Raw genomic sequence first — 144,179 nt, 5'->3', positions numbered from 1 at the left:
GTAAAAGACATTGATTCTTATTAGCAAAAAAAAAAAGAGAGAGAGAGAGAGAAATTTGGGGGGAGGTTAGGGGGTAACTCATAGAAGGGATAGAAAAGCTAAACCACCAGACCTCAAATAGCTCGTAGCACTATTTGGAAGCAAAAGGATTTCTTACTTCTTCTCCTTAGGGCACTGCCATTCAATGAATCACCTTCAACTATCCTCCATCCTTATAGCACTCTACTCAAGACTCAAATTCCCAGCCAATAACTGGCTGTGTCACTTGGACAGGTCACAACTGTGTTTGGGATTCCTTGTTGGCAGAACAGGACTAACAATTAAACCTGTCATGTAGGGACATGGGAAGATTGGATAACTCAGTACATGAAGGTACTTAGAAAGGGGCCTGGTACCTAACACATACTTAATAAATATTTGCTAATTAAAAAGTACCGGAAGAGAAAGTCCAATTGGCCTAGCTAGGGATGTGTAGCCACTCCTGTGTGTGTGTGGGGGGGGGGGGGCGGAGGGTCTTGATTGGCAGGCCCACGAAGATCCATGTTTAGTAGGGGAAGGAGCAGCTCTTCAAGGAACATGGAAGTGCTCTTATAGAGGAAGGGAAAATGCATGCCAGGCAAGCAGGAACTATAAATCCTCTATATGATTCTTTAGCTCCTCGGGGCTGGAAAAGGAGATGGCCCACCTCCATGTCTACCGGTCGAATCCTGGATGGGGCTATGACAAGGGCGGAGGAGAAGGAAGCACGGGAGGTTGCTCCCAACATCCAAGCAACCTCATCTCCAAACTGACAACCAAAGCAGCCCATGACCCTGGGAAATTATTGCTTCCGGCCAAAGTCAGATGCCAAAGGTCTTCATCCAATTTCCTGTGCAATTATTCATGCCCCCCTCTCCTTCTGCCGGCTGTAACTGGGATGAATTCCTGTGGCAGCCGCAGGAATCACTCCTAATGAATTTCTAATGAACTCATTTGGTGTTAATGTGGTGTGTAATTCCGCAGGACACTCATTATAATTCAGCCTTATTAAGTCTAGTTATTGGGAACTACTATTGCTCTAAGCTCATAAGCAGGAGCAAAGTAATTATCTAGAGCAGGCAGTTAAATTATGGAAAGAGTTGGACATTCCGAGAAGGCCAGGGGGTGGCTGCTCCTATTTTTTTCTCCTTGGGGTGTGCAGAGGGGGACTGGCTATGCAGGTCTTTGAGCTGAGGTATGATGGCCCCTGCCTTTATATTCTATAATGTCAGAGCTGTGCAGTCTGCGGCCCACAGGGTGGGATTTTAAAAGTCCCTCCAAAGGTGGCCGTATCCCAAAATAGTCTGTTCCACTTGCCTACTGCTTGGTTCTAAATGTCTACCATAGGGAGGGATTCTTTTGCATTGGAGGTACTGTTGCAGGTTGAAAGGTGACCTATACCACACCTCAGACGTCACAAAGCAGTCACAGATAAGTTATCTCATCTGATTATCACAGCATTCCAATTATTGTCATTATATCTCTTTGACAGATAAGGAGATTGAGGTTCACAGAGGTAAAGTGACTTGCCCAAAGTCACTGGGTGCCAGAGCTGGTAACAGAACCCATATTTCCTGACCTCTAGGTGAGTTCTCTCCCCAGCTCAGCTCTCATTTATTGCCGGATGTGCTTTTTTCATGCATATGTGACTAATACTTCCACCTAGATCAGATCTTCCTTGAGATTGGAGCTGTTTCTATGAGCTCTTTATCGTTGACTGGCCTTGGTTGAGAGGATGGGCCACAGAACTCCCTTGGTAAGTGCAGATCACGTTCCCAGAAGACACCTGGAAAAGTCTATTCTGCACAAGTTGATTTCATGTCTCCTTTTGAGACTTCTTCCTGAAAGTTTCTCCTCATTCCCACTGTCTCACAACCAACTTTATACTTTTGGTTAAAATGTAGATTAACCTTTTTTTTTTCCAGTTTTTAATCACCTTCTCCTAGTGAGAAAAATAACCCATGCTTTTTTGCATAAAATTCAGAAAAGGGCGGAAAAGTCGAAAGGATATAAAGGTCATTTATAATCTTGTCACTTGAATATAACTTTTGCTTAACAGTTGGTGTAAGTATCCTTCCAGACCTTCTCATATGCACGTATAAACAAATACACATACAAACATTTTATTTAAAATGGGATCGTACCCTCTGTGCTGTTTTGAAAATTGCTTTTTATTAAATTTAGAAACATGAAATTGCTGAAAGATGAATTTACATTGTCAAATAATAAATAAAGCCATATTAACAAGAATATCCTTGGTAACTCCTCTGGGTCATGGGAAGATACAAAGTGTCATTTAGCAAATAAAGTCCAAATAACCTCATGCACAAGCCAGAAAGGAAATTTGCTTATTGCTCGCTAATACATCTCCCAAAATGTCTTGTTTATCAATTTGATTTAGGAATTTGGCATGAGAAGACCAGTGGATGGAAGCCGAAGGCCTAAGTGCAAAGTCACATGGCAGCAAGGGTCAGGATGAGTGGACAGGGCCGAGGAAGTTAAAGGTAAGCCCAGGGGCTTTTGCCGAACTCCTCAGCCTCATTTTCTATGTGGCCCTCACACTGCTGCAAACTCACCATCAGTGGGTCTCCCCACGCTCATTACGCTGTGTTGTACCTCCTTGCCTGTACACGTGCGTTTCTCTCTACCTAGAATGCCCAGTGGCATCAATGGTGACTATTCCCTTTCATGTGATGATGTCTAATCCACTTGTTTGTCTATACAGAAAACAGAAAACAGCTCCTTGGAGGACAAGGTAGGTTTTGTGTCAGTATGGAATGAGGTGCTGGGTGTTGAGGGGGAGGATTTCTTCCCCCCTTTGAGGGTGAAAACAAGTTTATTGCAGCTTTCCTTGGTGCTGTGTTTAGTTCAGCCTCTGGGACCACAGCACTGCCATGCGCGTCCAAGACACCCTGGAATTGACCTCCTGCCTCCTGGGCCTTGGTCTGCTCTATGAGTTCCCCTTTCCTAACTCTTTCCAGAACTTTCTGTCAGTCTCCATGAAGGGCTGTTGGCCTCTGCCAGTAGCTTCTCGCCCTGCTTACAGCCAAGCAGCCCCTCTGAGCTGTGGCTATGTGCGTGGTGGCTGTTCAGACATGGGCAGGAATGGGTGATTTCATTGTTGGCATTGACATGACCAGAATGTGTGTCTCTGTGCCTCTTACACAAAAATGCACGTTGCCCAGATGCATTGATGTCTGTGGTACTGTCTATAGGGATTGCACGTGTATGTCGGAAAGTATGTATATGTGTTCCTGTACCTGTGTCTGTGGGAAGATGTAATGCTTTCTTTGCATATAGGTGTGTTTCACTGTGTATACAGGTGAAGTGATATTGTGTACTTGTGTACACATGCAAAGCAGAGTGCTCAGCTGTGACTTTTTGTATGTAGCTCTGGATCTGTTTGTATACAGGTGTGTGGGAGTATCTGTTTACTAAAGAGAAGGAGAGATTAGTTGGATGACTTAGACTGAAAAGAAAAACAAATAAACAAACCCTCAAACAATAAATAACGTGATTATCTCACATAACTGGAATTCCAGAGATGGGGAGGGAGGACGCTCAAGTTGACTGATTGCATTGATCAATAATCTCCTTAAGAGCCTACCTTCTTTGCACCTCTCTACTCTGCCTAATTCTGTATCCTCCTGGTCGCAAAATAGCTGCAGCATTTCCATAGCCCCGACTCAGACACTAGCAGTCCAATGGCAGATACATGCATCTTCGATTCTGGGGTGACTTTCCTAAAAATGAAGAAGTTTTCCCAGAAGTCCCAAGCCTACTTCCCCCCTTGTCTAGAATTTGGTCACATGGCCAAAGCGAAAGCATTCTTTTCAGGGGATCAAGGTAACCAGGGTTAGTTTAGACTAATAGACGCAGCCTCTTAAAGCACAGGGCTGCCTGGAGGAATGGCAGTCATCTCAGAGTCCTATCAGGAAGGAAGAGAAGTGGGAATCGGTGTTGGATAGACAGTCGATAGTATCTACTGCAAAGGTATGTGTATATATGCGAGCATGTCTGTGAATAAGTGTACAGGAGTTTATGTATATATGAGCATAAGTGAGTATATAATATGTATGGGTGCTTCATATACCTATTGTTGCATAACAAACCATTCCAAAACTGGTGTAAAAACACAAAGCTCTATCATTTCCCATAATTCTGTGGGTCAGAAATTTGTGCAAAGTGTGGCTGAGTGTTCATCTGCTCCCCATGGCACCATCTGGGGTCTCACTAGACTACACTCCACTAGTAGCGAGGCTGAGCTGGAAGGTCCAAGAAGACTTCCCTCATGTGTCTGACCTGGTAGTACACCTCTGCATGGCTCGTCCACCCCTTACACGACTAGACTAGCTTGGGCCTTCTCACAGCATGGGGGTCTCGGGATCGTTGGACTTCTTACATGCCAGCTGACTTCCAACAAAGAGGAAACAAAAGCTGACAGTCCTCTTACAGCCTGGATTCAGAAATATTAAAAATCTCAGAATGTTACTTCTACCACAAATATTCAAGAGGAGGGGAATAGAATTTACCTTTTGACAGATGGAGCACATGCAGAGAAGAAAGTAATCAATGGCGGCCATCTTTGGAAATGATAGGCCGCAGTAGGAGCGGGTTGTGAATATGAGGGTAGGTGTGTCTCAGCATGTGTATTGTTGTTTGTATGTGTGTATTAAGCAGTGTAGGTATGTGTGTGTGGCGGTCTATAAGTCTGTTTACACATGTTATACAAGCACATGCATGCCTATGTGCATATATGCACATGCAGGTGGGTGAGTATGTGTGGAGGGACGTACATATGCACACGAGATGTGTACATGTGTACAGGTGTGAGTGTCCCCCTGAGCTGGGGGCTTGTGTACGTGTGCATGCATAATAGGGAAACATGAGGGACTTGACCTGCCCTTTCTGTGACCTTCCTGGGTAGATACACTGAGACGGAAAACCCTGGCCAAGGTAACAATCCAATCATTACTGGGACCTTGTCCTTGACTAGGAAGCGTTGGGTCCCAAGCCAGGAAGAAGACTCAGCCCTTATCATAACCCCACTGAAACATTACTGCTATCAGTGGAGGAGGAGACCCTCCCCATGTTTTATGAGGTTTTTTGTTGTTGTGTTTTTAATTCCCTGAGAGCCTGGAGCCCCAAACAGCCAATGGCAAAGCTTAGCTATTTCATCCCCTCCCTCCACCATTCCCACCCTAGCCCCACCCAAGAGGCAGTAAACCTCAGGACAGAATTTCAGAGACAGCAGGAATCTCAAGGGTGCTAGCAGGGTGAGGCCTCCCACCTCAAGAGGCCCTGAACCCTTGACTTCTACTTTACTCTCCAGTTTCCCAGATCAGAAAACAGGAAGCAGCAAGAAAAGACATGGATGTGCTGTCACTGAATCCTCTGCAGAATTTCACTGTGAGCTCCACAGTGAGCTCTACAGCAAGGACCCCGAGGCTCTTTCTATAGATGAGGGAAAGGATTCTCAGAGAGGGAGACACACTTCTCCACAATAACACCCTTTGTAAAAAGCAGAGGTGGGATTTACACTCCAGTCTGCCTGATTCCAGAGACCACATTCTGTCTCTGTCACCAAACAGGAACACAGGTGTTGAAACACTGGAAGCGGATAAGTAACTGCTCAACCTACAATACATGACTGTCAAAGGAAAGCACAGCTCAGGGTCAGTGGGAGGCCCAGGTATGATATTCTGCTGGAATGGCTTTTTTCACTGCCCGTCGGATACTCTCTACATTGATTAAAGCTATTCAGGGCTACTCATCACTCTGAGAATCGAGTTCAAGGCCAGGCTCCTTACTTCGGCTCGTTAAGCTCCAAATGGTGTGGTTGCTGTTCAGCACCCTGGTCTTTTTTGCTTCAGCCACGTGGGCCTTCTCTTTACCCATCAGCATACTTATGTATGTGCCCCTCTCTACCTCGGGCCTTTTACCTGCTCTTCCCTCTACGCGGCCTGTTCTCAGAGTCTTATGTCACTTCCTCTCTTAAGGAAAGGTTAATTTTGTGTAGGCATGATAATGATGTTGGGACTATATTTTTCTTTTTAAAGAGTCCTTATCTTTTAGATACATAGTGTTTACAAATGAAATAATAAGATCCCTGGGATTTGTTTCAAAATAACTGGGTTGGGATGAAGTAGGGAGTGGATAGGGCAGACATAAAATAGGATGGCCACCTCTACCATTGCGGGAGCTGGGTGATGAGCGCATGGGGCTCATTCTAATATTCTGTCTCCTTTTGTATGTGTTTTAATTCTTGCATAAGAAATTTTAAGAGGTTGTTCAAGAATTGAATGGAGGGAGCACAATTTAGGTTGCTGCCTAAATCTGTGTCTACTGGGCTGCAGCTCTTTTTCACTCAAAGAAATACTTTTTATTCTTAAAATACAAAGAACAATTAAATGGAAAACATAGTTGCTTCCTCAGAAAAGTCTTTCCCATCCTGGAGATTAGGTCAGGTTCCCTTTTCTATGCTGCCATGTCACTTCTCCTTAAAGGCACTTATACAAATTACAATGACATTGTTAGGTGGTGGTGTGTCTGCAGTATCTGTCCCCCATTCTATAGGCAGCAGACAGTAGAATCTCTGTCTGCCTGTCCCTGCTTCTGTCCCAGAGCACATTGATGAGGGAATAGATGAAAAATGCATTAATGAGTGAATGAATGAATGAGTTCAGAGAAAGCTCACTGAGGGCTGGTACAGGACAGGCAGCTCCTGGAAGGGAGTGAAGAGGGGGAGGAGAAAGATGGAAACAAGATGGGGATGGAGAGGGGTAAGTGAGACTGCTCTGTGAGGGGTGAGACTGCTTAAACATTTTCCACCACAGAAAGTCATGTAGCATGTGAACCGCAATGAGGGGCTGGTCACTGAGTGAGGGGGAACAGTGAGAGGGATGACTGCAGGTGGGGTGAGTGGGGAGGTAGAGCCCCCTCCACAGAGAAGACCATGTCAGGCTCTACTTCTTGCAGGAAGTCCCAAATCCTCAGCCGTCCTCTTTCTTCCAGGCTGTTTTGGGGTTTCAGGCTAGGCTGTGCACTCCTTGGTGAGCAGAGAACCGGTCCTGGGGACATATCTTTGTCCCTGCCTGGGTCTGACATTGGGGCTTATTTACCACACGATGGGGCCAAAAGAGAATTTGCTGATGGAGATGAGAGAGGACCTTAGATGATGGGTTCAGAGAAGGCTGGTAGGAGAGAGAGACACAGAGACAGACAGAGAAACAGAGAGATACCTCTGCAGGGAGGACAGACAGCCACGCCCAGCCCTGCCCACCTCTGGCTGCTACAGAGCTGGGATGTGTGGCCTGAAGCGCCCTCTGGTGGCCCACTCTGCAGCCTGGCCTGGGCAGGCAGGGGAGGCACTGGGCCCAGAGGATGAGGGGCTGCCCCATTTCCTCCACTGTCATCTCCGGGGGTAGGCGGGCCTGCCACTACTCCTAGGAGTATCCTTCCTCAGAGGGAAGCCAGCTTAATAATAGTAACAATGGAGGCACTCACTAAGAAACTGTTGGAAGGAAGAAAAGGCCTCTTGAAGCCGTGATGTGTTTATTATTAGAATCATAGGAAAGGTTTAACAAATCCAGAAAGCGTCCTCCCCATGAGGACCTGAGACATCCTTGCATTTGCCCCAGGTGACCTCTTTGCACCTTCACAGGGCTGCCCAGGTCAGCCCGGGCCTCCCCACCACCATGGGATTGGTGAACCTCTGCCTACGAGCCTCGCCCAGCCAGAGGCAACAAAACCAGCAATGAGACACAGAGCACAGTGGGGAAAAGGGCTCTGGAGACCATCTAATCATTCCCTCATTTGTCTATTCAATAAATATCGAGCCCCTACTATGTGCCAGACACATGGGCCCTGGGGATGCAGAAATTAACAGTAGGCAAAGTCCCTAAGTTTTAGGAATTGCGATTCCAGGCAAAGAGAAGCAGACAACAAATAAACAAGGTGATCCCTATGGTCGGGTGCTGTGAAGACTACACAACAGGAAGATGTACCAGTGTTTAAGGAGGTCATTTTCAGACTGGTAGGCAGAGAAGGCCCATCTGATGAAGGAGCATTTGTGTAGACACCTTAAGGCTGAGAACACAGGACTGGGGGTGGAGGGCAGAGGAACTTCAAGTAAAAATTGAGGGCCGGGGACCACGTTTGCTTGAAAGCCGTACTAAAGGTTTGGATTTTATTCCAGGGGCCAAGGAAGTCATTAGAGGGCTTTGAGCAAGAAGACTGGCATGATCTGATTTGCATTTTTAAAGGGTCATGCCTCTACTTCATGGAGAATAAAGAACAGGAAGAGTGAGGGTGGAAGCAGGGAGGCCAGCCTGGAGGCAACTCCAGGTGTCCAGATACAAAGAGATGGTGGCTGAACCAGAGTAGGGTTGGAGTCAGGTTCTGGTGCATCTTAAAGACATGAGAGACAGGACCTGCTGGTGGATTGTCTGGGATGGGACGGGAAGAGCTGAGAGCAGACTGGGTGCCTTCCCCTTCCACTCCACACCCCTTCCAGCCTGGGAATAGGGCCCACTGAGTCATCTCCCTCAGGTCACTTACAGAAAGGCCAAACGAGCCTAGACTCCACTGCCAGAGAACCCGGAGCTGTATTTTGGGGCCTGGGAGCCAGAGGTGCTTTCGTCCTCCTGTAGTTCTCTTCTCTCCCCATCCATCTGCAACTTCTCAGGCTCTTCCCTCCTACTTCTCTCTCCCTCTCTCTTTTTTTGCTCTCTCCCTTCCTTCTCTGGCTCCTTCCCCACCCCTCTACCCCCAACACAGTTTTCTGCAGCCTTATCACAAGGAAGCCTCCAGCAAAGACAGGGGTCTCCAGGGACAGAGCTACCAGAGGCGCAGACTGTGGAGTTTCCCAGGGGTGAGGCAGCCTTTGCTCCTTCCACACTCTGTCCTCCTGTTCCTGCAGCCTCGACCCTCTTGGCTCCTGCAGAGAGAGGAGCTGTAAGAGCCAAGTCCCCGCCTAGGCCTGCGGTTCTCAGCTGGAGGTGCTTTTGTCCCCTTGAGGCATTTGGTAATATCTGGAAATATTTTTGGTTATCACAACTGGGGAGGGAGCATGACGGGCATCTAGTGGGCAGAAGCCAGGGCTACCGCTAAACACCCTGGGAGGCAGAGCACAGTCCCCACAACAAAGAATGACCTGGTGCCAAATGTCCACAGTACTGTGGTGGAGAGCCCCTACCCAGATTTCACATCAGAGTTGGAAGAGACTGTCTTCTTCCTTGCAGTCCCATTGTCATCACTCTGCCATTTATCATGCAGTAGTTATGTGGCCGCACTGTGCCTACGTTATCTCTGTTAGTCTTCTCAGCCACACTGGGAGGGAGGGAGTATTATTTGCCCAAGGTCACTCAGGCAGTGAGAGGCAGAGCTGGGATTCAGACGCTAAAACCTGCAGCTTCACCACTTCCTCTCTACTGAAGGGGTTTCACGGGGGGTGTCCTTGTTAGCAATGGGACAATTTATTTCAGATAAAGTCTTACTGGGCAGTCCACTGTGTAAGAGACAAAGTAGGACTGCCGAAGGCTGAAGCAAGGTGAGAGGATACAAGTCCCTCCCACCCTCACTCCCATCCTCCTATTGGGGTCTCCAGGTCCATCTCTCCACCCTGGCAGGGCCACACGCTGTCAAACTATAGGGGATACCAATTCCTGTGGGCTACCTCGTGAGGTTAGTAAGGCTAAGGTAGAGCTACCTGTAGGGCAGGGGTGACAAATAGGTTTCATCTTGAGCAGGAACATGCATGGCTTAGTAGACATGGTACCACGATTAATAAATGAGGTCTGGAGCAGAAAAGGGGTGTGGGAATGGCTGAGAATACTGTCCTAAGATGGGAAATATAGAATTGAATTTGACTGGGAGATATCTTGCTTTTCCCCATTCTTTGCACCTCCTTCATAACTCAAAAATGAAGCTGTCTACCCAGCATTAAAAACAAAAACAAGGCGCCAGTCCCCTAGGAGAGCCTCCTGGAATTAAGGAACCCTATCCCTCTCATGGTTCCCTTTTGGGTCTTCCCAACCTTTGCCTTAACCTAATGTTACCTGGGTTCAACTGTTTGGGCAGAGAGGGCCTGTAGTTGAGTTTTTTACCATCCTCATACCTTTCTTGGGGAAGGTTTGAAGCTAGAATTGGTAGGACGAGCCACATTGGGGATGTCCCTTATCCAAGCCCAAAACTCCCTGACCAAAACAAATATTTCTTTTCTTTTTTATTGGGGAATATTAGGGAACAGTGTGTTTCTCCAGGGCCCATCAGCTCCAAGTCATTGTCCTTCAATCTAGTTGTGGAGGGCGCAGCTCAGCTTTAAGTCCAGTCGCTATTTTCAATCTTAGTTGTGGAGGGCACAGCCCACCATCCCATGAGGGAATTGGACTGGCAACCCTGTTGTTCGGAGCTCACTCTCTAACCACCTGAGCCATCCAACCGCCCCAACAAATATTTCTTTTCTTTTTTAATTTATTGGGGTGACAATTGTTAGTGAACAAATATTTCTTGAGCTCCTACTTTGTGCTTAGCAATGCACTGGGTGCTGGTCAAGGTCTCTGCTTCCCTGGAACAAATGGCCCTATTGGGTGGGAGACAGGGATGTAAAAGTACAGATGGAAACAGGCTGACAATGTAGAGTGATAAGTGCGAGGACTGGAATCAACTAAAGAGATACCATCAACGTGGGACATGAGGGCTCAGGGAACACTTCATGCATAGGGCCCACATAGGGTTCAATCTGACCTCCAAACGGCCGGTTCTGTTGCAAATTCATGATCTCCCACAGAGAGGTAGAGATCCCAGCACAGTGAGTCATTAGCTCATCAGATATTTGTTCAGCACTTACTGTGTGTCAGACATGGGCTGAGCGCTGGGAATCTGGGAGAAAACAAGCAAGCAAGGTTCCTGTTGGAATGGAGTTGACATTCCACTGGGGGAAGACACAGTGTGTGCAGAATATCAGATAGCATGACTGCTGGAAAGAGGATGAGACAGGGCTTGTTATAGAGGGTGAGCAGATGTGGGGGTGGCCAGGGAAGCCTGCTGGGGAGGTGTCACTAGGGCCATCTCCCCCATGAAGACTTGCAGGACGTGCAAGAGGTCAGACGAGGGCAGTGGACATGGCACCCTGGTGAGTCAGAGGAACTAAAAGGAAGCCACAGAGACCAGAGCAAAGGAAATGAGGGCATGAGTGAGGGGACAAGGGAGAGAGACGGGCAGGGGCTAACTGGCACAGCACCCTGTGGGCAAGGGAGGATTTTGGGATTTTATTCCAAGTCAACTAGGAAAGCTTCCAAGGTTCTAAGCAGGGGTGTGTGGCAGGATCTGATTTGCACTTTTGAAAAATCATAGTAGCCCCAAACAAAGAATGCTATGGCTCTCCTCCCTCCGCTAAATGGATGAATTCAGAATATATTTTCAAGGATGAATCAAAAGAACTTGCCAGCATATTGAACATGGGTGAAAGGAAGGGAGGAGTCCTAGAGGGCTCCTAGGTTTGGGGCCTATACTGCCAGTTACTATTTCCTCATCTGCAAAATACTGACAACAGTGGGCATGGTTGTGGGATGAGTCAGATAACAGATGAAGCTTCTGTATGAATGACGCTATTCTTCCTGTTGGAGCTGGTGTGTGTCCCCAGCAAAAGATGGGGACTTAGAGGTTAGGATGGTCTCATTGGGCCCTGCACTCCCCTCGTTTCCTGAGTACTTACTACGGGACAGGTACTGTGCAAGGTGCTCACATTTAGTCATTTCCGATCTAGGAGATGACATATTCACACTGTACAGATAAAAAGACAGGCTCAGATGAGATTTGAACTGTGTGTTAGGTCAACTTCCAGAAGCCCTACACAACTTCTTTGTTTTCCTGTTCGCAGAAACTTGGAGTTGTTTAGTCTGCCTACATGATCTTAGAACACTTTGTTTTTCTGGACTCTTTGGTCAAGGGACAAGAATTAACACCTTGTATGTGCAGTTGTCAATTTGTCCGATTGTTTCAGAACTGAAAACTAAGGCTTGAAGAGGTTAAGCAAGGATTGAAATCTGGGCCTGTCTGACCTCCAAACTGAACTGTTTCTACTGAAAACTGCTCCTTTGTTTACATATTATCCATGGCTGCTTTTCCTCAAGGGTAGAGTTGAGTGTTTGTGAGAGAGGGTCTGGCCCTTAACAGAAAGACCTCTATTAGAAAGCACAGCTGTACGGTGACACTTCTCTCTCCCCAAGGAGGCAGAACAGATAAAAATCATCAGAGATAACCCGGGGTCCACCCGAAGGCTATGGGGAGGGAAGAGAAGGCAGGCCATTGCAGGGACTGCTCTAAGCTGGAGGGACCTTGGAGACACCGAGTCCAGCCCCTCTTTTTAAATGAGAAAAACTGAGGCCCAGAGACTGGAGGCAACCTGCCCAAGGCCACCCAGCACAAGCCTATCAGCCCGATGGGAGACCTGTCCTAGGGGAGACCTGGGGGCCAGCACTGACACCTCAGGCCTAGGAACCTCTTTAGTTCAGTTTGGCTTGGAGGTTGGTGGGGGGAACACCCATGCTGCAGGGTGCACCGCCTTTCCCCAGAGGGAAAGGGGAGGTGCCTGTGTCCCATCCTCTGTCACTTTCCCACTAATGGCTGGGTGCCGCACCCCAGTCCAGCGCTCAGCCAGCCGGCTACCAAGGCGGGGATTTACCCAGACCTTTTATCGATTTTGCAAAGCAAGGAAGACACACCCAGACCCCTGGGGCTCAGAAAGCAGCACTGGATCCCCTTGGAGTTGAGAAGCTCTGGGCAGGAGGAACTGGGAAGAGCTGCGGGAGGGCAGCCCTGGGGTACTTGCTCATTGGCTCCAGCTGCCCTGCTGGAATCCTAGCCCCGCCCTGGAGGAATCCAGAAGGCTCCTTTCTCTTGTGGCCTGGAGAAATAATACAAGTAATAGCAAACATTTATTAAGGGTGGGCCTTAGGTTCAGTGTTCCGAGAGTAACTGTTTGTGGAACTGTTAGATCCTTCACCAACAGAAGCCCTAGCTTCCCACTGCATCCATCCTCTACCACTGGACCCTCGTATTCAGTCACAACTCTTCCTCTGACCCACATTTCCCTCTCCCGCTACCACCCTTCCCTGGTGCCCTCAGGAGCCCATGATCCTCAGCAGAAAACTGCTGGGTCCTCAGCCTTTTCTCTGCACCTTTCCTTCCCCTCCTGCCCTGAAACCTGCTTTCCCACCCAACCCCTCCAGAGAACCTTATTCGCTTACCATCCCCTCGAGGGAAGCTCTTGGTAATTTTCTCACATACGCCTGGAGATCTGGATTGGGGGTAAGATCCCATCTCTCCTCCCCTTTTCCAAACACATCATTTCCTATGGATTTATTACTGTCAGTCTAGATAGCTCACAGCCCGGTACTCTCTCCCACCAGCTTCTAGAGGTGGCCCTCACTTCTAAGACATCTCCTTAATTCTCGTCCCCATCACTTCACCGGTCACCTGGAGGAGCCCACTGATATTTTGGCCACTCCTGTTTCTTAACACCCTTCATGATCTTGCCCTCCACTCACTTCAGCAACTTCCTCTCACAGTCTGTGAGAAGGAAGAAATTTTCCTCTTCCCTTCAAGGTTCTTTCCGCTGGTCTATTAATTAAATCTATATGAGACAGATTAATAAGAAAAAAATAACCGAATTTAATTACAATCTGTTAGAAAACAAAATTCAACCGAATAAATTTGGAAATCTAATTGGTTTTATTAAACGATTCATGAATGGGGCAGTACTTCAACTATTAACTAGAATGGCGCTCTGAGGGTTTGTACAAAATTGAAGGTTTTTATAGGAAGAAGGGTGGGACAAGGGAGCTCTTAATAAAAGAAAAAAGGATCATTTTTAGACCAGGATGTCTTTTTTTTGAGGGGGCTGGGGAATAGCAAGGCTTTTTTATCATGTAGATGGCCTCTTCTATCTTTGAGGGGAGGGGATGGAGAGGACCCATGTGACAGATTGCCTTACTGGTGGTGAACCAGAAAATCCCAGGCTGGTTGATTAAGATTGCATTTCTGGGAGAGCTTGAAACTGCAATTAGATGAGGTATTAAATCAGGATCTCAGCTCAAAATCATCCCCATGCCAGTGCAGCACATCTTGGGGAGACCTGTTCTGAACCTATTCAGTCATATCCTGGCCTCCTCTCACCAGCATCACACCTCTGAAATCTAAATTTCAGGGGTCCTTGCTCTTTGACTAGCACCTCCTTTCCTTCCTATTCACTTACTCTTCCTTCCAGCATCTCCTCAAAACATCCGGACCTTCAACCCATTGCCCCTATTAGTCACTCTCTCCCTTCCTTCCAGCCCTGTCCCCAGTCACCAAGTTCCCTTTCCCAAGCTTACCCATTACTAAGCTTTGTGTATTACTTCCTCTTGTTTGGAATGCTTTCTTGAAAAGTTTTCGTGGTTCCCCCCAAATTGTCCTGGTTTTCTTTCTTCCTCACTGGCTACTCCTGATCTCCTAAACAGGTTGCTCTTCTACTTGGCATCAAAACGTAATGCACCTCCCCCAGGTACAGTCTTTGGACCCCCTCTTTTTCATGTCAGTGCTCTCCTCCTGGGTGATGTCTTCCTATGCTGTGACTTTAGATAGCACACATCAGCCAGTCACACCCACATTTCTTTCTACAGTTCTGACTTCTCCCCTGCCCAACCACTAATGACATCTCCATTTGGATGTCTAGTAATTATTGATGGGGAAACTGACCTTCAAATGGCTTCTTGCCACATGGAATTGACTTAAAATGGTGGCCTGAGCGAAGAGAGAAGTCCCCAGCCTACGCCCCAGCCCACTTCCGCATTGCCCCCTGCAAGCCACACTCTGAGCCAATCACCAGACTACACCTACCCCTTCCCCAACTCAAGGAAGTCCCCAACCCATAAAAACCTGCTCAAAACCTTGCTAGGGGCTCAGTCTTTTGGGAAGGATCCCGCTGAGTCCGCTGGTGTAATAAAGCTGACTCTCCTAAATATCTATGTGCCGCTTGGGTTCTTTCCGGTCTTGGATTCTGCAACATTATCAAAAAGCTAACATGCTTTCATCGTAGGGACTGTCTGCTATTTTCGCGTTGATGGGATTCGTTCTCCATCTTCCTGATTGTGTTTCCCATTGCAATAAGTGGCATTCCAACTACACGTGCTGAAGCCCAGACAAGGTGCAGTCTTTGATTCCTCTCCTCCCTCCTATGATCACAACCAACTTCTCGGTCACGTAGGAATATTTCTGTGAGTGCCAGGATTGTGTCTCGTGAGACTGAAGAATGGAAGCATGGACCGAGGAGAAGTGAGGAGTTGTAGAAGAGGATAGATTAAAAGTGAAGGGTTACAGCTCCTGAGCTGGAGGGGGTTCCCGAATGGGATGCCCCCTGACTGAGGCAAAGCTCTTTTATACCTTCCCTTGTCTGTTTGGAGAAGGGAGCTGGCACCTTATAATGGAATTCGTCTATCAGTTTTGTCCTGTTTGCCCACCCTAAAGGGATTAACGAACCCATTTCTCATTCCTATCTATCAGATCTGTTCCTTTTGTCCAGCCAAAAGGGATTTATGAGATAACTTATTAACCTCAAGGCGCATTCTTATATCTTTGTCCTGGAGTGAAGGAGCCATTCCAGAACGTGGAGTTTCAGGATATGCTTGGCTGCCTTTTGTTTATTCCACCAGGGACCTCCCTGTCTACCTAACAACATGCTAACTAACCTGTCTCATCAGGAGTCCTTGTCAACTTCAAAACATGTCCCAAATGCACTCATTTCCCTTGTTCTCCCACACATTAAGTCCTAAACCCTTGTCCCCTAGATTATCACAATATCTTCATCACTGGCTTCAAAAGAAAACCACAGGTCCCAGATAGAGTCACTTGTGCTAAATCCACACCACCAAACCAGAGATTAATCCCTGACCTAATTGCAGTTTCAGCCTCCCCCCCCCAAATGTAATTGTAACCCGTCAGTCTGGAATTTTCTGGTCAGCACCAATGAGGTCATCTGCCACATAGGCCCTTCCTGTCCCCCAAAGGAAGATGAGGCAATCCCTCTTTCCTTACCCTCCCCCCACCCCCGCTGTCTATAAAAGCCTTCCCTTTTGTACAGCTCCTCAGAGCTCCCTTCAATTGCTAGATGGGAAACTGCCTAGTTTACGAATAGTTCCATCAAGCCAATTAGGTCTTCAAGTTTTACTCGGTTGAATTTTTGTTATTTAACACCGGTCTCCCTGCTTCTTCCTCGAGCCCCTGACATCTGTTCTCCACACAGCAGCCAGAGAGACCTGTCAGGTCTAGTCATGACTCTACTCAAAACTCTGCTATGGTGCCCATTCCCCTTGAGACAAGGTCCCTACAGTGGCCTGCAAGGCCCAATGATCTGGGCCCCATGACCTCTTATCTTATTCTGTTAGGGCTACTGTAACAAAATACCACAGACCAGGTGGCTTATAAACAACAGATATTTATTTCTCACAGTTCTGCAGACTGGGAGTCTGAGATCACGATGCCAGTCTGGTCGGGGGAAGGCCTTCTTCAGGGTCACAGACTTCCTGTATCCTCACATAGTGGAAGGAGGCTGGCGATCTCTCTAGATCTCTCCTTTATTAGGGCACTAATCCCATTCATGAGAGCACACAGTAGGCCTCTACCTAATCACCTCCCAAAGGGTCCACTTCCTAAAATACCTTTACCTTGAGAGTTATGATTTCAACATGTGAATTTGGGGGACACAAACATTGAGTCCATAACACCTGTCTGATTCATTTCCTGCTAGGTGACTCAGCCACACTGGCCTTCCCATTCCTGCCCCAGGGCCCTTGCACTGGTGGTCCCCTCTGCCTGGGATACTCACTTCCTCATCTCCCACATTTATTTCAGCGTCACCTTCTCAGTGACCAGAGGAGACACTTTTCCTCATTATCATAAAGTCTCCTTAGAGGTCAGAGGCCACACTGCCGACAAGGGCAAAAATTTGTGTCCAGATTGCCCTCTGCTGTATACTCTGCACCTGGAAAGAACAATGCCTGGCACACAGGATGCACTTCGGAAGTATTTTCAGACTAGATGAAACCAAATTTCCCACCGTCCTTAGGGCCTGTGCCCGAGCAATTCCATGCCCCCAGCTCTGCAGCTGAGGGTCACTTGTGCCCCTTCCTGGTGCTGCAGCCCCCAGGTCCTATCACATTTCCCTGACAATACTCATCATCAGCTGATATTGTTAGTGTGGAATGTGTCCTTTCCCTATAGTATCTCCTGATAGGAACACAATAGGTTCTCAGTAAATACTAACTAGATCAGGGTTTCTCCACCTTCACACTGTAGTTATGGGGACTGTCCTGTACATTGTGGAATGTTTGACAGCGTCCCTGGCCTCTACCCACTAAATGTCAATAGCAACCCTCAAGCTGACACCCAAAAATGTCTCCAGTCATTGACGGATGTTTCCTGGTTGAGAACCAGTGTATTAATTGAATAAATGGATGAGTGAACGAATGAATGAATGAATGAACGAACTCAATTCTGAGCCCTACTCCCTAGATTCAAAAGTGCATTCCTGCAGAAAGCTTCCCATCCTCATGGAGAAAGAGCACAGAAAAGCCTTGGCCATTCCTCTTTTTCTAAAACAATGTCCCAAAGCCCCATACACATAGAGCCACATCTCTGGAATATCCTCCAAAACCTCCAAAAGCCTCCTCAGTCTGTAAGATGTATAGTTATTCAATATCTAGCCAAGGTTTTACCTCCCTGGGGTGTGTGTGTGTGTGTTGTGTGTGTGTGTGTGTGTGTGTGTGTGTCTCCAGGGTGGGGGTGAAGATAGAAAATGGCACCATCCCCTTTCCCACTCAATCCTTTCCAGGTTCTATTTGCATTTCTATCCCTTACCCTCCAACGCAGCCTTGAATACTTGTATAGAAGAGGGAGGGAAAGATCCTTGGTTTTTCAAAGCAACTCTGTCTTCCCAAATAATTTCTATCGGCCACAGCCATCCAATCATAGAATTATTCAACTAAGTTGAGTGCTTTGTACGTTAATTATATGTTTTCTATCCATTTAAACTTTACAACAACTTTATGAGGTGATGTTATTCCTCAGTTTCCAGGTGAAGAAACAGGCACAGGGAAGGAAGGTTTACAGTCTGTTCTCTGCAGAACTTTAAGACCAGGAAGGCCTGAAATCCAGGGCAGGAAGCCCAGCCACATGCTGGGCGAACCCCCAGGGTGCTCCTCAGCCATCTCATACTCAGCTGGTCTACAGAACTGACTCTCCTCCTCATACTTGTCTTCCTTGGTTCCTCATCCTCCCGACCCCCACCCTCAACTTTCCTGTCATTCCAGCCAGAAGCCAGGCCTCAGCCCTCCCCCCAGCCCCTTCCACTTCTGTACTCCCAGATCTAATCAATTACCAAGGCCCTCCTTATCTTTGGAAAGCCACCAAGCCAGCCCCCAGGCATTTTACCTCCATTCACTTCATCCCTCCTGCAGACCCCAAGCTTTCTAAATGCAAATCTTCTTTGCCTGCAGTCTTCCCCATTGTCTCATCTCAGATATAAAATCCCTACTCCAACCACTTCTGGAACCTCCAGTTCCACTTCTGGAACCTTCTTGCAGCTGTTGCTGGGGGGGTGAGGGGTGGGGCAGAGCTAGTCACCCAAAGATGTGCTTCTGTGGGATGCAGATTGTTTTGAGCTAAGGTCAATTTTAGCTTCAGGCTGAAGAGAAACTTCTGCTCCTCTCTTTAACTACCTAGAAGAACTTGAATTAGGGCCTTTTTCATAATAAGAGATTATCAGGAATAACCTTTTTGACCCACCTATAGGGCAGGGAAAACTTCTATTTACTAAACACCTGCTCTTCTTATCATCCTGCAATGACCCTTTGAAGCCCCCAAGGCACTTTACCTCATCCCTAGCTCAGAATGTCTTATGTATTCACGTTCCCTTTCTATCTCTGCACCTCTCCTGCAGGTAAGGTCTCTGACTCTCTCAGGTATGCAGGGCTCCCATGCATATGTATGTATTAAATACGGTTATTTTCTTTTGCTAATCTGTCTCATGTGGATTTGATTATTAGACCAACCAAAAGAACCTTAAGGGTAGAGGAAAGTTTGTCCCTCCCCCACTCTGGAATCGGAACTTTCTCAATACCTTTGGGCCTCGGCAAGGAAGGGCTGGTCCCAGCTCCTGTCTTTGCCTGGACAATGCTTAATTGGCCTCTAAGGCTCAGTGTGGCCCTCTCTGTCCCTGAAAACTAGGTCCTGCCATGACACCCAGTGCTCATCCCTAGCCTGTTGGGAATTGCTTGTCCTGTCCTCCAAGTAAAATGTAGGCTGCAGGGATACTGCGATCCCATCAGTAAGGGCCTGACAGACAGACACAGCAGGCACTCAATTTATATTTGTTGAATGAGTGAATGACTAGGTGGACAAGTCGAAGGATCACTCTGGATGTCAAGCACAGAGGTAGGCTCGTTACACAATTGTCATGGCCTGGGGATCGTCACACACACACTGGAGTGGCTGAGAGCCTTGGCTTTGGAGTGAGATCAACAGGGGTTTGCATCCTGTTTCCGACAATATTTGTGTGACATTAGGTCAGTTACTTGACCTCAACGGGTCTTGGATTTTCCACCTGTAAAATAGGATAATATATTGTATTCAAGTGGTTATAATAAAAAGCATGACCTGTGTGAAGGGCTCTGCAGAAGCACTTATCAAATGGTGGTCCTATGTTAGCTGCTCAGCAGGATGGCAGGACGACAAAGATAAGGATTTGGTGAGGGGACTGCCTGGTTCTAAATCTTGGCCACTCTGAGTCTCAGTTTTGCAGTGTAAATTGGGGTAATAGTACCTACCTCCCAGGGTTGCCTGGAGAATAAAATCAGATAATGTATTTAAAGCAGTGAGCAGTGCTCTGATCATGGTTGGCTGTAGTTCCTGTAACACGCTTGAGTCCTGGAAAGTGGTGTGGTGGGCAGGAACCCTGGGTTCTCTGTGAGTGACTCAGAAGTTTCTTTTCTCTGCTGTTCAGTTTTCACCTCTGTACAAAGGGTCAGTTCAGCGGGCTCCTCCGAGCTCTGAGACGCCATGATCCTGAGTCCTGTCCAGGCTTTGTCATTCCTGACCTACCTGACACCTTCTCTAAGGAAGTCCACTTTCCAAGGAAAGAGGAGAGACTTCTTTTCCCTCTCCAACTCTGCTTGCTCCGCCTCATCAAAGCTAACTCCGTGACTCATCCCCTCCTGGGACCCCATGTTTCCTGCTTCCAGTGGGTGCTAATGGGTTCATTAGAGACACTAATGGAGCCACAGGAACTTGGTGCTAGCTCACTAATGGGTCATCCCCTCTGTCCCCCTGTAACTCAATGCCTTCACCCTGGTAAGAGGCATGGGGATTTCCTGCTGGCTCCAATCTGCTGGTTTCTGATGTCCTCAAAGGCAGAAGGCTGGAGGGGGAAGGAGATGGATCGTCACAAGTGGGGACTGGGTGGGAGAGGCTCTGAACCAGCAGGCAGGACATCTGGGCTCTCATCCCAGCTCTGCCACTGACTCGCTCTGTGAGCTGCACACATCCATTGCCCTCTCGGCCTGAGTGTTCTCATTGTAACATGAGGCAGGATGGGCGGTAAAGACCTTGCTGGAGCTAACATGCTGGAGTTATCAAATCCTGTCACTTTGCAGCTGCAAGGTGAATGTCCTTTCAACATCCTTCAACGTCCCCAAACTATTGAGTGCCTCGGATGTGCCAGTCTGTGCCAGGTGTGTGAATGAGCACGGTCCCTCCCGAGGAGCCACAGTGTTTCTGCTCACGACATGGAGGAGAGCAGGAGGCCTCCATGCTTACTGAGGACGTCCTGTGTGCCACCTGGGTACCAGGCAGGCTGAGGGCACAGAGAGAACACAGAGGGCTGCCGCTCTGCAGTGCTTATGGTTTTCTGACTGCACCATGTGCTCTCGCTTCCTGGTTTTTGCACAAGCCATTCCCTAAGCCTGGAATAATCTTACTTCCTCTGCGCTTTGCCTGTGTAGATCAATGTCATTTTTAGGCCTTGACGTCATTCATTTGTTCATGCCTTCATTTCTTCATTCAACCCACACTTACAGAGCATTTACCATGTCCAGGCAGTGCCAAGAATTTGGGATCCAGACATGAGTGAGACATACTCTGTCCCTGTCGCTTGGAGCTTCCAGGATTTTATGGAGGAGTTCGTCAACGAAACAGTTACACACACACACACACACACACACACACACACACACACATTAATACTTTAAGTTTAGATGAACATAGGCGGGACAGCAAGAAGGGCTGAAACAGAAGGTGGGATGGGGCACTTCTGGAAGAGGCAACAGCATGTATATAACCCAGAGGCAGGAGAGAAAAGGGCTTGTTAGAAGAGTGAACAGACCAGGCTGGCTGGTGCAGAGCGGGGAGCGGGGAGCGGGGTTTGTTCTGTGCTGGAGACAGGGGCTGGAGCGGATCAGCGTAGAAGTCCTTCCTCAGGAAGCCAGGGCCCCTCCCCCCAAGTTTGGGGAGGTGCTCCCCCTTTTCCTTCCCTATGATAACACTTTTCACACTGGGTTGTCACTGCCTGCTCATTTCTCGGACTCCTCAGCCAGACCGTGAGTTCCTAAGGACAGACACTCCCTCCTGTGAGTGTCGTGCCCTCTATTCTTGACTCACTGCATGAAGCAAAATCCTGTCATTCCTAAGAGCCGCCTCACACAGGCTCTCCAGGCTTCCCCATCTCAGAAAACAGCACCCTCATTCATCCAGCTGCTCAGACAGAAAACGCAGGCATCATTGTGGCCACCTTGATTTCGATTTCCTTCCTCCTGAGTAGCCAGAAAAAGACCTGTCCCCTCTACCTCCAAACCATCTGCCATCTGCCATGGCCACTGGCCTGGCCGGAGCCGCCATGGGAGCTGCTCTGCTGCTCCTTCTACTGCTCACCCATCAGACCACTCGCCTGCTTGAGATCCTGACAACTAATTCTTTTCTTTTTTTTAACTGTGCAGCCTGAGAAGCAAAACAAAAACAAAAGCACAGTGTGCTTGAAATAAAATATTTATCTGGGCCTGCAAGTCCTTTCTGGTCTGGCCTTGTCTAGGTCTCCAAGCTCGTCTCATATACTCGCCCCTTTGCTCTCCCAGCCACATTGGTGGGTCTCTCTCTCTTTTTCTCCCTCCTTTTCTTGACTTTTACACGTTCCAAGGTTTATTCCTGCCTCGGGATCATTATATGTGCTGTTCCCTCTGCCTACAATGCTCTTTTTCCGGAGTTTCACCTGGCTGTGCCCTCCTTGTCCAAACTCAATTCTGGTGTCCCTTCTTGGAGGGACCTTCATGCCCATCCACTCTCGCCATGGCGATGCCATTACTCGCCATCCTATGCCCTGTTAGCTCTACCTGGTATTTCTCTGTTTGTTCATTCAGTTGTTTGTTGTCAGCTTTCGCTCCCTCAAAGGGGAGCCGACCGGGAGCAGGAATTTCACCTGCCTCGTTCATAGCCGTAGCTCCAGAATCTGACACATCAGAGGCCATCAGCTATTGGTTGCTCAGTGAAAAATGTATTGATCTCTTTTATATGCCGGGATCTGTTCTAAGTACTTATGTGTATTATCTGACTGGATGTCCCAGTGGCAACCCTGAGAGAGAAGCTGCAGCATAGGAAGGTGACGTGACCTGCCCAAGGTCTCCCAGCTAGGAAGCTGTGGAGCCTAGATTCAAACCACCCTTACGCCCCCCCAACCCCCACCCCCTCGTCCCAAGATCACACTAACAATTATAACGACATGTTGACCCCCATAGCTTGTTGTATGCATGCAGAAATGCATGAATGAATGCATGAATGAATGAACAGATTATAAACACCTGGACTGAGTGGCATAACTGATTAAGAATTTCACCGTCTTCATCTCCTTGGGTCTCTGTTTCAAAGTGGGGAAAGAAGGGAGCATTTTCATTGACTGAGAGACCGTTGTGTGCCAGGTGCTGTACCGGTGGCCCTTGTGGTTATCTGCTCTGCCCAGAGCAGCCGCCACGTTAGCCTGGTCAGTGGGGAGAGGGGGCAGGGAGCTTCTATAGCCGTGGGCTCTCCCCCGGGGGGCTCTGCTATCTTGTGAGAGCCTGGTCTGTGGCTGGCTGCCCACCCGCCTGCCAGCCAGAGCTTCTTAGCTCATCAATCACACCGTTACGCTCTGCCAGGCTGTGTCTCAGAGGAAGACAAGTCAGCTGAAGATGGAATGGGCCCAGACTCAGGAGGGAATTGAAGACACTGGGGTGGGGTGGGGGGGACGGGGAAGGCCCAGAAAGACAGCTGTGGACTGAATCGATCCCCTCTCTGCGAAGGAAGGTTGATTAGAAGAGGAGGCAGGGGCAGGGTTCCCATTGGAAAAGCAGTGGAGTGAGGGGGAGAGTGGAGAGCATGGCTGGTGTGGGCGTGGGTGGTTTCCCATTACAATGGAAATTCAGTCTCCCCTGGTGCCCTGGCTGCTCCCGCAGCTCCAGGGAGCAGCCTGACAGTTCTGGGAAGGCAAACGGCTTGTGGCAGCTGATTCATTGCAGGCTCAGCTGCCCTCCCACACTGCTGGGCTCCCTGTGGCCTGGCTTCCCGACACCCCCTGCCTCCCCAACACTGCGAGGAGGGCAGGGGAGGGGGTTGCTGGAGAGGCTGTGGCATCTCCCTCTTTAAGCTCCCTCTCCTTTCTCAGATCTGAGCCTCTTGGGAGTGGAATTGGAGCTGTCTCCCCAGAGAGGTTCTGCTGGAAGTCAAGACATCTGAGCCTAAGACTCCTTAGAGATCTAGTCCAGAGAGGAACATCAGCCACTTTTGTTTTTGTTTTGTTTTTCAGTTTGAAAAAAACAAAAAAAGAATTAGTTTCCAGCATTAAAACAGGACTAGATTGCACATAAACATCTGATTTCTGGCTTTACAAAATGCAAAGATCTGGCTTTCCCAGAGCTGAGTTGAGCTGTTCCAGAGGGAACCCAGCACACCTGCTTCAGCCCTTTCTGACACTGCTCGGGCCCTTGTGGGCTTTGAGTTCTCCATCCTCACCTGTTCCAAACCCCTCACGGGGGACACTGAGGCCCACAGGGGGCAAGAAATGAGAGTGGGTCCCAGGAGGGACAGTTCGTCTGGGGCTGAAAGGCCTCCTGGTTTCATATCCTAGGGCTGCCTCCTAAGAGCTGTGTGCTCTTGGGCAAGTAACTAAAGAACCCCTCAAAGGTTCAGTTTTATCATCTGTGAAATGGAGATAATGACAGTGTACCTTGTGAGGAATAAAGTAGATACAGCACATGTAACATTTAGCACAATCCCGGGTATGGTTACAAGGAAGAGACTCTTCATTTTGAATAGGTACAATGGGTGATAATATATTTTTTCCAGTTAGTATTCACACACACACACACACACACACACACACACACACAACTTGGTGGCTTAAAACAACAATGTCTTAGTGTCTCTTGCAGTTCTGGGTGTTGACTTGGTTCATATGGGTGGTTCTCACCTGGGGCCACTGGCATTGTTGTGGTCGCATGGTAGCGGAGGGTGCAGTCATTTGAATGCTTGACTGGGGTTGAACTTCCTAAATGTCTCACTCCCGTGGAGCTCAGATGGGACTGAGAACTGTGTGTCTACACGAGACCACTCCGTGTGGCGTGGGCTTCTCCCAGCACGGTGGGTGGGGTATGAGAGAGCATGTCCCAGAGCAAGCAATCCAAGAAACCAAATGTATCTGCAAGACCTTTTATGATCTAGCCTTAAAATTCACATCGTGTCACTTGTACCGGTTCTTTATTGGTCTAAGCAGATGCAGACCTGTTCAGATCAAACGGGGGGGGGGGACGTAGACCCCACCTCTCAAAGAATTTTGGGGCCATGTCTTAAAACCACCACAACATCTATGTAAACTGAAAAATAAGTCTCCCTTCCACCCCATTCCTCCAGGGCTGAATTACCCTTCTGGCAGCTGCCACTACTAACCAATTTCCTGTGTATCTTCCTAGCGGGAGCCCACACAGACCGAGTGTGAGACATTTACATGTTCAGATATCCCTACCGTCTACTCTGGTTATCCCAACACTATTCCAACTCAGGAACAAAATGGATTCTGAAAACCTCTTGCATGAATGAACTATTTGCTACTGAACTCTTGCTATTTGCTCTCTGAAATGAAATGCAGGAGTCAAAGATTTCGATAAATGTAGCACCCCTTGCTTTCTGAACCCTCACTGTCTGGACTCAGAAACCAAATAGATTTGGATAGCAAGAGATGCTTGTGTAAATATACATGAACCCCCCTGCCCCCCCAAAAAATGTGAGCATACAGTACACACTTTTTTGTCCCTTGCATGTTTCACTTAACAATTTACGTTGAAGATCTTCCTGTTTCAGCACATACAGATGAGTCTTGTTCCTGTAAGAGCACAGAGCATTCCATTGTTCAAATGCACCATAATTTGCTTAGTCAAATCACCTCCTTTGGGCCACTTGTTTTGTCTTTTCCAGTTTTCTGCTAATTGCAATCCATACTGCAGTGAATAGCCTTGTCTGGAAGTCTTTATGCACTTGTATAAGATTATCTGTGTGATAAATTCCTAGAGGCAGAATTCTGGGTCAAAGGGAAGGGTTCCTGAGATCATCTCTACTGCATCCTGGCAGGACAGGCTCAGAATCCACATCTTCTCTTGTGCTGGATCTGGCCCTTGCTCCCGCTGTCACCTGTAGGATCCTGCCTGCTTCCAGGGCAGCAGGTGACAGCTGCTTCCGAGTTACTCATCAAGGTCATATAGGGGTCTGGGGGAGGGGAGTGCATTGGGGGAGAGAGAGAAGACTCCGCAGGGACTGAGGTGATGGCTTTTGCAAAAGGAGGATGTGGGGAGCTTATTTGCCTCCTGATTTTTAGCGGCAGCTGCATCTGTTTCTCTCAGACCCCAAAGCAGTTGCTGGGGGAGATTCAGGCTGCTCTAATTCCCTTTAAGAGAAAAACAGCTTGCTTCTTGTGGCAGATCTGCTCCAAGCTGGGCAGAGCCGTCTGTGGTAGCTTCCAAATGTGCCAAGGCCAAGAGGAGGAGGCATCGTCAGGAGCCCCAGGAGCCTTCTTCGCTTTGCTTTCGGGTATCACAGGATGCCCATAACGTCTGCGTTCTCCTCCCGTGCCGGACACAACATTGAATGAGGAGTCAGGGACTTAAACTCTTGCCCCCACAGTGTGTGTCTTTAATTCCCACGTGCCCTGCGTTTTGGTGAGGAGGTGGTATGGCACGGTGGGTTAAGCAGGTCATTTATTGTTTGCCCTGAGACCCATGCCCTGCCTTTCTCCTGCTGAGCTCAGCATCAAGGGAGCTGAACTACATTTCCCAGGCTCCCCTACCCACTAGCTTCCTATTAATGGGAGGTACTGACAGATTAGAAAACAGAGGGTGAGGAGCAGTCAGGATGTATCTTCCCCACTCCAACCCTTCTGCCGTCTCTGGCAGTGACTCCAGAGGATGGCCTCTTCCTCCAATGTCCTAGCTCCCATCATGGCTCTTGGGCTGCAGTGACATCCACCCCTCACTTTGTTTCTCCAGTTCTGGGGAAGTAGTGATTTCCTACAGTTGTTAATCTCTAGGTTGCCCCACCTTTCCTTGGTTTTCATCTCTTCTAGCCCTTCTCTAGCTCGTTGAAATCTATGGCATAGATTTTGAGTTCCTGCCTGGACCAATATGGGTGAGAATGCCTGGATTTAAATCCCAGTACTACCACTTACTAGTTGTAAGACCCTGGGCAAGTCACTAACCACTCTGTACCTCAGTTCATTCCTCTGTAAAATGGGAATAATGGCATCTACCTCTTTGGTTTATTAGGAAGGGTAATTGGACTAATAGTTTGTAAAGTGCATAGAACAATGCCTGGAGCCTTCTAAACACAATATTAATATTGGGTTTAATTTTTCCCCCCCCATTTAATCTTCACAGCTTCTCTGAGAAACCGGCACTGTTATTATTCTGATTTTAAAGACAAGGACACAGAAACCCAGAAAGATAAAGTGACTAAGGTCACACAGCTGTAGCAATGGGATTTTAACTCAGTCAGTAGGACTCAGTTTATGCCATCTCTGCCATGCAGCTGATCCAAATCACGTTTGGTGGGCAGGCTGGGAACTTTGGTGGGGCTGCTGCATATCCCATACTGGCTGATGGACACTGGTAGCTTTGGCCTGCCTGTCACCATATCTTTTCCCCCAGCCCATCCTTGCAAAGGGGAAGCCAATACAACCAGCAGCCTGCTCCCCAAGCTGGAAGGAAAGGAGTGAGAGTGTTTCCTGGGAGGGAAGATATGGTGGGGAAGGAGCAAAAGACTACGCTTTCTCTGAGGGCAAGGAGCTCACCAATACTTGTGCTCAAGTGCTCTGTTGTACCCCCTTGACTGAGAACCCTGGCTGTGGATCCTCCAGCTGGTTTTCTCCTCGGTGGGCATGAGTCAGGCTCTGCCCTGGCCTCAGGTTTGGGGCTGAGCTGGGTTGCTTGCTGTCTGTGTTTTTGGACATTCAGGAAGTGATCCTCACGAAAGCCAGCTTGTCAAACAGTGGCCCAGCCCCCTGGTAGGAATCCCTGCACTTCTCCCCATTCCCTCTCTCCCCGAGGCAGTTCTCCTGACAGGCCGTAGCCTCTCTCATCCCCTGCAGTTTGTATCTCATGCTGCTCCTCTTGCTGCCTGGAAAGCATTTTCTCCACCCACTGATATCCCCTGACATCCAGCTCAGAGTCACTTCCTTCAGGAAGCTCCTATGCCATGCCTGCCACTCTCCCCTTCTCTGTGCTTATTTCTAGCATAGCCCTAATCACATTCTGGTGAAATCCTTTTCACTGGTCTCTTTTCCTCACCCAAATCTTAAGATTTCTGAGGACTTCACTTCTAAACACCGTTGGTACCCCATAAATATGTGTGGAATTAACGAATGAATAAAGAGCACCACTGGGCCCTGAAACATTCTCTGTTGCAGGTCAAGGCACTGACCAGTGCTGTCCAGGGCATGTGTATTATACAGTAAATCATAGACTTGTGTGGAATATTGGAGTCATGGAAGCCAATCTCAGAGGGGATTTCTTTTCTTTTTTTCTTTTTTCTTTTTTTTTGCTTATATACCTGATGATGTTGGGGGGGAAAAGTTTGCTCTACCTCTCTTAGGTTTTGTAATTGGGGGCCTGCGGATTAAACTAATAACACAGATTAGCAAGAAAAAAAGACAGATTTAATCACATATACACAGGAATTTACAGGAAAATGGAACTCAATGAGGTGGTTAGAATTGGGGGTTTTATACCATCTTCATAGGGGAGGGGAGGAGGGAGAAGGGCAGTTACAGGAAAACAAATGACTTTTATGAAAGATAAATGGGCCCTTAGGAGAATAGATGGGAGATATGATATTTCTCGGACACTGTGTGCTTTGGCCTAGGGATTCTAGTCTCTAGTCTATCTTCCCTGGGTACTCCCCAGGGAGGGCATTTATGACAATTGAGTTCTTCTGGGAGTTTATGCTTTTAGGCAGATAAGAGATACCAGGACCTCAAATGCCTTGTGCTCAAAGTAATTTTTGTGCCACAGTGGCATATTCTGGACCCCTTCAGTGAGAAGTCCAGGGATTTAAAACCTCATCAGTGAATGCTGGATCCAGGGGCTCAAACCATTTCGTTAAGCCTCAGGTCTCTATCTCTCTCTTATACACATCAATTAATGGATCAATCTGTTCCCCTCTCCCTCCCTCTGTTTTTACTTCTCCCCCTCCTTTTCCATGCTGTCTTCTGTGATGGCTTCATTCTCAAACAAGCTCCTCCCATGTCATGGCCAGATGGTCTCCAGCCTCTCCAGATGTGCAGCAAGCCAATTGCTGGCATTTTCTCTTTTCCCAAGAGTTGCAGCAAAATTCCTTGGTTTGGGTCTCACTGGACCCAGCAGGGGAAGAAATCGGCTGAGCAGCCAGGCCAGGCCTGGCACGTGTGCCCACCCTGGAGCCAGGAAGGTAGAAAACCCAGGTCAGCCTCACCGGCGTGGACTGAGAGTGGAGGAGGGGTGGTTTTCTGAGGATAACCTGGGTACTGCTAACAGAAGGAGCAGAGTGGATTCCAGGCAAGGGAAAACCGCAGATGTCCTTTGTACAGAGAGACGCCTACAATGTGAGAAAAGCTGAATCAGAGAGTTGTGGAATTAAAGTCTCAGAAAGCTGGAGCTGAAAGACTCCGTGAAAGTGGGCTCATGTAGCCCTTTATGTGACGGCTGCTTGCCTGGTGCCTCAGGGCGCCCCATCCTGTCCCTGACTGATGCCTGAGTCCTGAGAAGCCTAGGGGATCAGGAAAGGGTATACCCCCCCACCCCGTATTCCCCCTTTCTCCTCACTGCTCTTCCCCTAGAAGATTCTGGGTCACAGCTGCCCACCAGGGGCCTCGTTTATGCCCCTTCCCAGGGAGTTCTGGGCTCTGGCCATCTGCCAGGCTGGCAGACAGCCACGACAACCATGGGCTATATACATCCCTTCCTTGACACAGAGGCCCAGTTGGAAACATACGGGCTTGCTCAGGAGCTAGACGCAAGCCTGGGAACAGTGAGCAGTTCAGCCTGAGGCGGGGGCCCAGAGCCCTCCTCTGGCCTAGGCTGCTGAGTGCTGTCTCCTCCCCTCCCCTCAGGCCACCAGCCCTGGGAGCCAGGGCCCCTCCTCTCTAACCACAAACCAAAGCCTGCTGTTCAGACCCACTCAGACACTCCTGAGGCCTGGGGCCATTATGTTTCTCCCAAGTGTGAGCTGGAAGCAAGAGGAAAGAACAGTTAACCTAAACAAAGCCTTACCACTCCATCTTCCCCCCTCCCCCCACACACACTTCTGCTGAACTAGCAGAGGTTCAGAGGCTGAGCAGAGGCTGAACCAGGACTCAGAGAGATTTCCCTGTGGTTCCTGTCATCCTTCATTCCTTCCTGTCCTCTTTCCCTCTTCACTTCTCTCTCCACAGAATGTTCTAACAGAAAGGGAGCTTTATAGACACATACTCCAGAGATTTCAGACTGGCGGCTCACAGTTCAGAATATTGTTGTAGTTGGCCTTCCCATTGTTTAAGAAAAATTTGAGCCAGCATTTTAAAAATTGGGAGATTTCACATACAAATGCATGCGTCTAACTTCTTTAGAAAGCTCATAAGATCTGTTAATACTGGGCCTCCATGTCCACCAACGGACGATGCTGAGTGTCAGCTGCCCACGTAGACAAAGAATAGGCATCTGATAGCTGCCCCTGTGGACAGGGAGTGGGTCACAGTCTCCTTTTGTCCCCTCCATTTAGACCAAGTGCCAATTACCATTTTCCTTCACCCTTGGCATTTTTGTTTTTATTACTTTAGATTGCCTCTATAATGCCATTAGAAATAGGAAATTAGAAACTGAGAGGGAGACATGTTTTAAGGAAATCGGAAAAGAACCTACCTCTTTGTAGAGGAAATGAATAGTTCCAGATATTTCTATCATTAGCTTGGCTCCAGTGAGCATTTGAGTTTCCAACCTCAATCTAATCAACCCCCTAATTTTGCAGAAGGACTGATCTGGCTCTAGAAAGGTACAATCCGGTCTCCTGACCAAAGATGCATAGGGAACCAGTGGAAAGTTATCTGCACCTGCCCTTCTTCGATGGGGAGGAGGCCTTAGGCTCCGTCTAGCGACACCTGCCCTCAGCAGGGATGAGGACATCCTTTCTGAAGGAGCACTGCCCTCCTCTCAGCATCTCTTGCTTTAAGAAACAGGCTTTGCAAAGGAGACAGCAGCAAGATGAGAGATTTGCCGCGCTTTCCCCCGCTCCTCCCCTCAGAAGCCTCCCAGCAAGGCAGAGTGGCATGGGGTGGACCGAGGAATGTCTTCTGAAGATCTGTCTGAGAGCTGGGAGCTGACTAGTTCTCTGAGGTGCAGGCTCTGTGCACGGACCTTTGGAAGGCAGACATCATCTCACTAGAGGGAAGAAGTTTCTATTGAATCTTGCTGCTTGAAAAGTGAGCTGCCTGGGGACGGAGGAATCTCCAATTCTTAGAGATGTTCCAGCAAGGCTGAAGGCCACTAATGGGTCCTCACAGGAAGATAATAGGTAGAGAGTCTGGGGTGAGTGGAAATGACCTTTTGGAAGTTCTCTAGGAAACATCAGAGGCTTTTGGAACCCCTAAAATCACAAAGAGTTATGTGTCTGAGAGAGTACTGATGGCTTCTTTTCAGATTCACCAAGGGTCAGCTGAGCCTATTAAAAGGTATTAAGCAACTGGGTGGGTAATCAACTACGAGGCAGGACATTGCAAAGTGACGGACACAAGATTGCCTGTGGCCCAGGTTCCATGCCCTGTTCCGTTTACCAGCCATCAGCCATGCCATTCCAGGGACCACTGACTTAACCTCTCTCTGCTTCTGTTTTTGCGTCTGTAAGACAAGAATAATAATGGTACCTACTTCGTAGTCTTGTTTTTAAAGGCTAACTGAACTTACAACAATAGTATCAGCTATAATCATTGCTAATGTTTCTTTCAACTCTGAGAGTCTACTGTGAACAGGTTCACACAGTTTGAATGTGTGTGTAACCAGCGAGGCTTAGTGTTAGGTTGGTGCAAAAGAAATTGCGGTTTTTGCAATTATTTTTTAACCTTTTAAACCGCAATTACTTTTGCACCAACCTAATAGATACTTTTGTATTTTTACAGGGTGCAATGCTGTGATCCATAGGCAGGACTTTTTAATAGTGGAACTTCAATTTGTGGTGGGGACAGGAACGGAAGCTGCATAGCTCTGCTTAGAACTTTTTTTCCTTTTTAAAAGATTTTATTGGGGAAGGGACACAGGACTTTATTGGGGAACAGTGTGTACTTCCAGGACTTTTTTTCCAAGTCAAGTTGTCCTTTCAATCTTAGTTGTGGAGGGCGCAGCTCAGCTCCAGGTCCAGTTGCTAGTTGCTAGTTGCTAGTTGCAGAGGGCGGAGCCCACCATCCCTTGCGGGACTCGAGGAATCGAACCGGCAACCTTGTGGTTGAGAGCCCACTGGCCCATGTGGGAACCGAACCGGCAGCCTTCGGAGTTAGGAGCATGGAGCTCTAACCGCCTGAGCCACCGGGCCGGCCCTGCTTACAAGTTTCTTAACATGACCTTGAACTAGTTTAACTTCTTATGGCCTTAGTTTCCACATTTATAAAGTGGGACTCAAAACAGCTTCCACTTCCAAGGGTTGATTTGAAGATTGAATAACATAATTCATTTAAGCATCCAACCAGTGTCTTGCACATAGGAGAGGGCACTCAATACACTATACTCATCACCATCATTCTGGGTGAGAGGGTTCTTTCTGAAGATCCTAAAACCTCCAGGCCTACTGTACTGCACATACTAAGCCTTAGTGGTCACCTTTGTGTGTTCCTGATATTTCTTTTTTACAAACTCGGGCTCCCCTCTTAGATTCTAATACCTTTGGGGACGAAAAATGGAAGCCACACAGATGGAAAGAGCATGAACCGGGAACAACGAATTGTCGCCTACGCTCTGATACCAACCGGCAGTCGTGTCCCTAACTCTGGATCTCAACATTTCCTTTGGATGAAAACATAGCTAAGAAGTACTCAGCCACTCCCCTGTGCTGAGCACTGTTAAAAATTATTCAAGAAGACAATGTAGGTGATACAAACTTTATTTAATACTTCACGAAATGGGCAGTCTCCATTCCCAAGGATCCAGAGAACAGTAAAATGGGGCAGAATACAGAAAGTTGGTATAGAATAAAGAATAAGGAACAAGGAAGAGAAAAATAGAAAATGAATAAGGAACAAGGAAGTAAGTACAGAGCTCAGAGGTAGCTTGGTGTTTGGGAATTAGCTGACTGCATATACTGAATTTCTGGTCAGGCAGAGCATTTACAGAGATAAAAAGTTATCTAAGTTTCGGTTTGCTGACTTGGCACCCCATGCAGGAGTGGCTCCATCTTGGGCCTAGAAATTTATTTCAACAGTGCACTATGCCGACCTTTATGTGACTATTCTCGTTTAAGAACGGGGTAACTTTATAAAGTACCTTGTATTATCATCATCCCATTTTACAGATGAGGAAACTGAGGCCCAGACAGGAAACAAATCTAACTCTAGATCACCCAGATGGTAAGGATGAAGCTGGTTTGGGACCCAGAGCCTACGTATTTCATCACTAAGCTGCCCTGGTTCAACACAATGACTTCTAAGGACTCAATGTCCTATACAGCTGAGAGTCAAAATCCTAGAAAAGCCTATCTAGCTCTGCGTAGTTTTATTTCCCCCACTCTGTCTCTCTATCTTATCTACCTCACATCCATCTTCTTCTTACCTTTACCCTCAGAACTCCAGGACTTCTCCTGTGTTATCTGGGTTCCAGCAAAGGAAGCACTGGTAGAAAAAGCCTTCAATTCATTTACTCTTCTTTTCTAGGCCCTGGAGAAATGAACCACCTCTGGTCCACACAGCTAAATATACCTGTCTTAGGCTGATGGCTTCTCAACAGTTACTGAGATAATTTACCTAAAATGACCATTTGTTGTGTGGCATTTGAATAGACAAGTCTTGATCTAATCCCACTGACTCTAGAGTGACACTTATTCCACAAACATTTATTAAAAATGCCAGTAATGTGCTAGACATAGCCCTTGCTGCTGGGCCAGAGTGGGTCAGAGTTACTCTCTAGTGGTAGAAGGGGGGAGAATGAAACTAACAAGTACACACATAAACAATTTCAGGTAAGGATAACTGTCAGGAGACAATGACACCAGGCAATTGATGGAGCGTAGCAAGATGTGGCTAGTATAGAAAGTGCTCCCAGAGGAGGTGCCACTGGGCATCCCTCAGGCCAGTTGTCAGAGAGTTTCAATTCCACCATGGCCTTTATTCCTCACATCTCCAAGAGGACGGTATTATTATCCTTATTTTACTGAGGAAGAATGTGGCTTCCAGAAGCTAAATAATGCGCCCCAGTTGCAAAGCTTGGGAGTGGCCGGCTGGGATTAGGTCCATGGCCATTGTATTCCAAATCTGTTCACTTCCCTGGCATTCGCCGTAAAATGAGTGGGTTAGGCTAAGGAGACTCTTAAAGGTCTTTCCTCTAAAATCATATATACAGGCAACGAACATACAAAGGAGATCTGGTGGCAACTGACGCCCCTGAGAGCAGGTACTCTCGCTCCTGTCTCTCTAGACAATAGCTGGGAGGACCAGGCTGACTTATTTTCTGCCTGCCCCCTGGGGTTTCAGAGAAAGGCTGTCAGTGGTTTAGCAGCTGCTGGAACAGGTCAGCAGTCAAGATGCCTCCCCAAACATCCAACGCTGCAGCAAAGTCTCAACCACTGTCACCTCAGCTGTGAAACAGACCGTCCCTGACCCATGCCACACACAGCGTGAGCCAACTTGCATGCTTCTGCTCCCCTACTTGTTGATTCCTCCCTCTCTTAGAACACTTCTAGGAAAAAAGTGGTAATAATGAATATTTGGCCCTGTGCTAAGAAGCCTTCTACAATGATCTCCTTTAATTTTTTTGGTGGTTGTTGTGGTATAGAATTTACCATTTTAATCATTTTTAAATGTTCAAATTAGTGACATTAGGTACAGTCAGATTGTTGTGCAAACAGCCGCTGGTAACCACCCTTCCTCTTACTGTCTCTATGAATTTGCCTATTCTCAGGATCTCATATGAGTAGAATCACAGAATTTTTGTCATTTTTGGACAATAGTGAAATATTTGTATTTCACTTAGCATGATGTTTTCAAGGTTCATCCATGTTGCAGCATGCATGAAAATTTCCTTCCCCTTAAAGGTTGAATAACATTCTATTTGGGAATATACCACATGTTGTTTATCCATTCATCCACTGATAGACATTTGGGTTGTTTCCACTTTTCTGCTATTTTGAATAGTGCTGCTATGAACATGGGTGTACAAATATCTGTTCAGTTCCCTACTTTCAATTATTTGGGGTATTTATTGTTAAAAATAAGACAACAGGCCTAAAATGGAGTCACTTATATTAAGCTCCGTGTCACCAAACGAAGACTTAACTGCATTTCAGTTTCAGCCCTCCCAGAAATGGAATCTTCAACCAGTCAATTAGGAATCACCTGAGCAGCACTTGTTTTGGGTAATCTGCCTCATAGGCCCCTGCCACCCCCTAAAGGAAGGTAACCACAACCAATCTACTTTTCGCCTCCTTGTTCCCACTCCCTTTTGCCTATAAAAATTTTTCTTCTTGTACAACTCCTTGGAGTTCCTTTCTATCTGCTAGATTGGCTATAACCTGATTCATGAATCATTGAATAAAGCCAATAAGATCTTTAAAATTTGCTCAGATGAAGTTTGTTTTTCAAACAATACCCAAAGTGGAATTGCTGGATCATTCATTTAATCTTCTATTTCGTTATCAGTATCATCTGCATTTTACAGATGGGGAATCCAAAGCTCAAAAGAATTAATTTACCCAAGGCCAGAAAATGGATCAAAAGATATGCCATCCCTGGCTTCTTGGATTTTACAGTCTAGTGGGAGAGAAGAAAGACATTAAGCACTAATTACACAAAGTTACTCAATCCCAGTCGTGAGGAGTGCTCGGTCTTCTCCCACCACAGCTGATCAGCGAGCCCCAGAGCTGCTCCGTACCTCGCAGGGCCACCTTCTTTGCTGCATTTCCATCCTCCTCCTCCCAGTGTTCTCCTAGCTTCTGCACCCTCCGGTCCATTTCTCACCCAGTAACCACTTCCTAAAGTACAGATTTCATCCTATCACTGAATCCAATAAGATTCCCCAGTGTATTCCCGAGATCCTCTAAACCGGCCTAAAAATTCCTGGGTGTTTCTGCTCATCTTCCCCTGTCCATGACTGTGGGACTGAAGATCAAGGCCTGTAGATTTTCAGTGCAGCCCCTGCCCAGGGTCTCCTCACCTGGACACTATTGACATTTGTGGGGGTGGTCACTCTTTGCTGTGGGAGCTGTCCTGTGTCTTATAGGATGTTGAATAGTATCCCTGGTCTCTACGCACTAGATGCCAGTGGCATTCCCTTCCCCTAGTTTTGATAACCAAAAATGTCTCCAGACACGGTCAAAGGTCCCTTGAGGGCCAAAGTCACCCTACGCCTACTCACTCCTTTGTCCTTTGTCATTGTAGGAACATTTAGTCACCTGGTGAAATCACACACATTTTTCAGGTCCCTCCTGGGTGCGCCCATGAAGCTGTACCTTGTGTCTCCCCCGCTGGACTATGAACGTCCTGAGAACAAGGACCATGTCTCATTCATCTTGATATCCCAGAATCCAGCTCAGTGCCTGGTTCTAGACCAAACCCAATAAAGATTTGTTGGATGAATGAATGAGCAAATGAGGTATGAACTGTATCTCTCTCCTCACAAATACTCTCTTCCTTTTGAGGAGAACAATCCATCTCAGGGGCCCTGTTAGCCCAGAAGGGCTTGCAGTTGGTAAATATTTCTGTTAGCGTCCACTTTTGCATATCCCTTATCTTAGCTCACCATCACCACCCATTGACAGATGGGTTGCTAAGGGAAACACAGGTGTTTGGGGGATGCCCTAACTTTTGAAGTTGAGGATAAAGGGGGCAGCATGGAGTAATGGGCCCAGGGGAGTGCTGCCCAGTAGAACTTACTCCAGTGATGGAACTGTTCTAAAAACCTGAAGTCTTCAAATATACTAGGCCCTGGCCTCGTATGGTTATTGAGCACTTCAAACGTGGCAAGTACAAATGAGGAACTAAGCCTTTTGTTTTATTTAACTTTTATTAATTTAAATCTAAATCTAGACAGGTCTAGAGCACCAGTGTTTGAGCCAAAAAGCTTGGAGTCTAGTCTTGCCTCTGACTTTAACTGTTCTGTGTGGCCTTGGGCAAGTACCTTTCCTTCTCTGAGCCTCAGTTTCTGGCTCTGTAAAATGAGGCAGTAAGATTAGAATAAGGATGACAAATATGTTTCCTCTGGCATGCCAGCCCTCACGGATTGCTGATAGCTGCCTGCAGCACAGTCTGGGGAGAATTCTGAAGCCCCGTCTTGGTTGGGAGGAAGATTGCCACGTCTACATGAATAGTGTGGTGGATCCAGCCAGGTACTGCAGGCTTATAGCTCCAGGACTGCAGGCTTATGGCTCCATTCGCCCAAGCTGCTGGGTGTTGTAGGGGCCAACTCAGCTGGGCCCCTCTCTGAGCCTTGCCCTGGGCTGAAAAATGCCACCCCACTGGGCAATGGAGAGACCCACAATAGGAAGCAACTCTGCACAGGTCATTACAGCTCCTGAGCTCCCAATAGGTGCACCTACATCATAATTTAATTTTCCCCTGCCCCATCCTACTTCACCTCCCTCCCCACAGCTGTTGGTTCTGAAAGCATCCCCAGTAAATTTCCTGCACGCAAATCTCATTGTCTATGTCCCAGAGAACAGGGCTCAGAAAGCATGGTGATTGGGGGGACAGGGTGTAGATCAGTGCTACGTGGGCCATGAATCTGCCATCTAGGGCCCAGTGAAATTATAAACCAACATTCCCCACAGTGGCCCCTGGTACCTATACAAACAACAGCACAGCTACAGCCTTTCTTCTAGGAAACTACATTCCCACCTGCACCCAGCATCTGCTGCTGCCGTCATTAAGCAGAGGCCAAGCGTGAAAGCCAGGGGGAAAAGCCTACAGTTCATGAATCTCTGATGGTTCTCTGGCGCTTGTGCCTTGCCCAGAAGATTGCAAGGCTGCTCTGAGATCCCTGGCATGCCGGCAGGCCCCAGGGAACTTTGGAAGGGCAGAGAACAATCTGACATTGACAGAAGAGACAGTCTGTGGAGAAGGGGACTCGAGGCAGCATGAGTCAGAAGCTACTTGTCAGGGCTTCTCTGCTGTGTGGGACGGAGAAAGTAGCACTAGCAGGGGAGAAGACAAGTCTCTTGGTGTACACATTTGCTGGATGTGTCTGTTTATGTTCCATGTGCAAGCAAAAGGTGTCTTATATGCATTATCTAATTTAATTTGTACAATCCCTTCTGTGTCAGAAACTCTGATCGTGTTTTAAAGACTCAAAGAGAACTAACTCAAGATTGCATAACCAGTAAGTGGCACATCTGGGATTCAAACCCTGGACTTTCTGATTCTAATGCCTACGTTCCTTTCCTACGATTCCCATCTCCCATACCTACTTCCTGTTGTGATTGCAAACCTAGGGGCGCAAATTCATCAGAATATCAGAGCTGGCAGGGCCCTTAGAAAGGGCCCAGTTCGGGCACATGGCTTGTAGGTTCTAAGCTGTGTGCCAACTCTGATTCATTGGTGGTAGCTGATTAGGACACTGTGTTGAGAAGGATTCTGTCTCTATAGATTTGCCTATTCTGGACATTTCATATAAAAGGATTCTGAGGCTAATTCCCAAGAGTGTCCTCATCAGTTAGGGACATTTGCCATGCAGGAGTATGTATGTGTGGCAGGATGGAGGTCTGGTCTTAGTCATCTGAGAAGTGGCCTGAGTCTTTCGCTTCACAAATGGAGAAACTAAGGTCCCCCAAAACAACAGAACTTAAGTAAGATACAGATTTGGTGGGTGGCAGAACCAGGACGAGAATTGGGGCAACTGATTCTTCCCATTGCCTCCTGAGGTCATTCTGCTTCTTGTGCCTTCTGCCTCAGATCCTGGTGAAAGGGCTGCCTGCTGCTCTCAAGCTCAGAAATACGTGCTTCGGGGGTGAGCCCTCAGGAGTCAGGTGTCTCCGAGTCACCTAGTGCTGCTACCTGATCACTGGACTGGGATTAGTGACCTGATAGGGAAAGCCATGGGCTCACAAACAAACTCAAAGACCGGTTCTATGCCTGAGTCTGGACCCCAGGGCCCGCTGGGATTGTTAAGCCCAAGCCATGCCCTGACCAACTAGCAGTCTCACCCTCTGGGGCTCCATTTCTCATTTGTCAACTAGGTTCATGTAAGATATGGGGAAATTCCCAGGGGCTTGAACAAAACAAATGTGTTTAGTCCGCGACGCTGACATTGAGAAAATGTTTGTTTTATATTGTGGTTTTCTCTGTAACTGCTGAATGATTTTTATTTCACTGTCTCAAGGGGAAGCAATTTTTGCTATCTCCTCCCTCCCACAGACGGAGAAAGAGAAAGATGCCATAAAGATGTTAAACAAATCAGATAGGTACCGACTTGAGCAAGGAAGCAGATTAGTCAATCAGAAAAAGCATGGGTTCAAGCTGAATTGGCAATGGAATGAGTTCCTATCAGTGTCTGTAGGAGGTCAGAGGATGTGTGCTGAATGGATGAATGACTCAAAGGCCACCTCCTCAAAGCTTTGCTTGGCAACCCTATTTAAAGTAGCTCACTTCCTCCTTCAACCCAGTCACTTTCTATCTTAAAATCCCCATTTAATTTCTTTACAGCACGTACCACCATCTTAAATGATGCCTGTAAACTTTATTTGTTTATATTCTGGCTCCCTTGGTTAGTTGTAACCCTCGTGAGGGCAAGGCCCTTGTCTGGTCTGCAAACCACTGTGTCCTCAGTGACCAGAATGGTGCCTGGCACATAGCAGGTATTTAATAAATATTTGTTAAATGACTGACTGAATGAGGAACTGCATCCCTGAGAAGCCGTGTGGTAACACAAGCTTATTATTATTTTTTATAACAGCTTTGAGGTAATCATTCAAATCCCAGTCATTCATTTAAAGTATGTGGTTCAATGCTTTTTAGTGTATTCAGAGAGCTGAGGAACCATCACCAAAATCAATTTTAGAATATTTTCATTATCCAAAAAAGAAATGGATATGGTGGCAGTGGGGATGGCTATAAAGGATTTGGTAATCATGGGAGCAATTTTGGAGGCAGTGGAAGTTACAATGATTTTGGCAATTACAATCAATCTTCAAATTTTGGACTCATGAAAAGTGGGAACTTTGGAAGCAGAGGCTCTGCCCCCACTCTCAGGACAAATTTTTTTCTATTGGTTCTGTCCTCTTCAGCTTCCCCAGGTGTCTACCTGGTCAGGGCCCTGCTTTGGCCACCTCAGGAAACTGAGAGCCAGGCCTCCCAAGTCTGTATCCTAGCTACCTTGGAGAAAGGGAAAGGGCCTTGATGAGAGATGAACTAGAAATAGCAGGGGAAGTGTTCCACGAGGGTGTAGGCAGACATGAGTGGAGGCCACAGCTGCCTTTGTCACTCAGCTGGAGGATGTTTGTTGGAAACAGCTAGAGCCTTATTAGAATTGTCTTCAGACTGAGGTGACAGGAAGAGATTGATGAAAGAAAGGAAACAAATGTGTTGAACGCCTGCGTCACGTATGCTGCAATCCCCATTTTCTCATACGTAGCCAGGAATGAAAACCCTTCGAATCCTGGCTCCTCCATCTACCATCTGGGTCACTTTGGGCAAGTTTTTTCACCTCCCTGAGACTCAGTGTCGTCTATGAGAATAACATCTACCCAAAGGGGTATCATAAAGATGAAATGATATTAATACACGAGTCCTTGGCATGTAGTAAACATTACAAATATGGTAGTTATTTTTATAAGCATTTTTGGCTAACAATGAAATATGCTTTTGGTAAGGTTGGAAATGGGAATGATTTATTATGGGAATCCTGACACATTGCAGGCTGCCAATGGTTCTTATACCAGCTGCCAGGTAGATCAGAGATATTTTCAAATTAAGTTCCTGTCCTTCTCTTCTCAGTTTCTCTTCTTTGAACTACTGATTTTCAGGGAACATAACAGCACTTTGGCCTTAAGGGAATGTCAGGGGAAGAATGAATTCATTCCTTTTAGAAATCTTTATCAAGGCCTACTGACTGCCAGAGACTGTTCTAGGCACAGGGGTAGGGGGCAGTGGGGGAGGGGTATCGAAGAAAAACAATTAAGTACTTAAGTACAGAAGTAAATAAGATCTATCATTTCATATAGAGATCGGTGATGAAAAGAAAATGAAAGAGGTAAAGGGGTAGAAAGGAGAGGGGAAGGTGCCGTGTCTGGATGGGTTATCATGCTCCCTTCAAATTAGTCACTTTGAGCTGCTTTACTCTTATTCCAAAGATAAGAGTTCATTATGATTTTCTTTTTCTTGGAATAGCTTTTCAGAGGCCAGAGCACATATTTTTGAATACTCTTTAGAGTGGCCAATATTTATCCATTGAGGTAAAAAATATCCTTATGGAAAATTGTAATCATGTGGAAAAATAGAAAGAAGAAAAATTACAATGGCTTCTGTTTCTAATACTCAAACATGACCATTATTAATATTTTAGACTACTTATTCTAGGATTTTTTTATGCATTTAAACATTGTTGTAATACTTTGTATCCTTTTCGACTTATGTCATAAACATTTTTCACGTTAATGAAAATCTTTAACACAATCTTTAGCAAAAGTTTAATACAATTTTTAAAGTTGCAGAATATACCTTTGAGTGGCCATACTATAATTTATTTACCAATCTTTGTTGGTGAAATTTAGGTTGTTCCTCCCCCCCTTTTAATTATGTAGTGATAAACTTCTTTATATATAAATTTTTAAAAAAATTACTTCCTAGAAATGGAATTCAAATATTAAGGTCCTTGTATATATTACAAATTGTGTTTCAAAAGGGAAATATCAAATCGCAGAGGCTTGAGTTCCTGAAAGAGTGTTCATCTCATTTCACCTTGACTCATATTTGGTATTGTCATTTTTTTAATCTCTCCAGGTTTGCTGGGGAAAGCATGGCCTCTTATTTTTGTTTTAATTGGAGTTTTGGCTCCATTACTAAGAAGCTATGATGTGACCTTGAACAAATTAGCTCACAGGTCTCAGTTTTGGAGTCTGACAGACCAGGTGTGGGGTTTTGGCTCAGCCATTACCAGGCAGGTGACCTTGGGCAAGTCACTTCACTTTCTTAGCCTCAGTTTGCTCATGTATGATGAACAAGACTGACCTCCTAGGTTGCTGTGAGGACTAAATGACACCAGGTTTGCAAAGCACCTAGCAAGTAATAGTCATTATAGTCACAAAGCCCAATATGACTAAAATACGTGATTATTATGGCTTCCTCTTATACTTGTGGCTTTAAAATTCCAGCTTCCCTAATGCCTACAAATTTGTAATTTCAGGATTGGAATTTAGAGTTGGAGAAAATGAATGCTGCGCAGGTTTCCCCTCAGCTTTAGAAATCAGGCGTGATCTCCCTGAGGGCTGAGCTCTGAAAGCCCAAAGCCAGGAGGTGGACAAGTCAGAAATCAATTGTAACTCAGGTATGGGGAGCTTCGTTCCAAATCCTGTCATGTGGAAAGGGGGCTTAAGTAGAGCGGTATCCCCCTGGCAGCCCCTGCCCCCAGGGCCTCAGGCACTGCCTGGAAGGATGCAGATGAAGTCAAGGCAGGGAAGGGGAGGCAGGCAGCCCTAAACTACAGCCTGGCCTTCCCTGGATGGGGGGCACAGGGGCCTTCTCGGTGGGCTCCACTTGGTCGCCAGAGCTTCCTGACATTTCCCATCAGAAGGGAAAAGCAGAAGGGCTGGTTAAATACAAACCCCTCTTCCCTATTTATGCAGGATGAAGGCAAATGTATTGATTTCCTTTTAAGCAGTCCTGTCATTTCAACTATGGTTTACCTTTCCCCAAATTTAAGTACAGACTGGGATGGGAAAGGATATGAATCTATAATGAGCTTCTAAAAAAAAAAAAAGAAAGCAACTCATCAAATTTATAGACAAATGCAAACTGGAATAACTTTCTGGGACAATAATGGAGAGGCAGATGTGATGGAGAACAGGCTTTTGAACTTACGAGATATGGGGCAAATCCTACAGCACCCACTTATTAGTCAAGTGGCCCTCAGAGCCTCAGTCTCATCGCTTAAGTGGGGATAATAGTACCAACCTTATGGGTTTTACAGAACTGAATGAAATAAAGCATATATTAGCCCAGTGCCTGCAAAGTAATAAGCTTTTAAGAAATACCAGCTGCTTTTATTGGGAACCAGCTGGGGGCGAGGGGAGACAACATACTATTTTACTTACTTGAATTTTGTTGGTATTAAAAACAATGTTTTACAAAATGTTGATAGTACATAACAATAGTGGTTTCTGGTGAATTTACCTGGCAAAATGAAGGGTTGGCATTTATTAACTTGTCTTCCAGGAGTAAAATGTAGATATCAATAATACTTTCTAGACAATATAGTCCAGACAATATATCTTCCAGACAATATAGAATTAAAGAAGAGAAACATGAGGAGATGCCCTATACAGGTCAGCTGAGGTGGAATTAGATTTTTTTGTACCGGTTCAGTCTCAAGTATATAATGTGAGCCACAAATATAACTGAAAAATTTCTGGTAGACATATTAAAAGCATCAAAACAAATGGATAAAATTAATTCTAATATGTGTATTATTTAAAATATTCCAACACATAATCAGCATAAAAATTATCAATGAGAAAGTTTATATTTTTCTCCCACTAAGTCTTTAAGATCTATCATGTGCTTTATACTTACAATACATCTCAATTTGGACCAGGTATATTTCATTTGTTCAGTAACTACCACGTGGGGCAGCATAGGTCTGGAGGGTATGACAGCAAAGCTATAGAAAGACATCGATTACAACTCTTCCTTCCCTTGTTTAAATCTTTTTTCTTTTCTTTTTTTAACCCTTTTTTTCTTTTACTTTTTCTTTTTTCTTTTTTTACCCCTGAATGTTTTAAAAATGCAAAATCAAGCTACGAAAAGCATCTTTCAAATTCACAGTCCTTTCTTTGGAATGTCTTTTTTCCCCAGCTTTTTTCCTAGGCTTACACAAAGGAAGGCATTGGGCTATGGGTGTGCCTGGAAGTGGGATGTAAATACTCTCTTTTTGTCTATGATTCAGTAGTTCTAGCAGGAGAATATTTTCTAATTTTTTGAATAATAGAAACCACTTATTAAGTGTCAGGCACAGTGCTAAGTGCTTTACATGCATTACTTTCCTTAATCTTCACAATGACCCTATGAAATAGGTTCTATTATTATGCTGTTTTTACAAATGGAGGCTCAGAAAAGTTAAGTAACTTGCTCAAAGTCACACAGCGGGGAAAACGGCAGAAGTAGATCTCACTGAATCTGAAGTCAGAGGCTATATGAATGAGCAAATGCGCCATTCTTTATTAGTAGTAAATTACAGAGTTAGGTCTCAAATTCACCTGACTCCCAGTTGATGTAGTCAACCACTCTGTGAAGCTGCAGGTTTCTCAATTTAAAAGAGAATAATAATAGTCACTTTGCAGAGTAATTTTGAAAATTAACTGAGCTAATTTACTTGCAAATCTGTACAGGAAATGGAAGTGTTTTGTCTCACTACGGGAGCTCTAGTTCTGGCCTTTCACTTGGAGCTCACAGTCTGATTACCGTAAATTTTGGTAACCTTTAGTGACTGTCCCAGGAAGTGTGACCCCCGTGCTTGGCACAAAAAGCCAATAACTTAGAAAATCTGGGAAGAGACCAGTGGCTCCTGCATGCCTGTGTGATGGAGTGCAGTGAGCATTGCGCCAGGAGTCAGGGCACTGGTGTTGGAAGCGCTGACAAACCTTGGTCAAGTCCCCTTTTCTCTGTTAACTGAGGGGACAGAACCAGAGGGGATCTGAATTCCTTCCCATATCTGATTCTTCCCTCTGCACAACAGAGGAAAACCCCACCCTCCCGCCACACACACACACACACACACACACACACACACACACACTTTAAAGGCCCAGTGTGTCAGCCATGTGACCGCGAATACCCGCGGTGCTCTGTTCCCCAGTGGGCGGAAAACGCAGAGGTGGCCTTATTATGAATGAATATCGAGCAAAAACCACAGGGGTGAGGCTTCAGAGAGAAGTCACTATGGTGACCAAAGCTGGGAGGACGAGTGCGGGCTCCAAGAGCCCTCCAACGTCTCTTGCCTTTTTATTCCAGAACTCTCTGCCGGGCTCCCGCACTGCGAGCTCTGCTGAGTTAAGTGGCTCAAGGTCAAGAAAACAAAGAGAGGACAGCAACTAAATTGGCTTGTCTATACCCTTCTTCGTCAGCCTCCACGGACCTGGGTGGAGTGGGCTGAGTCTGGATGGAATTCGGATTTGGATACAGGAGCCAACTCAGAGAAGGGGGTCACTTCTAGAGGTTCAGGTTGGGCTGGGGCGGGAGCGGCGCCCCCTCAATGCGGCGCCAAGGAGACAGCCAAGACCCTGGCCTCTGCGGCAGGAGAGCTCCATATGAATCATGTAGAGTCCTTGAAAAACTCTTCTGGGACTTGCTGCTCGCTTTCACCCAGCAAACACACCAGAGCAAAAAATGATGTGTTGTGACTGAAAGGAAAATGGAAATTGCAGGCTGGTGGAGCCTCTGGGTTCTAGGATGGGGACCCCCCTTCTCCCCTTTCCCCCTTTCCCCATCAGATCTCCCAGCAACCCAGTCCCGCCCTCCCTGGGCTCGGCACTCCCACCCATGTTTTGAAATCCACCTATTACAAGGCTATCCAGGTCCTGTTTTATTCACTTGTTTATGTATTTATTTGCTGAAGTAAGAATTTTAACATTTCCCATTAGAAATACATACATGTTCATTGCAGAAAAATGAGAAAATTAGAACAAGTGGAACGTGTGGATGGGCTAAAAGAAAAGTCACACTGATCCAAATCCTTAGAAATAGCTACTCACTTATTTAGTCCTTTATGAATTCTACATTTTTTGAAGGCCTACTGTATGCCAGGCACAGAGAGGTGTAACAATGAAAAAGACAAAACAAGGGACTTTTTTCTACATATAGCTATACACACATTCTTTCCCTTAAAAAAATTCTCTGCTATTTTTCAAACAAGCACAAATAAAACAGAGAGTAGGAATTTGGTTAAAAAGCAAAGCAACTTAGAACTGAATATTCAGGTAATTTTTCTATTCGCATACATAGTAACTATGTAGTCAGGGGACTGACTAACTGGGGGTAAACACTGAAATAGCTGCTTAGAAGTGAATAGTCCTGAAGTAAATGCTTATGACCAGTGCCTGGCCCCCCCCACCTTCTGGCTCAGAATTGACATGGGATGAACCAAATGACTTCCACGCTCCTGCCCAGGCCTCCAGAACTTCGGGAGGGATAATACCATCACTGCCTTACAGACACGGTCCAATTTAAGGTAACCTTCACAGCAACTATTTGAGGTAGAGATGATTATTATCGTTTCCCTATTACAGATGAGGACACTGAGACAGAGGGAAAATGTGATGACACAGAAAACAGTTCTGTCAAAATGATCTTGGGTTTGTGGCTCTCGTATCACACATACTTCTTTAGCTGAAGTTTCCACCCATTTTCCATAAAACTTCAGGATGGCTGTCAGAGCAAATGATAGTCTTTGTAATCAATGAGCAAATAGGTTTTACTCTCTGGTACCTATACTTGCTGTGTGACCACGGGCAGCTCACTTAACATCTCTGTGCCTCCGTTTCCTAATCTGTAATGGTGATAATTATGGGATGTAACTCACAGGGATATAATAAAGCTTAATTGATTTAATGCCTGTTATGAAATAAGCACTTGATCAATATTAGGTATTATTAGGTTGGTGCAAAAGTAATTGCGGGTTTTGCAATTCTTTTTAACCTTTTAAACAGCAATTACTTTTGCACCAACCTAATATTACTCTGCCCAGCACTATGCGAAGGAAACTATGAAATAATATCCTTACTTTGGGTCTAATAATCTAATAGCAACCACATTTGAAATGATGGGAGAACCCAACTGAGAGGAATGTCAAGTAAATAAACATTCTTAGAATTTTTTTGAGGGGGTGAGTTTTATCAGGGGTGTTTAGAATCTAAGATCAGGTTTAACCTGTGGGCTTGGAACTAGAAGTCTGGACAAAAATGCACACTGATATGCCATTTACCCAAGGATCCTGTCCCGAGGGATGGCTAAGGAAATATAAGAAACAGCCAAAAAATCAAAGTTGCCAAGAATACATTCTTTGGAAACTGACAGGCCCAGTTCCTATCCTAATCCAAATCTCCAGCTTTGGAAGCTTTCTCTGACCTCTCTGAGGCTCCCTTTCCTTGCTGGGTGGTAGCAAGGTTCAGTGTTCATTTCTGCAACACACACAGCATGAAGCCTGGCGAACTAACATGGTTTCCCCAGGACTGCCCCACTTTTAACACCAAACATCCTGCATCCCAGGAAACCCCTCGGTCTTGGGCAACCCAAGATGGTCAACCTAAAACCACTCCCTGCAAAGTTGTGCTCATGGGGTCCATTTTCAAGGAACTATATTGACATGGCATCTGTTGAGAATGTACAAAGAAGGGAGGAGGAGCATGTGACAGAATACCTGAGACTATAAAGGAAGGTATCTCAGGACAGTGCCCACCTTTGATGTGTTTGATCTCTCCACGCTCATCTGGCTGCTGTCTCTGCCTGGAACATAGTAGGGGCTCACTAAATGGTTGGATCAATGATAGCTCTCCTTATAGGGATTGTCTTCAATATTGGGATTTACCTTGGAAATATGATGGGCTTTTCGACTTGCTGGTCTGAGGTGAGGATCTGTTACCAGTGGGCAGGTGGGATAGGGTATAAAGGCATCCACACAGAACAAGAGTCTGTGGATGAGGATGTGAGGGTGAGGGGAAGTGTGGGGAAACATCTGAAATATGTTTTTTAATCTTTCAATTGTGTGATGATCAGCTCCTAATGAGCCCCACCTCTTGGTACTCATGCCCTTATGTAATCTTCTCCCCTTGTGTTTGGGCTAGATCTAGTGACTCTTCTGAACAGAATACAGCACGAGGGATGCCTCTTCTGAAATCAGGCCATAAAAGACTGTGGCTTCTCTCTTGCTTGAAGCATTTCTCTCTGGCTCTTCTCCTCTTGCTCTGATGAAGCAAGCTGTAAATAATGAACTGCTCTAGGTAGAGGTCCATGTAGCAAGGAACTTAGGGCAGCCAACAGCCAGTGAGGAACTAAATCCTGCCAAGAATCACGTGACTGAGTTTAGAAGTAGGTCCTTCTACAGTCAAGCTTTCAGATGAGAATGCAGCCCCTGTTGACATCCTGATTATAGCCTTGGGAAAGACCCTAAACAGAGGACTCCTTTAAACCGTGCCTGGATGTCTGCCCACAGACACTGTGATAAAACACCAGCAGTAACAGATAACTAACACAAATCTATATACAGAAAAGCACATATAAGTGCACAGTTTGATGCATTTTTTATAAGCTGAACATACCTGAGCAATCAGTATGTAGATGAAGAAACAGAAAATTATGAGAATCCCAGTAAATCCACTTATATTCCCTTTTAGTCACTAGTTATACTGTCCCCTCTCTGCTGCTAAGAATAACCTCTATCCTGACTTCTAACAGCATAAATTTGTTTTGGCTGTTTTTGTACTGTATGTAAATGGAGTCACACACTATGTCAAAAATAGCTTTTTAGCAGATTCTCAGAGAGATCCCTTGATACATTGAGAACCATTGAGACACATGGAGAGAGAGCCAGTGATTGACATGTTTATCAGTAGCTATCCATCACAGTCTTGGTCTGGGAATAGACAATCTGATTTTAGAAGAGAAATATTGGTTACCTGGACAGAAATAGGCCTAGAATAGGACAAGCAAGTCATTCAGATACCATGTCTTCGCAGCCATGTGCTGTGAGTCAGTTCTTTTTGTCTTGAGTCTCTGTTCCCTATGCTATCAGCTGTCTGTAATTTGATTTCCTGAAAGAACATGCCCAGGAAAAAAACTACCACTAAGCCATAATTAGGCATATTTATCCCTCTCTATGAAACAACACCCCAGTGTTGAGGTTTTTACTTAGTCTTTCACAAGTTTGATTATTGAGAGTCCTGGAGTATGATCAACCCCAGATGCAATAAGACTGACTTTCTTCATCTAGTTGCTAATCATTATTGAGCTATGCTTACTATGGCTTAGGGTCTATGTTAAGCACTTTAGATATGTTAGATAATTTAAAAATGAATAAATCAAACCTATAAAACATTAGTTATTATTAAGATAATTTATAAGTGAGGAAACAGAGGTTAAGTAATTTGCCTAAGTTGTGCCATACTGTACAGCTAATCAGAGTTCAGTTGGGAGTCATATACAGGTTCATTCATTTCTACTCTCTGAGTTTTTAGCCACCAAACTATGGTACCATCCACAGAACTTTAGATCAAAGTCTGCTTGTGACAGTGAAGGTGCACTTGAGTAGTCAGCTGGATTCCTTATCCCTGCCATTCATCTATCCACCCATCCACCCACCTACCCATCCACCCATCCATCCCTTCAGTGATCTGTCCAATCAACCAATTATCCATCTATTATGGTCTGAATGTTTGTGCCCCTCCAAAATTTATATGTTGAAATCCTAACTCCCATGGTGATGGTATTAGGACATGGGACCTTTGGGAGGTGATTAGTTCATGGGGCAGGGGTCCTCATGAATGCCCTTATAAAAGAGACCCAAGAAAGTTCCCTTGCCCCTTTCCACCATGTGAGTATACAACGAGAAGTCTGCAACCTGGAAGAGGGTCCTCATCTGACCATACTGGCACCTTGATCTTCTACTTCCAGCACCCAGAACTATAAGAGATGCATTTCTGTTGTTTATTTGCCACCAAGTCTGTGGTATTTAGTTCTAGCAGCCTGAATGGACTAAGGCACCACCCAACCTTCCAACCATCGATCCAACCCTCCATCCATTTAGCCAATCATCCATCCAGACTCAAATACCATGTGGCTATCCACTCCACAAATACCTTCTCTACGCTGATTCTATGCCAGGAGGAGGCTGAATACAGAAGTGAACAGGACACGGCTGAGAGTAATAGCTGGCTTCCCACTGGAGTACGAACTCCCTGAGGGCAGAATCTTTTGTTTTTGTATCTGCAGTGCGTAAAATACAAGTATGATTTGGCTCCTGTCTTCCTTTCCAATTTTACCTCACCCACTTATCTTGCTGTTCCTTTTGAATTACACTGGTCTTTCTGTTTCTGGAATAAGCCGAGAGCTCTTTTACCTCAGGATGTTAGCAATTGCTGTTCCTTTTGAGCCAAATGTTCATCAAACAATGTCAATAGCTGGCTCCTTATCTTTTTCATCTTAGCTAAAATGTCTTGTCCTTAGAAAGGTCTTTTCTGATCACCTTATCTAACAGAGACACTCTGCCCCTCCTCCAGCTACTCCCTATCAACTCACCTTGCTTATTTCTTTTAAGGCATTGCTCACAATCTATAATCATCTTGTTTATTCATTACTTATTTTCTAGCTTCCTAACCAGAAAAATAAACCCCAGGAGACCAGGTACTAAGTCTTTCATGTGTTTTCTGCATGACTTCTGCCTCCCTAGCCCAGTAACTGACACATAGTAGGTCTTCAACATTTATTTGTTGAATAAATGGATGAAAACTTCATGACCAGATCTTTCCAGTATAGGAAGTTTGAAGAGTAGTAGAAAACAGACCTTGAAAGATAGAATAGGAACAGAGAGGGCAGACAAGAAAGACAAGCAGAAGAGTGTACACTTGATATAAACATAGGAGCTAGTAGAAGCTCTTGAGTTGCAGGATGAAAAATGATTTAGAAGGGTGACTTGGTATGCCACAATCTGCTATAAATCCTTAGTTTAAATAATTCACTGCAGTGTCTTGCAATGAATTACTGCAAGAAGTAATCAGGTCCCAGAACCTGAACTGTATTTTTTTTTTCCTGTGGGAGATTATACAATGTGGGAGCTCAGAGTAGGTCTAGGAGTTTCATAGAATTATATGTTAGTTTAATTAATTGATTATGGTGAACTATATAGACAAAGTGATCACGGTGAAAACTCTGTAAGGTGGGGTCCATGTCTGTTTATTGTAGGCATGAGGCTGCAGGAGATAATTTGTTCGATAAATGAGTGAGTGAAATGGGCATGCACTTGGAAAGACCTTGGAAGGATCTGCTGCTAGCCATCTGTGTGATCTTGAAGATTTCAACTATGGCTAAGGTCAGTTTCCTCATCTTTAAAAGAGGGAGAGTTAACTCACAGGATTTTAAATGAGAGCTTAAGGGAAAATCTCTGGCACAGAGTGGACAGTCAGTAAATTCATTTCCTTCTGTTACTTTGGAGATGCTGAACCTGCCCGACAGGGATTTCCTATTGGCCTTTTCTCAAGAGCCCTGTGGCTTGAGCAAATAGTGATATTTACTTTTTGCCATTTTCAGTTCTTCCAGTGTAAAGCTGGAATCCTGACTCTGCAACTTACTAGCTGAGTGACCCTGGGCACCCTTTTTGTGCTTCCGTTTCTTTATCTATAAAATGGGTATAATAATAGTAATAATAGCATCTCCCTCATATGGATATTGTAAGAATTAAATGAAATGGTATCTCAAGTGTTTGCATGAGTACCTGGTACACAGTAGGTATTCAATACATGGTAACTGTAATTATTCTTCAGAATTTTATTTTTTTACTCCCTTTAAGGCTGGCAACTTTTCTTCCCTGCCTCCTGTACGTATTCTCAGAGCCTATAATCTCTTCTGGAGAGCAGGCTGACTTTGAGGTACAATTTGAGAGAAATGGATTTAGTAGAGTCTTCCAAACATACAAACCAAGAAACTTACAGTAGGATAGAGAAGTAGGGGCATTAGGGCACTAAAAAGAGGAACTTTTTGAACCTTTGGCTTAGGAGAGGCCGGGAAAAGGAAAGGTTAAGCGAGAAAACAGGTGTGCGCATTTTCCAGTGACTGTGGAGGGAACAAGCAGTGTTTACATAGGAGCCCAGCAATGAATGTCTCACGACTGCTCTTTGGAACTTTCATCAGCTTGATCCAGTGTGCATGGTGTTCCTTCTCTTTTCACTAGCATTGTCCTACTTTGAAATAAATAGGTGCGTTGTTCCTAGCAAATGGAGAGAAGTCAAGGAACACACACGTTGTGTGGAGGCTGGAGAGGCTGCCATGAGGTTATGGAGGATGTCTTGCCCAACATGTTATCTCCTGTACCTAGCACAGTGCGTAGCATAGTAGGAACTCCAAGAACCTGTAGACTTATTTTCAAACTTTAGTTGACCTACCGAAAGAAACTTGTCATGCCCACAAGCGGCCGCACGCCTAGAAATAACATTTATTCTAAGGACCTCTGCGCAGGGATTCTTGGGAAGCAGTTCCCCTCTCACATTCTCCTGTTACTCCTCCCCTCGGTCTCCTTTGAAAGAACTGGCACGCCACGTGATTCCCTCCTTTCTCCCGCCTCTGAAAGACTGGCTGATAATGGGCAGGAACATAGGCCAACCATAAAATTGTATTTCCTCTTCCAGCCAATAGCAAGAGTCGGTGAGTCTATGGCTCCGCTTTTGTGACTTCCCCCGCCTACTTTGAGCCCACCCCCTCCTCTAAGATTCGACATTTGACAACTCATCCTGCCAATGAGAAGTTCCTACTCTGCATGGGAGGGTGGAATGACTGGATGATAGACGTCCACATATGGCCAATGGTACATCAGAAGTGCGGGAGGGGTGTCGGACGGAACCAATGGCGCGGTGCCAATAATAACCTTCAGGGAAAGGGCGGGACGAAAGTGTTCGCGGGAGGGAGGGCAAGGCCCAGGGAACCAAGCAGCGCTGCCGCTAGCGCCGCTGCAGCGGGAGTCGGAGGAGGGTGAAGCCAGGAAGAAAATGGCGGCCGTAGCTGCAGAGGCGGCAGCGACTGCAGCGTCCCCCGGGGAGGGGGGCGCCGGCGAGGCCGAGCCGGAGATGGAGCCCATCCCCGGCAGCGAGGCCGGCACTGACCCGCTCCCGGTCACCGCCACCGAAGCATCTGTGCCGGACGGCGAGGCCGACGGGCAGCAGTCCTCGCCTCAGGCCGACGAGCCGCCGCTGCCGCCTCCACCGCCGCCGCCGGGGGAGCTCGCTCGCAGCCCCGAGGCGGCGGGGCTGGAGCCAGAGGCTGAGGAGGAGCTGCCCGCCCGGGTGGCGGAGCCGGCGGCGGCCGCGCCTCGGGAAGGGCCCGACCTTGCGCCTTCGCCTGCCCCGCCGCCCGAGGAGCGCCAGGAGCCGCCGCTGCCCCCGCCCGCAGCCCCGGCGCTCGTGCCGCCGGCCGGCGGGGACTCTGCGGTGTCGCAGCTCATCCCCGGCTCGGAGGTGCGGGTCACGCTGGACCACATCATTGAGGACGCGCTCGTCGTGTCGTTCCGCCTCGGGGAGAAGCTCTTCTCCGGGGTCCTCATGGACCTGTCCAAAAGGTACCGCGCCCACCCCCGCGTCGGCCCTGGGCGCGCCGCGCCGCTCGGTCCCCGGGAGGGGGAGCCCGGGGCCGCCCTCTCACCCCCGGCTCCCGCCTCCCCGGCGCGCCGCCCCCGGTCCCGCGTGGCGCTCTCCTCCGAGGGCCGGGAGAGGCCGGGAGAGGGCGGCCCCGGCCCCGGGTGTGCCGCCGGGTGGAGGGCGCGGCGCGGGACGGGCTCGCGGTGTCACCCCGCCCGCGGCCCCGGGGGCACCGGGCCCGGCTCGCTCGCCCTGGGGCGGAGGGGGGTTCCGAGGACAGGGTCCTGGTCCGGGAGGCCGCTGGTGAGGCGGGTCTGGTCCCCAGTTAACCTTTAATTCTAACGAGGCTGGAGGAGGGCGTGTGGGCGCGGGGGTCCCGAGGTTCCCCGGCACTCCCTGCAGGGGGAAGCGCTTTTAGTTAACGCGAGCCTTTTGCCGGGTCTTCATTCCGACGGTTAGATCCAGTCCTCCTTAGGCGACAATTGCTCAACGGGAAACACCTTCATCTCATGACTGACATAGTTTTAAGGACAGTCTGAAGACGAGATCGCATGGCCTTTTTAACTTGGAACAGCAAGATGGTCTGGTATTTGAACGTGTGCAAATACTGACTTCTAATACTGTAGGTACAGTTTAAATGTATGTATTAAGGACAAGAAAGGTTGAGTTCACCTGCAAACCTGTCTTAGCCCGCACATTTTCATCTTTTGCTTTAAAATGTTTATGGGCATTGCTTTACACAGGTAAAGAGGAGGCTCTCAGCCTACAGTGAAGTTAACCTTTTTACTCTTCTTTTGCAGATGTGAAGTGCAGACTCCCATTCACGGCTCTCCATTCTGTTTCCTGCAACAGCACACACTCTGATGGCATTTCACCTGTTTGGAAATGGCTTATTTTAGTATGTTTTACTTTTACCTCCTTGCCCGCCCAGCAAGGTACAACGAGAGTCCTTTCCCGTTTGGGGGAAAAAAAAATCCATTTAAAATTAATGTTTCAAAGTATGATGTGTGTGGGGGGAGGGAGAAGATGGGAGCCTTTACAATCATTTCTGCATGTTATTTCATCTCATTTTTCAAAAGTCTTTTTAAAAAGAATTTTGAGTTAGGACTTTGGCACTTTTGTTTTCATAGTTAGAAAGCAGAATAAGACCAGTGTGCTTTCTACTGATGTATTTAATAGCAAAAGAGACCCAGTAGTGTGTATGCTATTGAATCAAACAGAAGTGAAGGCTGGTGATTGTGTGAGTATCTGGATTTCAAATCTGCAAAAGGAAGGTGCAAAAAGGTAAGTTGTTTCTGGAAATGGAATGGATAGTTCTTTCCTGTTTTGAGGTGCTCATTTTGTTTTTGTTTTTCTCTTTTTTCTTTTTTTCATCGTTAGAGGATTGCAGTTAATTTTTAGAGTTTTGGTCTATTTTTCTAACAGTGCTTATCAACAGCAATTTCTTTTGTTGGGGAAGCTATTATTAACCTACATTTTAATGTTTTGAAGTGAAAGCATCCTGTCATTAAAGTGGTTTTTAAAAAGCCATTAAGGGAACTATCAACTTTTCATTCAACTAATATTTATTGAGCACATCTGAGTGTAAGGGCCCCTCCTAGGGATTCCAAAACGAGGCATACCTCATTTATTGATTGCACTTGGCTTTATTGTGCTTCACAGGTGTTACTTTTTTTTTTTTTTTTTTTTAATAAACTGAAGGCAAGACCCTCCACCAGTAAAAAGTACGACTTATTATACTGTGACACTCGCTTTATTGTGATGGTCTGGAACCGAACCCGCAGTATCTGTGAGGCATGCACGTATATGTATGAGACACAGTTCCTCCCTTCTATATTAACTTACGTGGGAGGCATCCATTGTAGAAGTGGTAAGGAAATAAAACATCTGGTTTTTAAAATTTAGCACTTCAAGGAATTATTGGACCAATGCTTGACCAGTTGGGTATCCCTTTTTCATAGTGTAATTTGGAAAAATGGATCTGCCAGTATATTTTACAATCTGTGTATATCTGGATCACATACTATGACATACTTTCACGTGCAGTTTTGGGGTTAACTGATGCCCCAGGAGATACCCTCTATAGACTAGTCAGGACCATGAGTGTGGTCCTCAGTTGGTTTAAGAATAGTTTGTATCCTATTCGATTTAAACCTTTCAGTACAAATAGCTTCCCATTCAGTGCCTGTTATGTACCAGGCATTATACCACATGCTTTAGTCTTTATAACTGGTGGTATTTTCTTTTATATAGGAGAAAATTGAGGTTCATTTAATTTGGCCAGTTATTTAGCTTGTAAATGGCAAGGTGAGAATTGAGATATAGGTTGATCTGATTCTAAACAGCCTGTACTTCTTGGACTTTTATGTTAAAAAGTTAATTGGGCTGGCAAGTTTTCTTTTAAGCACTAACTAAAGAATTGGCAGATTTTTGAAGTTTAGTGTTTATCTAGATTTCAGTATCAGTATGGGCTAATACTAATGCTATGGGTGCTAGAGCCAAGCAGATTCCTTAGTCAGCTCATAACCATGGCACCTGCTCTGGAGATTACCCATTTCCTGAGCTGTATATTGGGGAACATGCAGTAGACTCTGAAGTGTTGGTTCTTGCCGTTTGGTGAGATAGTCAGGAAAGAATTAACATTTGGGAAACTACTGAGTGCTTTTCTTCAAAAGGGCCAGTAATTGCTTTTATTAATTATTCTGACATTATGCATGGTTCAAAAATGTCTTTTAAAGTGGAAGAGTTTTTCACTGTGTAGAAACAGTGTTTGATCCTAGAGTATAGGATTTCATATATATGTGGATTGACCAAGAGTCTGCTTTTTTTGTAAGCATTTGACATTCTCCCCCCTTCCTACCAGTGTTGTTTTCTTTTTTTTTCTGCCTTATTTTGAGTTATTTGATTGAAGAACTCATTTCTGAGGAGAATCTTTTTGTGGAAAAAAGGAGCAGGACACCTGTAATTAAAAAAAACCTGAACGTGGTACTAAATAGATTGACCTGGACAGTGTTAGGGTACTTGGATTCTGACTTGCAGTACTGGCCTCTCCAATTAGCACTGACTCTGTGCCTCTCTGGGCTGCAGTCTCTCTGGTTCTTATGAGGCTAATTCATTTTGACTTTAGACAGTTCACTTAAGCACAAACAAGTAAACAGCTCCAAGCCTCAGTTTATATGTGTAAAGTGAACAGGGTGACCAGGTGGTCTGGTTTTCCTGTGTCATCCCTGTTTGACTGTTACTTCCTCCTTTCTTCAGAGTAGGTTGCTTTAGCCTGTCAATGACATAGGCATCCTAAAAATGAAGATATTTGAATATCTGGTTAAAAACGTTTTATGTAGCATACTTGCACATAGTATTTGAAACTAAATACCTTTAAAGTGAGTTATACATTCTCTGGTTTATTCTCCGCTCCTCCACTATTTTATTGCCAACCTTCTTAGGTAGTTTAAATTACCTGCCTATTCCTGAATTCATCATCAATGTCTAATGATAATAGTGTAATACTAGCAGATAAAAATAATCAACTAACCCACAAATTCAGTTTGTTTTTTTATTCCCTTTTTACCAATTAATGCTTTTGTAATTTTGACATAGGTACATTTGTTTCTTCATATAGCATTATATAATAAGCATTCCTTCAAGTTGCTAAACTGCCTTAATGATTACTTGAGACAGAATAATAAATCAGTGATTGTACCATAATTTATTTTTTATTATGGGAAATGAACTTCTATTTATTTATTGCCCTTGCTTCGACATTTATCAACCATTAGCCAAACTTGTTTCATGGTTTGCCCACCTCCACTGGATTATTTTGAAGCACATCCTGAACATAGTCACTTTACCATAAATATTTCAGTATAGATCTCTAAAAAAGATAAGGATTTAAAAACCATAACCGTACTGCTATTACCGCACCTAAAATAATGGCAACTCCTTTATATCATGATCATATATCCAGTCAGTGTTAAAATTTCACAGATCGGCTCTAAATGAACAATGCAGTTAAAATCTGTTTTGTTCAGATTAAGATCTAAGTAGAGTTTACATTGTAGATGGTTGGTAAGTTTCCTAAGTTTTTCATCTGTAGTTCTGACATTAGTTTTATTCCCTTGCAGTTTATTTGTTAAACCCACAGTCTTTGTTTGGTAGAATTTTCCACATTCTGGATTTTTTCCCATTGCATCCACTTGGATGCATTTCCTTAACTTTTTAAAAATAGTTCTTTTCCCTCAGGAACAAACCGAAGGGACAGCAACTGCAATCCTGAGAGGGCCTCTTTTGAAAGCCTTGTTTCGGGTTAGTAGAAATGATAGGGATATCTCCTGCCTGCCTGCAAACTTTTAGACCTATCCCTTAAATACACCTCCAACTTGAGTAATTTCAAACAGAAAAATTTAACCAGTCAAGAACATCTGCAAAGGCAAACAGTTTCTCAGCCTTTTCAATCCATACCTGAAGGGAAGTACTGGGACCTATGGTTTCTTTTCTACACAGAAAGAGCATTTAAACTGTTTAGTGCTGTTCTCCATGTCTTAAAAAAATAGTTATAAAACTACTTTGAAATGCTGAAAAGTCTTTCTGAATTCTGGTTTTTTTTTGACTTGATATGAATTAAGGAGTCATGAAGTACATGCTTATGCTTAAACCCTTGTGCATTTTAATTTTGTGGTACATGCTTATTAAAAGTTGTAGTTGTATTTCGGAATTGATCTTTCATAACTGTTGACTTTTTGTGTATGTATGTGGGATACTGTTGCATTAAAAAGAATTGAGTTGATTTCCTTAGAAAACCTCAGATTTCACTAAGTTCTTAAAGCAATTTGTAGAAAATTTACTTGTTTCTTTTAAGAAAATATAAACCAAGACAATGATTTTTTTTCTTTACAGAGACCATGAAACGTATGGTGCAATAGCCCTACTTTTGGTGGGAAAAATATACAGCCATTCTGGTGAAGCAGTGAGTAGTGGTATCAGTAGCTTATACTAAGCGTCCAGGTGGAGAATTTAGGTCCTCAAGTAGTATGTTTGAATGATTGCATTGAGTTGTACATATTTAAAACACTTAAATATTTTTTGATGGTGATTCTTAGAGCCCATGGTGTTGCTAAAGCGTTCCCACAGTAAAATAACAGGGAAGTGCCAATCACTTTCTGATCCAGACAGCTGTAGGACATTCCCTACCAGACCAGTATATGTACTGTATGGAGAGTGAGTTCTTCCAGTGCATGTTGGACTTCAATGATTTTTCTTTGGAAGTGATTAGTTGGACACTAAAAACCTAGTTTGAATCTGAGTAAAGAACCTGTAACATCATGGTATTAAAAGTAAATTTTATAACTAAATTTTATAAACTAGATAACTAGATATGTTATACACAAGGCGTGTTTTATTGGACTTGGGTTTCTAATGAGGTTAATTTTCAGCCTTTTGTGTAAATAAGACCATACGTCACTATACTGTTTTAAAGCAAAATTCTTGATGCAACTATAGGTTTGATCTTCCTGAGATCATTTCTTTTTGGTGGGAGGGGCTATTAAAGAGGTTGTATATTATTTGCTTATCTCTGTTATGGTTGTTAGCCACTGATTAAAAAATGAAAGATGTTCTTAGTGGTTATTTGTGCCTACGAAGTGCATCCTTATTTCTTGATATTTATTGGCTCTGTTCTTCCTAAATTCCCAAATTAATTTAGACACACATTCACAGAAGAATAGAGCTTGCTAGTCTAGTGGCAGATCTTGCATGAAAGTAAGTGGAGGTTAAGTGGATTTAATACAGAATGTTTTTGTGAAACACTTTGGACAGTGGTCCTCAAAACAAATTTGCTTAAGATTTCTGAGCTCCTTTCTACCACTTTGTGTTTTTAACAAGGTGATTCTGAAGGAAATTATTCTCCGATCATATTTAGAGATAATTGATTTTTAGGGGATGAGGGGTAGTTTCTGCAAAATAGAATGATAAATTTGTTAAGCCTGTTTTAAGAGTTACTGGTTAATTTCAAATGGATGTAATTACAAAGTAAGCAATACATATGGGTATGGGTGACTTGGATGGCAGATATAAATCCTCATTATAGAACTGGAAATTAAACTTGCAAATAGTTTCTTAAATCTGGTTGCCCACTAGACGTTTAGACAATAATTTTTATCTCCCTTTGGGCCAATTTTATATTAGTCACTTTACTACAGAATAGTGGTTTATAGCCTTTTAAAACTCATACCTCCTATAACACTTGATTTCATTGAACTTTTCTGCATATTCCCAATATCTAAGAAGGTTGCCAAACTTTACTTTCTGTGATTAATAATAGCTACTATGTATTTCCCAGGCTTATGCAGACTATGGTAAGCACTTTGTATACAGTGTTTCATTTTACTCTCTGGAAAGTCCAATGAAGTAAATTCTACTAATCCCTGTTTCACAGATAAAAGACACTGAGGCTCAGAGAGATTAAGTAAATTGCCTAAAATTATAAGTGGCAGTTGTTAATAGGTATATTGAAAATGACTTTTTGAATGATGGACAATTCTCTAAGATTTGGAAACAACCCTGTTTTAATACACTTAACTATATTTTATCATTACCATTTAGCTTGTGATTTTGGTGGGGAGTTACCCTGGTAGGTAGAAAGGATGGAGCTCTCAGTTGCTCACTCAACCAGTCAATAGCTGCTGCTTTTAAAATATGAATTGCTCTCCAGTTCAATGTAGTGAACTCTGGGCATTTTGGAAATGGGATTCCTTCTCTCTTTCGTATATGACCCTGGGTTTTAAATTAGGTATCATTTGTTTTGCCTTGGCTGGCCTGGCTCTGGCAACAGTGGAATCCACTTGTTCACAAGAGGAGCTCCTTGAGTACAAGCTCAGCATTTATTAAGTGCTGGATGATTGGATTGGAAAAGTATTTATTTATTTATTAAAATGTTTCCTCTTTTTAAAGTTTTTTTTTGGAAAAGGATTTAAAGACCGAAGTGCAGTAAATTGGACAACCTGTTTTTGGTAAAACAACAATAGTGAAATAAATTGAATACATTGCTTTTTTAATTAGTTAATTTATTTTTGTCCCCCCATTGCCTTTTATTTTTTTTTTTAAACTTTTATTTGTTTAAGTGTGTTTTTCCAGGACCCATCAGCTCCAAGTCAGGTAGTTGTGGAGGGCGCAGCTCATAGTGGCCTATGTAGGGATCGAACCGGCAACCTTGTTATGAGCACCATGCTCTTAACAGGGGGAGCTATCCAGCCGCCCCCACATTGCCTTTTTTAAAAAGTCCATCTGTTGAGACATACTTAGACTTCTGATGAACTCTGTTGGACATAATATAAAAGAAATATTAAAAGTACATAGAAATCAATGAAAACATAATATACTTAAAACGGCTTTTTGATATCATAGAGCCAGGACTAAGGGAATTCTGTTAAAGTGTTTGAAAACTGTGATGAATATTTACATTAATAATTAAAAAGATCCTTTTATAGCAGTATTCATTTTCTTGGGGAAATGTCACGTATGTTGCCCTAAGTGACATATGAAAGTGAAGTCAAGATGTGTCTGTTCTTAAAAATAGTTTGCCACTTTGTGGCCATTATCATTTTTTTTTTGGATGGTTATTTTATAAGAACAATTTACTATTACGGAATTAAATAATTTGAATACAGATGTTATTAAAAAGGATAAGTGTTTTCTCTATAGTTGTTTTTACCGTTATATTCAAACCTAGTTATCCAGGTAAGTTTTTTAGAGAATTGTTTGACGTACATGTTTGGGAGCTTGAATTCTGAAATATTAGTGTTTAGCCTCTTTTTTTCCTACTTCTAAAAGCTATCTGATTTTCTAAGAGGATTGAATAAATTTTAGAAGATTGAGTAAATTCTTATGGTTAGAGACACATTCTTTTAAGACTTACGTAGCCCTCTTCACCATCGGTTAATTTAAAAGGCTATTTCCTGGTAGTGTTGTTCATAATTGGTGTTCTGTTTTTATGGTGCTAAGATCATCCTCCCACCTCACCTATTTGGGTACCTATAATCCCTGCAGATTGCCCTTGTAATACTTGGAGTTTTTAATTAAAAACATCATTCATTCACTTACAATTAATAAAATCTAATACATTTTAATTTTAATGTAATAGTTACTATGTATTGTGCCTACTTAGTATTGTGTACTAGGACCAATGGTAAGCAATTAAGTATATTCTTATTTAATGCTGATGACAATTCTATCAAGTTACTTAACTGCAATTTCAAAATCCAGAAACTGGAAACTGAACTTTGTTACTTTTTTGATGGCAAAACCAATCATGACCTTAAATTGTGTGAGGCTATTAGATCTATTTATCCTACTTAGTGTGAATGTTTTTTCATTTCACTTCTGAAATATTAATATGCTTGATAATAGGGTGCTTATAATCTTTTGTAAACCAGAAAAATTTTGAATTCTGAAGCCTGTCTATGTCCATGGGATTCAGAGAAGAGCATGTGGACCTGTGAACAGCTCCACTCCCTTAGTGGGGAAGTCAGGTGGATGAGAGGGGTTAAGGAACTTGAGATGAGGGAGGCAGTAGTTAAGAGCCTGACTTTGGGCTGACTGCTTGGATTCGTATCCTGGCTCTGCTGCTTACTACGTAGCTGTGTAATCATGGGAAGATCATTTACCCTCTGTTCTTTAGTTTCCTCAGCTATAAAATGGCGGTAGTATAGCACTTTAATAGGGTTGTTGTGGTGATTATATCAATTAATGTAAATGCATGCCACACAGTAAGTGCTATATAAGTATTAACTATTATTTTATGAAGCTTCTAAGTGGCAGAACTAGGATGAATGTGACAACAACTAGTATAGTCACTTAATATGGGTTTACTTGAATAGCCAGTCAACCTAAATCCTGTTGTATTTGTGGCCTACATCTTTAAAATACCTTGAAAGAATTTGTAGAAGCTTCAGGTAATGCTGGTGGAGTATAACTTTGCCCTTTTAATTAATAAGGAAGGATGACATTTGTATTTTACTAGGGAATGAGATAAGTAGGAGTTGTTTACAAATGGAGGGTGGGAGATGTTTGTCATCTACCTGGGGCAGATGGCTTTGTAAGGAAATGATTTGCTTTGTCATGAAGAGAAAGTTACGTCTGGTTAGTGAATTTAGTCCTTATGGTCCTTTTTGCTTCCTATATGCTTTTAAAACCTAATAGAAAAGGGCTCACGTTTGAGTGACACATTTCAAAGTTAGGGAAAGGGAGATTGTGTGCTCACCTCTTATTAAATGATGGGACCGGACTATAGCTGAGCTTAAGTTTTTAACAAAATGATTTAGCCACTTTCAATTTCATCACTGTAATTAAGCCTTCGTTGGCTGTCTTGTTAAGAGACTAGTGTTCTCTGTCCACCACACTTACACACCCTCATAACAACACCCTCCTCTTTCTGCCAGATGGATTACTTTTACTGCTGGTTTAAGCCTCTGAATCCTTACCTGTCTCCTGTGGAAGAGGGAATCGTGTTGCTGACTGGTGACTCCTATGTTGCATCTGGTTCTCTGATGATTTTTATCACACCTGCTCAGTGTTTTACTTTTTTAAAAGCAACCTTTTGGTTACCAACTTTCAAAAATGGGTAATCACTCTTACTTCACCACTCCTCATTTCAGTCTTCATTTAATCAGCCTGGGCTCTTCTAAGTGTTGTCCCATTTTATGCAAAGCCCATTGCCTGATCACTGATCCATAGTGATTTCTTTCTCTACAGTCTGTAGCTTCTTGGCAATGACTGTTGCATTCTAGTCTCACCTACTGAAGTGTTGGGTCCTAGGGCTAGGACCTAGTTTTATGCTATTTGACTATAATGAGCATACTTGTTTTTGAATATAGATTTTTGTGCTTACTGGTACTTGAGGTGAGTTTGCTGGCATTTATGCTTAAATAGGACATTTTCTTTTTTTATATACCTTCTTAAAAGTTTTGGAGGAACTGAGGTAAACTAAATTTAAGATCATACTTTTAAAAACTAGTTTTGTTTTTTATTTTGAAATAATTTCAGACATAGCAGAGAACTCATGCATTCTATCTGGATTCATTGATTCTTAACATTTTGCTACATTTGCTTTGTCATTCTTTTTTTTTTTTATTAGTTTCAGGTGCACAAAACAATGTAATAGTTAGACATTTACCATTTATATCCCTCACACAGTGATAATCCCCCTCTCCTGATCTACTACCCTTCTGACATCACACAGAAGCATTACATTTCCACTGTCTCTATTCCTAATGCTGTACTCCACTTCATGTAAGTATCTATCTATCTATCTATCTATCTATCTATCTATCTATCTATCTAACTATCTATCTATCTACATATGAAATTGTAGTTGACATTCATTATTGTTCAGCTTCAGCTTCAGGTGTACAGTGCAGTGATCAGGCATCTACATCTTCCCTGAGGTGGTCTCCCTAACAAGACAAGTGTCCATCAGATACCCTACAAAATCTTTACAACATTATTGATTGTCATTCTTTACGTAAACATTATTTTCCTTGAACTATTTGAGAATAGGTTCCTTTAATCCTTAATATTTGAGCACTTCCTAAGATTAAAGATATTCTTGTACATAACTACAATATAGTTTTCAAATTCAGGAAACACTGACAGAGTACTTTTATCTAATTTGCAGCCCATATTTCATTATTTTGTCAATTTTTCTAATAGAGTCCTTTAAAACTTTTTTCCTCCTCTAGTAAATGATCATATATTGCATTTCATTGCAGTATAAAATACAACATATGTAATAGAGGCTGTTCCTCAATTTGGGGTTGTCTGACATTTGCTCATGAGAGGTTCAGGTTATACGGGCAGCGTGTTCTCGTGCTCATCTGCAGGTACATGGTCGTCATTTGCCCTCATAATTCATTGGTGATGGTCACGTGGATTCTCCCTCAGGTCAGGGTGTTTTCCTATTATTTCCCCGTGTAGTTACTGTTATTTCTCTTGCATTAATAATTTCTTTACCACCATGAAAATATACTACTTCTCATCAAACTTTCCACTCTACATAGGTAGCACATAAAATGAGCCAACTTCTCTTAACCATTTTTAAGTGTATAGTTCAGTACATTCACATTGTGAAATAGATCTCCAGAACTTTTTCATCTTGCATTACTAAAGCTATACCCATTAAACAATTCCCCATTTTCCCCTTCCTTCAGTCTCTGGCAACCATCATTCTGCTTTCTATGAATTTGACTACATTAGATATTTTATGTAAGTGGAATCATAGTATCTTTTTTTGTGTGTGACACTTATTTCACTTAGCATAATATTCTCAAGTTTCATCCATGTTGTAACATGTGGCAGGATTTCCTTTTTAAGGTTGAATGATATTGCATTGTATGTATATAACGCACTTGATTTACCCATTTGTCCCTTGATGGGCACTTGTGTTGTTTCTACCTTTTTGGCTATTGTAAGTAATGCTGCTGTGAAAATGCGGTAGCAAATATCCCTCTGAGACAGTGTTTTCAATTATTTTGGATATATACCCAGAAGTGGCTTGTATTTTCAGTTTTTTGAGGCATAGTGTATGTTTTTATTTTGTAAATTTTCTATTTCATATAGCTGAGTGTTGAACTAATTTCATTTGTGCTTAGATTAAACTTTGACATAACCAATCTCACAGATGAAATGTAAACCAAAATAAGCTTGCTTCACGGTTTTCCTCCTTTATGATTTAATCTCTTGCTAATTTAAGGAGAGGTATTTTTCTGAAAACCTTTCCTTGAAATAAAATTAATCTGAGTATTATTTTTAAGTGGCTAATTGAACATAAATTTTTCCTACTGCAGATTCTTTATGGGAAAAGAATTCTGGGAGGGAATGTGTTTTTTTTGTCTCTGTTGATCCATTTATTGGAGAGGTTTGGTCCAGCCAGGGGCCTGTCTCAGTTAACCTTCCTGAACTTTTTTCCTGAGTGTTGAATTCCTCAGGATCTCTGTTGGCATGCCTAAGATTTGTAATGCCTTAGCTGTTAGTTTCTTTATTTTCAGTGTATAATATTTTAAAAAGAATCTCCTGCAGTTGCAGCTTAGCAACAACCAGAATTGAGAATCAGTTGTGCACTATTAAATGGTTGTAAGAAGGAAGGAAAAGAATATACTCCTAGGTCAGAGATGAGTTGATTGAGGTTGCTGTGAAATTAATGCTGATGAACACTATATCAGCATTTAGAAAACACTAAGAATAAGAGGTAAGAATTATCAATATCTGACATTTTAAAAAGTTGAATAGTTGTTGGTAAACATTTTTAGTTTTGTTTGAGGTATTCTTTTGGAAAAGGAATTTGGGTGATGGTTATGAGCTTCATTCCAAGAAGTGGTGCATATTTAGGTATAGGATTGATAATGCTAGAAATCTTGAGCACATACCTTAGTTTTGTAAAGCTTATTAGTGGGCAAATAAAGGCTTCATTTAGTCAGCTAGAATCATCAATAAAATTCAGATAGCTAAAGAGGAAGCCAAATAATAGAAAATATTCTCCTACTTCCTGTAATAGTCACATTTTGAATTTGGCTTAGATACTGTACATTTGTTTTATCTTTATATTAGCTGAGGATTCTTTTTATAATGATTTTCTCTTGCCTTTACACAAAATAACTATTAAACCCAAGTATTCTCCCTCAAAATTTTAGCATTCAGTACTCCTAAATTGTTAAGAAGATTGCTCTACTTAAAAACTTCACAGGTTCACAGGAAGTTGGATAGATTGTACAGAAAGGTCTCCTGTACAATTCGTATGGTTTTCCCCAGAAGCTGTTTTTATTTAAACCATAATTCCTGAATATTTTTCCTTTAGAATTTTGGGGTAGTGGTTAAAGAAGACTGAAATGGGTAAGGGTTAGAATGAGTCACTAATACATTAGTAAATATCTTCATGCTGTACAAAGAAGGAGTGGGGAAAAGAGACATACTTTGTGTCTTATTACTCAATTCCTGGAGTATTTGTAAAAAGTTCTTTTAGAAAAAGCTCTCAAGCAAGAGTTCTAATTAGCCTTCTACTTCTCCACCAATCATTAAAATCTTCCCCTGCTGAGGTCATCCTTTAGTGAGCATTCACATGGAACATAAAAATATCTTCATCTTAGAAAAAGCTAAAGCAAAAGTGCTTGCTAAAAATTCAGATCCTGGGTTCTATCATAGGGGAGAAACGGGGGTGGGGAGGTGGGGAGAGTCTTGTCAGTCAGCCTTGGCAGGGCTTAGGAATCTCCATTTTCAAACACCAGTATTGTGCTGCTGATTTCCACAGACCACTTGAGAAATTAGATTTGAGGATTTTTAAGACGCGATAGTTTTGTGGCTACTTTATAGTCTTTTTTTAAAATTTATTTTTATTGGGAAATGTTGGGGAACAGTGAATTTCTCCAGGGCCCATCAGCTCCAAGTTGTCCTTCAATCTACAATAGTACTTCGGTTTTCAAACGTGTCTGTTGACGAACGTTTCAGTTTACGAACGCTGTAAATTTTATGGATCTATGGTATCATTAGATAGTAAAATTCATGTTAAATTTGCAGTTTTAGGGGTTGATTTTAAAGGTCTGCAACGGATGAATCCATTTTGTATTACTTTCTATGGGGAAACTGTGCCTCAGTTTTCGAACATTTCAGAACTCGAACGGTCTTCCAGAATGGATTACATTAGAAAAGCGAGGTACCAGTGTAGTTGTGGAGTGCGCAGCTCAGCTCCAAGTGAACCGGCAACCTTTTTGAGAGCCCTCGCTCTAACCAACTGAGCCATCCGGCCAGGACAGCTCAGCGTCTTCAATCTAGTTGTGGAGGGCACAGCTCACTGGCCCATCTGGGAATCAGACTGGCAACCCTGTTGTACAGAGCTCGCGGTCTAACCAAATGAGCCATCTGGCTGCCCTACTTTATATTCTTAAGGTTACAGTTTCATAGGTTAAGTAGCTTTCAAAAATTTGAGCATAGTTACAAATATATTTTGCATGGGAATCTATATATATATATATATATATATATATATATATATATATATATATATGAAACATTCATTGTAGTTACTTGTACTTACACTGATTTCTTTTAAAATTTTAATCAGAGTTGCAACCCTCAAAACTGATTTTACAACCAACATCTCCACCCTCAGTTTGAAACACTCCCATGGTATTAAGTGTTGTCCATGAGAGTGACAGCATGATTACTGACATGGAGTAGGACATTGATTCCCTTTTCTTCTTAAAGTGATGTATCTTTTGGTCCTTTGAGGAAGTTTTATTATTTAAAACTTTTTCTGCTTTTGCCAATCACCCCCCACCCAGAATTAACAGTTTGTACTTTTTTTCCCTATTTCTTTTGATGCCTGCATTTTCCATTCATCATTACACAATTAAGTGCCCCCCTGTGTTACTAAAAACATTTAATACTTGTATTTTATCTGCTTAAGAGGGAAAGGCAAGGAAAAAAAAAAACAGATGTGAAATTAATGTTAACGAAATTCCATGAGGGTAAACATTAGATTCCACAGCTTATTTGATATAAACAACTTTAATAATTGGCTGGGTCATCCTCACATTGAGATTATAAGTTAAAGATAGAGAAAAGATCCCAAACTCTAGTTAATTATTAGTTGAAAATAAGATCAAATTACTTGAATGAAGTATGTTAAATGAAATACATTTTAGTCAAGAAAAATGGCTAGCATTTATTGACCTGGATCTTTTAAGATAGTGTTAATCCATTTTATGCATGTGAAAATGGAATTCAGAGTTTTAGTAATGCCCAAGGATACAAGGTTGATAAGAAACAGCTGTGAAACTTTATCTCAAATGTTACGATGATTATGTTTTAGTTATTTCTAAAAAAGGGAAGGAAATTTGTTCAGATATGGAAATGTGAAAGTGTAATGGAGACAAAATGATGGCTTCTTATGAATCAGGAAATTTTATTGTTAGTACAAATAGTCTTACCTCAAATAAGTTGTATTTTATGTAGCTCTAGATTAAAACAGAATACACCTCTTCTTTGTCCTGTCATCTTGAAAAAGTGTTTTTTGAGCACCTATATCTAAGAAAAGGCTAAATGTTGAAGTGCCTTGCAATTAAGTAGTTAATGCTATGCTAGAATAAAAAGCCACGTTTTGTAAAGTCTAAAGGGAGCGTGTCCTTCCCAGACTCAAACTTATCCCACCCTAGGTTAAAAAAAAAAAAAAGACTTTCCTCTTCCTTTGTGATTTCTAAGTATTTGTTATAAGTTGTTGGTTTGTAGTAGCCAAGCTAACAAGGCTTTAGGGAGAAAACTATTTAGGTATTAGATCCAGGTATCCTGGTGGTGTTGGCTCTTCCTCTATCCTTGCCTGATTTTAGATGCACCTACCGCCATAAATTACCTAATCTCAAGATTTCTTCTCAAGAAAGGTATTCTAAACCTTTTGGCGGGTGTAAGGACATTTTAGAGAATCTGAGAACCAAGTTCTCTAGAAAAACAGACATGTAAACCATTTGCATCTGATGTCAGGGGTTCTGCCTGACTCCTGATGCTGATCCTTGGGTTCTAAGCACCTCCGCCTTAAAGGATTGGCATTAGAATTATATTGGGTTTGATGCTGTTTGACTCAGCATTTAAAATTAACATGTATATGATGAAATTATTTGCTAGTGTGATTTTATTTTTATGTATAGGAATCTGAGTTTAGTGAGTTTGGTTTAAGGATTCTTAATGTTTAACCCAGGTAGATTAAGCTAAGCCACAGTTACTTCTGAGTCTACATAAGAAACAAAGCTATTGGCCCCTGTTTTATTAGAGACTGAGAATTGGTCCTTTGAGGGAGTTTTGTGTTTATAAAGATTTGTGTTCTATATCAGTACTTTGCAAACTGGGTCTAGACCTAGTGTTTTTGAAATCCATTTTATATGTCTAGGATTAAAACAAATCTACCAGAAAAAAAATTATCATTATGTACACATACTATAAGGTTAAGTATTTAGTGAAACTTGGTTAAGTGTGTGTATTTAATCTATGTGTAGATGCATGCGTGTGTATAATCATTTTTATTGCATTGCAATGTGAAAGTATTTCTTAACGTGTGATGTGATTTTAAAAAGTTAGAAAGCCACAACTCTGTATCCGTCTGCTTTTGAGGTAATGTGAATATCTGAATTTCTAGTATTTTTTTATATATATATATATGTATATATTTGTGTGGGGGAGGTGGTGTGGATGAATGGGTTAAGAGTTAGGGTGCAAGAGTGAAGGAGCAACGATCTTTGAAACTTAGCAATTAATTCATATTACCCAATATTAACTACCCAATATTTTCAGTTAAGGCTGAATTTGTTTTGTGAAGCTTTTGAAAAACTTATAACAAGAGGAAGATTACATATGTTACAAATTTATGATTACATTTATTGGACGTGTTGTTCAGCAAACATAATATCAAATGTTGTTTAATATTAAGGTACCTGGTATCCTTTCTGAACTAGTAGTTCAAGACTGGACAGGTCTACTTTAAATAAGTTCAGCTATTCTAGCATTGCTTAGAGCAGCCATTTGAGTATTTCTGTTTTAAACTAAAATGTGGGACCAATAAGATATGGAGGGCTTTGGGATTTTGAGGGGGAGGTGGTCAGTAGGTGTTGCTCTTTAATATGAAATAATTTTTTGTTTTTGCTCTTTAATATGAAATAGTGTTCAGGAAAAGTCATTCAAATAAATAAATGTTAGGTATTGTTTAAGAAAGTGAATTATAGACATTAACTTAATGACTTCTATTTTTTTTTTTCATTTCTTTCTAAGGTTTGGGCCCCATGGGATCCCTGTGACAGTATTTCCCAAAAGGGAATATAAGGATAAACCTGAAGCCATGCAGCTCCAAAGTACTACATTCCAAGAAGGGACCGAAGTCAAGTGTGAAGTGAATGGTGCTGTTCCCAATGACCCTTCTCCAGTCCCGCCTCCTGAGCTGAGCGTGGCTGAAAGCCTGTGGACTTCCAAACCACCACCTCTCTTCCATGAAGGAGCACCTTATCCTCCCCCTTTGTTTATCAGGGACACATATAACCAATCAATACCTCAGCCACCTCCTCGGAAAATTAAGCGACCCAAACGAAAAATGTACAGGGAAGAACCTACTTCAATAATGAATGCTATTAAACTACGACCCAGGCAAGTCCTGTGTGACAAATGTAAAAACAGTGTTGTTGCTGAGAAAAAGGAAATTAGGAAAGGTAGTAGTGCAAGTGACTCTTCTAAATATGAAGATAAAAAACGGAGAAATGAAAGTGTAACTACTGTGAACAAAAAACTGAAAACTGACCATAAAGTAGATGGGAAAAACCAAAATGAAAGCCAGAAAAGAAATGCTGTGGTTAAGGTTTCAAATATTGCTCACAGCAGAGGCAGAGTAGTCAAAGTTTCTGCTCAGGCAAATACATCTAAAGCTCAGTTAAGTACTAAAAAAGTGCTCCAGAGTAAGAACATGGATCATGCAAAAGCTCGGGAAGTTTTGAAAATTGCCAAAGAAAAGGCACAAAAGAAGCAAAGTGAAACCTCTACATCCAAAAATGCACATTCAAAAGTCCATTTTACACGTCGATATCAGAATCCTAGCTCAGGTTCCCTTCCACCCCGGGTTCGTTTAAAACCACAAAGGTACAGGAATGAAGAAAATGACTCTTCTCTGAAGACAGGACTTGAGAAAATTCGGAGTGGCAAGATGGCACCCAAGCCCCAGTCTCGTTGCACCTCTACCCGCGCAGCAGGTGAGGCCCCTTCAGAAAATCAGGGTCCCTCAGAAGGCCCTGAAGAGGCCAGCAGTGAGGTTCAGGACACAAATGAAGTGCGTGTGACTGGTGAGCAGGATGAACCACAGACTCTGGGCAAAAAGGGCAGCAAAAACAATATCTCTGTTTACATGACCCTAAATCAAAAGAAATCGGACTCATCCAGTGCTTCAGTGTGTAGCCTTGATAGCACGGATGACCTGAAGTCCTCTAACTCCGAGTGTAGTTCTGAAAGCTTTGATTTTCCTCCAGGCAGTATGCAGGCACCTTCCACCTCCTCCACTCCCTCTTCAAAGGAAGAGAAAAAGCTCACTAATTCCTTGAAAATGAAAGTCTTTTCCAAAAACGTCTCTAAATGCGTCACACCAGATGGCAGGACCATATGTGTAGGGGACATTGTTTGGGCGAAGATATATGGCTTCCCTTGGTGGCCAGCCCGTATTCTTACTATAACTGTGAGCCGGAAAGATAACGGCCTTTTAGTTCGACAGGAGGCCCGTATTTCATGGTTCGGGTCTCCAACAACATCTTTCCTAGCTCTTTCACAACTGTCCCCCTTTTTAGAAAACTTCCAGTCACGCTTTAATAAGAAGAGAAAGGGCCTGTATCGAAAGGCTATCACAGAGGCAGCTAAGGCTGCCAAGCAGCTGACCCCAGAAGTACGGGCTCTGTTGACACAGTTTGAAACGTGAACATGGACAGCAAGGTAGGCAAGAGCCGTTGGAAGGAGCCAGATTGTCTAGTCTAGTCAGGAGTCCCTTCTACCGAATAGCTCGGCCAAATTAGAGAGAGAAATTGTACTCTGTTGGCTGCTTTTTTATACTTGTAACCATTTTTAGACTGAGGAGCTAAACTGAACAAGCAATCAAGTTTTGTTTTAAAAAGTGAGATTTTAGCAGTATTTTTCAGTTTTGAAGTCTAAAACCATCCCAAGGCATAGGAACCATAGCCTCCACTGAAAATGAATTTTTGCAGGGACTATTAATTACCATTTGTACCTAGTACTGTGTGTGTATATATATACACATGTACATATGTGTGTGTATATACATACATACTATATATCTAATACAGCCTGTCACTATGTGACAAAGGTTGCATATTGGATTGCTGTAAGGGCTGGGGAGCTGGGGGGAATAGTATGGATATTTAATGACTACTTGTATTTTAATTAATGAACACATAGCCTTTCTATGTGCAGAATGGCGCACGAGCGTGATACTTAGGTGTTTGACAAAGTGAGATGCTTGCTGTTCAGTTGCAGACTGGGGATATAGCCCAGTATTTGGGATTAAGACTGTCAACGCTGGCTAGGTGTCTCTCCTTCATCCAATGGGGATTTAACAAAAACTTTCAAACTTCTGGTTTGGGAGTTTAGATAGGTTTGTCTTTGGATATGTAAATAGTTGATTACTAAATTTGGTCAGATTTCTCCTGACTGGTGGTTCCTAAATTCTTAGGATACGTCCTGGTAAATTACACTTTGTGAATTAATTGTCATATGTGTAATTATTGCATTTTGGATGTACCTAATTTGATAATTAAAAAAAAAATTTTTCCGTTTAAGGTATCTGTTTGCAGGTCAGAAAATGAGAAAATGTAATTGTGTAATGCTCTGAAATGTAAAAAAACAAGCTGTAAATAAAATCGACTAAATCCAAATTATTTGTGTGTGTTTCTCAAAAAGCTTTGAAAAATTTCAAGGTGAAAGAAAGTTATTCTTTTATCAGTGTATAGAGGAAGTGAAAAATCTTATTTGCCCTATCAATATATCTGAATATAGATAAAATTCAAATAGTGATTGATCAGTATATTCTTAATGAGGTTTTGTAGTATAGAGGTCTGATGCTGCTTCTAGATTTGAGACCCTTCTCCCGCCAGTTTCTCATAAATGTGTGGGTTTTAATTTTTTTACTTTTAGCTTTTTTTTTTTTTTAACTTTTAGCTTTAATATTTCATCACATGCTTCATTTTTTATATTTGGGTAATTACAACCAGTCTCTTTTCTCTTTGGTCTTCAGCCTCAGGTATCACTGCTTTTGGGACTAGTAACGTAGCTCATTTTTCTACATGGTCCACGTGTCCCTAAGAATTGATTTCTTTTCATTTTTAGCTTTGTATTAATGAAAAATATATCAGAATTCCTATGGAGGCAAGTTTATCCCAAGATTTTTTAAGTTGCTTTCATGCTTTTTGTATCTAACTTAAATTTGATAATGTCATTTGACACTTTTGGAAACTTGAAACTTTTAAAGAGCAACTTTTTGTGGATTTCTAAGTAATCCAATTTGAAATATCTTAGTTACTATGAGATTAATAATGATGAAAAAAAGATTAATGGAGATTGAAAATCAATAAACTTCTGTCAGCTTCCTTAAGGTTATGAACTTCTATGATTTATGTACCGATTTCTGCAAAAGAAAATAGAGTACCTTCTGGGGAACTCAGTCAATGCTTTTTGATTATAATAAACACACAATTGAAAAAAAACCAAGATATTTCACTTGAATGGAACATATTCTTTCCTGCAAACAGAAACAACTATACTATTTTTAAAATTCTCTGATTATAACAGGTTGAAAGAAGTTCACATTGTGATTGAGGGGTTTTAAGGAAGTAGCTTAAAAGATTTTCCAAGTATTTGTTTCAGATTAATGAACTTGTTCAGATATTTTTGAAAGTTTGATATGTAAGATTCAGAAAGATTTAAACAAGGCAGAGCAACAGGTCACCTAAAGTACGTAATTCCAAGGCTCCGTGTAATGATCAGGTGAGTTTTAACAGTGGTTTTGCTAATATATAGTTAAGTGCTTTGGCAGACGTGCTCTTGTGGCATAAACCAGATCTGTTTCAGAAGCCATTGGAAAGAAAAAGAAAATAGTCATGATTTTATGTAGTCCATTCCTTTGAGGAAAGGGTTTGAAACAATTTTATATAGTCCATTCCTTTGAGGAAAGGGTTTGAAACAATCACAAATGTGCGTGATCTCCACTTAAGCCAAATATTCACTCCATTTTAAGCTGGCAGTCTGGCATATTCCATCTGCAGTTGCAAAAGGGAAATAAGTTAAAGAACTGAACACGAACCCAATAGCTGCATATTAGTGTTATATTCAAAAAGAAATTTCTTAAAGAGCAAGATACATTTGTGGATAGAGATAGAGAATTGGGTAATTGTACCCTTGACATTTCTCTTTAAAAAGGTAAAATTAGGCATTTTCTTGTTTTATGGAGATAATCAAATGGGTAATTTTTTTCCCCATGCAGAGAGAAAACTCGGCTTGGGCAAAATCTCCAGTGGTCTAAGAAAAGTAGCTAAAGCAAAGGATTAGCAAGGGGAGAAACCAAGTGGAGTTTGTAAAAGCCAAAGATGTTCTTATTCCTAGAATTCTCAGAAGTAAGAAGTGGTAGAGTATTTCTCCCTTTTAGTTTTCTAGAATATATAGGCCAGAAAGCTGACTGTTCTTTTGGAAGGAATATCTGTACAACTCATTTGTAGTTATGGAACCAGAGACCTAAAAGATGAGGTAAAAGAATTCCTACTCTGAAGTCCAGTTGCATGACTTGATGGTGTGTCTCTATATGGGTTTTTAAAAAAGTTTTTAAAATATAGCTAACATATGTAATTTGATGGGAAAAGCTATAAATAGCAATTTTAGATTAGTTCTAAGTAGAATAGACAGGAATATAGATATGAAGGACTGCAGGCAAAGAATTTGGAACTATTACTAAAATCAACCTGCATTAGTGGGTCTGAGTTTTTAATTTTACATAATGAGATGACCCCTTTTTGAGCAAGTTGTACTTAATATTGTTTATATTGAAGAAAGATACACGTCAAATAGAATAACAATTGGGATTTGGAAATACCTTAGGAAATCTATAATTTGGATTTAAAATTAGCTTTCCCCTTTTAAATTGTAAATTTTTCTATGGTTTGTGCGGCCTTGTTCACTTTTGTTAAGTATGTATAGCAGAGAAGAGACTGGCAAATGTCTAGAAAAGTTGGTAATGTTTTGATTCAGGATATTGTTTTGATTTGGGCCCAGTGATACCCTCCAATTGGGAATATGCAGGGAGAATGAAGGCCTTATTTCTAAGTTGCGGCAAATTTAGGGTTTACTATAGGATTGTATGAAGATGGTTGTTGAAACAGTCTCATTGAAATGCCTGATATGAGCAATTCAGAAACAGAACAAGAGGCTAGTGCCATGCCTATTGCCAGGAGAAAATAAAACAAGCTGCATTAATTACTTTTACCTGGTTCTGACCTCGTTAATAGGCTCTTCATATTCTGTATTTACAGTTTGTATACATTTACTGTATTCATTCAACAGAGAGTGAATAGAATTGAAACATGAAAGCTTTAGCAATGTTATGCTATTACTGTGTTTCCCCAAAAATCAGACCTAGCCGGACCATCAGCTCTAATGCGCCTTTTGGAGCAAATATATATATTATACCGGGTCTTATAGTAAAATAAGACCAGGTCTTACATTAATTTTTGCTCCAAAAGGCGCATTAGAGCTGATGGTCCGGCTAGGTCTGATTTTCGGGGAAACACGGTATATTTTGAATAAAAGGATAGGAAGTTTAAAGTCATAGTGATATAGTCTATATATTTTTAGTTTTCCAGGATGTTTTGGTGTCTTTACCACGGATAGTTGACACTCTGATCAGAAGAGAAACAGTTCAACTTTTTTTTTAAAAATCTTTACTCGAGACAACATTTATAGATTCAAGGAATTTTCCCTCCCTTGTGATTTTAGGTGGAAATAATTTTCTCCTTGTCATATTAATAGAACGCCGTAATTTGTTGGGTCTTTTTTTTTTTTTTCTGTATTTTAAAAATTGTCATTAAATATGCCTAATATCAAATTTACCATTTTAACCATTTTTTAGAGTGCACAGTTCTACATTCACATTGTGTATTCATTACCACCATCCATCTGTAATTTGGCTTTTGATAGAAATCTTTTAAATTGGGGAATACCATTATTGTTCTACAAGTTGTTTAGAAATTAAGTCACAGGAGTATTTTTCTTGGTCAGGCATTGGCTTCCAGGATTCCTTCCTAATCTACCTACAGTCCTGCACAGTGCTAATGGTGCCCTCATTTTTAAGAACTGTAACTGCCTGCCTCTTGGTAAAATTTTTAGGTGAATTAGTGTAACTGCATTTACCCATTAAATACTCTTAAGAGTAGGTTTTAGCTTAAAACTCCCCTCTCATTGACAGAAACAATTGTTTTGGACAATTTTATGGATATGGAAACCATTAAAATTATGTTAGTCATAGAATTAGTTTTCAAAACTTAAATTACTTGTATACTGTCACACTTCTGCTATATTTTCAAATTTGTGTACTGTTTTTACACTTTTTATGTCACTACAATTAATGTAAACAAATGTGCCTTCACACACTTAGATAACTATTAAAATATAATTCTAAGATTGTCTTGTGTACTACCCTTTGGTAGGAAATACTGAGTTTTTATATTATGTCTTTAAATTCATCTTGGGATGAACTGAATAAAATTTTAATGCATCTAATTAATCTCTGATAAAACTAATTGCCAAACTTGAATTTTTTCTTATAGATTCCTGTTATTCTGGCACAAATTAAAGATTGGTTGCGGGGAGGTGTAAAAGGAAAAGAAGAAACTGTAGACTCAAAAATTATCAAGATTTATCAAAATAGTGAATTTGTGAGTCAAATTCTCATTTTCCAACTGAATAAATTAGATGTTTGTAGTTGACGTTGTCTAACGTACGGGCTTTCTTCTGTTGGACACTTGTTTGTAAAATAATTTTTTAAAACTTTGTTGTTGAAAACAGGCCAATTTAAAATACCATGTCTTAACACTTAGTTTAAGTATGAATTATTTTTCAGCCTTCCTTGTGTCATAGAATGTGACAGTACACCTTTTATTGCCTTGGAAATCTGAAAGTTAACCAGAAATTGATTTAAAACTTCTATTTTTTTCTTAGTATCCAGAAGGAAAATCAGATACTCTGTAACTAAAGAATTAAGTTTTCTCACACTAGAAAACTTGTAATTATAATGCAGATCAAATTTTATCAAGAATTTTTTAAAAAAGGTAAAAATTACGGTAATTTTGTAATTCTCAGTGTCTTCAGTTCTGTCCAACACAAAGATTTACTTAGAAGCTGTTGAAAAAGCTTAGAAGGAATATAATCCCCCCCCGTTATAAATCCCCCCCGTCCCTATAAAATGTAACAGTTTGTTTTTTGGCTTGGGGAGAGTGTTTTGTAGAGATGTGAGGATTGTCCTGTTCAGTGTAAAAGATATAAATTGGATAGTTGTGAGTATGTAACCTGCCAGTGATGCAGGGAGCAGGGGCATTCAGTAACCTTTTGGCACCAGTAGCGCTCCATCTCCGGCTTCTACTGAGCAAAGAATCATTCTCTTCCACTTTTCAGGTGCATGGTTGAAAGTACAGGCTCTTGAGCCAGATTTCCTAGATTCAGAGGCTGACTTGGATCTGTCCTGACAAGCTGTGTGATCTTAGGCAGGTTACTCAATGTCATCATCTGTGAAATGAGGAAAATAATAGCACTTCCTCATAAGGTAATTTCTCATTTAAATATTTAAAGCAATAAAGTGCCTGGCACAAGACTTATAAATATCATTATCATAGCCACCACTTTCCATGTATGGCATAGAAATTTCATTCTGGTATCTTTTGATATCTGTGCAATACACATTCGGTATAAATGAAAAAATGTTATAGCAATGTTATTCTTGCCTGAAAATTACAATAATCATCAGATGATGGTCCATAAATAACTAGAAGTAGGTATGAACTAGGCATTTGTGGAGAGCAGCTGGATTGGAGGTGAAGGTTGAACTGCATTAACATTTCAACTCTTGCCCCATTCATTTATGTATCACCTAAATTCTAGGAGTCTGTTACTCGCTGATTTCTGGTCTTCCCTTATGCCAAGTACAGGGCCTGACATGGCAGAAATAATAGTTTACTTGTGAATGAATGAGGAAGAGTGATTCTGGTCCAGCCATGATGTACTAACGACCAGTCAGTCACCAGTTCACAATTCCGACATCCCAAATCCTTTCAGACAGGCATGAGAAGTGTCTGAGCTGGTGGGGCGCAGTGGAGTGGAGGTCCTCTTAGGAGAGCTTTCCAAGTATTAGAACCACACAACGACACTTGTTAGCTTTTAAGTAGTGTCAAGTAGCTGACTTGCACAGATGCTGTGTTTCCCTGGGGCCCTGGCATTTTATTTCAATACTTTGCCAAATGGTGAGAAAGTGGACTTTAATTTGAACATTTTTTTATTGCTGTTGGTATGATTAAGTAGGAGACTGTTGCTCCTTTCAAGGAGGGAAATACTTCATATTCCAAGGCATTGATGTGTGTGCATTGTGGCCGTATTGCCCAGAAGGGCGTCATTTTTACCCATGGCTCACTTTTGAGATGCTGATTGCAAAGCTGAGATTTTCCCTCCAGTTTGGCTCTTAGCAGGGCATTGGCTGGGAGTGTCACAGCTTGGTGTGAGTTGGCCTAAAACCCTAGAAAAATAACTGGTTAGAAAAATAGTACTAAGGCTAGAAACCAGAATGTCTGTTGTAAAACAAGGTACTGTCTATGCTTTTTCCTGCTTGTCCAGGTTGCAGCATACTACATTGTAAAAAGAAAAAAGTTATATTGAGTACTCAGCAAGATAATAGGTACGTGTATATAATCTTCATTTTTTTTTTAAACCGGTATGAACATTTTTTTTAATTGGGGAATATTGGGGAGCAGTGTGCTTTTCCAGGACCCATCAGTTACGAGTTGTCCTTCAATATAGTTGTGGAGGGCGCAGCTTAGCTCCAAGTCCAGTCACCGTTTTCAATCTTAGTTGCAGGGGGCGCAGCTCACTATCCCATGTGGGAATTGAACTGGCAACCTTGTTGAGAGCTCACGCTCTAACCCACTGAGCCATCCGGCCGCCCCTCTGGAAGCTCAGCTCAGCGGCAGCTCGTCTTCAATCTAGTTGTGGAGGGCGCAGCTCACTGGCCCATGTGGGAATCGAACTGTCAACCTTGGTGTTATGAGCACTGCGCTCTAACCAACTGAGCCATCAGGCCACCCCGTATAATCTTAATTCTTTAGTTTTTCTGGGCTTTGCTTTAAGAGTGTGACCTCCTCTACTTTTTCATGTTCTCTGAAAGGGAGATTGAGTGTTTACTTACCTTGTTCTAATTTGCCCTCGTATGTCTGCTGCCTCTCAGGAATAGTTGCCATTGTTGCACATAAGCTTTCTCTTAATGGGCAAAATAAGTAATTTCCAATGAAATCGCTGCCTTTCACGAGCGTGTCCCTACATTTATGGCATCACCATCGGCTCCCCAGCTTTTTCTAATGGATTCTGTATATGTGGTCAATTTCAAAGAAAGATCTTGAGGCCCTAAAAGCATTGAGGGAGGGGAAGCTCATCTTAAACATTAACACAAAAGCCTCATGAGCCAAGTTCTGTGGCCCAGGGACTGGCATGTTAGTTAATATTTTACATGGTATTTCAGGGGCTGGAGGGGAACGCACAGGGAAAGATCATTCTTCGATGCAGCTTCTTGACTCTTGCCTAGAATTGGAAAGGAGATTCTTTAGAATGATTGTTGAAACCTTACAGGTTTTTCTTACAGAGGGAGAGGTTCAAAAGAAATTCTCTCCTGCAAATTCCTTTTCTTCTTGGTGATTGCTGTTGGGGTATAATAGTATGTTTAAGTTTTCCCGTGAACAAAAGGGTATATAACCTCATTTAAGAAAATTATTCTTTGCGTTAAAATTAAAAAGTATGTTTATAGATCAGGTGTATAAACTTTCTCCTTTTCAATGTCAGAAAAGCCTTTTTTTTGTCTTGATTATATGCTATTGCTTTTAGCATTTTAAAAAGAATTATTGTAAGGACTGAATATCATCTAAATCAGTGACCCTAGAGTTAACTACACTGATGTGATAAATTGTTTATTTGTACTTAAAGCAGGGAATTAAGCACACAAGCAAACACGTTTAAAATTAAGGCTTAAAGTAGCAGGCTTTTTTGAATTCTGCTTCGTATTTGTAGTCTGTTCTTAAAGCCTCACTGAGAAAGCTTATCTTGTCAGACTTATTCCAAGCAGGTACTAACTCATGCATTAACTGAATAGGTCCTGAATAGTATGCACAGGTGCTCTCTGGCCTTAGAGGAGAAAGGGATTCAGGCATGTTTGGTCTTTCTGCAAAACAGGGTCTGGTTAATGTAATACAGATAGGGATGATGACTTCAGCCCTTGTTGAATACTGAGATCAGGATTACTTCAATGCTAGGCTAGTGTTAGTCTAGCCATTTTTTTGTCAGGAACATCACATGTGAGTTAGCATTGGAGGGCAGCCTGAAGGCATTTTGCTGCTGAATTGACTTGGGCCAGAGAGTGCCCTCTCCTGGCCATGGCTGGTGTTTACACACCTCAAGTCTTCCTTTAGTTTAGTACTAAAGCTTCCTATTCTGTGAAGCCAGCAAGTTATCCAGACTAAATAAATTCATTAGGAAAATTCAATTGAATTTTGGTCTTATTTTTAAATTTTTTTTTGTAAAATGGATTGAAAAAACTCGAATGACTGCTCTATTTTTGTTAACTTGGTTTTTTCTACCATAGGTCTCAACAAATGGCAGCTATTACATCAGACAGTGACGAATCCTGCTGCTCCCTTACAGTGTCTGACAGACCACTGTGGATTCAGACTGGGAGCATTGAAGTTAACAGTGAAACGGGCAGGTCTGTCTGTGTTAAGCCCTGCCACAAAGTGAAGAGGGCATCATGTCATCACTTGGTCATTCCCAAAATAGATTAGGCTAGACGTCCAATAATCCATTAGTTCTTTTTCCTTCGTTTTCATTGACCTTGCTAGCTGCGTATATACCTCGTGTAGGTGATACTTTTAATGAGTGAAACTGATTTCTCATTTGATGTTACCTGCTGTGCCAAAAAGGTAGAGCCAGCCTCCTTTGAGCTTCCATGAGTTGAGAGGAATTTCTCCAATGGTGGTAGAAGTTGGGATTGCAGAATTATGTCAAATAGTACCTGAGCCTCCCTGGACAGTCAAATAGTGGATTTCTTTATCTTTTCACTATCTCAGTCTTTGTCACTTTTATATCCATACTTGAACTTCTTAGTTATTAATGTATACATAAGAATATATATTCATAATGAACATATATTCTTAATGAATTAACCTCAGAACCATTTGTCATTTACATAAGGCAAGTCAAAAACGAGGGTAGCAAAAGAGAATGCTGAAATGTAGTTGTAATTATTTAAGTACATTTATTAAAACCTCCTTGAATAATGCCTGAAAGGCTTATATTGGGCTCCTATACAACAGGAAACGTTTAGGGATTTCTGCTGCGCTGCTTTTGAATATGTGGTCTCTGCTCCCTTGAATGAAGGCTGTTGAACCCTCTGGTGTTAGCAGCTAGTGAAGAGCTGTAATTGGGCTGTGTCATTGTATGAGAGCTGTAATCTGCAAGCTGGGTCAGAATGGCATTTTGTATCAGAGGTTGAGGCTGGGATATTTTAGACTCTTACCTGTATGGGAGTGGTAGCTATCCTTATCATGATGATTTCTTGTGGGAATGGTGTTTTTAGTTTTCGGCACCTCATAGGAAAAGTAAGATCTGCTTCAATTGTTGACTTTCCTGCCAACTTGAATATGCCTCACTAAGGTTCAGGCTAAATGTTGAGAGTCATAAATAAAAGGAATGGAAATGTACATGGGATTGGCTAATTACTTTTTTCTCCATCAGTTTATAAAATGAAGAGTTCTGAGTCTAAATTTATTAGTATTAATGATATATCTCGGTTTTAGAAAAGAAAAACTTTTCTTAGCTGAATGTCGAATTTTAAAATGGTATTAATCATTCTGGTTCTTCTGAAGCAAAGGCTCCATTCACCTTCCACTCTGATGTGTGCAGTATTTATGGCTAGAAGTAATCTTTCATTGCTTGAGAAGAAACATGATAGAATGCCCTGTGAAATTTATTTTATAGGCCTTGATCTAGTAAGTGAAGCACGGCAACAGCTGGAAGTTAACATAAGATAGAGCTGTAGCAAAGAATGGGCAAGATGCCCACTTTGAAATGTTCGGAAGCTAAATATTGGGGAAAATGGGGGTTTTCTTTATTCTGTTTTGTATGCTATATTTGTTTTGTCTGTTATTCCACTGAAAATACCGTATCTTTGGTTGAAAAATACACTAGACCTAAAAAATCATTTTTTTTCTCCACTGATCACCTCTTTTGAAATTCAGGCTCCTACTGATACTTAGGTTCCCAGGTTTGAGAGGCAAAACCTAGCATTGTAGAGGGTTTCAATGGGGTTCTTACCACTTCCTTTTTTTTTTTTGGTTCTTACCACTTGGTATGAAAGGGAGGTCGGTATTGTTAGGCATTTTGGTCATGCTACTTGGCAGTAATTTGAAAAGCCTTGTTCCATATAAATGTTCTGCTCAGAGCCCTGCTTTTGCTGGAGGTCTGGTGCAGAGTGCCTGGTTTGCTGACGTAACAAGGGAGACTCTGGCCAGTCTAACCAGTGTATAGAAACTGTCTTCAAGCAGCAAAATGGTGCTCTTGACGCCTTCTCATGTGCTATGTCTACCTCTGGGGAGCCACCCGCCACCCTCTTTTTTTTTTTTTTTGCTCTTTGCGTATATGTAGACAGTATGATCTGCAACTGATTTTTTGTAGCCAGGTTTCGTATATAAATTTGCTTAAGCTTGTAGATAGCCTGTGCTAGAGGAAGGCTGCTGGTGCTTCATAGCAGTCCACTGCAGCTAAGCTGACTCGCAGTGTTTAGTATTGTTACCTGTGGAATGGCAGGACAAAGGACAAAGCTGAAATTCCCTTTATTAGGGAAATATTCATAAGTAAGCATTTTTAAAAATACACCCAAGTGCAGATTATGTAAAGATGACAACCATTTTATTTGTGTTCGAATTTGTCCAGATATACTTCAGAAATGGCATGAATGCTTCTGCTGGTTTACAGTGGCAATAAGTTGTGTTCTTCAAAAATATTGGTCAAGTTTAATTTTAAAAGAAAAAAATCAGGTGTGATCTCACAGTCTATATAGGGCTTAATTTAAACAACACGGACATCACTTTTCTCATATAATTACTTGTGTTTAACTGCATTTTCTTTTCTTTACTGTATTTCAGCACAAAGACATTAGCAAGGCTGCTGGTTCCATGGACCTGTAACCACAGTGACAGAGAGCAGCAGAGCATCAGGACTGAATGAAATTGGAGACTCAGATTTTTAAAGCTGTGCTAAGAAGTGAACGTTAAGGGCAGTGGTTAAAACCAAGTTTATACAGAGGCACTTGCAAACTGTGCTATAGTAAACCGAAGAAAAGGTAAAATATAAACTGTTGCAATAAATTATGCATGAGAGGAGGAGAAAAGTATGTCAAATACTATTCGCATACAGAGAACTCTTGAATTTCATGTATGAAAATCACTGTAACTTCTTTCGACCGTGAAGTTCTTAGCAGTACAGTTTGGACAAGCCTAGAAGGCATGGGATGATGGCAGAAATGTTGACTTATTTTTCATGTGAAAACTTTGTGCTTTCTCCGAGGTTTATGTTACTCAGTTCAGATATGAGCAAAGGTATTTCTAAAATGGCTCTCCTACTACAGATAAACTGCAGTTATCACAGATTTTCAGGCCAGCATTTCATCTTCAGGGTGCCAGTGGAAACGGCAGAAAAGATTTAACATCGTACTAAAAGGATGGCAAGGTACCCCACCCCACCAAGAAAATTTGGATTTTTAAAAAAAAATGAAGCAGGGCTGTATTATCTTGACTATACATTTGCTTGTTAGAACATATTAAGATGTATTTATTTGCCACCAGTATTTAACATTTTGTGCACATTTTCATAACATTCTTATCTTTCAAATTCTAACTCCGTGGATAGGTTAGTGTTGGTCTTGGAGTATACTCCAAGTATACCCTAAGAGCGAGTTCTTCATTCTACTGAGCTGGAAAGGCTTATTATTATTCCTATCCTTACTGATTTTATCTAGTTCAGAAAAGGTGACAGTGTCTGAATTTTGATGTGGACTTCTCTCCACGGGGAGCCCCTCCCTCCTGTTTAAGTGCAAGAAATTCTCACAGGTTTCAGGTGTACTTGACCCTGGGGAATGAGCAGCAGAAACAGACCCATAAATATGGCGTTGAACTTTTCATACATGGAGCATGAATTCTTATTAATGGAGAACGTAATGTTTTTCTTGTCTTTGGAATATACATATTTAAAAAAAATTTTTTTTTTAAATGAGTAGAGAACACATAAATGAGAAAACCAGATTGACTTGTTAGTACATTTTTAAGGCATTTTATATTTGATGGTGCCATACTTTTAATAATAAAACTGAAGTTTTTTAGTGGCAATACTGATTTTTTTAAACAAGATAATCCACATTGATTACTTAATATAAAAAAAGGAAAAAAAATGCCAGAAAAATTTCATTTGAAGCAACATAACAGATAACTGAGCATTTGGCTCAAGTGTTCAAACTTTTCATAATCTTAATTGTATAGGTATGGAATTACTTAATTGACCCCATACTCAGGATTAACAAAAGGTTCTGGTTGAGAGTTTTAGAACATTTAATATACCTGACTAGAATTTGTTTTACAACTCTAGAAGGAAAGGTAGGCCTGCTTCTGTGAGTTTAATGCAAATCCTAATTATACTGTAATTAAAATTTTGACTGCATTCTAAAATTGTCTTTTTGGAAAAGTATTTATCATGAAGTCATAAATGTGATCAAATCTGAAAAAGTCCACTCAGAACTGTTCCAGCAGGGAGTTCTAAAGAGTCCAGGTCCTTCTGCAGCACCCTGCTTTTTGGAGCTCTAGGGCATAGGCTTGGGTCCAGCCTGTTCTTTCGATGTATCACACCAGCACTACCTTTCAGACTCACTTCAAGAACCAGGTAACTCCCAAACCATGGTGGAATGTATAAGCAAGATTTCTAATGAAGCTTTAGAATTCCTGTTTGTACAGAGTGATGGAAATGATCAAGACATAATAGAGGCAAGAGAATTGAGAGAGATCAGGTTTTAAGTGTCTGTTTTGTTCTCATGACAAATTCTCAAAAGTGTTTTGTTGTAAACCTGATTTTCTTTAAAAAAAAAAAGAAACTTGGTAGTAATTTAAAATCTAGACACATACCATGCTATTTCACTTTCATTACTTTAGTTGCTTAATATTTAAGCTTTGCTTCATGCTACCTTTGTATTTCAAATCTTCAGAAGCCTATTTCATTTTGTAGACTTGAATGACAAAAATTGTTTCATTTAAAGTATGCTGAGACAAATGTTAAAGAATGTTGTGTAACATTATCCAATAAAGTCTCGATATTTTTAAAAATTTAGTTATTTAAAAACTGTTTATTTTTTTTTTTTTAAGGCGAACAGGACTTGATTGGGGAAACAGTGTGTATTTTCAGGACTTTTTTCCAAGTCAAGTTGTTGTCCTTTCAATCTTAGTTGTGGAGGGTGCCATTCAGCTTCAAGTTGTTGTCCTTTTAGTCTTAGTTGTGGAGGGCGCAGCTCAGCTCCAGGTCTAGTTGCCGTTGCTAGTTGCAGGGGGCACAGCCCACCATCCCTTGCGGGACTCGAGGAATAGAACTGGCAGCCTTGTGGTTGAGAGCCCACTGGCCCATGTGGGAATTGAACCGGCAGCCTTCGGAGTTAGGAGTATGGAGCTCTCACCGCCTGAGCCACCGGGCCAGCCCAAAACTGTTTACTTTTTAGGAGTTAAGTTTTAAAGGTTATTTTTTTTAACTATTAAAATTCAACCACGAGTTGTCCTTTAGGACAACTGTTTAAAGTAGCTGTTTAAAGTAGCATTGCTTCCTTAGGAGAAAAACCTGTAGGTTTTAATCACTGGAAGATTTTATGGAATTTTTTAATGACCAAGGATGGATGAATCATTAGGACTCTGTGTATAAACAGTACTATTTTCTGATGGAAAACAAACCCATCCTTCAGAGTTGTATGTAATTAAATGTCTACAGGTGGGTTTTATGTTTGTTTCAGTTTTAAGGAGTCCTGCCCTTAGGGTAAATGGCTGCTTCCTTAAAAGCCCAGCCTATCCAATGTGAAAGTGAGGTCAAGTGTTTGACCAGAAACACTCAGTTGTCAGGAAAAAATTAACCTCTTGAAACCTACCACAGTTGAGATTTTTTTAGGACTCACCCAGAAACTTAGGTCACTATATATTTTTTTCTTTCCATTTTTTGTAAACTAGCCCTTTATAAGGCTGCCTGTCATTTCAGAATATATGTGCGGTCTTTCATCGCAAACATTCCCCCATATCAGTTTATCTAAATGAGTGTAAAATGGAGGCCACTGGAATCTGGCTCTGGTAATATCTTTTTTCTCTCAAGTTTCCTAGAGGGAACTAGAGAGAACCAGGGAAAGTATACAAGTCCCATGCTCATTCTCTGGAAGGCTTACACGAGATCCTCTTCCCCCAGTACCATTTCTGATCGTGTTGTGTGCACTTACCAGTATGTTTAAAGACAACTCCTCCTACAAGATGAGGGAATGAGCGACGAAACCCACGGATGTGAGGAAACCTAAGTTCAGATTCATGCCCTGGGATCATGCACGGGCTACGTACTAGTACTGGCGATGTCACCAATACACACTAGATAAAAGGAAGCTGCCTGCCTGCTTGTATACCGACAGCTCATTTATCCTCTTTTCAAGTAATGATGCTGCTTTGAATAGAGCATGCTGTGTTTCTTGAGCGTACTTCTCTCTAGTGATGAGTGTCCTGCCAAACTTTTGCTTACAATGAAATTTTGTGGCCTAACAACTCCTTTGCTTTGATATCAGGAGGTAATGAACCTGGGATGAGAAAGAATACAACTGAAGAATACTGTGTCAGAGGAAGAAGAGCTGGCCACACAGTGGCTAGGTCACTGTCCTTAAGAATTACGGATACTTCGGTTAGTCCTCCCATCATTGCCTCCGGAGGCCCCCTGAGTAAAGGAACGTGAGTTGCTGGTATTAGAGGAAGATGCTTCTCTGCAAATAACTGCACTAGTCTAAGAGATATGGATTCTGATCTTGGTTGGCAGTGACCTTCCTGATAGAAAACTCGTGCAGTGGCTGCACTGGCCAAAATGGAGTGTGGAAAAGGAGTGTCTCACCCAGCCAGCTCTTAGAAAGTCCTACTCAGCCACGGCTCAAAACATGGGAGACGTCAGAGAACCTTCCCTGAGTGAAATATTCTGTATTCTTCTGCTTCTGAATTCTGCTGCGCTCAGCGCCTACCTCCTGCGGGTCCTGAGGAGAAAGCTCAAGCCTGTGGTTACGGAAGGAAAGTTATGTCAGCGATGTGAAGCGGTACAGAGCGGGAGCCTGTTGTGTCCGGCCCCAGAAAAGCCCAGCCGGGGCGTCAGAAAGACAAAGCAACTGTACAGAAGACAGTGACGGGGGTGATCCTTCACATGCTTAAATGCAGCTGTCTGAACTGCAGAAAAGATGAGGCAGACTGGAAAAGCTTTTGCAGCACAAGAGGAAGCTACAACCCCTGGCCTCTGATGTGAACTCCACCAATGGCAGAATCCAACCAAAGTGTCACACAGCTCTAGGAAATTATCAGACTTTTCCTCCCAGTTAACTAACTTCATGAGACAAAGTTGCAAACAGCATATGCTATTCTGGGGCTGTCAAACCATCCCAACAAAACATCTTGTGTACTTGAGACCGAGTACCACCGAGAGCCTACCACAGCCTACATCCTTTCAGATGCACGCAGTTCTCACCGCCCCACTCCATTCATTCCACCCCCCTGCTCCAGCCCTGGCCTCTGTGAGGACATCTGTCTTCAGTTTGCTCAAAGACTTGCTCAGGCTGCATGTGGCGGCTGCCTGGGAGCCAGGGGGGGCGTCTGATGTAGAATCACGATAGCACAGAACCCCACAGAGGGACAATGTGCTTACAGTATCCCCAGATCTAGTGCCTCACATCTGGAGAGCCTTTGGGTTGGTTCCTTCACAGCTGTCATGCCGCCTGATGGCTTAGGAGCCCCAGGGCCTGGTAGTTCCCATCTAGGACATATTTTTCAGCAAGCCAGAAACTAACAGCGGGGGCTGCGTCACGGCCACGAGTTGCTAGCTGTGGGCTTCCTTGGTAGTGGGGCACCAAGCCCTGTTTTAGCTAAGGTGGGAATGTGAGCTTCCAAAGTTTCCCCTTGAGTGAAAGGAAAAAGAAGGCACAGAGTCCTAGTTCTCATTCCAGCTGACAGAACTTAACTCCTGTAAGACGGAGTTAGATGGGGTTACTTACTTCTACCTGGCGACCTCAGACGGCTGCTGGAAAGTGAGGAGAAAACTGAGTATTTGTAGAATATTTCAAACATTTGTAAAGGCAGACTAGTGTAACAAACCCTAAGTACCCAGCCCTAGCTTCAATAATTACCAGCTTACAGCCAGGAAGAGGGACATTTTTGATGCTTTGAAATTCGAGGGCATCCTCCCTAGTTTTCGTAAACTAATTTTATCATTACTTTCTTTGATCGCCCTTAAAGGGTTTTAAGCAGTCACCCCTGGTTATTTTAGCCCTACCTCTTGTGGCTGGTGGCAAAGAATGCATTTATCATTCCCAGGAGCATGAAAGGACTCGGTCTCGTGTGGGCTCAGTAGCTTTCCCCACAAGAGTAGGAGGTGACTGGAAATGATCACCTCCTTTCTCCGTAGAGCTTTTGATCGTGCAGTTCCCTGAAGGAACTGATTCTCCAGCCACTTCTGGTAGAATATGCCCACAATTTCCTTTTTAAAAGGAACTCTAGGTGATGGGAGGACTAAGCTGGTTACTATTACAGTGCAGGGGGCAGGCTGAAAAGGACATAAATACCTCATTGAAATGGCTGCCAAGAGAAAGAGTTCAATGTCTTACGAGATAATGGAGGGATGAGCTAGGGTGGTGAAAGGTAGGATCAAAAGGGGGAAGTGATCACAGAAAGCAACACGAACCACCGCCAGGCCGCAGGCTCTCAGGCTGCACCAGCGAGCCTGAGCTCCAGCAGTTCTAGGCCTTCCCTTCATGCCAAGGCCAAGCTTAAAGGAAAGCAGAGATAAGAGGAAAAGTCACATATTTCTAGTCCTGTGTATCTCAAATTTGCACTCTTGTCTTGGAGGGTTTTTGGACCCTTCCCTGTGAAGATCTTTCTCAAGATTAAAGCAGCCATTAACTTACACAGCTGTTCCCATCCTCCTCAGTCTCCTATCATAGGCTTCCCTTTGACATTCCAAGTTTTGCTAAACCAGTTGTAAAAGACAGGACTTGCAGGTCTGCTTAGCTCTTGGGAACAGACAATCCTTACAAATACACCTTCCAATAGAATTACATCTAATATTGCTGCCAGCTCGCTGGCTCACGCGTCTATTCAGACAGTAAAATGCCTCCAGAAAGTATTTGTCTGCTCTTCCTTAATCAGTCTGAATTCCAGCTTAAAAGCTGTGTGAATTGTAATACAGCAATGGTCCAGAGGCCAGCTCAGACCTGGGACAGCAGAAAGCAGTTCCCTCAACTACACAAAATACTGTCGGAAATAGGACTTGTCACTTAAGGACTAAACAAACATTTGTGCTTTGACTAGACCTGAGCAACTCTGAGGATCCAGTGTGTGAGGTCTTGTCATTTTACTGAAGCTCAAGTGTAGGCCCAGGGCTGCGATGTTCGCGATTAGCTAGTAGGCTCAGCACTCGCCAGACTCCACATCTTGGCAGGTGTAATATAATAGTCTCTATTCCTATAGGCACAATAACTTGTCAAGTGGTAAGATGTGGCATTTTGGGGGTGGGACACAGAGCAAGAGAATAGGAGAAAAACCCAGCTGCAGTGCTTTTGATGAAAGGGGAACATGTGGAAAGTCAGAGTTCTTAGCAAAAGAGGTTGGATTTTAAGAACATTTAACCGTAGCTCGGATCCATGATGTGAACAAAGTGAACGAACACTCTGCAGAGAAGAACCACTAGCCGGGTATGCATTTGTAGTAAAAGTCCCAATTTTGGGTTAGCCTGCAGAGGCGCCAGTGAATGGAAAAGCTGCTCATGTGAAAGTTGGAAAGGTGGTTAAGACAGTGTGGAAATACATAGAGAACACAAGACTCAATGGAAATGTGATCTGGGAGAAGGTGAAACTAGAAGACAAATTAGGGATTTTTGAGAGTCTCAAGACAAATCCTTGCAAATATCCAAGATGCAAAAATGAAAATTTGAAAACCAGAAGACATGCTTACAGGCCAGGTTGAATGTCAACATCTGAGGACATTCTACATGGCTACACAAGATGGGCTTGCTTGGCTTTAAGTGACTCTTTACAAAATGTCTTTGTGTTTCACGGGTGCAATTTATAGGATTCATGGTTCAGAAATCCTAGCTGAGCCCTCCCAAGTGGGCAGAGCGCACAGCTACTGGAATAGAAACACTACTGCAGAACGTTAACTGCAGGTGCCGAGACCGCTCGGGCAGTGCCCAGAGAAGTCCCCGCTCAGTCTACCCGCCCTGACTAGGTGACACCAAGCTGTGGGAAGGTGAAAGAACAGCACATAAACCTTCCAAGCTATTTGATATTTGAATCACTTGTTACATCTTAAAATTGAGGAAGATGACTAGTTTCTACTTATCCTGAGAAAACAGATAATGGGTGGTAGCAAAGGAGACATTGTAAAACACAGGACTGAATCTGAAGACTTGGGTAGTGATGGTTGTTCACATTGAGACAACCCGTGAGGAGTGTCCGTGAATGCCAATTTACTGTTTCTAGTAGCGCAGCAGGTGCTGGTGATACCACAGGCCAAATATGAATGTGGCCCTTGCCTTCTTGAAGATCATGGTCAAGCTCATGGTCTCTCATGGAGGCAGACGGGGAATAGATCATAGCATTAAAAAAAAATACATGTCTGTGAGTCTTCAAAAATATTCTAGGAGATTCAAAATTATTTTGACCCATTGCAGTATCATTGGACTAGGAATATATACAATGCCACAGTGTGATGGCCTTCACAGTAAATTCTGGCATACGTTGTTTTGGGAGGAGGAAGGCATCACAGAACTTTAAATCATACATCTTAGCAACATTAGGCAAATACAGGCCACCTTCCTCCCTTACACTTACATACCTCCTACTTTTCAACCCTTTCAAGATTTTTCTATTGTCAAATGTTTTCAAAAGGTTTGAGTCTTTTTTTCTTGAAGATTTTGGAAGCAGAGAAATAACAGTAGATAAAAACTCCTTGGCTTAAGCAACAAAGTCACACCTACTTCGATCCCCTTCCTTTCCTTTCCAGATGCACTACTTGGCCCACTCGCTAGAAGCATTTAACGTGGGCCTTACTAGGCTTCCTGTAAGATGTCAGGGTGGTGCTGGTGGAGGAGGAGGGCTGGGGCAGAAGAAGGAAGGAAAGCAGGGGGAGGCCTAAGAAGCACAACCTCTACACCCTGTAGCAATGGTGGTGTCCTTAGGAAGGCTGTTTCTAGGCAAACACGTCCATTTCCTCCTTGGAGCTCAGCTAGTCCTTCAGGAACCGCAGCCCCGGTCCTTTGCTTAGTCTCAGCAATTGAGATCAAGTCATCATCTGCCAAAGTGGTTTCCAGGGGCTGCGAACACCGTTTCATAGTAATACTATTTTCACAGTAACGCTAAGGGGTTATTTGCTTTTTTCACTGTCATTCTGTCATGAGTATGCAGAATTTTCCAGACTACACGTGATATTGTGACAAACCGTATAGAAGCAGATATGAGAATCTTGCTATCTTCTATCAAGGCACACAAATAAAGAGACTTGCGAAATTCTAAAATGATGTCACTCTCATTAAAACGCTTGTTTTGGCAGATATTTTTCTAAAAATATTTTTATATTAACATGAAATACATTGATTCTTAAAGGAATTAACTAAATATTTAAGGAATTTGTTTTAATTTCTAACATGGTAAATAACAATAGATATAACCCACATAAACTAAAATGCTCTTTTTTCTGAGTGAAGGGGCCCTGAGATCACAAGGTTTGAGAACTCCAGCACAACACTGGCTGCACAGACGCCTGGACCTCACAGCTTCCAGCCAAGCCTTCTGTATAACTTGTAGGACTTCTCACCCACACCTTTCTGGGAAAATTAGAGGCCAGATTTACCATAAAGATAGTAAAGCAAAACTAACCTCACTCTTTCTCCCTCTTCCTCTTGTAAATTCCACAAACACTTGCACTTCAATCTGGGAGACAAGCTCGGCCAATAAAGAGGTAACGCTGCGCATCACTCCACTGTCTACCAAACCAACACACTGAGCGGCTCAGAGCAGATCACAGACCCAGAACAATCCTTAACACGAGCAGGACGACTGCACATCACTCAGTTGTTACGTGTGCGCTTCATTTCTGCAATGAAACTTGCATGTCACTGTCTTTGACACCCAAACTATTGCAAGTTTTCACCAGCATCAACTAATAACTAGAGAAAACAAACAAAAAAAACCCCAACTACCTTTGAAATCTCGGTTCAAACTGTCGAAAGGAACATGGTTTTGTTCTGCAATTCACATACCACCAGCCTGAATGAAGCTATTTTAAGTTGAAATTATTAAGATAGATGCTTGGTCAGACACACAGATTTCAGTTATCTGCGCAAACATGGAGTGGCCCACAGCGTGTGAGCTGGTTCCTGAATTCTAGTAGATGGCAGAGTGGTCATCTCTTGAAGATCATCTTCAAGGTACAACTAAGACTTTGGACATAGTTGTAGAATCCAGTAACACTCAGTAACACTGCTTGAAACAACACTGCTCCCAGAGCCAGAGAGACCTGCTTTAGCTGTCGTTATGGGGAAAAAATTCACAACCCAGCTCAGACATGTCACAGAAAGCGTTTATTACCACAGAGGAAATGGAGACGCTGGAGCCCACGCACAGCAGTGTGATCAGGGAGAGGGGACAGCAGGCGGGAACCCCATCAGTCGTGTCTGGGCAGTCTCCGACCGGCAGGTTGGCTGGGTCCAGGAGAGACTCTGGGCTTGTGTGTTTGTGAGGCTCAGGGAGGTGAGCCTTAGCAAGCAGACCTCCTCCTGGACAAAATAAAGGACAGCCAGAGCCAGAGGCAGCAACTGCACAGACACCACCTTAAAATGGAAATTAAATTAGGCTCATTACATCCGGAAGCGCATTTCACCCTGATCGTAAAACACGAGGGAAAAGGGAGTGCTGGGCTCTGCTGCACAGCCTGGCTTGGAGATAAGATGCTGTTAAAGGTACACGTCGGCAGGGCCTTGCCCCTTGCTAACAGCAAGCAGCACACAATTTACTAGCCAGCTTTAAAAGCCACTGTTATCTTTGTTATCTGTTATTATTCGGATTTTGAACAAAATTGATGGAGTAGGAGCCAGTAGAGGAATCCTGTTTGATCTGGAAATTTTCTGTGGAGAGTCCAAAAGGTCGGAGAACCAAGTTCCCAAGATCTTTTAGTTTACCTGCAATGTAGAAGCAAAAACTCAAATAAATGCGAGGAATGAACAGAAGCAGGAAGACCCCAAACTGAGCTTGCCTTACTGTCTGATTACGAAATACCGTGTCTCTTGGCAGTTCAAGAACTCTGCTTTTACAGCGATGAAGCCTCAGTTCCCATGTCTTCCCAGGCGTGCAGTCACTTCAGTGCCATCCACCTGAGCCCGAGCTTGTGGAGATGACGTGACAGAGCCCGGCTGGCTCCTGAGAGAACAAAGCTTCCCGTCCAAACTGGCCAGAACCACCAAAGGACACAGGCTCCGGGAAGAGTGGTGGCCAAATCACCTGCTGCTCCCAGGGGAATGAAGCCATCCCGCCACGCCGCTGAGTCTAATTCCACTGAGATTTCTACTGCACCTGGATTCAAACTCAAGAGCCTCCTTTTCTAAGTAAAGCCTCAGCTTCCACGCCAAGCCCATCACTTCTTGCTCATCAACACCATCAACCTTCAATCTTCTATTCCCCACTTTTCAGGCTTTCCTCATCAATCACAGGGTGAGACCATGTCCTAAAACCTAGAATTGAGACACATGGTATATAACCAAGGTCCCACATACGAGAGGGTTAGGGAATTTGTATGTCAAAAGTTGGAGTTTCCAGGACATTGGAGAGATTTATACCGATTTATGGGACTATGGGATGGAACATTTGAAACTAGGCGTTCTGGAAAATACTGGCGAGGATGGTGAATACAGTTTCGACCTTTTCTAAACTGTTCTAATTTTCCTTGCAGCTCTGCTTCCAATGGAGGAAAATGGGGGTAAAAGGGCAAGAAACCCCCAATCATCAGAGGTACAGGTCCTCCCACATTACCCTTGTTAGCAGCTTTCTTCCTCTGAGGCCTCCCACCTGGAAGCAAAGCCCAGGTAAAGAACTTGAAGACGCACAGCCTTTAAACGTCCAGGCCTGTTCTAATAACTCAAGCAGAACGTTTGGTCTCACTCTGACATTTAGCCCCCCAAGCTCACCATATTCTGAGAAAAGCTCCTGGAACTCGGGGTGACCATGCTCCAGGCAGGCTCCCCAGACGTACACCTGGAACACATGCTCAGTGATGCTGTTTACGGAGAATCACTGGCACAGGCCTGGCAGCACAGACCTGGCAGCAGAGGGGCCCAGAGCACGGCCTCAGGGAGAGGGATGCGTGCGGAGGGGACCGCAACAGGCGTAGAAATGACAGGGCAACCCCAGGAAGGGTGTCACCCACAACTGTGGCAGTCTGTCTCGGAGTTGACGGAAAAGGACAGGGAGGAAATGAACATTAAGAAGCTGAGCAAATGTCACTGCTGGCATAATCCTTGGCCCTTCTGACACGGACTGAGCGAGCAGGACTCTCGAGTGGCTCCCGTCACACTCCCAGAAGCCTCTGCTCCAGGGCCAGTACCTGGGTGCAGGGATCTCTCCCAGCCCCGTTCGTTGCCAGAACAACTGAAAGGGCCACTGTACATCGTATTCACCATCTACGATGTGAGGCATTGGCATCTAAAGAATAAAAGTTCTTCTCAGCTTCTGAGACGCTCACAGTCTAGTGGGGAGACAGACAGACTGAGGTGTGCAGAGGCACAGCTCTCAGGACGCGCAGGGGTGTGAGGAAGGTGGCGTTTCAGGAGACAGTGCTCTGAAAGACGGTGAACAGTCACAGGCTGATGGCATGCCACTGTGTCCTAGAGATGGTGGCAAAGTGAGGGGACGAGTGTTCCATCTGTAGATGGAGAGGGAGAACTGGGGCCTGAAGGAGCTGCCCGCCACAGGGAGCTCTGAATGTTCAGCTTGGCAGTCATGAAAACGTGCTTCTCCAAACGCAGGGAACACAGCTCTGTACTCCAGGCCGAGGCCGCGTGCCCGGTGGCCGCTCCTAGTCAATGAAGGTGCACGACAGGGACAGACCAAGGACTCCAGGACTGGTAACTCTGGCTTCCCAACGGCTCTGCTGTAACTTTCTTCACACTTTTCCCACCCGACTTCCCTCTCAGGGGTCTGACAGCTCTCCCACTCCTCCAGCCCCCGCCCCTCCGCCCCGTTTCTCCTGCAGGTGTTTCCCCCAATAAATTTCACGCACTTCAGATCCAATGCTGGCTTCTGTTTGTCACACATACGGTTTCATTCTTTGTCCTTCCATTCTCACATCCCTGCCTTTATAACTCAACAGCTTCACAAGTCTCCAGAACAGCAGAACAGAGTATGGGCAGTTCTGCTTGACAAATGTAAGACAGACACACAGAAGCCAGTTCATATGTAGCTGAGCCTCAGTGAGTAAGATTCTGTCCAGCTTGGGCAGGGAGGAGGAGAGACGTGGCAGTAAGAGTTTGCATTTGAATCGCCACCAATGGACAGACAGGACTGCAACCATTTGAGACAGAGGGCATGGGCGGTGCAAGCACGGTGGTTTGAACAAATGTACAGACAGGGAGGCAAGAGTGAGCGGAGTGTCCAGGGCTGAAAGGCAGGCGGGGGGTGCAGTGCACCAGGCTCTGAGCCAGGCCCAGCCGTGTGTGCTGCTTGTGCCACAGGGAAGGCCACTGGTTTGAGCACTGAGCTTTCAAGGCTGATAGTGCTGTGGCAAAGTGAAGGGTGAACCAGAAGAGGAGAGCCTGGAGCTGGTTCTGACTGCAGGTTAGAGCCACATTATGGCAAAGAGGCCACTTCTTCACTGAGCACACATCCGAATGTCTACGATGTCGGGTAAAACCGCTCTGAAATCAGAGTGGGGCCAGTGGAAACATAAGGGAACAGAGCAAAACTTGATGGTAGGACCAATGAGTTTCTGGGGTCTGAAAAATTCACATTTTGCTGTTTAAGACGATGGCAGAGAAGTACCTGCGGTGGACATGGTGTTTCTGAGCAGATACACAATCACACTCATGAATTTCTCCACTGCTGTGTAGTCAGGTTGGGCGCTCAGAAACTAAAGCAGCTTCCTTGTACTCAAGACAGGATCATGTGCCAAACAAGCCCGCCTGCCACACTTCTCACTGTTTGTACAAGTCTGTGCCCCCCACACCTGGGCACTCATCAATTAGGTTTCCTTGTTTCCACTTGCAGCAAATCTGGCACCGCCACTCAGCCTGAAGTGTCAGTGCCCCTAACTGTTAGGATCTCATGCATTACACAAGTTTCCATGGCAAAGGGAAGAGCTCAAAACTGCTTGTGCTTGGACAAGAATGTTTAATAAGACTAGAAAGATCAATGCTTGTCACGGATCCTGTTCTGATATTAACTTCTGTGCCTCCAAGCAACGTATGCGATAAACCAACTGACTCATTCTGAGTCATTTCTCTTTGGAGATACTAACTGCAGTAGTCAATTTACCCTGAGGAGAACCAGTAATGCCATTTGTTTTCACCTCCTTAAATCACTGGGGTGTGATACACCACAAAATAAAAGATAAAAATCATATTATCATAGCAGACGCAGAAAAAGCATCTGACAAGATACAACATCCATTTATGATTAAAACACTCCATAAAATGGGGACAGAAGTAAAGTACCTCAACATAATTAAGGTCATATATGACAAACCATCAGCTAATACACTAAATGGTAAAAAACTGAAAGCTTTTCCTGTAAGATCAGGAACAAGACAAGGATACCCACTCTTGCCACTGTTGTTATTAAACACAGAACTCGAGGTCCTTGCCAGAGCAATGGGGTAAGAGAAAGAAAGAAAAGGCAACCAAATGGTAACGAAAAAGTAAAACTGTCACTATTTGCAGATGACATGATTCTATATATATATAGAAAACCCAAGAAACCCCACCAAAAGACTATTAGAAACAATAAATAAATACAGTAAATTTGCAGGATACAAAGTTAACATACAAAAATCCATTGTGTTCCTATATACTAACGTGAAATATCGGGGGAAAAAAAGAAGAAAACAAACACATTTACAATTGCAACAAAAAGGATAAAATACTTAGGAATAAACTTAACAAAGAAAGTGAAGGACCTATACAATGAAAATTATACGATATTGTTGAAAGAAACTCAAGAAGACACAGAAATGGAAAGATACTCTATGTTCATGGATTGGAAGAATTAACATTGTTAAACGGTCATATCACCTAAAGCAATATACAGATTTAATGCAATCCCCATCAAAATTCCAATGGCATTTTTCAAAGAAGTAAACAACAAAAAATCCTCAAAACCACAAAAGACCCCAAATAGCCAAAGCAATTTTGAGAAAAAAAGAACAAAGCAAGACGCATCACACTCCCTGACTTCAAACTATACTACAAAGCAACAACAATCAAAACAGTATGGTAGTGGCAGAAAAACACATAGACCAAGGAACCAGAATTAAGAAACCAGAAATAAACCCACACACATATATGGTCAACTAATTTTTGATGAAGGAGCCAAAAACATACAACGGAGAAAGGAAAGCTCTTCAATAAATGGTTCTGGGAAAACAGGAAAGCCATGTGCAAAAGAATGAAACTAGACGCTGTCTGTCACCATATACCAAAATAAACTCAGAATGAATCAACAACCTAAAAATAATACCTGTAACAATAAATTGCATAGAAGAAAGCATAGATACTAAACTTAAGAACCTTGGTTTTACAGAAGTTTTTGTGAACTTGATTCCAAAGGCAAGGGAAATAAAAACGAAAAACGAAAATAAATGAATGGGACTACATCAAACTAAAAAGCTTCCGCACAGCAAAAGAAACCATCAAGAAAAAAAAAAAGGCAACCAACCAAATGGGAAAGATATTTGTAAACAATACCTCCAATGAGGGAATAATACCCAAAATACATAAAGAATTCATACAACTCAACAACAAAAAACAACCTGATTAAAAACTGGGCAACTTGAATATTTCACGTGAATAGACATCTTTTCAAGGAAGACATTACAAATTTTCTATCTGTAATCAAAGCTTGTTCAGAGACCTCTGTTAGCATCACCACCTGGCTGTTGTGTTTTCTTCTAGTGAATAAAAATACTGATACGCCCACGCCAGCCGGCGGCCAACAGAAAGTAAGGGAAGCACACTTACCTAACATCTCTTCCTTTAGTCTTTCGTTACGTTCTTCAATTTGCTTCGGCAATCTCTGAGGGAGAAAGAGGAAAAACAATGGTTTGTAAAACACCCCTTAGCTTTATTTTGAATTTGAGAAACATTAAAAACCTAATGGGAAAGTGGGATCGGTTAAGTACAGATATGTGATATTAAAGGAAAAAAACATTTGTTTGTGTGTGAACTACACAGAGATAAAAATTTTGTTTGGTTCACTGCTTATTCCCAGTTCTTGGCACCAGAGGGCCAAGGAGGACCTCAATAAAAATTTGGTAAATAAATATACACACAAAAAAATGTCTGAAACGATATCGATCAGAGGTTTACAGTGATATATTTAGGTGGTAGGATTATGGGTGGTATTCACATTTTTAATGTTTTTGCTCACTTGTATTTCTGAACTTCTTACGTAACTTAATTTACTGAGAAAGGGTCAGATCAATACTGGATGTTCCTCATCTAGCTCAGTGTTTTGCAGCCTTGGCACTGCTGACATTTTGGACCGCGGAAGTCGGTTGGGGGCTGCCTTGTACAATGTAGGATGCTCAGAGCATCCCCGGCCTCCACCCGCTAGATGTCAATAGTACCCTCCTAGTCATGACAATGTCACCAGACACTGCCAAATGTCCCAGGGAACCTAATCATCCCCAGCTGAGAACCACTGATCTAGATTAGAGTCTCCTATGGCCACTTTTAGCTCTGTAATTGCCTCCAAGTACTCCAGAATTCCAGTAATAACTGCATTATAATAATTCAAAATAAATAAATTATGCATATAACAACTAGCATAAAAGGCTTCCTTTTACAGAAGGCTTAAAACTAACGTGACACAGATGAATGCTACCAAAAATTTATCAAAGATTTTTAAATATTCCCTTTCCTCATGTCAAATTTAGTCAATCTCACCACCACTCCGAGATATGTTAAAAGTCAGATAAATGGTTAAAACTGTTTTCAAATTGCTTATGTATTTTAATTATCCTAACCAGCCTGCCTCCCATTACTCCATTTCTAGATAAATAAAAGCTCTGTTATTATTGAAGGAATTTACCTCAAGTATGTGTAAGAACAAAGCAAACAAAATCTAAAACATCTAGGATATTAATGCAGAAAGATTAGCAACATTTCTTGGGTGGAATGATGGTCGCATTAAACAAGTGGGAAATCCTGTGGAGCAGAGGCTAGACAGGAAGTAGCAACAATGAAAGAAATGGGCGGGAGGTGACAGTGAGTGGTGTGGCCAGGAGGGGAACAGCAGAGCTCCAGCCGAATGCCGATGTGCAGGAGTTCAGGGCCCGTTCTGTCCACATCTTCTAATTTTCATGAGGAGTCTGACTTAGATTTTTATCTAGTGGAATTTTCCCATTTTTAAATGTTGGCAAGTGGCCTCAACTTAGAAACAAAAACAAAAGGTTGGCTCCTGTCTGCCAGTCTGTAATCTCTCTGCTGCATAAAGGGGTTCAAAAACAGGCCTCTCCTGGATAACGGCTCTCTGAGAAGTCTGGCAGTGAAGACACCTGTGTAGTTAAAGCCAGTGTTTCTTACACTCATCTGAACATCCATCATTTAGGGGCAGTAACGCATGAACATCCAACTTGGTAGCAGATCCTTTACAGCAGGGGCGTCAAAACTGCCGCAGGCCAACTGCGGTCCGCAATCCATTGTTCATTGGCCCGCAGCAAATTTCAAAAATATATTTAATTTACTTAAATAAACCAGGTGAGGCAATACGTACTTCACCTCGAGTGAGTGGCCCGGCTGTTTGTGTATTTTACCGCATATGGCCCTTGGTAAAAAACGTTGAAAAAAGTTTGGACACCCCTGCTCTAGAGCGTATGTTGTTCTGTGCATGAGGGACAATCAAGAGATGTGCTAAAGGTCAACGTACACAGCTGGAGTGATTTCTAAATGCGGGCAAGAAAACCAATAACATTTGGCCAATTTACAATGGACATAAACATATTATGACGTTTGGAAGCAAAAGGATTTGTAGTCAGGGACAAGAATAAACGTCATTTTCAGAACGAAAAGAAGATTAGTTTAGGATACAGTCAATGGGAAATGTGTTGGGCTTATGACACAAACAGAAACTTGGTGACTGAATAAGAAAAAAGGATGGAGAGAAAGCCAGATGTTTATTACCTATAACAGTAAGATTCACTTTGGTCTGAATTGTACAACTACATGGACAAGATTTTCCTGTCCAACAATGAAATAAAGTTATCAACCCTGGAGATTAAAGGTTCGCACAGACAACACTGAGAAGGGAGATAAAATAGTACATGGTCACAGTGGGTGTGGCCACTAAGCAAAGTTCTCTCGCCCATATACTCGCATTTTGGTAAGCTCCTCAAAAGCATAGAAACGGAATGTAGTTGGATTATTTAAGATTCACTAAGTAGCAACACAAGGAAAAGAGGAAAAACAATTGTTTACCATACAAGCTTCTCTTGCTTGGTGCACTGAGGGGTCTTTTTCTAATATGGATTTATAGTCTTCCAGGGCTTCATCGAGCTTGTCAGTTTTCTCGTACAGCTCTGCTCTCCTCAATATGGCCCTGACATAGGTGGGGTTTAACTGGATGGCTGTAAAAAGAGAAGAAATAATTGTTACCATGAAGAAAAAGGGCCTATACATCCTCAACTGTATCAAGTTTCTTTATTAACTATCATCCTCCAGGGTCTAAAAGGAAGAGTTATTTGTCAAAAAGCCTATACCTGAGGTTAACAAACGTTTTCAGTAAAGGGCAAGACTGTAAAGATTTTAGCCTTTGCAGGACAGACCATCTGTCACAACTACTCAACTCTGCTATTGTAGCACGAAAGCACCCACAGACAATGCCTATAAACAAACATGAATGTGCTCCAATAAACCTTTATTTATGGATGCTGAAATCGGAATTTCACATAATTTTCATGTGTCACAAAATATTTCTCTTTTGATTTTATTTCCAACCATTGAAAAAATGAAACCGTTCTTAAGCTCACTGGCTGTCCAAAAGCCGGTGGTAGGCTGGATTCGGTTTGTGGCTGTAGTTTCTCAAACCCTGGTCTACACCCCAAGCCCTGGTTTTCACCCACTTGTCCTTCCCCCAGTTCAGAATAGCCCAGAACACAGAGCTCAAATGCACAGTGTAAAAGTGAGAAAACCAGAAGGTACAAAGTAAAGAGTTGAGGTTAAACAGTTTAGTGGCAGGCTCTGTTATTCATTTTCTATGCGTGTGCGTGCATGTGCATGTGTGTACATGGAGAGGCAACAGAGCCTGTTCTGGACACCTTAAATCCACAATGCCTACCAGACATCTAAGAAGAGATGTCAGCTTTGCAATGGGCTCCAGACCACATGGGAGAGCTGAGAATATAAAGTGTAGCATATAGATGGTATTTAAAATTTCTGAACTAGATGACATCACAGAGAGAAAATAAAGAAGAGGGCGGGACCTATGCAGGGCTGAGATCTAGGGACTTCCAAAATGCTGAGGTTGACAGGGAAGCCAGCAGAAGAGAATAAGGATTAGCCAATGAAGCAGGGAAAAGGAGGGATGAGCCACTGTATTAAACACCTTTGAGAGGTCAAGTAGGGTAATGACACAGGAGCAGCTATTGAATTAAGCAAGACGAAATTGTTGGTGATCTTCACAAGATGGGTTTCAGTGGCATGGATGACACAGAAGCCCAATGGGTGTGGGGTGAGGAGAGAAGAGGAGAAGGCAAAGTAGAGAGCAAGTACAGACAATCCTTTCAATGAAGAGGGTCAGAGAAATGGCACAGTGGTTGGAGGGGCACTGGTTCAGGAGAAGTTTTCTGAGAAACCCATCTTCTGTAACATTTCAAATTGATATGCTGTCAACCTCCCCTGAGCCCAGGATATCACCTGCTTTTAAAATACTCCCAATTACAATTTCATAGTATCATCCACAGGAAAACACTCCAATGGCCTCTAGTACAGCTTTTAAAAAAAATAGAAACCCCTCATTTACATTTTAACCCAGATACTGCCCCCTTCTCAACTGGTGAATCGTTTTTAATGCAAATATGTGTATTAAAGAGAAGGAACTTTCCCCACAATTACTTTAGAAAAATCTCTAAAATCAACATATTACTCTAACATGTGATTTTCTTTTCTAATCCATATAAAGAAAACTAACTTAACCTTTATTTATGCCAAGGCTGAAAATCCTAAGGTCAGAAGAAACAGATATTATTCCACATAACTAGCAATAATGAGCTCCAATATGACCCCAAAAATAAGCTGTTAAATCTTTTGTCAAAGTTTGTGAACTGAGCGGGAGTGTGTGTGTGGTGTCCTTAACACAAATACACCATTCTAGTGTCAATGTACTCTGCCTATGGGTACAATGCACGTGGCCCATAACAGCTATGGATAAGCATACAAATATTGGTTTAACAAAAGCCAAACACAATCTGGAAAACACTTTCCTCGTTTCCTCTCATTCTCTGACAAGGCTCCTCTACTTAGGGCTACACCTGGATATGAAAACTCTGTTTCCTAGTGTAAACCCTGCTAAACAAGCTTGCAAGGCACTTTTCCATCATTTAGTTACAGAGAAAGGAGCTCTGAAAATCAGCAGCTTATTCCTAATTTAAACTCTTCAAACCCACACATCCCACATAGATAAAGGTTTAACATCTTCTTCCAAACGAACCAGTACATTCAGAATTAATTCCAGCCTAAGACAGTAATAGATCAGAAATAGTTTGATTTCTAACGTAGTAAGTTTTTCATTCAGATACTATAAAAAAAATACCAAGTATAAAGAAAAGAATGCCCCAGTAGAGAGGGTGACAAATTAATGTAAAGAAAAAAATTGAAAAGGGAATTCATGCTTAGTATGTGTTGAACTAGATAACTAGATAAGGTTCCTTCTAACCGTATGATTCTCTCAGAGAAATTACAAAAAAGTTAACAGAAAAACTCATGAGAGTGGTAAGATGCAAATAAAAGTGATTATACATGTTCTCCACACCAAGCTGGTTAAAAAGGCAAGACGACTATCAAGGAATTTTTGGGAAAAAACCCAAAACACAAGAGAAACAAAACAATAGTGATCTTAAGTTTGGGCGGTATCTCTATAAGTCGGTGGGATGAAAAGACTCTAGTGGATCTCAGATAATAGCAAAGGCTCGATTCAGTATGTGAAACCTGAAAAAGTAATTAAAACGATGGCAAGACGGTTTGGAAGAATTATTACATCTGAAGGGGTACCAATTCCCTAACAGAAACTGCCCCTCACTACCCCCTCACCCCAAACAGATAGGTCCGGATATACTAATAGCAGCTAAGATCTTCAATTTCAAACCCAAAGGAAAGTGACTTGGACACTACCGGAAGTAAATTCTACTCCACAAGATTCTGCTGCCAAGGTAGCTTTGAATTTTTCTTCACAGGAAGATAAATACTAACACAGGATAGATAAGCTGACTGACCACCCATTCAAAAGCATGCTTACACTAAGATGAGCACGATACAATACCTCTAAGAAGAGTGAAGCAGAAGGCTTCTTCTTTGAAGGCCTCAGGAAGGGTACACATGTACAAATACACACTTGGCTGAGAGCCTGGCTCTGTCTAGCTGAGGTAATGCTCTTGTATGTTAACATGTAACAAGACCAAAAAGTTGTACCTTTGCTGCAGTCACTGATGGCCATCTCTTTCTTGTCCTAAAAGGAAATATAACATTAATATGTGTCACCCTAGTTCTAGCTTAATGGCCCAAAGGCTCAATGACATAAGCTGATCATGAATAATTGCTTATGGAGATACGTAATGTTCTTCAAAGAAATCACACACAGACATGCAAGTTACTTCCAAGGTAAAATTCAAAATACAGTTGACAGCTCTGACTTGAAAGTATTCTGCCAACAAATTAGTCAAGTAGCTCTTTCCTAAAGTATCTTTAAAGACTGTTGTCATTGACCTATCATATTTGCAAGACACGTTAGAATGCTGACACTGAGAAAACTTTGTGATCAATAAACAGGGTAAATGACTGATATTTGAGTAACTGAATTAACAGCCCTTTTCTTTGACTAGTTGTTACACTATCATATCCAATGTGGTACCTTCCAGAAAGTATACAGATGGTCCATCCATAGACACACCATGTTGCTTGTCATACAGTCTCAGTTATAAGCCTTAACTTATCCACTGATGAAACCAAAATACAAAACAATTCACCAAATAAGAGATCTAACTAACTTGCTGAATCTAGAAGCATGGCACAGTGGAAAGAACACTAGATGGCAAAAGAACTAGATTCTAGTTCCAGCTCCAACACTAACCTGCTATTTAACGCTTCAAGGTCTAAAATGTGTATTTTCCCCAAATTACAAGTTTTCTACAACATTACAGAAATGTTAGTTCAAATAAATATTCAACACTTCCATTAATGGCTACTGTAGCAAATACTAAATATTTTGCAGAATACTTTAGAGCAATGTCTACCAAAATGAATTTTAGGATTCAGTCAAAAACAGTTCCAGGATGGGGAGCGAATGCTGAATGGAGACAGGGTGTCCTTCCAGAACCAGGTGGTGAGGGCTGCACATCACTGACGACTGTATTTAGTGGCACTGAACTGTAGGCTTTAAAATGCTTAAAACGGTCAATTTCATGTCATGTGTATTTTGCCCACGATAAACACAAGAAGTCCTGCAGAGAGGAAACCTGTGTGACTTCATATTAAGTATTTCCCCAACTCATCAGATGTCTATAAGACAATATCATGTTTTCAAGTTTCTGAAATATGAGTGAAACTTTACAACTTATGTGTATATGCGCTGTGGTGGTATTCTTTGTGCCCCTAAGAAACTATTATTAAGCTGCAGCGCATCTCAGCAATAACTGGCCCTTACAGATCAAGGAATTAAGGCATTTTACTGCAGAATCGTTTGTCTGAGGCTCATCATCTACTAGCACCCCAGGGGACCCCGGTGTTGCCTGCTGCTTAGAGTGGTAGTCTCCAAAAGGGTGGGGTGTGTGTATGTGGAGTATCAGAACTTATTTACCATCTTTTCATAACTTATTGAAGTCTGACCCTAGTTTGCCTTTTCTCTTTCTACATATGAAATGTGAAGCTTGGCCAGGGACTCTCAGTCAGGACGCAGAGCCTGCAAACGTGCCTGTCAGAAATCCTTCTGAAAGCAGTTAACCCATCACCTCCTTGAAAAATTCGGAATACGGTCCTTAAATTGTTTCAGTGCATTAATTCTGGAAGTTTTCGAGTCTCTTCTTTTAGAATCTTCTTAAAATATTAAGAGTACAACTTAAAAGACCAAAACAAATGACCCACCCCACTAACAAACCTATCCTTTGGAAAGGAAACAGTCACAGAGCAACTCTCCTTTGCATTCTCCTCAGGCGTGACAGACAGACAAGACGCTATATCGCCCTAAGTCAAGAACCAGTCGATGACGCTAGCCCAACCCTAGCAGTATCAATAACTATGGAAACGAAGAATCCCAAATCCCAGGAGCCAGACGAGTATGCTTCTGACACTGAAGGTGCCCTTCACTTTATTTCACAATGACAGTTTCCAGTATGAGAATGTGGCAAGATGTCTCCGAGAAGCAAAAGTGAAAGATCAGAATTTTCCAAGCTAAGTGCAAAAACTGTTAGGTGTGAATTCTGATCGATGGTAGAATATGCATGTATCAATGAACATTGATTTAGATAAACTTAATTGTTTTCTTTCCCCTAATACAAAATGTGTTTGTATACGCTAGAATTATTTCTTCTTCCATATCACACGAATCACTAAAAAAAATACTTCACTTTGGAGACTGAATCCAATAAAACATACAAGTTCAGGGTTTTTAAAAAACAAAACAAGAAACCCCGAAACCTTTCTGCATGTCTAACCATTCAAGCACCAACCTCACTCCCCACTCCCCCAAATCTGGTCATCTAAAGTGACTTTGATAGAGGCACTAGAGAATTTCAGGCAACATCAGAGAGAAAGCGATGTCAATAACCCAATCTAAACAAACCAACAAGAACCCGATTCACCCAACCTGGAGCCGGCTGTGTGGCTGCATAAAAGTATGTTAAATAACCAACCCTTTGTGCCTTGGATACACGTAGCCATAGTTAAACGGTTGTATTATTTTTTCAAAACTCATCATTTTAATCCAGCTAAATTTACTAAGTTACTATATAGGAATCAGACAAATCAACAAATCTAACTTTTAACACCAACACGGTACAAAACAAATACAACTGCACTCTTCTCTACTCTACACTCACCCTGCTATGCCAGGTTCTCAATCCTTCGGAAACACAACATGTTTCTGAACTTTCCTAACACCTATTTTGCACTTAAGGGCTCCTCTCATCCCAGCTTTTGGACATTTCTCCCCATGCCCTTACTTTCAACAGAAAAATCAGAATCTTAGGGATAAGCTTCTTGAAGTCCAGAGTTTTAATCAGTGTTTCGCTTTGAGCCTTTGGGATTCCAGACCTAAAATAAGTCACCACAGCTACTCCAGGACACACACTCTTTGGGTCTTTGCTTCATTAACTGGCCCTAGTTTGGTGGAAACTTTGCCAGCCCTCCTTCCACGAAAGTGGTCACTCAGCCACTTTAATGAGGGGTGCTAACGGTAACCTGACTCAAGTTTTCCAAAATATTTTTATGTCTTCCCTGTGCCCTTTATATAAGGGAAATACATGGGCAGGAAAAGGGAGGCGGCAACTTGAAGCCCCTCTGCTAGTTAGTGCCAAGAATCTGCCCTATGAGAACAGTGCAAGTCCATGTGCTTCTTTAGAAAGAAAAGCTAACAGATACATACATACCTGTTTCATCCTTGCAGCAGCTCTATTTGAAAACAGAATAGATCTGTCTTTCTGGAAGCAGGATGGGCACATCTGAAGGGCTTGACTATAAGAACTTTCGGCTTCTATATAATCTGAAGATGAGGTAAAAGGGGAAAGGTTATCACGATTTTATTCCTGACATTAGGGTATTCCTCAGGATCTCAGAATGCATAGCTTCCCAATTTAGAAAGGAGTTTGAAAGGGGATTTGGAAACTGGACAGATGAAAGAGACTGAAGTCCGGGGTTAATGGCCTGGGATGAAGAAAAAAATTCTGTGTACATATTTCCTGGCTAAAACTGCTTCCATGAAATGTTTGGAGAGACATTTTCCGGAGCTAAACACACTTTACAACAATGTAAAGATCAGTAGCTGACTAAAGACCTTAAAAGAGAAAACAGTGATAAATGTACATATGCATTGCCACACACAAAATTACGGTCTGGGTATAAAGAAAAATTGCCTATTTACACCTTTCTCAGGATTGAAATGTTTACTACCGAAACACAAAGAGATATGTTGTCAAAATTAGAACCACTGGTTTTCTTACGGAAAAAAGAAGTGATGATTGCTTAACTAGGATATAAGAAAAAAAAATTTAAACCAAAAATAAGTAGGGGAAAATGTTACTACTCCCAGATTTCTAAAGCATATACACTGATATGTGACGAAGGCTATTATAGGATCAAATAGTTCCCCCAAATTATCACAATGAACCTGACTTATTCCTAAGCATATGTAGGAAATCCAGAAAGACATGAAGAACATCTCTCTATTTAAGGCATCCAAAGAAGAAGGCCCATAAAAACACCCAAAGTATAAGCAAAATTCTTCTGCAGGCTCTGCTGGGACCATCGGGTCAATTTTTATAGCCTTATTGCAAAGTGAGGAATGGGGCCCTGTTTTTACAGCAATGCAGCAAAGAGCCTTTTAACATTCCAGGCTAGAGTTTTCCAAAGCAACAGCTGAAGAGTTTTTCCTCCTAATTTCTGGAATTACAGATAGTGGGTTACAAAAAAGAAAAATTATGCCTGTGCCAAGAGACACATGGTAACTGGTCACTGTCAGCTGAGAATGATTTGGACATGGTTAAGAAACAAAATCCCAAGGTGCCAGGTGACAAGGCTGCACTGTTAGCAACTCAGGCTTGCTAGTTGTTTCCAAATGTTCTCTGGGGTTTCTCCACAGGCTCTACAAAAGAATGAGGAGTCACAACGACCAGACATCAGTACTGAAATAGTTCTCTTACCTCCCTTCTTAAACTGTTCATTTCCCTCCTCCTTCAGTCTAGTGCTCTCTTCTCTTCTTTTCTAAAAGAGACCAGATAATTACATATGTTATCATAGTATTACTATCAGTGAACAAAAAGGTCAGCTTTCTTGACACATTAGGTTATTCAATAAACAGAGACTTGACTTTTGAGAAATGGATCACTTTTACCCAAATCTCCAACAGATTTAGAGAAAAATACGTAACAATCTGTCTAATCATCAATCACATTCTTGATGTTTAAAACACAAAAACTAGGTTTTCTATGTTTCTATCTTTTACATGGAATGATTAATTCAGGCATTATTTAATTTCTATTCACTCGAACCGAAACATTCCCACTGGTACGCATAACACTGTAAAATCAAATTCTGGGTCTGCTACTTATTAATTGTATGATCTGGGACAAGTTCTAGATCTTTCTGAACCTTAATTTCTTCAGCTAAAAAATGAGGCTCTAATAGTCTCATGGATTAATGTGATAATGTATGTAAACCTCCCAATACAGTGACTGAAATATAAAGACTCAATACATATGAGCTAGGGTTTTTCTGTAAAATAGGTAATACTTATTTGGCTACCAGTGGTTTGTGTCATGAAGGAGACACTGGTATGTGGGCAGAGCGCCTCATGGGGACGAGCCTCCTCTGTGGGGTCAGGGCAGTATGCCGTGAGCATGCTGAAGAAACCCAGATAAATAAATCTCTTTTCTTAGCTTCTTCTAACAACTCAGAAATGCACACAGATGGCAAAGCACCCGTCAAAATCGAAGGCAAAGGGAATGTTCTTCTGCAGAGCACAGATGACACAAGCCACATGCTTTCAGCCCTGGACGTCTCAGCAATGTGGTCGGTCAGCACGAGCAGAACTGAGGAAGTGGCTGCCTGCCTGCTGCCCTGGGACAGTGTTCTGCTGTGTTTTGTTTTAACAGAATCTCCAAAAATCTCTTCCTTTGTTTTGAAGCTTTTGACTAAATAAAAACGTCAAAGGGAGGAAATACAGTTAGCGGGATACTTCATGCACAGGAGAAGCCTGGAGACTAAACAACTGTACTCCTAAGATTAGGACCCCAAGTAAAAACATTATGTCTCTAGAGATTTGTAAATAGGTTGTTGAGACCGGGATATTTATTATTTATTTTCTTATTATTTATTTTAAAGGAACTCTGTGGTTTTTTTTTTTAAAAGACTTTTTTATTGGGGAAGGGGTACAGGACTTTACTGGGGAACAGTGTGTACTTCCAGGCCTTTTTTCCAAGCCAAGTTGCTGTGCTTTCAGTCTTAGTTGCGGAGGGCGCAGCTCAGCTCCAGGTCCAGCTGCCCGTTGCTAGCTGCACGGGGCGCAGCCCACCATCCCTTGTGGGAGTCAAACCAGCAACCTTGTGGTTGAAAGGTTGAGAGGACGCGCTCCAACCAACTGAGCCATTCAGGAGCTCAGCGGCAGCTCAGCTCAAGGTGCCGTGTTCTATCTTAGTTGCTGCCCACCATCCCTTGCGGGACTCGAGGAATTGAACCGGCAACCTTGTGGTTGAGAGCCCACTGGCCCATGTGGGAATCGAACCGGCAGCCTTCGGAGTTAGGAGCATGGAGCTCTAACTGCCTGAGCCACTGGGCCAGCCCCAAATGCCTTATTATTATTGAGCCTTGATGGGTCTCAATAAAGAAACTAAAAGGTACGTATAAACTGAATCCAATTTTTATGGTATTTACTATGTACCAGATGTACAGCTGAGACCATAATTCATTTTAAGATGTAACGTATGTGAAGAAGGGCTATTCTAAGAGAGAACAGAAAAAATAAAATGGGTGGTGGTGATGGGACTCAAATGCAAGAATGTGGTAACATTTACCTAGTACGACCCAGGAGGGAGGTGCTTGGATTGTAATGTTCTCTACTATACTGGTTAAGATTTGGAGGATGCAAGCAAAAAGACTATCTGAGGCAAAAAAATTTAAGGAGGCAGATTTACTGAAAAGATACTGGGGGCTCACAGAATCAATGGGGGGCCTAAAATATAGGCTTAGAAAACAAGCAGGACTCAAGCCAGCTCTGTTAAGCCAAGAAGCAAGAAAGCATTAAGTGTCTTTTAGTGGAAGAGTCAGGCCAAGACAGGGCTGTAATAGTAGCAAATGAATCCTAACCATTCCCTTTGCCCATCAAGATTGAAAGTGTTGATCAAAAGCATCCAATGAGCCAAGTGAGGGTCACATACCTTGGCTGTCAGAGAATGGAGGGATGTGGGGTACTGCCAACTCAACAAGATTACAACACAGGAAAATTCCTCCAAATAGGAAAGAGGGCGGGGTTGGCTGCTGCTAGCCAAGAAACCCCATAATAAGTCCAGTCAAAAGTTATTGCAGGGTCAGCCCGGTGGCTCAGGCGGTTGGAGCTCTGCTCCCAATGCCAAAGGCTGCTGGTTTGATTCCCACACGGGGCAGTGCCAGATGGCTCAGTAGGATGAAGTGCCAGCTCTCAACCACAAGGTTACCCGTTGGACTCCTTGACTCCTGCCAGGGATGGTGGGCAGCGCCCCCTGCAGCTAAGATTGAACACGGCACCTTCAGCTGAGCTGCTGCTTAGCTCCCCGATGGCTGTTGGTTGGAGCGCGAACTCGCTCAACAACAAGGTTGCTGGTTTGACTCCTCGACTCCCACAAGGGATGGTGGGCTGCGCCGCCTGCAACTAACAATGGCAACTGGACCTGGAGCTGAGCTGTGCCCTCCACAACTAAGATTGAAAAGACAACAACTTGACTTGGAAAAAAGTCCTGGAAGTACACACTGTTCCCCAATAAAGTCCTATTCCCTTTCCCCTCCCCCACAAAAAAAGTTTTCAATCCTGAATAGCCAAAGCAACCTTGAGAAAGAACCAAGCTGGAGGCATCACACCCTGATTTCAAACTATATTACAAAGCTAAAGTAATTAAAACAGGATAGTACTGGCATAAAAACACACACATAGATCAATGGAACAGAACAGAGCTCAGAAATGAACCCACACATACGTGGTCAATTAATTTATGCCAAAGGAACCAAGAATACACAACAGAGTAAAAACAGTCTCTTTAATAAGTGGTGTTGGGAGACCTAACGCCATATATCACCTAGAAGAAAACACAGGCAGTAAGCTCCTTGATATCTGTCTTGGTGATGATTTTCAAAACAAAGGCAACCAAAGCAAAAATAAACAAGTGGGACTGTATCAAACTAAAAGCCTTCTGCAAAGCAAATGAGACCAACAAAATGAAAAGGAAACATACTAGATGGGAGAAAATATTTGCATATCACCTATCTGGTAAAGGGTAAATATCTGAAATATATAAACACTTATATAACTTAACAAAAAACCCGAACAATTAGACAAAAACATGGGCAGAGGATCTAAACAGACAATTTTCCAAGGCAGACATACAGATGACCAACGGACATGAAAAGCAGCTCAACATCATTAGTTACTAGCGAAATGCAAATCTAAACCACCGTGAGGTACCACCTCACACCTGTCAGAATAGCTAGTATCAAAAAAGACAAGAAATAAGTGTTAGAGAGGATGTAGAGAACAAGGAACCCTCGTACACTGCTCATGGGAATATAAATTAGAATATAAACATAAATCAGGCACTATGGAAAACAGTGTGGAGGTTCCTCAGAATATTAAGAATTGGGCCATATGACCCAGCAATCCCTCTTTTGGGTATTTACCCCAAAAAACACTATTCATGAAGATATCACACACACACATACACATATATAGATGTATATATACCCCTATGCTCACCGCAGCATTATTTGTAATAGCTAAGAAACGGAAACAAACTAAGGGTCCATCGACAGATGCTTGGACAGAGAAGTTGTGAGATACTACTCAGCCATAAAAAAGATGAAATATTACCATTTGTGACAACATGGATGAGTCTTGAGAGTATTATTAAGTGAAGTAAGTCGTATGGGAAAGGACAAAAACCATAGGATTTCACTCAAAGGTGGGATATAAAACAAAAAGGAACAAACGAACAAACAAAATAAACTCTTAATACAGACAACAGAATGATGGTTACCAGAGGGGAAGGGGGCTATGAGGGGAGGGCAGTGGGTAAAGGGGGTCAAATATGGTAACGGAAGGAAACCAGACTTCAAGTGGTAAGCACGTAATAGGGTATGCAGTTGCTGAATTATAATGTTGTACACCTGAAATTTATATAATGTTATTAACCATTGTTACCCCAATAAATTTAGTTTAAAAATTATAAAACAATTTCAATTGAGGTAAAAATAAAACCCTATAAATATCGGCGAATGAATTCAATTTTAAATTCACACACACAAACACACACTGCACCATTGTTTGATGTTCTAACACACACACAGTGAAAGGAAAAGTTGGTTTCACATTAGAAAATATTAATGCAAGGTAACCTGTTAATAAGTTAAAAGATTATATGATCTAATGAATAAATGCATCACAGGTCTTAAAGGTCTTTAATATAAAAGACAAAAGTTCTTTAGAGAAGGGCGACTCACCAAGTTACCAGAGCTTATTTAATGTTCATTCCTTAAGAAATTTCAGTCTCCTCTACTTTAACTCTAATTTCAAGTCACTTTTTATTCTACAATGTCTTCTCCAGTGTCATCAGGAATGCTCCATGAACACAGACGAATCCCTCAGACTGCCAGATCAGGCTCTTGTGAAGTAAGAGAGAGTGTGTGTGTGTGGGTGTGCGTGCATGTGCAAGAGCTCTAATCATTCTTTAGTAAATTTAGAACATTAAGATCCCCACAGGCAAAGCCTAGATCCAAGGTCGGCCCAAGAAGGAATTAATGATTAAGGGCCAACCTGAGCAGCCAGCCCGTGGCAAAGAGAAGGGCTCCAGAACATATTTCTAAGGCCAATTATTCTGAGGAAGGCATTTTATTTTTTCAGCCGATCAGTCATAACTTTGTGACCTATGGGGCAGTAAACACTGAAAGGAGCTGCTGCTTCCAGATCGTGTAAATTGAGGATTAATGCAATTATCAATATCATGCTGAACATCTCCTTGGAAACAGCAAAAATAGCAGTTTGAAGGAAAAAAAAAGCTGTACTATCCCCCAGCTGTGCCAAGAGACTAACTTGATCCTAGTACAAAGACGAGCGTTTCCTCTGGGCTGGCACATCTTCTTTCTCCAGGGGACGGCACGCACTGCGTGTAATGCTGCTGGAGTCCCAGGACAGACTTTACACCGTGTAATTCTCACTTAGCACACTAAGTGCCTGGAGCCTCACACGCAGGTGGGTGCTGAGATTCTGCAGCATTATCAGGTGCAAAGCTGTCCAGATTCTGGTCTAAGGCGGTTAGCGGCCCTGTCCTATGCCTCCACAGTGCTTCTGACACGTTCCTGAGAGGCCTCACAGGGAACCGGCTGTTCCAGAATTCTGTTTCCATAACAATGGGAACCAAAGAAACTTCACAAGACTCTTGACTTTGTACTCCTTCCCACCACTTCGGGGTGGGGCAAAACTCCGGGGAAATGTTGACTGGACTCGGCGTGGTCAAGGAGCCTGTGCACGTGCGGCGGAGGCCCAGGAGGCCCAGCTGAGGCCGACCCGGAAACTCCCGAACTTGGAATGGTCTTCCACATGTACACACGTCTCCTGACAGGAGCTGGGGGCCGTACTGGTTTGAAGTGTTTGATCGTCATCTCTGACCAGTTCCGGCTGACCGCTAAGCTGGGCAGAAGCAGGAGCGACCTCAGACTTGACAAAACCCAACTGAGCACAGCCATCAGTGGCCACATACCTCAGGGGTGATGGGATCGTCCACCTTAAATCCGGGTAAATTACTAAACAAACAAGTAGACAAAAGAGCAACAACAAAAGTAACTGGCCTGGGGGGTGGGGAGATGGGAGTGGGGGGGTGGTGGTGGACATAATCCAGAGTTGCTACAATATTACTTAAAATATCCAGTTTCAACAAAAAATTGTAACATATGCCAAGAGACATGGAAGTTTGACCCCCACAATGGGGGGGGGGAAGCAGTCAACAGAAACATCTCAGCAGCCACGGACATTAGATCTAGCAAAGACTTGAAAGCACCTACAAATATGTTCAAAGAACTAAAGGAACTTGCGTTCAAAGATTTACTTGAGAGCATGATGACAGTGATTAAAAAATAAAGACCCATGATAAAGAGGTAAGGATTATTTAAAAAGAACAACAAAAAACAAAGCTAAAACGTTCAATAACTAAAATGAAAAACTCACAGAAGGGTTCAACTGCAGATTTGAATTGGCATGAGAAATAAGTCAAGTTAGGGCAATAGACATCCAATCTAAAGAACTGAGAGTAGGAAAAAGATGGGAAAACGAACAAAGCCCTTACAATATATGTGATGGGAGTCCCAGAAGAAGAGGAGAAAGAGACAGAATATTTGAAGAAATAATGACTGAAAACTTAAAATTTGATGAAAAATGTTACTGTAAAGGTCCAAGAAGCTCAGTGAACCTAAGTACATATATCTATATATGGAGACAGCAGAGTCAAACTCTTGAAAGACAAAGAGAAAATCTGAAAGCATTAAGAAAAAAACTTACCAGGTATAGGAAACAACAAAACTATTATCTTCTGATTTCTCACCAGAAACAATGGAAGACAGAGACAGTGTGATGACATATTGAAAATGGTGAAAGAAAAAAAAAACTGTCAACCAAGATTAGATATTTAGCAAAACCATGCCACAAAATGAAAGCACAAATAAAGGCGTTCATAGATAAAGACAGAATTTGTTGCTACCAAACCTGCCTAAAAAGACGTGCTAAGGAAGTCCTTTGGACTGAAAGGAAATGATACCAGATGGTAACACAAATCTACATGAAGAAATGAAGAGCATGAGAAACGCTAAATACATAAAAGGCATCATAAATGTATTATTTTTTCTTTTAATGTCGCTAAATGACAAAAAGATTATATGAGATAGTAATTATGACACTATATTGTTGGGTTTACAACATATATTAATATAATATATATGATAATGGTAGCACAAAGGAGGAGGTGGGAAATGCAGTTATAATATTACAGCAAAGTTTCTATATTTTACTGGAATTACATGGTATTAAACTAGACTACAGTAAGATTCATAATGTAATCCATATAGCAACCACTAAGAAAATTTAGCTAAGAAACAGTTAATTATCTAACACAAAAGAAGGCAGTGAAAGTTAGAAACAAGAATAAAAAAGACATGAGACATGCAGAAGACAAAAATGGCTGATGTAAATTCAACAATATTAATAAATGTATTAAATATGAATGGACTAAACACCCAAATGGCAGAGACTGCCTGGTTGCATTTAAGAAGATCCAGTCATATGCTGTCTATATGACACACTTTAGATTCAAAGACACAAATAGACTGAACGTGAAAGGATGGGAAAAACATACCATGAAAATAGTAACCACAAGAGGGGTGAGCTGTGTCCTAGTCAGTTCCGGCTGCTATCACAAAATTACCACACACTAGGTGGGTTATAACCAACAGACATTTATTTCTCACCGTTCTGGAGCCTGGGAAGTCCCAAATCAAGATGCTGGAAGATTTGGTGTCGGGCGAGGGCCTGCTTCCTGGTCCGCAAGAGTGTTCTCGCTAGAACCTCACAGGGCAGAATGGTCACGGGAGCGCTTTTCAGTCTGTTATTAGGGCACTAACCCCAATCACGTGGGCTCCACCCTCCTGACCCACTCACTTCCCAAAGGCTCCATCTCTTGATACCATGACATGGGTGTCAGTTTTCAACATATACGTGGTTTTGGGGGGTGGTGGGAATAAAAGCATTCAGTCTGTAGCAGTGCCTATGGTAGTATCAGACAAAATAGGCTTTATAACAATAAATATTACTAGAGGCAAAAAGGAATATTTCATGATGATGAAGGGGTCAATAAAAAAGGAAAATCTAATAGTTATAAATGTATATGTACCTAACAGCAGTAATAAAGTACGTAAAGAAAAAAAATGACTGAATTTAAGAGAAAAAGATAATCCAACATTGTAAGAGATTTCAATGCCCCACTAGCAGAAATTGATAGAATTAGAAATACACATGGAGAAATAGACACAAAAGCAATGCAAAGCTTAACATACAGTTGTAATATTATACACCCACATAACTATTATTCAGAAAAGGAGAACAAGTTGCCAGAAGCTTCCCACGTGCCCATCCAAATTCATAAGCCCCCTCTCTCACCCACAACCCCAGCCGAACACTCAATTCGTTCTTCATAAATGAACTTGGAAGATAATTTATGGATAATTGACTGGGGTTAGCATACCACTGAAAAACTGCAAAATCCACTTATGCTTGCCTCTTTGGGGAAAATGACTGTTAAGAAAACTTAGAGGCACCAAACCCTGAAGTATGTTGCAGTCTACACTCATGTTGAATTTTGACTTAATAGCTATAACTAACACATTCTGGTTGCTTTTATGTGCTAGTCACTTAATCCTTACAACAGCTTTCGCGATAGGTACTATTAATATCCCACTTCACACAAGCTAAATGATGGAGCTAGGACAGATCAGTCCAACCTTTCATGTTCTTAACTACGAGACTATATTGTCTTCCCCAGGTGTAGAAATAAAATTGTTTGCAGGAAGAAATAACTGCATAAGGCACAAAAATTGCTGTAAAAAGGTAAGTACCGAGTTACATGCTTCCACAGTCCTAAAGAAAAGGTAATTTACTTTCCAGAGAATGATTTTCTTGGATCACAAGGGAAAAGAATTTCATATAACATGGAGAATTGTTTTTTCTTAAAAACGAAAGAACTTTGAAATATACTGCAGAAAACCATTCAATAGCACGTTTCTCTATTTTTTAAACTAAGCAAATCTCCAGTTAAATTTCGTCACTACTCAAATCTCTGAATGGTGAGCCAATGAGTCTAAATGGGGTTCCTTGGGGCCGGCCGGGTGGCGCAGGCGGTTAGAGCTCCGTGCTCCTAACTCCGAAGGCTGCCGGTTCGGTTCCCACATGGGCCAGTGGGCTCTCAACCAAAAAAAAAAAAAAAAAAAAAAAAAAAAAAAAAAAAAAAAAAAAATAAATGGGGTTCCTTGTTTTGATAACTGATGCCACTATAAACTAATTAGCTTTCAAGTGATATTGTGATGACTAGGTAGAGGTGAGCATTTGGAAAAGGGTACACACTTGGTCTTAGTTGATACTAAAATTTAGCTAGAGCACTGAGGCAAAGATAACTTTTAAAAATGATGCTGTGACAACTTGGTCATTTGGAAAAAGATAAAATTAGATCTATATGTCACATCATACACAAGAATAAATTCCAGGTGGATTGGAGCTCTGAGTATAAAAAGAGAAACCATAGAAATACTAGAAAAAATACATAGGTGTCGGGAATGGCTTTCTAACTGTGACTCAAAAATCTTAGTGAACTTCAACTGATAAACTTTAAATCTTGGTGTAACCTGGCAAAAATGCCAGAAGGTGCTCCTCCATTCCCTAATCAATCATAAAACTACCATTCTTTTTTACTTTTTTAAAGGAGGGCGCAGCTCACAGTGGCCCATGAGGGAATTGAACTGGCAACCTCGGTGCTATCAGCACCACGCTCCAACCAACTGAGCTAACCGGCCACGCCAAACCACCACTTTTTACTAGAGACCCTCTCAATGCAGTGGCTGGCTAGGAACAGTCCCTATATTATAGATGAGTGATACAATAAAAACACACTTGAACTTACAAATGTATAGCCCTTCAACCATTATTAGATGATAAAAACTTGTATTAAATACATTAAAAAATATTATATTAAATCATCCTGCAGTGAGCATGTGTGTAATAGACAGGGAGAAAGCCAGAGGTTCACATCAGCAAGTTAATTTCCATACTGTAAATCTATCCGCAGCTCTCTGCCTCCCCCTGCAGCTTTGTAAAGTAATTGCTACAGCATAAACTTAAGTCAAGCATAGTACCCAGAGATCAATCACATCTGGGTAAAAAGGAGGGTAAAAAGAAAAGGTACATACTTGCTGGAAAATGGAGGCATATGCAACAAAACTTTCTGCTTTAGCGCTATGTCGGTGGGATGAGAAAACTACACACTGAAAGGGTGAGGGACACCAGTCTGAAGGGAATCCTTTACCATTACAAAATAAACAAAGCTTCAGTTTTGTTTTCTTTGAAATCAGATATAATTTGCTTTACACATACAGACACATCTGTTCTTTCCACACGTCACTTTTATAAGCCTCCTAGGGAGTCCAGAGGGAGGATCCCTGGATTTAAGCTGTAGTTGGAATCTGATTCTCATTAAGTCTTATCCTTCTGAGGAAAGATAACGGATCTATGAGGAATTAATCTTGGAAGTATTTCCTCATTTCTTCACTCAGAAAATTCTTTCTCTTAAAATTCAATTTAATAGAAACAAATTTCCTTACTAGTCTTTTTTAGACAGTAAGTGCAGATGAAAACATCCTATTAGTAAACTCTTCTTCTGATACTGGATGTAGTCAATACACGGGTAGGTCGATACTTCATCTGGAAGCTTAGTTATCTGTGTCAATCTGGCTTTCCGTCTTCCAAGTGTGGCCACAGTTCTTCCAATATCAAATCGACCTGGGGGTGCTTGTTAAAGCAGATCATCTAGAGGTAGACTACTAACTTCCAAATGTTTTGGAGCAAATAACCCTTATTTCCCCTTGTTTAAACTCAGGATCAGAAATACAGGGTCCCTTCCAATTCTTAAATTCTAGGATTTCATTTAATTACTTGTCAATAGCATCCTTTGAGCCCAGTACTGATGAACTCTAAGAAATTAATAAATATGACAACCTTAGTTCAAAAGGATGCCCATTAGAAATGAAATACAAGGGAAACAACAAATCAGAAAGGATCTTCTTATGAGGTTAACAAAACATGCGGGCCACTACAGAGAAGTGACTGAAAACTTTCTAGAAGCAATCAAGAGAATGTTCCCCAGAAACATGCCCACTCTTACAACATTGATCAGATTATAAAAACAATGCAATAAGGTAGCAGAAACATGGAAATCAAAAGGATTAAGTAATGTGAGATTTAGGAAAAATGAGAGTAAAAGGACTGATAGAAACTTCTATTCTAAACCAGTACTTCAGTAATGCTTACTGGTTATGGTTAAAGATAAAACAACCTTCAAGAACAATCCTTCACTTTTTCAGAGCATAAGGAAGATGTTTTAAAATCCCAGAAACCATGTGCTGAGTCCATGTTCCCCAAGCAGACTTGTATCCCTCACTTAAATGGTTCTATGTATGTATCTACCATGTGTAAATAAATACTGTGTGTAAATAACTGGCATCAGGGAGCAAACCCATTAAAACATGAAATATGCATTTTGGCTCACTGATTAAACAAAAAAACCCATCTTTTTCATTCGCAGTCCCCAGAGCCCTAGGAGCTCCAAGCCCCTCCCTCGCCTCCATTATCTGAAAGGGCATCACCAGCCACCCAGGAGCTGAAGCCAGGAGTCATGCTAACTTCTCACTCCAGCCCTCCCAAATGAATCCACCAGTCTTGTCAACCCTGCCTCCAAAATGTGCCTAAATCTTTCACTTCCTTCACTTGATCCACAGTTCAAGCTGCTATCATCTTGCCCAGGCTCCTACATTAGGCCCTAAATGGTCTCCATGTTCTACTTGTGCCCCTTCCCCTCCCCACATCCTTTATTCTCTGCACAACCACCAGAATACTCTTAATAAAACATAAATAACATCCGTCTCTGCTCTGGCTTAAAAGTGCCCACCTAGTTCCTACTGCACTTGGAATAAACTTCCAATTCCTTACCGTGGCTCCCCACGTGTTCCACACTCAGACTCTCACTCACATCACACTCTTCCTGAATCACTGCGCTCCACTACTGGCCCTCCCATTCCTTGCACGCCAGGAATACACCAAGCCAGTAGCTACCTTTGAGGCTTTACATGAACTGCCCCATTTCCCTCCCAGAGCATCACACATTTGACTCCTTTTCCCTTCCAACCATGTGCTGAAAATGCCACCTCTCCAGAGAGGCCTTTCCTAACCGGCCAATCTAGGGTATTCCTCCCCATCTTTCCAACCCCCACCCCTTCATCATTTCATCTTATTATTTTCATACCTCCCAACTAGAATATACCTACGGGAGAAAAGAAACCCTCTATTTTGTTCACCATGGTATCCCTAAGGGCCTCAAACAATGCCTGACATGTAGAAGAATTGCAAACATTCCTTGAATAAATGAATGAGATAAAATCTCTGTATCTGTAAACTATTTAATGAAGACCATGCACAAAGACGCATGACAGTGGTCTGCAAACTTCAGTGTGTGCATAAGAATCCCCCAGGGTATTTATACATGAGGCCTAAGAACTCCATTGTGACAAGTATCCCATGCTTGTAAGGTGATTCTTATTATACAAGATCAAAACCACTACAGTGCAGTGTATTCCATAGGTCCCAACACTAAGCATCTTTGTATCATATCATCAGAGCAGTAATTCTCATCTCCTACCACCTCTGTCCCTCACCTCAGCCACGCCTTTGAGAATAACATGTTTGCTCTGCAGATCCAATGTCACCTCCAATGTCAGCTAACCTCCCATTCATCTGGTGAGTCACGTCCACATAAGTTTTCACAAATAGTTAAGATTTGCTGCAGAAATACACCCACCTCCACACACACTGCTTTCCTTAAGAAGTTTTGCCTGTTTTTACCAAATCTTAACTACCCTCTTCCCCCATGAGTCTTGATTTCTGAATTCTGCTGAGAACTGGCACTCCACTTGAGCCTGGATTACCTTCTCAGCCTCAGGGCAAGTCAAGTCAGCCAGAATAACAGCCTTCAGCTGTTGATACTCCATTCTGCCAGAAGAGAACCATTGCGCAATACAGAGGTCCTATGATAGCACTTCTTTCCCAAATCCTCCTGCTTTTTTTTTTTTTTTTTTGGTAAAGAGTCCACCCTGGTTGTAAAGAACAAAGTTTTTATTTATTTATATTCTCAAAATGGAAGCTTTTTTTGTTGATTATAAAAGTAACATGCTTGCTACAAAAATAACAACTATTACAAAACTGTATTAAATATAAATAAAAATTCCCCACTAATCACACTCCTCAAAGCTACTCACTTTCATAATTTGGTGTATCGCCTTCACAACATCTATGCATAAACATATTTTCACATGTTTTAAGTTTTTAATGTAAAATGAATCATCACTGACTTGTTCTATAATCTAACACCTCATGTGTGTCTCCTTTACTCTCAACACTCACCCTGATCACTTCTGTGCCCGGATGTAGGAGTTTCTCCATACCAAGTACCTCCAGCCCCACAGAAGACACCAGCTGGTGTCCTACAACGTACCTCAGTTCTGCCACTATCAGCCTGGAGATGGCATCAGATCCCACAGGGTCAGGGGTCAGTCCCACAAGACCGCCGCACCCTACCCCTTCTTCAGATGCCAACTAAGTCCAGGCTGTTACCTCTGCTTTTGACTCTGGCTATAAATTGGAGGTCCCCACGACCTCCTTCTCCGGTTCACTTAATTTGCTGGAGCGGCTCACAGAACTCAGGAAAACAGTTTACTTACTGGATTCCCAGTTTATCATAAAGGATATAACTCAGGAACAGCCAGGTGGAAGAGAAGCATACGGCAAGGTATTTGGGGACACAGTGCTTCCATGCCTTCTGGATGTGTCACCTTCCTAACACCTTCACTTGTTCACCAACTCAGAAGCTCTCTGAACCCCATCCTTTTGGGTTTTTATGGAGGCTTCATCATGTAAGCATGATTGATTACATCACTGGTCTTTAGTGATTAACTCAACCTCCAGCCTTCTCCCCTTCCTAGAGGTGGGACGGTGGGGTGAGGCTGAAAGCTCCAAACACTGACAACCAGACCTCATCTTAGGAGCTTTCTGAAAGTCACCTCATTAACTCAGGTGTCATTGAAAGGGATCTGTTAAGAGTAACAAAATACAGCTTTACCTCTTATTACTTAGGAAATTCTAAGGATTTTAGGAACTCTGTGCCAGGAACTGGACAAACACCAAATATATATTTCTTATTACAAATCATATTATCAAATGTGCTTAATTGTTATATTACAGGCATTTTTCCACATCAATGCTAAGATTTATGTTTTTAATGACTGCATTGTACACTATTGCAAAAATATGCCAGAAATGTTCAATATCATTTCCAAAATTATGAATGATGCTGCAAGACATCTTCATGTATGTACATGTATATATGTATATACACACACACACGTATATTTATCTATATATATCTATGCACGTCTCTTATAACTTTCTTAATATAAATGACTACCCCGAAAATAAGACATCGCTGGACAATCAGCTCTAATGTGTCTTTTGGAGCAAAGATTAATATAAGACCTAGTATTATGTTAATTATATTATATTATATTATATTATACCTGGTATTATATTATGTTATGTTATATTATATAAGACTGGGTCTTACAGTAAAATAAGAACGGGTCTTATATTAATTTTTGCTCCAAAAGATTCATTAGAGCTGACTGTCCGGCTAGGTCTTATTTTTGGGGAAACACGGTAGAAGAGAGTCAGAGGTTTAAAGCCATACCGTTCAATATGGTACTCACTAGCCTCATGTGACTATTTAAATTAACTAAAACTTGAAATATAAAAATTCTGTTCCTCAGCTATACTAGCCACATTCCAAGTGCTCAACAGCCAGATGACTGTTAAATGTGGTAGCCAATGGCCAGTGGCTACCGTATCGAACAGTGTAGACATAGAACATTCCTATCATTGCAGGTTCTATTGATAGCCCTGGTCTAAAGAAAAATTCATGTAAAAACTTGATACCTGTATGCTATAGAAATGATGTAGCAATGTAAACTTCCAACGTGAGTTCCTATATGTCTTCTTGTCAACATCAGATCAATTTTCTGATCAGATAGATGAGACAATGTTTTAATTTGCATTTAAATTATTAGGGCGGCTGGAAGTCTTTTCATATTTTTTTTTGGCCATTTGTGTTTTTTTTGTTGTTGAATTATCTGAACTTTGTCTATTTTAAAAGAACCAAGTTTAAAGATCTTCTGTTCCCAAAGACCTTATAAAACCAAACCCTATGTGCAACAAAGAGACATTTCTTCATCTGTTTTGCTGGTTTCCTAATAATTTCACAAAGATATTTATCAAAACAGCAAACAAATCGCTAACAGAATAGTACCACAGATAGCTAAAGGCAGTCTACACACTCATAGGCCGTTTCCTCACAGTGGAGTCAATGGTTTACATTTCTATAATAACGGGTATCACTGTCGCATGCTATTTCTGAGATATTGTTATAAATTTTCTTTTTAAAACTTTATTTAAGTGTGTTTTTCCAGGACCCATCTGGCTCCAAGTCAAGTAGTTGTTTCAATATAACTGTGGAAGGCGCAGCTCACAGTGGCCCATGTGGGGATTGAACCCGCAACCTTGTTACGAGCACCGCGCTCTAACCAACTGAGCTAACCAGCTGCCCCTCAAAGTTTTCAATTAAGCTATGAAAACATATGGTTTGATATAGAAAATATTTGTATTTTAAAAGTGATTGTATTTACATGCAAGTCTGGAACAGGAAAAACCAACCTATGGGATAGGAATCAGAACAGTGGTTCCCTGGGTTGGTGGGGCTGGGAAGAAGGGATGAATAGGAAGCACATGAAGGGAGGTTCTGGCATGATGGAAATGTTTTCTTGATACGGGTGTGACTTACACAGGTATATACAGCTGTCAAATCTCACTGAATCGTACACAACAGAACTTAAAAAAAGAGTTTCACTACATATAAATTGTATCTCAATTTTTAAAAGGAAAAAGTTTAAAAAGTATAATGCTGCTTAGAATATTAAATTTATAGGCAATAAAAACAATTTTAAATACTTATTAACTCACTTTCTGAAAAATCATTTCCCTAACGTTATCGAACAGCACCTGATTTAATTTTCTAAGCCACTTCTGCTGAAGTAGTTGATGAACTGGGCTCATTTCTGCCCTTCATCCTCCTCTCCAGGCAGCACGCACTAGCACAAAAACTAAATTTTTGTGCTAGTTAGCTATGTTAAAACCAACAGATTGAATAATGAAAAGTGCCGAAGGAGAGAGACAAAGGTGTTCCTCGCCATCTCATGCTACCTCCCCACTCCTCTGTCACTGCACATTTATTATCTCAGGCCATTACCAATCTATCACAACCTGTTCGGCGAGTGAGCTCTTCAGAGGCTAAGCTACAAATCTCATTCAAGTTCTCTGCCGACAAGGTCAGTTATTACGGTAACTTCAGATGACCTTGCTTATGAGATCAGAAGGAAGGATATGTGGAGGACACCAAGACTTATGTCCAAAAATGAAGACTTGCCCAGGTAAGGTGGTGGCCCAGAGGCCAAGAAGCAGGAAGGTATATATTTTGTTATGTGCTTTGCAGGAAGACAGCTGTTTTTGTTATTAAATTCTACGTTATACTTTCTTTGGTTTTGGAATCACACAGATCTGGGTTTGAGAATCAGTTCTGCTATTTTTCAGATGTGTGATGCTGGGCAAGTTACTTTACTAGAGATCTGTTCTCTTATGGTGAATGCTAACAGTGGATGTCTTATAAGGCATGCTGTAAAGATTCAATGAAAACACAAGTAACATTTTAAGCTCAGTGGCTGGCACGTTAAAGATACTCAACAAATTATAGCTACTATCATATCCAATTCTGTTCCTTGAGAACGCTGTGTAAATGATACAGGCGCTAGTTATTGACTTCTGTAACCAAACCACCACCAGGATAGTCAGGCATTTTTTGCTAACAAAGGATTAATATAAACAGGTAGCATTCCATAACTCTAAAGTCTGACTAAAAAATGTCCATTACAAGAATTTCATCAGCCAACCATAGGGAAGGTCATAAAAAGAAGCTATAATGTATATGCACACGTTAGAAAATAATTACAAGATGCACACAGGAACTCAGGAAAAAACGGGAATTTCTTTGCTAAGCAGAGACACTCAATGCTTCCTTGTCATGCTACTGATGTATCTCAGATCCATCACTACTAAAGCAACATGGACACAGAAGGGCAAGTTCCTCTTTACCACAAATGAAGCGGTCTATCACAGTGCCAGCCACATGCATTCATTTTAGAAAGCAGTTCCTGTGGCAGATCGGGCCCAATAAATAAAACGTTTACCTGTTTCTCTTCGTCTGGCATGTCTTTTTCCAGTTCTATTAGGTAGTCTTCATCTAGTTCAGAGGAATTCACATCATCAGCAGGTTTGTTCTCCACCCTGTCCACTCCTGGTTCCTCCTCCAGTGAGGCGCTGCAGTCGTGAAAGCGCTCCTCTGCTCCCTGGTCCTCCTGGCCATGCGCCTCTGCATGCCCGAGCAGCTGGCTCTGGGACTGGTGATCTTTGGAATTAGAAACCGGAGGGCGAGCACACTCTGCTTCCCGCGGATCCGTCACTTGCAAACCACTGAACAGATCCTCTGGAACCCTCCCGTTTTCTGACTTCTCCCCCATGCTAAATCAGTGCGGGAGGTGAAGCTGGCTCTGGGAAAAGAGACGGCATGTCAGCTAGTGGTGCTTACACTAAAAAACAGTCCTACCCATCACGTGTAAACGGATTTCTGCACCAAAGCCCAAAGCACACCCTAACCTCCTTTCATTAATAATATATATATATATATATATATATATATATATATATATATACACATGTCGTCATAAGCCCATAAACAATGCCAAACATCATTCTAACTTGACATCCCTTACAGACTTCTTATAAGCAACCAAAAGAGATCGATCGCAATACGATTCTTCCACTTTCCACGTCTCGAATTCTATTGGGATAGCAAAAAAGGGACAGAAGCTAAAAGGATGGCAAGACAAATGACGCGGCCCTAATCTTTATTCAGCACGAACAGCCAAGTCGTACATGAGAAACTATGGCCTGGCTTTCCAGAACCGCCACACGCAAGTCAAGAAAAAGTTTCCGGTGGCGCTCCACGTGCACTCCCTGCGCCAACGGTGAGCATCCCCTGCGGCCCAACCCGTGCGAGGGAACGCACGCAGGCGGAGGGCGAGCCCGGTGCCCACGCCCTAGTCAGGGTCCCCGTGGGCGTCAGACGCAGGCACGCAGAGTGGTTCTCACCGCGGGCTGCTCCGCAGAACACTCGGGACGCGTCAGCAAGTACTGCTGCCCAGATCCCACCCCGCCCAGATCCTCACTTACTGGTCTGGCCTCGGGCTAAGGTATCTCTATTTTTAAAAAGACCCCCCCCAGGTGATTCTAACGAGTAGCCAACCGAGAACCCCTGCGGTGGAGGCTGAGTCAGACCGTCAGCAGCCCCACCCTTCTGGTCGCAGCAAAATCAAGCCAAGGACCCGGGTGTCCAGACAAGAGCCCGAATTCACCCAGCTCTTCCCAAAGAAAACTTAAAACAGCAGGATCTTACTGCGGAGACCTCGCCTCCACAGCAATGTTTTCTTTCGCCCCGCTCCCAAGTCTACTGGAAAACGGCAAGAATTGAAGGCCCCAGGATTAAGAAGGGGCTACCCCTCGCTTCCCCACAGTTCGTCCCCTGGCCTCGTCCCTCACCGCCAACGAGACAGACGCAGACAGCTACTCACCGCTTCCCCGCTCCTGGCTTCTTCACCTTCCTAGCCTCTGAGATCCTTTACTTCCGCTCCGTCAAATGCACTTCCGTCGGCGCCGACCAATGGCATCACTGTTCGCAAGGCATCCTGGGAAATGTAGTGGAAGCCTCGGAGAGAGGGCGTCGCGGGCGCTGTGTGACGTCATCGTACGGCCTGAAATAAGAGTGACGGTTGCCATCTTGGGTTACGGCAAGACTCCACGTTAGCACATAGGAGAAAAAGGAAAACAGAAAGGCTGTCTGTTTTAGAAAGCAGTTCCTATGGCAGATCGGGCCCAATAAATAAAACGTTTACCTGTTTCTCTTCGTCTGGCATGTCTTTTTCCAGTTCTATTAGGTAGTCTTCATCTAGTTCAGAGGAATTCACATCATTTATTCCTTCACTCTGCCCTCTCTCATGCTGGTATAGACGAATCCTGAAGCATAAACCTTGTCCAAAAATCAAGTTTTCCCTCTAATGGTTCTCGAAGTGTGACTTTCAAGGGTCCACCACTAGATAGAAACAGTTTTTATAATACTGTTATTTGCCTTTTCCATACTCCTTTTCTCATCAATGTACAGTGGAGTTTTCCAGAGGCTATGTGTCAATGTGATAACGTAATAGATTGAATGCAGAAGGTGCTATGAGAATCCAGCTGTCTTCTATTAAGCGAGAGATATGCAAAAATATAAAACAATGTCTTCTCATATATATATATATATATTTGTTTTGGAAAATAGTTATGTTATAAAAAGATTATTTATGTTAGCATATAATAGGTGTATTGTTATCTTAAATGAGTTAATACTAAAACTTTTTAAGTTTAATTTCTAATACAGTAAATATTGGTAGGTATAACCCATATAAACAAGCTTTTGTGGTCCTCAGTAATAGTTAAGAGTATTAAGAGGTCCTGGAACCAGAAGTGAACTGTTGCCCTATACATTTGTTCAAGAAATGTTTATTAAGTACTTATTAGACCCCAGGCATTGTGCTGGGGACACAGAATTGAAATATCCCTTAAGGTAGCCAGACAGGTAATCATCAATGACATCAGAGTGTTAGTTTTCTGTAATTCACAGAACCTCTTTCCCCAGTAGCTGCAGGGACTTTTTCAGGGGGGACGTCAAACTTGTTTTTGGAAATTATGTCTAAATGAGGTTATACATAGTTATATTTTGTGTAACACAAAAGCTTTAATATGCTAAAATTAAACATTGAAAATGTATCAAAAAATTTGAAACCTTTTAATGTTTCTTAATTTTTAAGTACAGCAAGAACTTCAAAAAAATGTCCTACCGTGTTTCCCTGAAAATAAGACCGGGTCTTATATTAATTTTTGCTCTAAAAGACGCATTAGGGCTTATGGTCAAGGGGATGTCATCCTGCAAAATCACGCTAGGGCTTATTTTCCGGTTAGGTCTTATTTTGGGGGAAACATGGTACCTGTAAGAAGCACTGTTGATTAAATTCTAGTGTAATAGAAAGGCTGTGAATTTTGAAGCAAAACAAATAAAAAAAATAAACTTGAGTTACAACGTCAGCCTTTTTACTTTACTAGTTCAACTTTGGACAATAATTCTGGTACCTAGCATCTATTGATTGTGTGCTTATTAGGTGCCACATGCTGTAAAATTGCTTTGGGTGGACTTATTATTTGAATTCCAACTCTGGCTCTGCCACTTGACTAGCTATGTGACTTTGGGAAAAGTTACTTAATGCTTCTAAGCTTTAATATATAAATTTACCTCATACTAAAAATTAGGGTGGGTAACAATGGTACCTCCTTCTTACATTTGCTGGGAGAAAGAAAGGATGTAATCTAGAAGACAAAGAGCACAGGGCTTGGCACATAGAGTTTAATGAACGTTCGAGACAATAATGTGTGACAGGCCTTATAACAGTAGCTGGGTACAGGAAACCAAACAAGACATAGGCCCTGACCTCCCCCATTCCCAGGAACTCACAGGCTAGTGGGGTGTGGGGAAGAGAGAGAGAAGCACTGCTACGCTTAGAGGCAACACCAAGCCTAGATGAAGAACTCTTCTTTTTATACCAACAGGAACCAACATCAAATTGGTCCAGTTTGGTAGGTCTTCACTAATAAGATACAGGCACACCTCAGAGATAATGTGGGTTCGGTTTCAGGCCACTGTAATAAAGTGAGTCATTATCTTTTCTGCTGGTAGAGGGTCTTGCCTTCAATTTGTAAAAACACACATCTGTGAAGCTCACTTAAATGAGATACACCTGTATTTGAGTTAAACTGTTAAAAGGGGACAAATAGTTCATTAAGAGGAAAAACACAAAGGCTGAAGGACGTCATGAAAATATCAGGAGCATTTTGGGGAATGTTTATCTTATTTGGAAATGATTTAGATAATGAATATCCACAATTTAGTGTACCTTAGTATAACTTTATCTTATTTACATTTATTTAAATTATTTGCTTTAAACAATTATGCTTGGATTAGACATTAGACATTAAACAGCTAACCATCTCGTTATTTTTCTTATTGACAGATTTTGTAATATACAGATAGCCTGAGCTTATTTGATCAGTAAACCCAGGTAGAGAAAGTTGTACGTTTGCAGTACACTCAATATTGACAACTCGGAAGACACGCCTGTTTTTATTAAACCAAAAAACTTAAACCAGCTTTTATTTATCAAAAATTATCCCAGATCATATGAACTTGAAAAACATTTGGGTTAGTTCCTAAGTTTCTGAGAGTATACTTAATTTATATAGTGCTTGTTTGTCTTTAAACCAATGGAATAGAGGGTTTTGTTTTGTTTTGTTTTTTTGGGGGGGAAGCGGAACAGGACTTTATTGGGGAACAGTGTGTACTTCCAGGACTTTTCCAAGTCAAGTTGTTGTCCTTTCAGTCTTAGTTGTGGAGGGCGCAGCTCAGCTCCAGTTGCTGTTTCTAGTTGCAGGGAGCGCAGCCCACCATCCTTTGAGGGAGTCGAACCAGCAACCTTGTGGTTGAGAGGACACGCTCCAACCAACTGAGCCATTATGAGCTGAACGGAAGCTCAGGTCAAGTTGCCGTGTTCAATTTTAGTTGCAGGGGGCAGAGCCCACCATCCCTTGCAGGACTTGAGGAATTGACCTGGCAACCTTGTGGTTGAGAGCCCACTGGCCCATGTGGGAATCGAACTAGCAGCCTTCGGAGTTAGGAGCATGGAGCTCTAACCGCCTGAGCCACCGGGCCGGCCCTGGAATAGAGTTTTTACAAGTTAATTTTGGTAATACCATCCAGAGGTAGGAAAATATCACATATAGCTTTATACATAGACATACATAAACGTACAGACACAGATCTTTAAAAATTTTTAGCCAGTTTCATGTACCAAACTCAAAAGAATCGTTAGATATAAATTGTGTTTCTGGCAGATGGACTAAGTAGGTTACCTGCTCAGATGGCCAGTCTTTTACTGAAGATACTTATTTTCGCTTTGTGAATATCCTTTTAGAGCTATTTTTGGAATCAGTTTTTCCTTTAAGAAGCTTCTGCATACCAAATAATGCATTCTCCCACAGGTTTGAGATTCTCTCTTTTCAAGGGTACCTGTTGTGCAGGCTGTAATGAGGGGTCTCAGCTCCCGCTCCCCACATAAGAACGCAGGATATAGTGAGGCCAAAAAGGACCACCCACGGAGCCAGAGGTAGGGGAGTCATACCACTATAGTCTCACTGGAGGCTGGATTCACACGATGTGCGACATGCTGTCTGCTTTTCTGCCAACCGACCGACTCCCCACTTGCTAGCTGCAATCCTCCTCTCTGCAATCCGCAATCCACACTCCGCCACTTGCTAGCTCAGCCACCATCTTCTTGCCAGGCCCCCATTTTTCTGCTAGCGTAGCCACAGCAGTTTATTAGTGGCCAGTGGCTCACTGGTTACAGCTGACAGCCAACTAGCCACAGCTGATGGCCATCCAATCACAGTTGATGGCCATTTACTCCCTGAGCCAGCACCTTTCTACGTGAGGCCGAGAGCCTGGAAACTACACTCCTGGCTCTGTCCCTACAGTGGAACATATCTTGCCTTTGGGTTCCCTAAAACATCTTACCTATGAGGGGCCCTGTTTTCCAACAGGTATTCCAAAATACCAGGAATTGTGTGTTTTCTCCTCTTTTAAACAGGATGGGTGACTTAACTAGAAGCTTCAACAAACAGAAACAGATACCAGAAAACAAAACAGAAATAGACAAGCCTGCACAATAAAGTTGGGGCGCTCAGAAGGCACAGAGAGCAGAGCTTGGATCCAAGAGAGACTTACCTAGAAACCCCACTTTGGCTAGAAAATAAGTGAGCGCAAAGGGCTCTGGGTACCAGCATCTGGTTTGCTCAGCAGCCTGGGAGTTGCAGGGTTTTCTCTTCTTTGGGCCCCTGTTCAGGTGCTGTGAAACGTCAAAGGTTCACAAACAGCCAAAGAAAAACCCATGAATCACTGAAACAAGAATTAGGAAAAATTTACTGTGCACACACCAAAAAGACAGTTTGCAACCCCGGAAGCACTCAAGCCAAAACACAAACCGAGGCCTAGGAAGGAGGTGTTACAAAGCAGCTTATATAGGGAGGGAGCAGTGACTGTATCCTTCCCAGTGATTGCAATAAAGTAAATTAATGATGGAATGGTTTTGTTTGCTCAGGGAACCGTCAAGGCTGCTCCCCAATTGCTTTTGATTTTAACAGTAAGTAGCTGGATGTTGAAGTGCAGAGCACAAAGCAAGAAACACATTTTTTACAGATGCAAGCACACCAGTCAGTTCCTGGAACCATGGAGCTGTTGCCTCTTAGTGCTTGAGGCGACTCTGTAAAAGGAAAAGAAAGGTTTTTCCTCTAGAGGGCAGTTCTGTTGTTATTCTCCGGGACAGAGACCTCGTCTGTCTTGTTTACAGTTGTAAAGGATCCGTTTTCACCTGGGTGAAGGACGCTCTTTTAGGCATTAACGGCCAAAACAATGGGTTATTCAGTGCTCTAATGAGTTGCAGAGATCTGGAACTCTAATGAGTTCCAGAGGCTTCTGGAATTACCTTATAGAATTGTTGTAAAAATTAAATGGTGTCATGGCTTCTCTAAAACACAGAAAGTGAAGTGCTTGGAAAGAACGAAAATACTTTAATATTAACAGTACTTAGCACAGTAAGTGCTCAATAAATGTTTGCTGTTATTGTAATTATTATTATTAATTGAAGGCCCCACAGTATTGCCACTATTATGATCAATTATTAATAGTAAGAGTAATCTGATTATTCCCAGTGTTACTAATGATAATCAGTAATATTATTAATAGTGATAATATTTATGACGCTTTCATTCACACCCCAGACAGCGGACTGAGCCCCGAAGTTTGTTGAAAGAATGGTTGCTGAACATGAATGAATAAATAATGAATGAATGCCCAGCATCAGACTAGCCCCTGTGCTGGGTACAGCAGTTAATCAGGAGAGTAGCAAAGGAAACATTTTCTCTTTGCTTTTCTTTCAGGAGCAGCTGGGAGATTTCTTAGTGGCACCTGCCAGTGCCTCAATCAGTAAAGAAGCTGCCCACTTGGTCTGTGGCCAGCTCTGTGCTGGGAGCAGGGCAGGGACTAGGGAGAGGTAAGTGGCTCTCAGCGTGGTGGGAAGTGATGAAGGATGGAAGAGAAGGAGCCTTAACTCGAGGGTGGTCCTTGGGGTCACTGGCACGACAACAGGATTGCTGTCTCGTATGGTGATTAAGAGTGTGGGTTCTGGAGTCAGACAGCCTGGGTTTCAATGCCTGCTCTGCCTCTTAGCAGCTGTGTGATTTGATCTTGGAAAAGTCACTGAACGTTGATACCTACTTCATAAGGTTTCATGAGGCTTCAATGAGAAAAGAAACCTAAACCGCTTCATACATACCCTGGCACAAACTTAAAATAAATTGCTTTGTGGAGAATCTGCAGGCAGAGATGAAAATCACTTCTGCCTCCCCCATGGCTTATTATGCATACACTGTTCTCAACTTTAATATTTGGGAGGCTCTGTGTGTCTACACTCCCTGGAGCTAGAGGTTTAATAAATCTATGCTATGGAAACAACCGAAATGCCCATCAGTAGACGGCTAGATTAAGAAACTGTGGTACATTTATCCAATGGAGTATTACGCAGCCATAAAGAAGAATGACACCTTACCATCTGCAACGATATGGATGAACCTAGAGAACATTATGTTAAGTGAAATAAGTCAGACAGAGAAAGACAAATACCATATGATCTCACTTATATGTGGACTCTAAAGAATAGAATAAATGAACGAACTAATCAGAAACAGTCTCAGAGACATAGAGGAAAAACTGAGGGTTGCTAGATGGCAGGGATGGGTGGTAATGAGGGAGAAGGTGAGGGGATTAGAAAGCACCATCGGTAACCACAAGATTGCCACGGGGATACGAAAGTCAGCTTGGGGAATATAATCAATAATGTTGTAAAGATTGTGTAGGGTATCCGATGGACACTTGTCTTATTAGGGAGACCACTTCAGGGATGGTGTAGATGCCTGATCACTGCACTGTACACCTGAAGCTGAAGCTGAATAATAATGAATGTCAACTATAATTATATATATATGGTTACAAGAAGTGGAGTACAGCATTAGGAATAGAGACAGTGGTAATGGCTGTACGCATTGTCAGAGGGCTAGTAGATTGGGGGAGGAGGTTTATCACTTTGTGAGGGGTATAAATGATAAATGTCTAATTATTACAGTGTTTTGTACACATGAAACTAACAGAAAAAAATAATAAATCTATGCTAGACTGACTCAGTCCTTTTTGAGGACTGTTCAGCTAATGAACATACATGAGTCAAGGGTTGTCCTCATTATTTCACATTTGTAATTGCAGGTAATCCTTACCTGGCCTCCCTGATTTCACCTTTGTTTCCTATAATTCCTTCAGCATTCAGTAACCAGCCTGATCTTTTTAAAACATGAATCCTGTACAAGTCTTAACCATTTTCATTCGCTTCCCACTCTGATTAGAATAAAATCTAAAATTCTTTATTGTGATCCATAGGTACATGTGACCTGGTCTCTGCCTACCTCTCTGACCTCATCTTGTACCACCTTCCCTCTTGGACACTATGCTACCCTCTGTTCTGAAAACACAGTATTTCCCCCATCTCCACACCTTTGTGCTCAGTGTTCCCTCTGCCTGATGCTGTTCACAGTTCTTCCCATGGTTTGTTCATTCTCTTTCCTCAGGTCTTGCCTCAGTTCCACTTAAGTAGCTCACTCTATTATTTCACCATGTACATCTCCTACATATCGTTGATCACATCCGTTACAATCTTGATATTTATTAATTCAATCATTATAACTCCCCCCACTAGACTGTAAGAGCTACAAGAACGGAGATTTTGCCTATCTTCTTTGCTGTGAGATTCCCGAGGGCCTTGCACGAAAGGCACACAACTCTTACATAAATGGATGACACTGGTAGGTATTGTTATTGTGAATGAGAAGACTGTGGCTCAGAGATGTTAAAAGTTGTCTCCAAGGTCATACAGCTATTAGAACAGCACAAGGACATAATGCCAGGTCTAACCACAAAGTCTATGTTTTTCTAAAGAACAGAAGGGATGGGCAGATATGGCAACCTTAACTGCAAAAAGGAGCAGTGTCCTTTGAGGGTGATCTATATCTATGAAAATATAGACAGATATGTACTTGGCAGGAAAACTCAGCAGTTTTTCAGTGTCAAGCAAATGGCCAAGAGCCTGGTTGAAAATAAGGCTTTTAATGCTGGTAATGGATGGATGAAGGTACCATATAAAATGGATACTGACAGTCTCGGAGGCAGTCATCCTGAGGATTGCCAAGGCAAGCAGCCTGCACCCACTAGCCTGACTGCCCAACCCCCCTTTGCCCTCAACCTTGGTATTTGGACCAAGAAATGGAATCTGTGCCCCAACCACAAATGGAATGACTGAGCTAGCACATTTTTTCCCCTGGGACTCATCAGCTGGACCAAATAATTTATTCTGAGTTAGGAAACATACTTCCAACCCTCACTTTTCTGTATTAAATGTCAGTGGCCATTTGAAAGCATAAAGCATCGTGTTCATGATACACAAAGCTTTGCAAGTTCAGGCAGTGGGCCAATTTTTGTCCAGTAGGTGGCCAGGGCAGGAGTCAGAAGGAAAAAGAAGCCAGTTAGGTGTCAAGCACCACGCTGAACCTTTTCATCTGTCTTTCCCCTCATGTAACCCTCCCAGCTTCCCTTTGAAAGAGAAGGAAATATTTTCACTTCAGAAAGGAGACTGGTTTCTTTGTCATCCTCTGTTCAGGTCAAAGCAGAGGCAGTGAATATTTGGGGAGCTAAGTAATCTACAAATTCCTCAGCAAGAAGCTGAGTCCCAGGATTCAGATCTCAGCATGAAGGTCCCCTCTCTGGGGACTCACATTTTACAGAGGGTATCTCTAACCACACCCCACTGCTCCCATTACTCTTTCATAGCATTTCATTTCACAAAGCATGGCACTTGAGCAAATATTTTCAATTATTATATTCACCTCTTATTTGTCTTTTCTTCTAGAGATAAAGTATAATAGAGTTTTAGAGTAAAAGTTGACAAAATTTTCCTGTAAAGCTCCGAGTCGTACATATTTCAGGCTCTGTGGACTATATGGTGCTCTGCTGCAACGGCTGGACTGCCATTGTCACATAAAAGCAGCCCTAGGCACCATGTAAATGAATGAGAGTGTCTATGTTCCAATAAAACTTTACTGACAAAAGCACACATCAGGCTGGACTAGATCGGTGGGCTGTAGTTTGCTGACCCCTGTTTTAGAGCATGGATTGTGGCATCGGGCTGGCCAAGACGGAATCCCAGCTCAGCCCTTACAAGTCCTCTAAACTTGGATAAGCTCCTTAACCTCAATAAACTTCTGATTCCCTCTCTGTAACATGAGAATATTAACTAGTCTTCTTCTTGGGTGATTGGGAAGCGTAAATGAATTAACATGTCAAATACTTAGAACAAAGCCTGTCTTGTGTAAAGATTGTAATGTTATCAACACTAGCCTTTACGTTCCACGATGGCAGGGCCACATCAGTTGTCACCTGAGTGCTCGGCTCAGTGCCTTGCAAAGAGTAGGCAGTCAAGAAACTCTCGTCAACAAGCGAACAAATAAATGAATGATCTCTGACTAGGCCTTAGAAAACCAGCATTTATGCTCTGTTGTTGTTGTTGTTGTTTGAAACATAAAAGTAGGCTTTTCTTCTTCTTTTTTAGTAGCATAAAAATTTCGCCCAAGCCTAACTTAGCTGGGTTCTCTATACAGTCTGGATCTCAGCATCAGACTGAAATTCTCTCAAAGCCAGAAAAAAGGGCAGCTTCCACTGCACAAACCAAACATCCTCTCCAACAAAAACATCCCAGAGTATTTCCATAAGTCCTTGGGGAAACTGATCAAAATACCAGTTTGTTTAGGAAGCATCTCTCTTGGCCAAGCTGACTACCTCACAGCACCCTGTGTCTTTGAAGTCAAGACTGAAAGAATTCAATAACACCTGAATTACTGAATTCAGTAACGAGGTCCTGTCTAAAATATAATTTGGCAAATAAGGTATTTGTAGGTCTTTGCTATTTAAAACATTAATTATGGCCCCCTCAGCAGACTTCTTGGATGAATAAATATTTAATAAGTATTCACAAATATTTTAAAGGCACAGATTATGAAGGAAAGAAACCAACTTTCCCAACTTTTCTGTCATTTGTCCAATTATCCCTGTGTTTAGAGATAGCAGAAGAAATGACTTGTTGATGTAGGACTTTTTTTAACGATGGTATTTTAACTCAAGCTTTTCAAAGAGCCTAGGACAAATAAAGCTATATGACCCACTGGTGAAATCTCATTTTATCTCCTTGTGTTCTTAAGTACGTTCATGCAAGTGCACGTAAGGTACATTTTCCTCTTTATCATTGAATTTTATACTACTTCAATCCCTATCTGGCATTAGAAAATATATGGCTGTAGCAGGACACTAATATGGAAGTAATAGAAAAAATACCAGCATCTCTGGGAAATAGGGCTAAAGCTGAATAATTTAAAAATACTCAGCCTTTACTTAGCACTTCAGAAACTGACCCTTTGTAATTGAGCGTGCATAAGTGTGCTTAATGTAGATTACTTCAGTTCTTCTAGCAGCTCTGAGTTAGACAAAGCATGCATTTCCCCCATTTTACAGAAAAGAAAACTGAGAGCTGGAGGAAATTGAGAGCTGAAGGGACTTGTTCAGGATGACCATGATAGCTAGTGGCAGAGTTTCATTTGCAGCCAGGGAGGCAAAGAGATCTCATAGCACAAGAGTTTGTCTCATTTGTTCCATGGGCTCCTTTGGCAGTCTACTGGAACTAATGGACCCCTTCTTAGAGAAATGTTTTTTAGTATATAAAACAAAACATACAGGATTATAAAGAAAATAAATTATATTGAAATAAGTAACTGAAATAGTAAACATTTTTGTGACATAAATCATATTTGTGAGATATATGTATATATAATCACATCAAATATGGTAGGTGTAATAACTACCATAATTTTGAGGTAGTGATAAGCTAAAACAATATTTTAACATATCTGAACAACTATAATATGCTACAAAAAATCTGATCCCTTTTGGTGAAAAGTCATGGGTTCTGCTAATATTATTGTGGTGGTCTGTTGCCTACAGCCACAATAGAAGAAAATGTTAAATTTTAACTAGAGGTTAGTGAAAATAAGAATACAATATTTTTCCCTAACCAAATTCATGACTCCCTCCCTTGAATTTTATCCATGGCCTCATTGGGGTATGTAGACCCCAAGTTAAGAACTCTTTATTTAGTCTAATCCCTCATAAAACAAATGAGAAAACTGAAGGGCAAAGAGGGAAATTGATTTATCTAGGATTACTTAGCTAGATAATAGCAGGGATTAAACTAAAATCCAGAGGTTGGAAAGACCTTCCTTAAAGCGTTGTTATGAAAAATAAATCCAATAATATATATAAATGCTTAGCACAATATCAGGCACATAACAGCCATCCTGCAGAAAACAGTGGCCACATGACACAGTAGAAGCACATACTGTAGATGGGACGTTCTGGAAACCTCTTTAAGAGGGGGATGGAGTCAGCCATATGTGCCTTTTGCCCTTGTACCTTTCCTCTTCCTGACAGGAGGAGGGTCATTATGGCTACATCAGAAGGATGGTGCAGGAAAACATTAGAAGGGACACGGGCCTCTCCTGAAACCATGGAACTGTGACACTATCCCTGGACTGCCCACTTCCAGACTTCTCACATGACAGAAACAAAAAATCTGCCTTGTTCAAACCACGGTTACTTGTGTTCTGTTATGTGCAGCCAAAGGTATTCCTTGATTGACACATACCTCTTCCTGACTGGGTGATGACCCTCTCTGAGACTCTCATCTATAAAATCACCATTTAAGGTTTTTTGGGGCAAGGATTGGGGGATAAAAGGACTTAACACAGTGCCTGGCACATTAAAAGGCAGCTGTTATTCTATTACTGTTTCAGGGCATTGCAATTCACTGTGCTTTCTATTATGTTGGCTCACAGCTTCAAAACGCCCCACACAGCCTCAAAATCTCTGGCATCCTCACTTTCCCAGCCCTCTCTGGCCACAGTTCTGGTACACATGCTTCCACTCCAATTCAGTCTTGATTAAATGCTTATCATGTCTCACAGAAAGGAACAGTTTACGAAAATGCTGACGGAGACAAAATACCTAATAATTAGTGGCTCACAACCACAGACATACAGGCAATTAGGAGGTTTATATAAATCCAGAGGACTGAAGCAACATCTCTTTTATTCTTCAGATTTCCTGCATAAGCCCCTGAGATGTTATTTCTGCCAGCAGAGCTGACTTCACAGAAGAATGTGGGATGAGAAGTAATTGGTGAGGTTGTGGGGGAGCTGGAAAGGACCTTTGGACTCCAAAGGTCCAAAGCCCCCACCCCATTGCCTACTCCAGTGGCCACTCTGCCAGACCTTCTGCCATCAGAGCTGGGGACTCAGGGGGGCTGAAAGGCCTGTGTAAGCCCCACGGGACTTAGAAGAGGCCAAAACTAAAGACGCGGTGGAGGTTCCTAACTCGTCTGGCCCACAGTCTTGTCACAGGATGCTATTTCCCCACCAGGCCTTAGCACGGATGGACTAATGCCTGCAAAGTAGGCTTCCTGGGGGCCTAGAAGTGAGGAGCATGACTCTCAACGTTCACGGCTGGTTGGTTTCTGTCGACGCACGGGGCAGGTTAACATGTGGTACTCCTTCCACTTAATATCCTTTTATCATCATCATCATCTTGTAAAGTAACACCACTTAAAAAATTCAGGTAGAAGACTAGGACTAAGTTGGAACTCAGCACCACTCCCTAGAAATATTAACAGTGTGCTGTGTATCCTTCCAGAAGATTTCCATACTCTGATTGTCATGGAATGAATTGTGTCTCCCGTTGAATCACATGTCAAAGCCCTAACTTCCAATGTGACTGTATTCGGAGACAGAGCCTAGAAGGAGGTAATAAAGGTTAAACAACCTATTAGATTAAGGCCGTGCCTTACAGCAGGAGCAGACACCAGGAAACCACACAGAGGAAAGGCCATGTGAGGACACAGTGATGGGGAGACCACCTGGAAGCCAAGGGGAGAGGCTGTGGAGGAACCAACCCCACTGACATCTTGATCTTCAGGCCTGTGAGACAACCATTTTCTGGTATTTAAGCCACGCAGTCTGTGGCATTCTGTTATGGCCGCCCGACTTCATTATTTAAATACACGAACTGGACCGTTTATCAAAATATCAAATTGTGCTTAACTTCTCTATGTCTCCCCTTCCTCCTTTTACCAAGGCAGGTAGTCGGCTTTTGCAATTCCTTAGCTCAGGGATGGCTAACGCGCCCCCCTCTGGAGGATGAGGTGAGATTTGGGAGGTCATTCTTTTTGTTGTCTGTCTAACCCTTGCCCTGCTGGGGGAATTCTGTGATGGAGTCACGGCAGACCCCCAATGACCCTCAGGCTCATCTCAAAAGACCTTGGGCCAGAAGTCTGCTCCTGTTTCCTCGGCTTTAATTTCCAAAATGTAGATCTCCCTGGCCCACTCCCTTTGCTCCATGACACGGTGACAGAATGGGATGCATGGGGGCTGGTACAATCTGAGCTCTTAGCCAGAACTTTGTCCACAGCCTATAATTTTTCAAGGTTTTATGGGCTAGAGCTCCTGAGAAGTAACAGCAGTAATTGAGCAGGGCACTGTTTCCCAGACTTCAGTTATTAGCATATTCACCTCATGATTTTGGCTATTTCCGTGGTCTTCTATTATTGACATACATTTTTAAGTAATTTCATCCGTTTTCACTTAATAAAATGTATATTGAAAGGAAATTTTTGTGTCATCAGCATAGTTAAAATACCAGTGGCACTTACTCTAAAGGGAAGTTTTCAGTAAAAGTAAATACAATGAAAACGAAATGATTAAATCTGAGCTCTGAGATCACCTGCGGAAAGTTCTGAGCCTCAGACCTGCTATTTCTTACCTAAAAAAATATATATATATATACAGACGTGAGAGAGAGAGAGAGAGAGAGAGAGAGAGAGAGAGAGAGAGAGAGAGAGAGAGAGAGATTGGCAAGTGTTAGGGGGGTGTTAGAGATTTACTAGCACCAAACTGAGACTTTCAACATGCTATACGTAATCAGAAGGAGTGAAAGAGACTAAAAAGAGAGTACTTCCTCATTTTATGGTTCATATTATTGTCTATTCAGTGTTTCACTTAAACCATCCTACAGGGAGGCAGAGTGAAAGTACACCACCTGAGCAGTTATGGCATCTTAGAAAATAAGATCAGAAGGGCATGATGAGAGCAACTTCATCCTTGCATAAAGGAAGGAACCAGGACCCCCGGGGGAGAGGAGGACAAACTAACTTAAAAATTATTTATTGTAGTAAAATACACATAACATAAAAGTTACTATTAGTGACATAGTACATTCAAAATATTGTGCCATGATGACCACTATCTAGTTTCAGAACATTGTTATCACCCCAAAAAGAAACCCTGTACCCATCATTCACTCCTCATTGACCCCTCCTCTCAGCCCTGGAACCACCAATCTGCTTTTTGTCTGTGGAGTGACCTCATTCTTTCTATCCATGGCATAGTATTTCGCAACATGAATGTGCGTAATTTCTTTAAGCATGTTTCTCTGGGTAGACAGTTACGGCATCACCATTTTCTCCTTCTACAGACGATGCTGCAGGAAACATCCTTGTACATCTCTGTGTGTTTACAGGAGTATCTCTGCGGGCCAGAGTCCTACAAGTGCTCTGCGGGAAGGAATGTTTATTTAAAATGTTTCAGACGTTGCCCTCCAAAATTGCCCTCCAAAATGTCTGCACTAACTCACACCATCTCCCAGCTTTCTATGAGGTTGCCTTCATCTCCTTGCTCTGAATAGATTATCAGCTTAAAAAATATTTCCTACTGCACTTTCAGAGGCCTCTAGAACACCTTTTTCTACTGACACGGTGGCCAACGAGCTAGGTTGTGTTCTTGTGGTCTGTCCCTCCTTCCCCTCCGCTTTGCCTTTCCAGATCCTTCTAGATGGGCTGCAGTTCTCCTTCCTTAGCAGTCTTCCCGGATGCTCCTCCCTCACCTGGGCACATTCCTGCCTCACCTAACTGCACATTCCACTGCTTGTTCAACATCATCGTCTTTTTCTTAATCTGGAGCTTTTCAGATTTTCCCACCAACATATCAGCAATGGCAAGGGAGAGTGAATGCAAAACTCAGAATGACTGGGAGGCACAATGGCAAGTGGCTATAGGGAGAGGAAAATTTCATCGAAGTCTTTTGTTTTATCTTAAAATTCTAGTTTTATACAAGCATACCTCGCTTTATTGTACTTGGCTTTATTGTGCTTTCCAGATGTTGCATTTTTTATTTTTAACGAATTGAAGACAAGACCCTCCACCAGCAAAAAGATTAGAACTCATTTGACTGTGATACTTGCTTTATTGCAGTGGTCTGGAACGGAACCTGCAATATCGCTGAGAGATGCCTGTATTAAAAATGGTTTCAATCTTGTCTCACCTAGTAAAATTGGTGCTCGGGAGATGCCCCACATTTATCCTATAGCTTTGTGGAGTCCCTGGCACATCTTTGTGTAGCCTAGGTAGACAAATGCAATCTGTATTTTATCTTCCCCACTAGACTCCAGGCTTTCCCGGAAAGAGACTCAAATGTAGATTTACCTCTTTGGAGCAGGGGGTTTCAGGAAATCCACTACCTCGGTGGTAGGTGCACTTTCTGTCTCTTGGGCTTGTCTCTTCCTGGAGGGGGGAGGGCCAGTGATACAGAGAACTTCAGCATTGGAAAGGACTGTGAGTATGTGGTTTCTCACCACTTTTAGGGTCTGCTAAGTGGTATATTAGTTTCCTGTCACTGGCTGAAACAAATCACTACAAACTCAGTGGCATCAAACAACACAAATGTATCCCATTACAGTTCTGGAGGGTGGAAGCCTGAAAGCACTTTCACTGGGTTAAAGTCAAGGCAACAGCTGTTCCTTCTGGCAGCTCTAGGGGAGAATCTGTTTACTTGTCCTTTCCAGTTTCCAGAAGCTGCCTAAATCCTTTGGCTCATAGCCCCCTCCCCCACCTTCAAAGTCAGCAACGCAGCAGCTTCAAATGTCTTTCCCCTTCTGCGTCTGTTGTCACACTGCCTCCTGTCTCTCTGTCCCTCTTGTTCTAATGACCCTTGTGATTACATGGGGTCCACCGGGATAATCCAGAATAATCTCCTCATTTCAAGATATTTATCTTGATCACATGTGCAAAGTCCCTTTTGCCATGTAAGGTAACATGTACAGGTCCGGGATCAAGAGGCGGACATATTTGGAGGCCATTATTCAGCCTACTATACAGACTGGCGTCAAGTTCACGTAAGGTCCATAGGAGAAGTCTGTTTAGTCATCACTTACCACTCATAGTTTGCACGTTGTGGGATACATGGTCTTCAGACCACAAAATAGTGATAGTAGTTAGACTCATGAAATTTATACATACCTCTTCCAGAAAAATGTACAGAGGCGCTACATTCTGCATCACATTTTAGGGGGCTCCCAGGTCCCCCGAAGCCAACACATGACCCCAAGTTAAGTATCCCTGACCTAGATTTCCAGAATGTCTGGCTGCAGCTGAAACACCAATGAGGAGCTCAGAGGAAGTGGGCAAAGCAGCGCAAGATGCATTGCAAAGCAACTTTGTTCCTTTCTACTTCCGTCGCCGAGGAGCGTTGGACAGCAGGTGGCGCCCGGGTCCGCCTCAAGGCCGAGCTTGCTCGACTCCGAGCACCTGCTCAGGGGCAGGGGGCGTGGAGCGGTCTCGGTCACTGCAGTGTCTAAAGAACTGTTTCTTAGTCTCCGCACGTACCAAGAGGACGGACGCAAGGCTCCGAGTGGCGAGGAGCAGCTCCGGCAGCTTCGCCTTCTTTGGGGCGCGCAGCTGGAGACGCCGCGGAGCCGGCCCGCTGCCACCGCAGGGGAGACCCGCGCACCTGGGCGCGCACTGCGCCCCCGCCCGGGGACCGGCGATCAGAACTCCTGGCAGTGGAGTAAAACGGAAACCGAACGCCAAATACGTTTGAGTCGGCTAAAGAAGGAAACAGAAAC

General features: G+C 42.5%; 2 protein-coding genes across 13 annotated transcripts; one reads left to right on the top strand and one right to left on the bottom strand.

Annotated features, from left to right (window-relative positions):
* Nucleotides 1-52,684: 52,684 nt before the first annotated feature.
* On the top strand, nucleotides 52,685-85,521 carry PWWP2A (PWWP domain containing 2A; the record flags this gene model as incomplete). 12 transcript variants are annotated; one of them, XR_013992437.1, is made up of 7 exons in its annotated part: nucleotides 52,685-53,276; nucleotides 70,090-71,054; nucleotides 76,674-76,781; nucleotides 77,518-77,665; nucleotides 78,727-78,787; nucleotides 80,738-80,857; nucleotides 83,295-85,521. XR_013992437.1 is itself a non-coding variant. In XM_081036267.1 (5 exons), the coding sequence occupies 5 exons, from the start codon at nucleotides 52,711-52,713 to the stop codon at nucleotides 83,374-83,376; spliced, it is 1,794 nt and encodes a 597-aa protein (XP_080892393.1). In that variant the 3' UTR covers nucleotides 83,377-85,521. The 12 variants fall into 12 exon arrangements, 8 of the variants coding, with proteins under 8 accessions (XP_080892393.1, XP_080892394.1, XP_080892391.1 ...); XR_013992436.1 differs by lacking the exons at nucleotides 77,518-77,665; nucleotides 78,727-78,787; XR_013992438.1 differs by lacking the exons at nucleotides 76,674-76,781; nucleotides 83,295-85,521 and having other exon boundaries at nucleotides 80,738-80,783.
* Nucleotides 85,522-93,009: 7,488 nt separating this feature from the next.
* Nucleotides 93,010-127,534, bottom strand: TTC1 (tetratricopeptide repeat domain 1). Its single transcript, XM_081035501.1, has 8 exons — nucleotides 127,459-127,534; nucleotides 126,019-126,378; nucleotides 108,774-108,834; nucleotides 107,505-107,617; nucleotides 104,335-104,371; nucleotides 101,128-101,276; nucleotides 98,671-98,725; nucleotides 93,010-93,627 (listed from the first exon to the last, which is right to left on the bottom strand). Exons 2-8 carry the CDS (start codon nucleotides 126,346-126,348, stop codon nucleotides 93,494-93,496), a joined length of 879 nt encoding a protein of 292 aa, XP_080891627.1. The 5' UTR covers nucleotides 126,349-126,378; nucleotides 127,459-127,534; the 3' UTR covers nucleotides 93,010-93,493.
* Between the last annotated feature and the right edge of the window lie 16,645 nt (nucleotides 127,535-144,179).

Source organism: Rhinolophus hipposideros (assembly GCF_964194185.1).
Source record: "Rhinolophus hipposideros genome assembly, chromosome: 23".
Classification (NCBI taxonomy): Eukaryota; Metazoa; Chordata; class Mammalia; order Chiroptera; family Rhinolophidae; genus Rhinolophus; species Rhinolophus hipposideros.
Note: the sequence above shows the minus strand (reverse complement) of the source record. Positions and strands in the feature narration are given on the sequence as shown.

Bases quoted from the DNA above. Each gene is read 5' to 3' on its own strand.
- TTC1 (XM_081035501.1), bottom strand. From the start codon at position 126,348: ATGGGGGAGAAGTCAGAAAACGGGAGGGTTCCAGAGGATCTGTTCAGT. The intron at 101,277-104,334 runs GTACAACTTTTT...CTCTTTTTACAG, and splicing joins CATCAGTGACTGCAGCAAAG to CCATCCAGTTAAACCCCACC. The intron at 93,628-98,670 runs GTAAGTGTGCTT...TCTACATTGCAG, and splicing joins ACTAAAGGAAGAGATGTTAG to GTAAACTAAAAGATCTTGGG.